The sequence below is a fragment of the Notolepis coatsorum genome (genome assembly GCF_963971535.1).
Source record: "Notolepis coatsorum genome assembly, chromosome: 5".
In the NCBI taxonomy this organism is placed as follows: domain Eukaryota; kingdom Metazoa; phylum Chordata; class Actinopteri; order Aulopiformes; family Paralepididae; genus Notolepis; species Notolepis coatsorum.
Window position 1 is genome coordinate 107,366,590 of NC_140169.1, and position 144,179 is coordinate 107,510,768.

Here is a 144,179-nt window from a genome sequence, read left to right on the forward strand (position 1 = left end):
GTTTGGAGGGCACGCCGCCCCCGTCGCGTCCTGATTCTGCTGCGCAGGCGCACCAACCGACCTGTAGGAGTCGCTGTCCACAACGTCCGATCCCCACCCATCAGCTTCCCACCCCATAATACTGCCAATTGTATTAGTATGAACGACCAGCCAAGCTGATAGCAATGCGGAGAGCTGGGCTCGAACCCAGCGTCTCCTGCATTGGTGGTGAGCGCCTTGCCCACTGCACCACCTAGCCACCTCAATCTAGCATTTATTTGAAAACTATTCATAAATAGGCCGAAAAATTACAACGTTCTAGAATATTCCAGTACAGGGCGTTTATCACGGAATCGTTTTATTTGCCTTGAAAACGAGGGCTTTTCAAAATGCTCTAAAACGGAAATTAACCGATAAAAAAACAATCCGCTTCGACAATGTTGACTGGAAAATGAGTCATTGATAAGCGACGGGCAGATTAGACACATAGCCATAATTTAAAACATAGATTAGGCGATATTAACGCTAACATTGAAGTGGATGATGGGCAGGAAAACACGGCCGGCTCTGAAAGTGTTAATGTAGTACTGAACTATGACATAGACACGATAAGCAGTAAGATATGGAGGACAAACATTAGCAAATATATATATACAAATGGCAGAATTAGGAATCATGGATATATGGAGAGAAATACACACAGGGGTGACCAACCAGTCAGAGACTAAGAGCCACAAAAATTACTTTGGTACCACAAAGAGCCACACCATATACCAGCGTTTCTCAACTTTTTTTTCAGTCACGGCACCCTTCATGTGTTTATATGTCCCACCCTCTGGCCTCTGAAGTTGCTAATGTCTTTTTTATTTGGGCCTCACAGGGTTAACCTCTTAAGCCCGAGATATACAGTAAAAGTGTATATTTTCAGCATTACGTTTGTTTTTACCAATTATTTTAACTGTTATTAGTGAAATATAAGATGATAGAAATCTCAGGGCATTGAGTTGGAAACCGGCGCATATTGACAGGAGGAAGTGGCACAGCCAAAAGTGAGTGTAGTCTTTTGAAGGAAGAGACTCAGGGCTTTCGAATTTCGAAAAACTACCCTACCCAGCTCACACCAGCCCCTGTCAATCATCTGACTTCTGGATTTACTTTTTTATTTCTCTTATTTTTTGGGATTATCTCCCACAAACCTGAGCGTTATTGCCAGAAAACAGAACGCAGTTAGTTTCTCTACCTTTCTGTGAACGTCTTGCAAAATAACGGTGTTGCAATACGATGAAAAATGGTGGAGAAATGTACATTATAAAAAAGATGGCAGAATTCAGTACTGTATCTACAAAACCTTCTGTTTAATCATCTTCCCTTTATTCATTTGCTTAGATTTTTCAGGTCTGATCAATTTTAGCATGGTGTTATTCAGAGTCAAAGATATATATTTTTTTTTAAATAGAATTGATATTCTCCTTTGGTTCATTACAATTTACTCAAGCCTAGTAACAGACACATTATTTCTGACACTGATCCATATATGTCCCTAGATTCAGATACCAAGAACATGCAAATGGACCATTTAAAAAAAGATTGGAAATGTTTATTCTACGTCCTTATGGAATGAGTGACATAAAAAAAAAAAAAAAAAAAAAATGTATTTTATTTTATTTTTGTATGGATGGAAGAGCCGCACATTGACGGGCAAAGAGCCGCATGCGGCTCGCGAGCCGCGGGTTGGCCACCCCATACACACATTATTTGTATCCACACACAACATATTCAAGTATAGACTATTTTCTCATGACAAGAGGGGACAGATACAGGGTAGAAGACTGCAGGATAGGGGTGACGGACATATCAGACCATAGCGCAATATATCTGACAGTGAATCTTAAAAGTAGGCGGAGAAATACAGTTTGGAGACTGAATGTAGGACTATTAAATAACAAAGGTTTGGTTAATGAAGTAAAAGGAGACATAATTAGATACAGAGAAGAAAATGATAATGGGGAGGTAGACCCAAACATTTTATGGGATGCACTAAAGGTAGTAATACGTGAAAAATGTATAGCAAAGACGGCATTACTCAAGAAGGCCAGAATAGAGACATACCAGAACTTGATAAAGAAACTGAAAGAATTAGAGAAAGAACACCAAAGCTCAAAGAACCAAAAGACACTTAGAGAGGTAAAGGAAGTTAGAGGAAAGATAAACAAAGAACTGCTGACAGAAATAGAGAAGAAAGCTAGATACATGAGGCAACCAGACATAAGCTTTCCGACACTGATGGATTTAATGACAGAATATGGATATTACTCAGGGTATAGACTCAACGTGACGAAGACAGAGACTTTAGCACTGAACTACACGCCAACGATAGAGATCAAAGAAAAATACAAAATTAAGAGATTTCAGCTCAAGGATCTAAATCATTAAGATTAACATATTACCAAGGTTATTATACCTATTTCAGTCTTTACCTATATTAATACCACAAAAACAATTCAGGGAATGGGATAGACAGATATCAAGATTCATTTGGGGGGGGGGGGACCAAGGATCAGATATGTGACTCTTTATTCATTTGCTTAGATTTTTCAGGTCTGATCAATTTTAGCATGGTGTTATTCAGAGTCAAAGATATATATTTTTTTTAAATAGAATTGATATTCTCCTTTGGTTCATTACAATTTACTCAAGCCTAGTAACAGACACATTATTTCTGACACTGATCCATATATGTCCCTAGATTCAGATACCAAGAACATGCAAATGGACCATTTAAAAAAAGATTGGAAATGTTTATTCTACGTCCTTATGGAATGAGTGACATAAAAAATAAAAAAAAAAAAAATTGTATTTTATTTTATTTTTGTATGGATGGAAGAGCCGCACATTGACGGGCAAAGAGCCGCATGCGGCTCGCGAGCCGCGGGTTGGCCACCCCATACACACATTATTTGTATCCACACACAACATATTCAAGTATAGACTATTTTCTCATGACAAGAGGGGACAGATACAGGGTAGAAGACTGCAGGATAGGGGTGACGGACATATCAGACCATAGCGCAATATATCTGACAGTGAATCTTAAAAGTAGGCGGAGAAATACAGTTTGGAGACTGAATGTAGGACTATTAAATAACAAAGGTTTGGTTAATGAAGTAAAAGGAGACATAATTAGATACAGAGAAGAAAATGATAATGGGGAGGTAGACCCAAACATTTTATGGGATGCACTAAAGGTAGTAATACGTGAAAAATGTATAGCAAAGACGGCATTACTCAAGAAGGCCAGAATAGAGACATACCAGAACTTGATAAAGAAACTGAAAGAATTAGAGAAAGAACACCAAAGCTCAAAGAACCAAAAGACACTTAGAGAGGTAAAGGAAGTTAGAGGAAAGATAAACAAAGAACTGCTGACAGAAATAGAGAAGAAAGCTAGATACATGAGGCAACCAGACATAAGCTTTCCGACACTGATGGATTTAATGACAGAATATGGATATTACTCAGGGTATAGACTCAACGTGACGAAGACAGAGACTTTAGCACTGAACTACACGCCAACGATAGAGATCAAAGAAAAATACAAAATTAAGAGATTTCAGCTCAAGGATCTAAATCATTAAGATTAACATATTACCAAGGTTATTATACCTATTTCAGTCTTTACCTATATTAATACCACAAAAACAATTCAGGGAATGGGATAGACAGATATCAAGATTCATTTGGGGGGGGGGGGGACCAAGGATCAGATATGTGACTCTACAACTACCAAAGGAGAAAGGAGGAATGGCAGTACCCAGTTTAGAAGGCTATTACTATGTAGCACAGCTTAGGACTGTAGCATGCTGGTGCAATGTGAATTATGAAGCCAAATGGAAAGATATAGAAACCAAAAGAGAGTGATTCGAAGTGCAGGCACTAATAGGAGATAGGGAGCTGTTCAGAAGACAGGAACAACTACTGGACCCAATTACCAAATTCACTATAAACATATGGAACACAATAATAAAGAAATACAAGCTAGAAAAATAATCCAAGATACTGAGATGGATAACACACGACAACAAATTCAAACCAGGGATAGACGACCATGGGTTCAAAAGATGGGAACGGGGGGGGGGGGGGGGATAACAGCAATATGTACAATGATAGAAGGAGGGGAGATGCAGACAATACAAAAAATGTAAGAAAGATTCGGACTAGAGAATAGAGACCACTTTAGATATTTACAGATTAGAGATGACTATAACAAAGAAATAAAACAAGACAGAGACAAAGAACAGAATGGGGTAATTAGGATAATGGTAAAATCATATGAAGGAAGGAAGGGGAGGGTTATATCAGCACTATATCAGGCAATAATGGACAGTAAGGGAATTACAACCTTGTATGTAAAAGAAAAGTGGGAGAAAGAGTTAAAAATAGAGATAACAGAGGAGGAATGGTATAACACATGTAAGATACAACAATCAACCACAGGATCAAGGATATGGAGGGAGTTTGGGTGGAAAAACATAATTAGATTCTTTATAACACCAGAAATACAGGGCAATTACACACCAGCACAGAAACCATGTTGGAGAAAATGTGGACAAGAAGTAGTTAGCGAACCACACACACCTATTCTGGGGAGGTCAGAAAATAAGAAACTATTGGGAAGAGATAGGAGAGAATGGGACGGACCTAGCACATTTGGCGCCCTAGGTGAGATTCACAATTTTTTTTTTTTTTTTTTTTTTTTTTTTTTTGCTCTGCACAGTTTTGGCACACCCCTCTATATATGTAACCATTATTTTTACATAAAAAAATTCTAACATAAGGGAAAATGAGCCAAAAATCTAAAACGGTCGGTCGGTCTGAGCCTCCCCCCCCCCCCCCCCAAAAATCAAAACATCGCTGCGCTACCAACCGGTTAACCCTTTTCACTGCGACAATACACCGAAGGTTAACCCTTTCACGACCGTCGGTTGTGTGATAGTAAAGGGTTAACCCTCCGTCGTGTGGCAGTGAAAGGGTTAACAGTTATACAGTAAAGTACTGCACCTATAATTTTTACAAGCAAGAACAAGAGCTAAGAATAAATGTAAAATGCAGGCGGCTACGTGGCGTAGTGGGCAAGGCGCTCGCCACGAATGACGGAGACGCTGGGCTTGCCTGTTCGAGCCCAGCGCTCCACATTGCTTTCAGTTTAGCTGGCCGTCCATACTAATACACATTGGCCGTATTAGGGGGTGGGAAACTGATGGGTGGGGATCGGGCGTTGTGGACAGCGACTCCTACAGGTCGGTTGGTGCGCCTGCGCAGTAGAATCAGGAAGTGTCGGGGGCAGCGTGAGCCTCCCACGCGTTACTCCTCGCCACTGAGAGATCGAGCTGCGCAGGTGAAAAGATGCGACTGCTGTTACCTCAAGTACCGGAGGGGACTTGTGCTATGTATGACTTAGTCCACATTGCAGCCGGCTTGTGGGAGGCAAGAAACAGCCTTCGTGACAGGGGAGGGTTGAATTGGACGATACGAAATTGGGATGGGAGAAAAATATAGAAAATGGGAGAAAAAGTGGATAAAAAAAAAAAGAATAAATGTAAAATGCACACTAAAGAATTAAAACAAATAAACAACTTAGCTAACACACAATAATAATAATAATAATAATAATAATAATAATAATAATAATAATAATAATAATAATAATAATAATAATAATAATAATAATAATAATAATAATAATAATAATAATAATAATAATAATAATAATAATAATAATAATAATAATAATAATAATAATAATAATAATAATAATAAATAATAATAAATAATAATAATAATAATAATAATAATAATAATAATAATAATAATAATAATAATAATAATAATAATAATAATAATAATAATAATAATAATAATAATAATAATAATAACAAACAATAAAATAACGTGCAAATTTGCTTTAAAAGAAAATTATGTATTGTAAAATATGTTACACATATATAATCAAAATATAATATGCTAAATAAACAAACAAATAAATAAAGATTACAAATTCACTTTGTCTAAAGAACTATTTACATTCCACTCCCTATCATCACACTTCAAGGTTAGCCTGTAGCTCCTACTGGTTTCCATTTACAGTGCAATCCTTCTGGCCTTCCTCGCTGCAAAGTCATCAATCACATCAAATTGTCCAACTCCTGAGCCAGCTCCTTCCCATCCAAATCAGATTGCCCTCCATGGTTTAAGGTGTGTACAAGTGCCTCTGCTTGCTTCATCAGCTCTTGGTGTGGCAGGTCTTGGAAGTTGTACAAAATTGCATACCTTTCACCTTGGCACGTTTCTCGTCTTCTTCTTTTCTTCTCTTTTTAAACTGGATGGCCGGATGGCTTTTGCCTCTTCATAGTTCTCTAACGTTAGTCTTTTTTCCCTCAACGCTCAATTCTATAAACACTTGACCGATACCCATCAATGCACAGCGCTCTAGCATGTTCTGACTGTGAACACCTAAAGCTGAGGCTCAGACCGACCGTTTTAGATTTTTGGCTAATTTTCCCTTATGTTAGAATTTTTTTTATGTAAAAATAATGGTTGCAGATATAGAGGGAAGCGCCAAAACTGCACAGAGAATTTTTTTTTTTTTTTGGGGGGGGGGGGGCGACCGCCTATATCGCCTGTAGGAAGGTACGCCCCTGGGAGAGATAATAAATGAAATAGTAGGATACGAAATACCCCAGACAGGCCAATATTGTATCTGGGGAACCTATCACAGGAAGGAATTCAGGGGGAAGACAAATACTTGATTAAGATACTATTAGTAGCAGCCAAGAAAGCTTTGACTAAACTGTGGTACAGAGTAGAAGCACCGACGAAGGAACAATGGACAGAGATAATAGAGGGGATACAGGAAATGGAGAGACTGCAAGAGGAGAAATTTGAGTCAAAATGGGAGGAATATAGGAAGAAAAAGAACGACATCACAGAAGAGTGAAAAGGAAACAAGAAAACAAATGGAAATGGAAATAAACAATGTAAATATAGAATGGACCGAAGGACCCATGTCACCCTTTTTTCTTTTCTTATTTTTGTCTATTTTTTTTTTTTTTTTTTTTTTTGATACTATGTCTTTTTTTTGTATATTTTTTTTTTTTTTTGTATACTATGTCTTTATAATTTTGTATGTTGAACCACTATGCTGATGTAGCTTGTCATTCTTGGATAAAATGTCTCCCTTCATCTTCATATGGTCTTCTGTGATTTCTTGATCATCTGCAGATACCTCATAATACTTATTACTATGAGTATAATACTACATTGCTATTGTCTTCATATATAGCCTCCTATTCTATTTAATTGTTGTCTTGTTCCTCCTGGACATTATTATAATGATCTCTTGGTATAGCACAGAGAGAAAGGGGGTATGCTACTGGAATGTAACCTTTGTAACCCCAACCCCTGATTATTTCTTGTGAGAAAACAATATTTTCTCATAATAAATGTTGATTTGATTTCATCTGAATGCGTCTTTCTCGTGGGAAAGCATACTTAATTTCCTCACGGAAAAACATTGTTTTCACGCAAGAAATATAGTCAGGGGTGGGGAGAGGCAATGCTACACATGCACGAGAAAATCTTTGTTTAAGAGTTCAAGCTTAATCATCCACATCTCACCAATCGTTGTAACCTGATGTTGTGCAGCTTTTATAAAAAGGGCAATGTTGGTCAGGACTCAGGAGACATCCAACTTAATGCAGACATGATTTTTAACTCGAGGACAGCACAAGGTTCAACCTACATCACAACTTTAATATGTGCAGGGCACTACACCGGCCACCCGATGGCACTATTGTTACATTTAAACAATATAATATCAATAATATTCTGTTTGTGCACTGTCTTCATTTTAACGCTTTCACTGCCACACAACAGAAGGTTAACCCTTTACTATCACACAACCGACGGATAGTAAAGGGTTAACCTTCTGTCGTTAACCTTCTGTGTATTGTCGGGTTAACCTTCTGTCGTTAACCTTCTGTGTATTGTCGCAGTGAAAGGGTTAACCGTTTGGTAGTGCGGCAGTGAAAGGGTTAAAAAAACATGTATTTTTCATTATCTGCATTAACCCGAGGCTGTCTCCTAACAAAGGTTATGGTCAAATGAGCGCACTCAAACTCAAAGTGTTTGGGGAGTGTTTTGGGCAGATCCTGATAGCCATAATAGGGTCCAGTGTCAGAACCAGAAAACCTTTGCCAACAGACTGGCCCTGTGTGCGCACAGACCTCCACTAAGGGTGCACAAATCCAGAATGCCTAGGAATGGACCTTCCTATATGAAAATGAATTATAATAAAACCTATATAGTTTTACGACAGATATAGGCCTACTGTAGTGATTCAGAATATTCCTTTGTTTGTTTGTTTTTTTCATACACCCTATAGATTTACCACAGAAATACATAATAGTAACTTATAATACCATATAGCATTTCTATAGTTGAATATTAGAGAAATTTAAGATTCAGGGGTCGGCAACCTGCGGCCTCGAGGCCGCATGCGGCTCTTTAGCTGCGGCTCCCTGAGATCGATGTCATACTGTGACACTGAAATGAAAAAATATTTCATCAACTAAGATATTTAGTCAACAAAAGGCTTACCTGTATGCCTGATATGTGGTGCGAAATTTGCGAACAATGAAAAATTTACTTTTTATTTTATAGATTTTACACAAATAAGGGAAGGACTCTAATAGAGCTGCATAGTTCAGGGTTTTATTTCAAAGTAGGTCTACAGATTCCAGTGTTTTTTCTCCTTTTCTGTGTTTTATTTCAAAGTAGGTCTACACATGGTATTCTTTTTTCAAAGTGGACTACTTTCTATTTTATAAATGTTCCACAAATAAGGGAAAGACTCAAATATACCTGAATAGTTCCGGGTTTTATTTCAAAGTCGGTCTACAGACACCAGTGTTTTGTCTCCTCTTCTGTGTTTTATTTAAAAATAGGTCTACACAGCCAGTATTTTTTCTCCTCTTCATAAGAGTTTGAGGTTTTCCTTTGTTATAACAGGTAAAAACAGCAATTAAAAAGTCAAACATTTTCTTTTTGTTGATTTATAATCCCATTAATGCAACAAACTGTGTGCTATAAGTATAAAGTATAACAAATCGCAAATTACTTTGGGTATGCAATTGTCAGGCGTTTTATGCTAAATGTGGGGTATGCTTGGGGATATATAAAACGTTATACACTGTGTTATCTTCATTTTAAGGGTAAATAGGTTGTGCGGCTCCCTGAGCATTTTATTTTGTGGGACGGGGGAAAAGTGGCTCTTTTGATAGTAAAGGTTGCTGACCCCTGAACTATACTAAACTATACTGTGGCTTTACCGTAAATGGTAAATGGTACATTTTTATATTGTGCTTTTATCCAAAGCGCTTTACAATTTGTTCCACACATTTTACCCAGTCACTCACACCAACGGCAGAGGCAACCATGCAAGGTGACGACCTGCTCATCTGGAGCAGTTAGGGGTTAAGTGTCTTGCTCAAGGCACTGTCACCCCATAGAAGTGACACCATAGAAGTGTGACAGTAATAGCCCACTAGTATTTGATGCATACAGAGAATAAAATAAAATAAACACAAATAGATTTGTTATCAATCCAGACTGGCTCAAGACCTGTGCCTATTAGGTAATCACTATTAGGTCATCACTATTAGGTACCAGGGACTACCTTGACATGTTCAAAGAGGAATCAATAAGAGCTATCGCACTCTAAAAGGATGGATAAGGGCTAATGGCTCTTCAAATATTTTATTCTCATAGAGGCAGATAAACAAGGGGGATAAACAGGAATTATTATAGTCTGTCATCCATTTTCGCAGAGGGCAGAAGAAGAGGGACTACAGGGACCTCAGGGGGAGGAGGGAATAAGAGGAAGTGATGAATGGTCAATAAACTGAAGGTAAAACGTTGCCAAGTAGCATACTCAGTGGTCCATAGAGGACCTGGCGAGAGTGTTGGATGTCCTCATACCGACACCATAAATCCCCCCTTTTGAGCTGACATGTTCTTGTGTTTAGCCTACTTGTCTTTTTATGTTTGAGAGTTTGCCCGCCTTAAAGGGGATTTGTTCCACCACCTAAATTAAGAATTCCAATATGTTATTTCCGTGGCCTTGGAAAGTTCAATCAATATCAATATTTGTGAACATGCGCTGCTCTCTCTCTCTCTCTTTCTCAAAGCCAGGAACCACAGAAGTCTCAAACTTGTGGAGCAGTCTGGAGCTGCTCCATAGACAATGAATGGGAGACGGATTTTGTGGACCCGCAGAATGTTTGTTTTCTTTTCTTTTTGTATACCCAAATTAATTGTATTCTGTTGTAGTGTTCTCAGTTCTGAAACAGAAAATGTACCTATGAACTGAACATTCCCCTGGTTGTTCTCAGTGTCAACTGTAACATCTTTCCCGATTAATTGTCTATATGGAGCAGCTTCAAGAGGCACGCCAACATTAACCCTTTCACTACCACACTACCAAAGGGTTAACCCTTTCACTGCGACAATACAGAATGGTAACCCTTTCACTGCCACACGACAAAGTGTTAACCCTTTCACTACCACACTACAGAAGGTTAACCCTTTCACTAACACACTACAGACAGTTGGGTTAACCTTCTGTAGTGTGGTAGTGAAAGGGTTATGGGAGATGCACTTACCGTCTTCTCCAGAGTCAGACAAGAAGATACATACCAATTTCCTCTCTGTGCGTTCAGTATACATGTATCTGGCTGCAAGTTAGCCTAGCTTAGCACAAATTAATGGAAACAGATACAGACCGCTAGCCTAGCTGTTGGCCAAAAACATCTCGCCCAGAGTTTTACACTAGGCCAGTGGTCAGTATCTGCTTCCATTAATTTGTGCTAAGCAAGGCTAGGTTGCAGCCAGATATAGCTTACAGGTTGAAAAAACCCTCAGCTCGGAACTAGGCAAAATCTGCATATGGCTCGCTGATAACAAACTACACATGGGCAAAACAGAGTCCATTCTCTTCGGTTCAAATAACAAACTCAACAAGACCGACGGCTTCTCAGTTACAGTGGGTGACAATATTGTCACAAGGAAAGATGAAATTACCTACCTGAGGTGAGACGGATCTTTAAAAAAGTGGATATCAGGAAGGCAGCAGGACCGGACGGCATCCCCGGCCGCGTCCTAAAAGTCTGTGCCGACCAACTGGCCCCGGTATTCACTGACATCTTCAACCTGTCCTTGGAACAGGCCGTCATCCCCACCTGTCTGAAGAAGTCCACCATCATCCCTGTACCCAAAAAATCTACGCCCGCTTGCCTCAACGACTACCGCCCTGTAGCCCTCACCTCCATAGCCATGAAGTGCTTTGAGAAGCTAGTGAAGGGCTACATCTGTTCCTCCCTCCCCATCAACCTGGACCCTCTGCAATTTGCATATCGCCCCAACAGGTCCACGGAGGACGCCATAGCCCATGTGCTGCACACAGCAGCATCACATCTGGACAAGAGGAAGGGGAACTATGTGAGAATGCTGTTCATCGACTACAGCTCAGCATTCAATACCATAGTCCCCTCCAAACTCATAGCCAAGCTCAGGGACCTGGGCTTGAACTATGACCTGTGCCAGTGGGTCCTGGACTTCCTGACGGGCAGACCCCAGGTGGTAAGAGCCGGCAACTGCACCTCCTCATCCATCACGCTCAACATAGGGGCCCCCCAGGGCTGTGTTCTGAGCCCCCTCCTCTACTCCCTGTACACACATGACTGCGTAGCACAGCGGAACAACAACACCATCATCAAATTTGCTGATGACACAGTAGTGGTGGGCCTGATCTCTGCCAACGACGAAAGGGCCTACCTGGAAGAGGTAGAGAACCTGTCACAGTGGTGTCAGGAGAACTGCCTCTCCCTGAACGTCAGCAAAACAAAAGAGATGATTGTGGACTTCAGGAGGTCGGGGGTCAAGGACTACAGCCCCCTCAGCATCGACGGGGCACCAGTTGAGAGAGTGAACAGTTTCAAGTACCTCGGAGCCCACATATCCGAGGACTTGACATGGACCACACACATTGACAGTGTTGTGAAGAAGGCACGACAACGCCTCTACTTCCTCAGGCGCCTAAGGAAGTTCCAAGTCAGTCAGAAGATCCTTAGGAACTTCTACTCATGTACAATAGAGAGCATCCTGACCGGCAACATCACCTCCTGGTTTGGGAATAGCACTGCACAAGACCGTAGCAGACTACAAAGAGTGACACGTTCAGCCGAACGCACAATTAGAGGGGGGCTTCCCACCCTCCAGAACATTTACAACAAGCGGTGCAAGGGGAAGGCTAAGAGAATTATTAAGGACTCGAGCCACCCGAACAACTGCCTCTTTGAACTGCTGCCGTCAGGCAAGCGATACCGGAGTCTTATGGCGAGCACAGAAAGACTCAGAAGGAGCTTCTATCCCCAGGCCATCAGGCTGCTAAACGAACAATAATCGCTAAACGAACAATAATCACTATGCAACAACCATCAAATGCACACAGCACACACACCCACACGCACACACACACTCACTCAAACAAACAACACACTGCAGCACCCACTCTCCACACTTTAGATCACACAAACACACTTACACTTTATATTTATTGATAAAGGATTTGCACTACAACTCGTACACCTACTGTGAATTGTACCTAAACTGCACCTCGTCCATTTATGCCTTGCACTATATAGTATTGTATATTAGTACACTGCACAGTATTGTATATTGTATGGTAACTACGTCTACGAACATTGTACATATGTCTAAACTGAACACTGTGACCTCTTTTTTTTCTTCTAATTTTTACTATGTTTTTATTTCATACTTATCTTGTCATGCACAGTCTCTGGAGCGCAACAGTAAGAAGCATTTTGTACAAAAGTATTCTGTACTTCTGTATGACAACTATTAAAGAAACTTGAAACTTGAAACTTGGGTTCCATCCTAGAGGCTAATCTCTCCTGTGACAAAATGGCATCCAATGTAATAAAAAAAGTCAACCAACGAACTCGATTCTTGTACCGGATCTCCTCTCTGGTAAACAAGAATACCCTGAAGACTCTGGCAGGAGCACTCATTCAAGGGTACTACGACTATGCTTGCACCTCATGGTACCAAAGCACCTCAAAGGCGCTAAAAACAAAATTACAAACATCTCAAAACTAACTGGTCAGACTACTGCTTGACCTGACTCCTGACTGACACCTGCCCACTTTGACAACCTAGGATGGCTTAGAGTAGACGACAGAGTACAGCAACTTGCAATGGGCCTGGTCTACAAGATACACTACACGACCAAGGTACCCATGTACATGTCAAAATACTTCCCAAAGGTCAGTGAATACCACGATCACAACACCAGAGGGAGCTCCACAAATCATGTCAAACCCAGATTCGGCTCAAACAAGGGACTAAACACGTTTCGCAATTATGCCACATCAATGTGGAACGCCCTACCCAAAGCTGTAAAGGAATGTGAATCACTACCCACTTTCAAAACCACTCTCAAAGAACACCTACGGGAGACTGCAATTCGAAACTGGCCCCTGTAAATGTCCTAACCCAACCCCCTCCAATGTACAGTAATTTACCTAGTATGGTTTTGTCAATATTCCAATGTAAAGTTTTGCTTGTTTGTACAGTGTTTCCCCCCCCCCCAACCCCCTCCAATGTACAGTAAATTACCTAGTATGGTTGTCAATATTCCAATGTACAGTTTTGCTTGTACAGTTGTACAGTGTTTGCCCCCCAACCCCTCCTACCCAACCCCCCCACCCAACCACACCCAACCTCCTCCAATGTACAGTTTTTTTACGTCAAATGTATATACTCCCTTTTCTGGACTCTTTTTGTATCACAAACAGTACTGTATTTGCAAATCTGGTATGTCATAAATGTATAGATGTAGCAGTACTGTCTATCTGTATGTCATGTATGTCATATATGTTATGATGAATTGAAAATGGGGGACCCTGATGTAAACAAGACGAAAGTCTTTCTCTGGTCTGCATCCCCTTAACAATTGTGTGTATTGAGCTGTACTGTATTGTACCCATTCTGCAATCTGTTAATAAAGTTTTCAATCAATCAATCAATCAATCAATCAGTGAATACACAGAGAGGAAATTGGTATCTATCTTCTTGTCTGAGAAGATGGTAAGCGCATTTCCCATAATGTTAGCGTGCCCCTTTCAGACTGTTTATACTTGATCAAATCACAAATTTGAGTTTTAGCACTGTCGTTTTTTTGTTGTTGTTTTTTTTACTAATCTTTTTTGACTGTCTTAGACATCTATGCATTTTGAAAATGGACGTACTGATATAGATCTCTATGACTGAAATTCATGACATAGATTTGAGTAGATTAAGATTTAAGTAGATATTTGATGCAAGTTATACCAAATATGATATTTCTGAGGAAATAAAACAAAATAATAGCCTATATTCTAAGAAGAAGACAAAATATTGGTGTCTATTGGCATGACTGAGATCATCGACTAATAGTTAATAGTTTCGCACCTTGTTGTATTACTATTTCCCCACTGCATCACTGGAGTACAATGCATTACTACTAATATTACCAGCTTATCATTGGTCTCTGTACATCACTGTATGGACCCGCCCCTTGGACAGGGTTCCCATGGAGACCGTGCGAGAGCGAGGCAGCTGGTAGAGTTCTCTCAGTGAGTGTTTCCGCTTCTCTAAATAAAGACCTGGCGAGCTGGGGACGAGGAACAACGCTAGCAACTGCCACCAACTAGATTTAGCTACATACATACAGCCTGGGTATTTCTATCTGTACCAGAGTTGATGTCCCGAAAGTGAGCAAGACGAGGAGGGCTCGTTGGTAACCTTTAAATTGGTGAGTCTTGTTCGCTTGCTAAGCCTCGGGCCACTGCGAAATACCAGGGACTATCTCTCTCTCTTTAACCGACTCCGAATGGATCAGTTCAATTAAATTACGGAACAAGGGCATGATTGATTTTGTCAAAATAACCCGTGTTTTGCATTTTCTTCGGTTATAGCGCTTTATTATTAAACTGTTATTGTGCCTTTATAATAGACTATTAGCGACCAGCAAGTCACCGAATGTTATTATTAAGAGCCACACACGTAGACAAGACAAGTTGTGTGACATCCAGAAGCTATGACACATATACTCGTTGATTTAATCACAACAAGACATGTCCCCAACTGTGCCAGCTAAGTCATTCTAGTAGAAATTAAACTTCCAACTTCAAAGCCACAGCGGGCCACGATATGTCGCTACAGTGTTGCCGTTGTGTGAAAGTGAAAGACATCTGTTACAGTGTTGCAACAACAACAGGACCCACGCAGAAGTGGTGCGTTTCCTCGCTACACGTATACAGTATCAAAAGTGTCGGATAAAGAAACGCTACAGTCCCGTCGTTTCAGTGGTTGGAACTGCCTGCCTGGGTGTGACGAGGCTATTCCTCCATGTCAACGAGGCTGCCATTATTATATGATATATATCTGTGTGTCTTTGTCTCCTCGCTGTGTGTTTGTGTGGAGGGTCCGCCAGCCAGCCAGGCACTCTTTGTTTAAATAGCTGCTCACGGTACAGTTGCACGTGTCGGCGCGTGTGACTCGGCGTCGGGCGTCCGTGGAGGGAGGGGGGGGCGGGCAGTGGGCACGTTTGCTATTTACATCAGCCGAAGTTCATAATATACATACACATACATACATACATACATACATACATACATACATACATACATACATACATACATAAACCCGTTCGGTACATTGTGTGCAGCAGCATTGGCGCACATGGTAATAAACCCTCTGGTGTCATTCTGTTGAACATATTTTCGTTTATTGGAGTAGTTTAATAAAAACAGAACCATGCAAGCACTCAAGTAACTCGGGGTGAAAAAGTATATTATTTAGTTTAGAGAGGATAAAATAGTTTCTTGTTCAAAGGAATGCACGGCATCGTTTCGGTGTCTCGGAGTGACTGTGTGAGCTCTCTTTTGGGTTTCCTCAACTTAAAATGTACACTTTTGTACTGTATCTGAAGGCGTAGATCTACATGTGAGAGACAATCATTTGGTTTGTAGTCTCCCCTCTCAGATCGCACTGCTGTATCACATATGCCACCCCCTCTCTCTCTCTCTCTCTCTCTCTCCCTCCCTCTCTCTGCAATACAGCAGCACAGAGGGATGCCCGGCCCTGCGGGGCTTAACACTACATAATGTTGGGTAACAAAGAGGTCTTTCTATGCTGCTGCTCGGAGCCCCTTCTCTGGGCTCTCTCTCCACAGGCCCAGCCTGGCTCCACCACCAGAGGCTGAAGGCATTAGCAGTGCCTCAGTGCTATCGAGTGGCAATCTCCTCACGGCTGTTTCTCTGGCACACTGAGTTCTCTCTGTTCCTGGGCACATGCCCGCTTTGCTGCTCACCCCCGGTTCCCTTTGAGGTCCAGGAGGCCTGGGCAGCTGAGAGACTGCAGTAGCCGCCTGGCTGGTTTGGCCAACTGGCTGCTCGAGTGGAGAGTTGCGTCTTCTTTTTTTTTCCAGTCAAGAGCTGAACAAACTAAATCCCCCATTCCACCCCCTTTACCCAGAGATCCCAACATTTTCCTTGTTGAATTAAATTGTCATTGTTTAGCCCCCCTCGTTTGTTGATTTGAACCCTTCCACTACTACCACACTACAGAACCATCTGTAGTGTGGTAGTGAAAGGGTTAACCTCATGTGTTGTCGCAGTGAAAGGGTTAACCATTGGTGGCTCGGTCTAGTCTAGTCGATTTGTGTTTTTTTTTTCTTCATGTTGAATGAGCCATTTCCTGGAAAACATGGTAATAAGCACTTCTCTGGTAAACAACACTACATTTTAAAGAGGTCCTTCTGCACGATTGCATGTGGGGAAAGGCATGATTTCCAATTAAATCAATTGATCAACAAAGTCTGATGACTTTAGAGTTCCAATGATGTCTTTAGTGGAGGACAACCCTACCGTTGCTGTCAGTGGGGAAGAAGACCTGGCTTTGTTATTCTGAGATTTGCACCCCCCCTCCTAAATAACAACTCTAGCCGATATTGTATTGCAGCAGTGCTCCTCTCTCTTTTCATAAAGCTTGGTTTTCCACTAGGGGTGTGTAACGGTACACAAAAACCACGGTTCGGTACGTACCTCGTTTTTTTTATTTTTATTTTGTATCTACTTTTTCTCCCCATTTTCTATTTTTCTCCCTTCCCCAATTTCGTATTGTCCAATTCTACCCTCCCCTGTCTCGAACGCTGTTAGGCCATGCCTCCCACAAGCCGGCTGCAATGTGGACGAAGCCTTGCATCACGTGTCCCCTCCGGTACTCGAGGAGGCAGCCGTCGCATCTTTTCACCTGCACAGCGCGATCTCTCAGCAGCGAGGGTCTGCGTGGGAGGGACACGCCGCCCCCGTCGTCCCCCTATTCTACTGCGCAGGCGCACCAACCGACCTGTAGGAGAGTCGCTGTCCACAACGTCCGATCCCCACCCACCAGCTTCCCACCCCCTAATACTGCCAATTGTATTAGTATGAACGACCAGCCAAGCTGGTAGCAACGCAGAGAGCTGGGCTCGAACCCAAGTACCTCGGTTTTGAAGTCACAGTTCGGTACGGGTTTTCGGTACAGTGGGGGAAAGTTTGGCTTTCCATGTTCCACTCAGGGGTGATGTAGTGTGCAGTAACTAATTGTACTTGTAAGGCTGTCAACTAATATTCTATATTGAAATTAATAATCGACTTGTAAAGAAAATAATAATAATAATATTAGATTGTGAAAAAAACAGCCCCCGGTGGGCGGTCGTTAGTGGTTAACATACCGTTGTATTCATACGGTACGGTACACACTGAAACGGTCCGTTACGGATACGTGTACCTTTACACCCCTATTTTCCACAGTTCTGTTGATCCCCTATATTCTCAGGGAGAGCTACAGTAAGCCGTGCTTGGTGTGTCTCGGCTTGTATCCTACTCGGAAAGATGTGATAAGTTACAAGTAGGCCATCTGTTTTCCTGGGATGGCTGCTCTGACCCTTCCGCGACAAGAGAATGCTGCTTCCTTATTAGGTTTGGGCTGAGCCTGGCCTGATATTGATCACAGTGCCAAATGAAACACTGAGTGTGCTCCAGGATATTGCCATCAAATGTTTTATCGTTTCATACAGCTTGCCCATTCAGTCTTTAGAATATTTCAAGCTGTCAGATACTGGAAGGAAGCGATAGGCCTAGACTTGTACTTTGCACTAACCACAGAGAGCTTTATGGCAGCATGAAACCAGGAAGTAGCGTTTTTATTTAGTCTAAACAGGATTTATGTTTGAGGTCCTAGAAAGGCACCTCTTTAGATAAGTGTTTATTCTCATGATGGGCTTGAAATTACGGCATTGTGATCTTCAGTTTAAGACCAATAACTGTGCCTCTGCTGGTAAAATCACACAGTCAACAGTACACACAGATTTCCCTCTGCAAAACTGATCAGTGAAATGCATCAATAGAATGTCAACAGGCTGAAGGGCAGATTGCATACCTTGACTCCCAGGCAAATGAAGGAAACATAGTTAGTCAGTAAAGAAACACAACATCCCTTTAGGCTCCAGGCCATCTTCTTCCAGTTAATCAGACAGTTATAATGTTTTGTAAGATTTCCTAATACAGGATTAATTACTTGCCCCCTCCCCACCCCAGACTCACTTGTGTGAGAAAGTAATTAAGCTAATTCTGCTTAAGTTTTCACTTTGGAAATGTCCTGGCCAGTCAATACTCTGCTCTCTCAGGGACATAGGTTCAGCCCTGCAACTGCAATGCAACAGATATTTCCAAGTGTTTAAAAAAAAAAAATACACCACCAAATACTCTGATATGGCCAGCGAGCTGATTATTAAAGCGTCTGTGGATCATGGCTGGTGGTTTTAGTTTTTGACAATCTGCCCTCTTTGGCACAGTGCACTGCCCACATAGCCGTGCCAAAAGTGACTTGCGTCACTCCCAGCCTGCACCATATGCAGGTACCGGGTTTCTGTCCTCTGCAGCAGAGAGACGGAAAGGTGTCAGCAGGGGGGAGCTGGTCTGCTGTCACTGCTGCTGTGTATGTGTGCTCGTCTCGTTCCGGTAGCGCTGCGTTTCCTTTTGGCAGAGTCAACTGCTACACAGCATATCTCCAATCAAATGTTCCTCCCTTCTCTTAAGAGCGGCAATGCCATTACAGTACCTATTACCTCAGCAGCTTGGGGTATAGCTTTAATGGACCCTCAGCCATCTCTGGGGTATATTCTGCCCCCGTGCCACGGCCTGCCTCCAAGCCAGCCCTGCTGCAACTGCTGACTAATTTATAGGAATCGCTCTCTTGCTACACAATTACACAATCAAGCCTGTGCACCTGGATCTCATTTGTGGAATGATGATGTACCTGTCCCCCCCCCCCAGCCCAGCCCAGACTGCTTTTGGGAAGTGAGTTTAGTTATGGTTGTGAAGGAGGGATGTGAAGGGATTGTGGGTAGGGAATGCACCGATACTGATAATATCGGTCTGATACTGACTGAAATAGCTGTATGGGGTATCGACTAGGGAATGGATGCGCCGATCCGACTTTTTCAGTCCCGATACCTGGGCTTTGGGTATCGGCCGATACCGAGTACCGATCCAATACCCATTGTTCAATTAATAAACTATGCCTCACTGTGTGGAAGAGACTGGGATCATTCTTTTGTACAAGGAAACATCAGGCTTGACTTAAAACATTACTTTCCTAACTTAGTGAAACAAAATGTAACAAGTTAACACATCGATATGTCAATTTGATTTTTTTTAAAGAAGAAGAAGAAAAAAAGGTCCCGATATCCGATCTAGCTATTCTAGTCATATCCGGGCCGGTATCCGATATCAATATCAGATCGGTGCATCCCTAGTATCGACTACAGATGGTCCAATCCATGACCGATCCATTACACACACGTCATGCTTCAGTAACGGCACAGTAGTGCATGATTGAGAAAAGGCCCAGCCCAGGTTCCTTGAATGGATTTGGCTTGATGAGATATTGTCCAAAGGTTTAGGATTTTTATTGCGTTAGTCTATATAGCAATAACTATGAGCCGAATTAGTTGAAGGTTTAGTGACAAGTCAGTCTCTCTCCTCCTCCTGCTCCTTTGTCTGTCAGCTGAGCTGCGTCTCTTGAATCTCTTGACTATCTACCTAACTATCCAACAAAGCTAACTGTTGGACATATAGCTGCAATTATGTTTTTTTAGATTGCAAGGTAATCAGTCAATCACGTTACCCAGACCAGGCATCTAATTTGGCCAACATTCTAAATACTTAATCTGCTAATAGCTACACAATCTTGTAACTAAACTTTAGATTGTATGCATAGATCACTAGATTTATCATCTTATAATACACCTTTCACGTGTGCATTTCCTGGTTGATAAGGAGATGACAGAGGCAAAAATGGGCAATAGTGAATGTTAAATACTTAAGCTACAAACATAGGACTGTTCTGACCACACAATATTGATGTACCTTGCTGGGGCAAAAGTATTGACGTGTTAGGTTTATTGAAAATGAATGAAAATATCTTACTTGGGTTGGTTTTATTGCTTTTAGATTGATCATAATGATGCATGTAATATGCAGCTGTTTTTAAAAGATTAGACATTATGCAAATCTTGTTGTACACATTTATTTTGATTGAATATCAACAGTATCAGATTGGACATCCAAAGCCCAGATATCGTATCAGTGTGTCAGGACTGACTTATCCGTGCTTCCCTTGAGGGTAGGAAGTGAGTTTAGTTATTGTTGTGAAGGAGGGAGGGAAGGGATTACTGGTAGAGATGTTCCGATACCATTTTTCCCTTTCCGATCCGATTCCGATACCTAAGCTTTGGGTATCGGCCGATACCGATATTTATCCGATACCAGTGCATAAAAAAAAAATAAAAAAAAAATTATATAAATTATACTTTTTTTTTTCTTTTTCAGATACTGTTATACTGTTTTTTAGTAATAACTAGAACGTATGGTATTTATTCAACAACAGGTGATTGTATAGATTTGTATTAGTATCATTAATCAATGAGTATGGGCTGCAGCACTGCAGATATACCCTACTCCAATGATCCACACGGACATTAAACGGTGTTGCACTCGCTACTCAGTGGCTCTGCAGATATACCCTATTCAGTCTGTAAGCTAGTGGCATGTTCATGTTGTGATTTTTGATGCAAAATAAATATTCAACATTCTCTTTTGAAACTCCGCCTCAGACTCTTATCCTTTGGCACTTGCTGTACTTTGCTTGCAGGTCTGCAGCCATTATTGCTGGATTATGTGAATAGCACCAACTTTAGACACGGTAACGTTATCAAGCTAAGCTAACTGACCTAGCTCGCCTTCCCGCATCGACATTAAGATAACGTTAGTAATAGTCAGCTAACGCTAGTCCGTAGCTACTTAACTTAAATACAATTCACCGTGGGTGCATTATTGTTGATAGACGGTCACGGACAGTGTTAGGTCCTGGAGAACGGACAGGCGATCATCTGATTTGATGTAACGTTAAAAGCGGATGTTGTTCCAACTAGCTATCTTTCCAGCTAATGCTATCATAACACCAGCCAAACACATCCCGCTCCCCGTCACACCGCACTGTCGGGGACAATGGAATTTAAGAAAGTGTATCTGCTGTTAAAATGACACAGCATCACACTTTAAAACATGTTCATTTTATAATCCTCACTCTCCGCAGGACTCGGCAGGAGATAAATTACATCATGGGATCGGAGGCTAGAATTTACGTGTACTCGCCGATACCGATACTAGCATTTTAGGCAGTATCGGCGGCATTTCCGATACTAGTATCGGTATCGGAACAACTCTAATTACTGGTAGGGGGATTGGATAAGGATGGAGGGAAGGTATTGCGAGTAGTAGGGATGGACATAGATTTTTGAATATTCTAATAGTCTACCCTATTAACCCTTACACCGCTGAACAGCATGTTGATGTAACTTTCAGAATTAATGCTTTGTTCCTGGAAAAATGCTAGCCTGGTCCACGTGACAGCAGCCAGCTAGCTCGCTTGTTGGGGGGGGGGGGGGGGGGGCACACCTTTCGATTAGGCTACTATTCGAATAGCCATTTTCAAAGTTTTGCCCATCCCTAGCGAGTAGCAGCGATTGGATAAGGAGGGATTGTGGGTAGGAGGTAGGGCTGGGCGATATGGCCAAAAACATTATTGCGATAAAATTATTTTCATATAACTCGATATCGATAATTATCGTCGATATAATTTCTGTCGAGTTTAATTAACTTCTTATGCCCGGCGCCGATGGACGGGCTATTAATAGACTTGTTTTGCTGCTGCGAATGTCTCAAGTTGATGTCGTCATCAGTCCGCGCACGTTAGCAGTTAGCCAGAGCAAGCGGTGTATCCCTTGACAATGTACTAACTATTACCCTAAAATACTCCGTTCCGCCCCAATACATTGCAACGACGTCCACCGCATACCCCACACTACTCTAACCGTGGCCTCAGAATTCACGCCACACACCCACTCGGCACGTAAACTATAAAATAGCGGCGTGCAAGCTAATTATCCTAGCCAGCCTTGTTTCCAATGTACTAACTAGCACCCTAAAATACTCTGTTCCGCCCCAATACATTGCAACAACGTCCACCGCATACCCCACACTACTCTAACCGTGGCCTCAGAATTCACGCCACACACCCACTCGGCACGTAAACTATAAAATAGCGGCGTGCAAGCTAATTATCCTAGCCAGCCTTGTTTCCAATGTACTAACTAGCACCCTAAAATACTCCGTTCCGCCCCAATACATTGCAAAGACGTCCACTGCATACCCCACACACTACTCTAACCGTGGCCTCAGAATTCACGCCACACACCCACTCCGCACGTAAACTATAAAATAGCGGCGTGCAAGCTAATTATCCTAGCCAGCCTTGTTGACTACTAGAGTCCTACCTCTCTACCCAGAGGTGCACCGCAGGTCTCCCTCACTGTCGGCCATCTCCTTCACTGATTGGTTGTTAGTGCGTGTGCTCATATCCAAGCTTGGAAAATCGATATATCGAAACTTTGCGACCACATTTCATGTTTATTTCGAGGAAATAATTTATCGCGATAGTTATCGTTATCGTTTTATCGCCCAGCCCTAGTAGGAGGGATCGGATAAGGAGGGAGGGAAGGGATTGTGGGTAGGAGGGATCGGATAAGGAAGGAGGGAAGGGATTGTGGGTAGGATGCAGTGGCGGCCGGCCGATAGTGGGCGCTAGAGCGCCGCCCTCCCTGGTTAAAAGAGAGAAGAAGAAGAAAATATATATATATATTTTTTTTGAGCCCTAGAAATAAAATAAACATGTTTTTAAAATGAATAATATTTACTCATTTTAAGTGTTTGTGTTTCCAATGCACAATATAACGTTAATATATCAAATATAAATAATAGTTTTTCATTCACAGGAAGTGACACTAGTAACTACTAGAGATGTTCCGATACCATTTTTTCCTTTTTTTTTTTTATTAGTCTTTTTCCCCCTCCATTTTCCTCAGATTTTCTCCCATCCACGTTAGTCGTTATGCCAATTCCCAATCCCCTTCCTGGTCGCTGCGCACTTACCCCCCACAGTCAGATCATCTGGGAGAGTGGAGTGCTTCCTCCGACACACGTCCAGCCAATCAACCGCTTTTCACCTGGCAGCGCGGATATTCTCCGCGAGGGGGCGTAGCGTGTGGAAGGATCACACTATCCCACTCAGGTCCCATCCGCGCTTAGCAGGCGCCCCGACCGAACTGTAGGAGTCGCTGTTTACAACGACCCGGACCCACCCCGCCAGCTTCTCCCACCCTCTAATACTGCCAATTGTATTAGTGTGAACGGCCAGCCAAGCTGGTGACAACCCCGGAGCTGTGAGCTGGATTCGAACAGGCGAATCCAGCTCACAGCTCCGGGGTTGGTGACGAACGCAATCTCCGCTACGCCACCTAACCGCCCCATTTTTTTCCTTTCCGATTCCGATACCTAAGCTTTGGGTATCGGCCGATACCGATATTTATCCGATACCAGTGCATACATAAAAAAATAAAAAAAATATTATATAAATTATACTTTTTATTTTTTATTTTTTTTTACAGATACTGTTATACTGTTTTTTAGTAATAACTAGAAAGTAATTGTATTTATTCAACAACAGGTGATTGTATAGATTGTATTAGTATCATTAATCAATGAGTATCGGGCTGCAGCACTGCAGATATACCCTACTCCAATGATCTACACGGACATTAAACGGTGTTGCACTCGCTACCCAGTGGCTCTGCAGATATACCCTACTCAGTCTGTAAGCTAGTGGCAGATGGAACATTCGAATGTTGTGATTTTCGATGCAAAATAAATATTCAACATTCTCGTTTGAAACTCCGCCTCAGACTCTTATCCTTTGGCACTTGGAACTTGCTGTACTTTGCTTGCAGGTCTGCAGCCATTATTGCTGGATTATGAATAGCACCAACTTTAGACACGGTAACGTTATCAAGCTAAACTAGCTGACCTAGCTCGTCTTCCCGCATTGACATTTGATAACGTTAGTCAGCTAACTAGGGGTGGGACGATATATCGATCCAGATCGATATATCGATCTATTATCAATGATCAAATAGGATCGATGCAACGTAAAAAGATCGATTCATTTTGCGATACTCTTATTTTGAAAATCCCCTCGTGAGCATATCCGCCCGGCTGCAACAACAGTAGCTCAGCGCAGCTCAGCGTGTGTAGACGTTAGACAGCATTGCTTCAGAGTCCCGTAACGTCGCGTTAAATACCGAAATTATCGTTGCGTTAGCGTGAGCTAACTAAGCTAAGCTGATAGAGCGATAGAGAGGGTCCACTAGGGACTGGGAAGGAGGGGGGGTTACTGCATTCTCGAGATAGCCCCACTAACAGGATCTGGCCGGTACTGCACCTTCTGACTCCCAATATGCCTTTTCCAGCCAAAATAGAGCGCTGTGATAGGATATTAATATCGCGAAAAAAAAATGAACCAAAAACAGTGAACAGGAGGTCTATTTGTATTAAAAACAATAGATTGCAGGCACCTGAATCGTATCGTATCGTGGCAGACTTTGTGATATCGGGAAATATCGTATCGTTGTCCAAAGAATCGATATCGTATCTTATCGTGATGAAACTGGTGATTCCCACCCCTACAGCTAACGCTAGTCAGTAGCTACTTAACTTAAATACGATTCACCGTGGGTGCATTATTGTTGATAGACGGTCACGGACAGTGTCGGGTCCTGGAGAAAGGACAGGCGATCATCTGATTTGATGTAACGGGCGGATGTTGTTCCAACTAGCTAGCTTTTCAGCTAATGCTATCATAACACCAGCAAAACACATCCCATCCGAGCTCCCCGTCACACCGCACTGTCGGGGACAATGGAATTTAAGAAAGTGTATCTGCTGTTAAAATGACACAGCATCACACTTTAAAACACGTTCATTTTATAATCCTCACTCTCCGCAGGACTCGGCAGGAGATAAATTACATCATGGGATCGGAGGCTACAATTCACGTGTATCGGCCGATACCGATACCAGCATTTTAGGCAGTATCGGCAGCATTTCCAATACTGGTATCGGTATCGGAACAACTCTAGTAACTACCTCTCAGGCCGGGGCGAGACATATCGTGCACAGCAGGGCGTGCACTGGTTTCATCGCTGTATCCTCGCAGCCAATCAAATAGGTCAACGCACGTAACGCACTGTGCGTTGAAATATGATGTAATATGATGGAAGCCGGGCGCGTTTTCAAGCGATCTATATCATCTAAGCAAGCAGCGTCTATACTTTCCGTAGCCGCATTTCTCGGAGACGCTCTAGCCGCATTTCTCGGAGACGCTCTCTGATTGGCCGACGCCTGTTTCTACACTGGTTAAGCTTAGGCACTCTTCGAAGTTGGTTAAGGTTAGAGTTTGTCTTAGAGCGTGACGGCAAGTTCTTTCGACGGTTAAGCTTAGGCGCTCTTTCGAAGTTGGTTAAGGTTAGAGTTTGTCTTAGAGCAGGGCGATAGAACGCCAGGTAGTTTGCAGGCTGTTTGGCGTGGAAATGGGCAAAGACACAGCTCATCACGGATTGGGCAAACGCGTCAGTGGCCAATCAGAGAGCGTCTCCGAGAAATGCGGCTTGGTTTCGTAAGCACGCGGGAGGGAAGGGATTGTGGGTAGCAGGGATTGGATGACTTTGATGCAGTAGCTTGTGTGTGTGGGCCGGGGGCGGCGTTGTGCAAGTCGCGACTGAACTTTTTTTGCCTTTTGACGCGACACAAATTGATGGATATTTATCGGCTACTGCCATCAGCACATTCGAGCTTATCGGCCGATAGGCCGATTGCAGTCAACAAGGCACTTATGGGCCGATACCGATACCCGACCGATACATTGGTGCACCCAGGGTTAGAAATAAAAAAAAAAATTCAAGGGCTTTTTTTGCCCCCCTTAATTGATTTTCGGGGGCTTTTTTTTTATTTCGGGGGCACTGAATTTTTATGATAAACGGTAGGGGTGGGACGGTTCACAAAATGGACGGTTTGGTTCGTATCACGATTTTGGGGTCACGGTTTTCAGTTCGATATACGTTAATTTTTATTAAAAAAATATTTAACACTCAAATCTAAACATGCTTCTCATTTATTAAAAATAAAATAAAAGGTTTACAGTGTTTACAGCCTTAAATAATGTTTGGCACACAAAGACCGAACTGACTGAAAAATATAAGCTACATTTGTCAAAGTATTAACTTAGTGCAAACAAACAATATGCTCAGCCAGCACTAGACTTTCCTTTCTTTAATTAATATAAACACACAAAAACAATGTCAACCATGTTTAAATTCCCTGATTGTCAGTTCTTAATGGAAAGATTCGTTTTCTGCTTGAAATTATTATGTTTCTGTCTACATTTATTTAGACTAACATTATTTAAATATTGAGTGCAACTGTGGTGGATTACGTAATTCGGTGAGTTGGAACTATCTATGAGTTGGCGCCGGGTCCCCACGGACATTTTAGCGTGTGGCACCTTCAGCTCCGGTCACGTTAGGAGGAGTTCATAACATCAACAAGCAGCGCGAAAGCGGCAATAGTCCCGGTTGGAGTTAGTAAAACACAGTTGTATGTTAGCCTTCTTGGATGTTGAATAAACGCCTATCATTGTCTTTAAACACCCCGCCTCTCAGACTCCCATTTCCTCCTCTGCTACAGTAGCTAGTAGCTACGGTGACATTTCATTGACTGTACAGTATTAGCTTGCGGGCTGCGTCGGGCTACCATAGTTAAAACGTGCATTGTGTTTACAAACTGCTAACGCTATGGCAAGATGTGTGTAGGCCTATGTAATGTTAATGGCTATGTTTTTAAAGTCGCAATGAAGATTGATTTATATTGTGCGTGCCATTTTTACACAAACTGACTAGCAGTGCTGCTGCTGCTGCTGCTGCTGCCTGCAGCCAGTGCAGAACACCGGCTCCGCCAAATGAATTTTTTTATTTGCGCGTCATCTGAACCGTACGATACACAGACGCTCCATTACCGGATAAATATATATATATAATTAGTAAACTGTCGGGGGCATTAAGTGCCCCCCTTAACTGATTTTCGAGGGCATTTTGTCCATTTTCAAGGGCATTATGCCCCAAGCCCCCGTTAATTTCGAACCCTGGGTGCACCCCTAGTAGCAGGGATTGGATGAGGAGGGAGGGAAGGGATAGTGGGTAGCAGGGATTGGATGAGGAGGGATGGGAAGGGATAGTGGGTAGCAGGGATTGGATGAGGAGGGATGGGAAGGGATTGTGGGTAGCAGGGAGGGAAAGGATTGTGGGTAGCAGGGATTGGATGAGGAGGGAGGGAAGGGATTGTGGGTAGCAGGGAGGGAAGGGATTGTTTGCTTAGCACAGTGTTTCTCAGGCCCTGCTGCTTTACAAGGGGTTTAACAGTAAGTCGTCTGCAGCTCCCATTCTCAATCCGCTCCCAGCTGTTTCTGGGAAGTCTGTTTGATTTCTCTCCTCCCCTCTCTCTCTCTGCCTCTCACAATAGAATATCATTGGTCCCGGGGTTGTGGGCTGGGATCCTGGCTTCATACTCTTGTTCCCACGTGCTTCTGCGCTACTCCATCCATCCCATCCTCTGAGCTGTGCAGGGTTGCTATGTCACTCCAGCTCTCATCTTAGTGTTATTGTTCCACTGTCTCTCTCCCCCCCCCCCCCCCCCCCCCCCCCACCTGATAGGCAGAGATTTAACTGATGCGCCACATCATCGTCCACTGAGCATAATGACTGGTTTATGTAGTCAGGACGGAGATGATGTTATGACGGTGCAGATCAGTGACGGGGATCAGAGGAAGCCTCCAGCTGCTACTGCCGATACAAAGAGAGAGACCACTATGACCAAAGTGCTGTACTACAAAGCCCACATGAGAGAGACAGAGAGAGGGGAAAGGACAGAGAGAAAGAGAGAGATAAGACACAGAGAGAGAGAAAGCTCAGGACAGGTAGTAGTGTGTACTTCTTTGCGTTGGGCAGGGGGGAGGGGTTCTCCCTGCTGAAGCCAAGCATGAGAAGAGGAAACTTGAGTATTATGTGAGCGTGCAGGACACGCATAACCACGTGCATGCCATTCGCCCAGAGTCGAGTCAGGCACTCACATTAGCTGGTAATCCATCCAAACCATGATGTGCAAAGCAGGCCTTAATAACCCCCCCCCCCCCCCCCCTCTATCTCCTTCACTTGCTTGCTCCCTTCATTTATCTCTCACTCCCTCTATCCCTGTCTCTCAGTGGCTCTCGAGTTATGTAATCCTCACTGAATGTTGATAGTAATCCGTCATCCTCTCTGCTCCCTCTCTCTCTCTCTCTCTCTCTCTCTCTCTCTCTCTCTCTCTCTCTCTCTGTGGCGTGGGTCAGGTTAAGCCGCAGAGGACTCTCGCCGCTGGTAGCCAGAGGAAAAGATGTGCAATGGAATGGTAGCGTTTCAAACGAGAGCCCTGTCGTCCTCCTCTTCCTCTCCTTCCTCCTCTTCAGCTCACAGGCTGGCTGCCTCTGCTCTCCTCCTCCTCCTCCTCGCCCTTCTCCCTCATGGTCACGCATCAGGTAAGCCACGCACACACACTACTACTACTACTACTACTACTACTGTATGTGTACGTACACACAATGTATTACACACAGGTAACCCACACTGTAGCGCTCCACAGAGTCGACTCTCTCGCCATCCATCTCCACCTGTCTGTTGTGAATTGATTGAGGTTATTTTCTGACATCTTTTGAGGGTCGGTCAGATTAAATATTTTTTTCCCCGCCACCCCCGGGGCTGCGTGTCAGGTTTCATTGTTGCGCCCCCCGGCTCCGGGCAAAAAAAACCTCCAATCAAATCCCGCGAGTGCACTCACGGTTATAACGACTGCCTTATCGAGTTAATGACAGACGATAGTTCTGCGGTCACGTTGCCCGTCACAGGGTTTTAATACGCTGTGATGTTTAGTGGCCTCGGAGGGCTGTTAGCGTAGCTAGCCAGCTGGGTATCTCTATTACCAGGCAGCTCTGTTGTTCAGCTTTATCTCTTAGGTCTCAGAGGTGTTGTAGGATATGAAGTAGCTTGTAGTAAGTCGCTTCTGTCCTTGTGTTCATACCAAGGAACATAGTGGAGTGTGCTTGAAAACCTTTGGTTGTGCCTGTTCTCTCTCTCTCTCTCTCTCTCTCTCTCTCTCTCTCTCTCTCTCTCTCTCTCCTCCTCCACTACTGGTTCATTCCCCTCCCCCACACATACTCGCCACACACACACACACACTCACTCCACACAGCCACTCACCACACACATGCTCTCCCTCCACACACACACACACACGCACGCACACACACACAAACTCCCCACACAGACACTCGCCTCACACACACACACAGCCAGCTTGTGAGTGCTGCCAGATGTCCTTGCCGAAGCGAGCCGACGCAGGGGGTGTGTTTGTCCATTGTTTGTGTATTGTTTGTGTGTGTGTGTGTGTGTGTGTGTTGCTGCCACCAGGGATGTTTCATAGAGCTTTATAATTGATTTTCCTTTTTTGAATGCATCATCTGAAAACAATGCCCCCTGTAAGCAATCTGCACACCCCTCTCTCCTCTGCAAAGGTGTAACAGTACACTAGTGTGTGTGTATCTCCTATGCAAGACTTATGTAATCCTTATGAATCATGGGGATTGGTTTCACACTCACAGTCTCTCTATCCCACACACACGCTGACATGGGCTTCACGACACGGGTGGGAAGCAAGATGGAAATGTGGAGTCGTCAGTATGTCCTTAGATGCCTGCTGAAGCCATGTGCTTGTCGCAGGTGTAAATCTGCGTGTGCTAATCTGCCTCTATGCTCACTTTACAGACTGTACCATGTCCCCACCACACACACACACACACACACACACACACAGGCAAATAGCAGGGTGATAGTGATATGTTGGATATTCATTTAGCACCCTATCACTGAAGATCTTTACCAGAACGTGATTGCTGCTGTACACCTTCAGTAGCCCTCATCTCTTTGTTTCATCTCTCTCTCTCTCTCTCTCTCTCTGTCTCTCACCAGTCCTCTCAAGCCTGCACCATACATAATTCAAACAGGTAATCCCACAGAATATAGGCATGGGGGGGGGGGGGGGGGGGGGTCGGAGATTGTCCTGGAAATTTCCATGAATATGAGATTTAGAAATTGCATCCCTGCCGACAGGGGTTCTTGTAGACGAGACACACCCCGGGCGAGAGAGGGCCTGTGGTGTGAATAGAAATGGATTCTTCTGAGCGCGGTAATGCTATGTGCATACTGAGACACATTACTGCCCTCACAGCGTGTGGAGCAGGGTGGGGAGCACAGGGTTGCATTCTGGGACTTTGGAGGTAGATATATCTCTTTTTTGCACACGGAGCCAACGGTGACGTCCTGTTAACCTCCAGTTTACTATAAGATACATGATCACTTCCCTGGACAGGCTGACTGATAGAACACACACACACACACACACACGAATGGTTCTCATACTCTTCTCAGATGAGGCCGTGTGTGTGTGTGTGGTGGGGACATGGTACCAGGGCTCTACAGTGCGACCATATTGCTCGCATATGCCCCTAAAAATATGTGTGTGCGAACCTGAAAAATCAATTACTCGCACGGCGTGCGACTCAGTGCAGATTACAGCCTCATTCGTTCTTTTTTTTCTCCGCTGCGAGAATCGTTACAAAACTACAAGTCCCACAGTTCACAGCCGCATAAACGTTCCAATCACAGTAGAGTTTCCTGTGGTCACGCGACTGGAAACTGATCAGCGTCACTGTCTGAGTCAGACAATACAGCCATGTCGAAGCCCATTCATTTTTATTTTGCGCGAAAGATACCGGAGAATGAGAAGTCAGGCGAGGCAGCTCATGTTACAGAGGTGATAGTTAACGTTAACGTTAACCAAGATACTGACACTAGCCAGCATGCTAGCGAAGTTGGCCAAGCTAGCGAGGCTACACCCACTGTAGCACCCAATGTAGCCACTGTAGCTAGCGAAGCTACACCCACTGGAGCCGGAGGGAAGACAAATTTAACGTGAATTGGCTAAACATTTTCCCATGGCTAGAGTTTGAAAACAATGTCATGTTTTGTAAATATTGCAAAGTAGGATCGATGCATTGCGATGCATTGTTACTAGAGCTGCCGCGATTACCGCATTACCGCGGTATCGCTGTTACATCACGGCCACCGCAGAGTAGGCTGGATACCGCGTCACCGTTTTTTTATAATAATAATAATAATTTACCCTCCTCTCGTTGGGCTTGCGGCTCTGCAGATATACCCTACTCGTCTATCGAGGTTCCAAGCGACCCTATTGGGTACCAGAAAAGTCACGTGAAACATTGCAGACCACTGATTGGTCAGAAGAGAGACGCGTCACACGTTTTTACGTCCTGAATGTCAGTTCATCACAACAGCTAATAACGTTAGCTTTAACTCTCCGCCGGAGTGGACTATCATCGCTCTTCAGGAGTACTAAACGAGACATAATGATTTGACTGTCTGCAACGAATGTTATAATAAAAGCCCTTCGTTCTATACACTTGTCTGATTGAAAACTTTATTAACAGACCGCAGAATGGGACAACTCGGCACGCTCTGAGCAAAGAAAGGAACTGAGATATGAATAGAGTATTGCTTGCTATGGTCCGGTAAATACGCTGATGTTATTGAACGCATAACTATATAATGTCAATGCCACAAAACGAATGCCTTTATTATAAAGTAGTAACTTTATAGTAATAATAATAAGAAAGGGTCGGGGGGGTGCCCGCGACACCGAGTGAACTGCGCATCCGTGTTTCACTTTCAATAACTAATGCATGCTTGCCGAATCCCAAACAATATTCATGCTGCAAAGTCATCCTCTAAAGATAGACATTTAGACTAGAGGCAGGCTATATGCTATAAAGAGTAGACTACTACTAAAAAAAAAAATGCATTCAAACTTTTTTTTAAATTTTTTGTGTGCGTGCGGTAAAAACCGCGGCGGTAGGAAATATTTTGCAAATTTGTGCGATAAGGAAATAATCAATACCGCGGCAGCTCTAATTGTTACACCCCTACAACTGGCCCACTGTGTATGTGTGTACAGCTATCTTGGCTAGTGTTATCAACCGCAGAGGTGGGCAATAGGTTCCAGCTGCAGCGCCGGATGGCCAGAGTGCAAGCGGTGTGGCAATAGGGTCTAGCTGCAGCGCCGGACGGCCAGAGTGCAAGCGGTGTGACGTCGTAATTGGCAGAATCGACTGTCAATCAATGGTCTACCTGACACGCAAACTCATAAACAATGTTTCTGTACTGGAGGTGTACAGTAGGCTTGGGCGGTATGACTTTTTTCATACCGTTATACCTTGATTGCCTAATACCGCGGTGCACGGTATATGACGGTATGACTTTCATTCATCAGCGGGGGGGGGGGGGGGGGGGCAACCCAACCCAACCCAACCCAACCCAACCCAACCCCAACCCAACCCAACCCAACCCAACCCAACCAGAACCGTGTTACCAAGTAAACAAATCATCGTCAGCTCTCAGAATGGTAGTCCCGCACCGGTAGAAGCCCGCACCGTTTTAGCGTTAGCATCTAGCCTATAGCCATGGCAGACTATTTGATTCCTTAAGGGCTAGAAATTGCCTGGGTTTTGGTGATATGCTCCCGAAATGCTCCTGTTGTTTGGCTACTTCTATGTGCAGTGAAAACTACTCGAATGCTTTATAACCTAGTCATTGATTTAGTTCAGGGTAATCTAAGATTAGCCGCAGAGCTAACGCTAGTTAACGTGAGCTAACGCTAGTTATTCAAGCTCAGTAGCTCACAGAGAGAGATAAACAGCTGACAGCGGATAGTACAGGACGGTACAAATACAATAAAAAGGCGGGTGGGGGCTGTTGTGTAAACCTTGTACTCTTTTAGTTCACATATAATAAGAGACGGATTATTTGCTTGCTCCACCAGTGCACCACTCGACAACAACACACACCAACTCTTGTCACAACGCTTTACGGTATTTTCACAGCACTGTCGCAACATTACCGTAAAACGCGAACACCGTTGTGACCCACTCGCTCCACTAGAGCGGTCTCGCCCTCTGCTGGCGCATGTGTGCACTACACTCAAAACTCTGTTTCACTGTTATAGAAACTGAAGCGCATCTGTGATTTTGACGGTGACGACGGTATTGATTTTCAATACCGTCGGTATCTCTAAATACCCCGGTATACCTTAATACCGTCATACCACCCAAGCCTAGTGTACAGTATTTCAATAGGCAACCCTGAAAGGATTATTTTTCTAGAAGAGCAACACTAGCTCCCCCCTCTACTGATGGCCCTGGTTGTAAAGCCAGTGTCTCCTTTTTGTTCAATGTCACTGCCTTTCTTATTAGGCCTAGTTGTTGGCTACAACTTTGCCACAGTAGGCATTAATCACTTAATTAATAGTTCAAATGTCTGTGTCCCATTCCCGTTTGCACACGCAGATGATACACACACGCACACAGTGGGCCAGTGACTTTGGTGGTATGTGCTATTGCACAGATGTGTGTCCCGTTCCCATTTGCACATGCACGCACAGTACAAATATACATTTATTTTTGAAAAAAATAAAAAACTCTTGTTACTTGAAATATTTTCACTGTGCTCCTAAATATTTTTGGGTGCTCCTAAATTTCTTTGTGTGCTCCTAAATGTTTTCATTTAGGAGCACCTCTGCCCCTAGTGAAAAAGGTTAGCGTAGAGCCCTACAGTGTGTAAAGTAAGCATAGAGGCAGATTAGCACATGCAGATTTACACCTTCGACAAGCCCGTGTGGGGGGGGGGGGTTCAGAAGAACTAAGCCTAGACCTTGTGGACTTGAAAAGAGTGAGAACGGGAACTCTGGGAAGCCGGTCCGGTTGATACAGTCACGCGCTGTGTGTTCTGTTCACAGGTCCTGTTTTGTAACTATACGGGAACGGCGTCTGTGACCATGATCTATGATCTACGTCTGTGCTGTCAAAGTGAACAACGTCTCTCTCTCTGAAGCCCGGTTCCACTGTCGCCGAGGCAAGACGAGCAGCAGGAAAGAACAACAAGAGACTGAAGTCTCTTTCTCACAAACACACACAGGCCTGGGTGTGTGTGGGTGACGTGTATGTGTGTTGTTCTGTGAGAACGGGAAACGGCTCCCCTCAGGCCCCGAGCAAACGTGAAGTCACTGTGTGTTTACTGAACACAGACCGGAGAGTGGGAGAAAAGGCGAAGGAGAAGAGTGTCAAACGGAGAGGGAGACGTCCCCTGGAACCCGGTTTGTTCGTTTGGGTTTGTTGACAATCGTTTGTCTTCCTTTAAAAAAAGAGAATTGCGCCCCCCCCCCCCCCCCCCCCTTGGCTCGTAGGCTGAGGCGTTTGTCTTGGCAACGCTTATTATTGATACATAATTATGACTTAACCGGAGGGCGTGAGCACATTCTTTCCCTGTAGTTCTTCCTAAGTTGCGAAAGAAGAAAGAAAAGAAAAAAGGGTCTCGGCAACTCCCTGCTCTCTGTAATGAGAGGCTTGTGCGCGGCTAAGGTAACGTCATTGCCGTGACCACAGAGGGGAATGTCAAGCAGCGCCGCCGCGCCCCGGTTCTGATATATCCACCGACACGGCTGCGGCCCGCGGAAGAGGCCCGGCGCGCGGAAAAGCCACACTGCGGCGGAAGCCCGTTTGCTCCTCGCTCTCTGCACCTCACACAGGAAGTGAGCTAGTTGAGGTCAGGTTCACAAACAATAACGCCTGAGGAGGGGGGGGGGGCAACGGGGTTCGGTTCTGTTAAACCGAGAGGCTGCGTTTCTGAACCCCGCTTCAAGATTCAAGATTGTTTATTGTCATGTGCAGAGTTAAACAGACAGTTTGCCGTACAATGAAAGTCTTACTTTGCTAGTCCGCCCTTCACACAAAATCACACAATAATTAACTAAAACACTTTACAATTTAACTACAAGCGAGTGCAAAAAAATATGGTAAAAATAGATAAGTATAATACAAGGCACAGTGAGTGAGTAACATTGCATGTTCCGATTCAGTGTTTACAATATAAATGGAGGTGAGGCGGGCAGGCAGGCAGGCAGGTGGGCAGGCAGGCAGGCAGGCAGGTGGGCAGGCAGGCAGGCAGGCAGGCAGGTGGGCAGGCAGGCAGGCAGGCAGGTGGGCAGGTGGGCAGGCAGGCAGGCAGGCAGGCAGGTGGGCAGGCAGGCAGGCAGGCAGGTGGGCAGGCAGGTGGGCAGGCAGGCAGGCAGGCAGGTGGGCAGGCAGGCAGGCAGGCAGGTGGGCAGGCAGGTGGGCAGGCAGGCAGGTGGGCAGGCAGGTGGGCAGGCAGGCAGGTGGGCAGGCAGGCAGGCAGGCAGGTGGGCGGGCAGGCAGGCAGGCAGGCAGGCAGGCAGGCAGGCGGGCGGGCGGGCGGGCAGGCGTAAAGCAATATGCTGGCTGCCGGCTCCTTTTGAAACATGAGAACAGAGGGGGCTTTTAGGAGGGTGTTGGAGCCACTGCCTAAACCACATGAGCTGCAGCTACTCATCACCCGGCTGCAATTAGGGCTAACTGGGGTGTAAGAAAGGGTGATGGGGTAGAGGGAGATGCATGGGAGAGAGGGAGAGAAGGATGGGGAGTGAGAGTGGGAGTGGCAGGGGGAAAGAGAGGGAGAGAGACAGGGATACAGAGTAGGTCACACATCAACGTAGCTTCTTTTGTCTGTCTAATAATGCCCTCTTCTCTCCTTTCCTCTCCCTTATATTTATCTGCCTCATTTCTCTCTCTCTCTCTCTCTTGCTACTCCCCTCTATATGTCTCTCTCCCCACCTTCTTTCCCTCTCCCTCTATCTCTCTCTCTCTTGCTCTGCCCCTCTGTCTCTCCCTCTCTCTCTCTTGCTACTCCCCTCTATATGTCTCTCTCCCCACCTTCTTTCCCTCTCCCTCTATATCTCTCTCTCTTGCTCCGCCCCTCTGTCTCTCCCTCTCTATCTCTCTCTCTCTCTCTCTCTCTCTCTCTCTTGCTACTCCCCTCTATATGTCTCTCTCCCCACCTTCTTTCCCTCTCCCTCTATCTCTCTCTCTCCCTCTATATCTCTCTTGCTCCGCCCCTCTGTCTCTCTCTCTCTCTCTCTCTCTCTCTCTCTCTCTCTCTCTCTCTCTCTCTCTCTTGAGCATAATCCAGGTGAAAACCAGAGGCCATTAGAAGCAGTCTGGCAGCAGAACACATCAGTCTCCACTCATAAAATTTTTTAACAGGCTTCCCACTCAATCAGACCTCAAATGGAATCTCTAAAAGACCTGATCCCGACACACCGAGCGTCTGAAAGGAACTACTGCAGTACAGGCAGATGTCATCCAGACCTTTTCATTCCCTACACCACACAGTTGACTTTCCTTTGTAGCAGATGTGATCCAGAGAGCCTCTCCGCCCGGCCCATAGTTTATGCTTTGTGTCCTCCAGACTTGTGCATGAAAGCTAATCTGTCTAGTGGATGTAATGGGCAGTAACCACAGGGGCTGTGTGTGGTAAAGGTTAATGAATGTCAGAGCGAGGTGCGCTATCGCTAGGAGTGCCAGCGGTCAAATCCGATGAAAGGGCATCCGTATAAACACATCTGAGGAGCCGCGGGAGGCGGCGAGACAGATGACGGAGCTGCGTTTAACTTCCCCAATGAGGCTCTCCGTGAACGAACGCAGTTCATTTTCTGGGTGTCAAAAGATTTGACCGTGGGGCAGGGATGGAGGTTTTGTCATCCTGTCAGCCCGTAAGGGGGGGGGGGGGGGGGTCTTACGGTCATGGAAAACCTGTAAAAGTCATGGAATTTGGTAGAAATGGCTACATCCAAAAGGTTTAGAATCGTGTCTGTTTGCTCATGTAGTCAAGTGCAGAAATCAAGACATGGGACATTCAAATCAATAAAATATGTAACAGTTGAAGAGACGCTGACACATATGGAGCAGTAGGACTCCTACAGACTGGGGTAGTGCAGGACTACAGACTGGGGTAGTGCAGGAGGACTACAGACTGGGGTAGTGCAGGACTACAGACTGGGGTAGTGCAGGAGGACTACAGACTGGGGTAGTGCAGGAGGACTACAGACTGGGGTAGTGCAGGAGGACTGCAGACTGGGGTAGTGCAGGACTACAGACTGGGGTAGTGCAGGAGGACTGCAGACTGGGGTAGTGCAGGAGGACTGCAGACTGGGGTAGTGCAGGAGGACTACAGACTGGGGTAGTGCAGGAGGACTACAGACTGGGGTAGTGCAGGAGGACTACAGACTGGGGTAGTGCAGGACTACAGACTGGGGTAGTGCAGGAGGACTACAGACTGGGGTAGTGCAGGAGGACTGCAGACTGGGGTAGTGCAGGAGGACTGCAGACTGGGGTAGTGCAGGAGGACTACAGACTGGGGTAGTGCAGGAGGACTACAGACTGGGGTAGTGCAGGAGGACTACAGACTGGGGTAGTGCAGGACTACAGACTGGGGTAGTGCAGGAGGACTACAGACTGGGGTAGTGCAGGAGGACTACAGACTGGGGTAGTGCAGGACTACAGACTGGGGTAGTGCAGGAGGACTACAGACTGGGGTAGTGCAGGAGGACTACAGACTGGGGTAGTGCAGGAGGACTACAGACTGGGGTAGTGCAGGAGGACTACAGACTGGGGTAGTGCAGGAGGACTACAGACTGGGGTAGTGCAGGAGGACTACAGACTGGGGTAGTGCAGGAGGACTGCAGACTGGGGTAGTGCAGGAGGACTACAGACTGGGGTAGTGCAGGAGGACTGCAGACTGGGGTAGTGCAGGGTTGACCTGTCACGACTCAACGTATTGAACCCAATATGCAGATAATGAGAATCGGCAGACAGATCTTGTTTAAAACCAGTTTGGGTATATTTAATTAGAAAAGGATAGTCGGGTATTCAGGCAGAGGTCGATACGCGGGGGGAGCACTCGTACAGTCCAGGGGCGTGCGTGGGACAGGAGAGTCAGACAGGCAGGAGTCGATACACGGGTACAGGTTAGTCAGCCAGACAGGGATCAAAATGGGTGCAGGTCCTCATATGTTCCGGGAAAAGGCAAGGAGAGTTGTCGGGCAGGCAGGGGTCAGAGCACGTCTATCGAGAGCCAGAGAACAGGGTGAAGAGCCAGGTAGAGGGAGGGGGAGTAGCCAGGTAGGAACTGTGACATGACCTGCAGACTGGGGTAGTGCAGGATTGAATGCTGCAGACTGGGGTAGTGCAGGACTGACCTCACTACTAGACAGTAGTGAAATGGGGGTGGGGTGATGGAATGAACTGCCAAATAGCCGCCTTGGCCCAAAACCAGTGATCATTAATTGTCTATGGAGCAGCCGCAGATTTTACATCCAGGTGATTATAAACTAAAAGGGATTGAACCGTCCAACTGAACCGTCGCGGGGCGCAGCAGTAGTGTAATGTGAATGCTTAGGGTACAGCAGTGTTCCCCTTCTAGCCCACCCCGCCTGTATGCAATATCTCCAGCAGCATTTCTTCCAGGCTTCTGTCCATAAAGCGCGGATGTTGCTGAGCCGCATAATGGTGGAACCGTAGAACCCTAAGCTAGGGGGGGAAAAGTCCTGTCTGCTCTCCAGCAAAATGTGTGGTTGTCTGAGGCAGCGTCTAAAAACCTTCATCTGAGAGACCAGCCAGCTGAAGAGAGGACGCGGACTGACTAATGAGCTGCTAAATATAAACTCTGTCTGGCTTCTGTCACTCTAGCCTTCTCTTTCTTTCTTTCTTTCTTTCTTTCTTTCTTTCTTTCTTTCTTTCTTTCTTTCTTTCTTTCTTTCTCTGTTTTCTCTTTTCTCTTCTGCTCTTTCTTTCGCTCGTTCTTTCATTAGCTCAGTCTGTCTCTTACACTCTTCTCACTTTCTTTCTTTTGCTCTATTCTGTTCATTCTCTTCAGTCTTACTTCAATTATTTTTTCCCTTTCTCTCTCCCTCATTCTCACTTTCTCTCATTCTCCCCCTCTTTCTCTCTTCCTCTTTCTCTCTCTTCCTTTCTCTCTCTTCCTCTTTCTCTCTCCCTCTTTCTCTCTATCCCCCCTTTCTCTCCCTCCCCTTTTCTCTCTCTTCCTCTTTCTCTCTCCTCCCCCCCCCCAGTTTCTCTGTTCTCCTCATTTTCAATGTTTTGTTCTCCGACCCCCACGCTGTGAAACCATCCATCCAGACCAGACAAGCTCTGGTGACTTCACACACACACACACACACACACACACACACACACACACACACTTGCAGTACATCACATATGCCGCACAAGCCCTAATCTTGTTGACTGAATCTAGCTCCTGTCAGGTGATTTTGAAACCAATATCTGTGTCTACTTCCTCAAATTAAGTTACCCATACACACGCACACACATACACACAAACACACACACTCACACACACAATTCCTCTAAACTCCCTGACCTGAGGAACTAGCTTGACAGTAAGCCAAGGACAGGGCAGGGCTGTACATGTGTTGTCCTGCCTCTACATGTGCTAGTCATTATGATGATCCAGAGATGATATGGTGACCACAGTATAACGCCCAACCCCCCCCCCCCCCCCCCCCCCCCCACACACACACACACATATACATATATACATATATATACTATATACATATACATGGACAACCCTGTCAGCACCTGGTCAACACGGACCACAGCAAACAGAGGCATCCAGCTGGCAGACATACTTTAGGCCCTCCATTAGGTAGAGTGTTTAGATGTTTATGAGATAGTTAATACCAGCTGTCCATATTATTACATCATCCGCTGTGTACAAAGCATGCGATTAACAGCAGCAGTAGCAGCACAGCAGCAGGGGTGGTACAGGCTAGCAGCACAGGGGTGGTACAGGCTAGCAGCACAGGGGTGGTACAGGCTAGCAGCACAGCAGCAGGGGTGGTACAGGCTAGCAGCACAGGGGTGGTACAGGCTAGCAGCACAGCAGCAGGGGTGGTACAGGCTAGCAGCACAGGGGTGGTTACAGGCTAGCGGCACAGCAGCAGGGGTGGTACAGGCTAGCAGCACAGGGGTGGTACAGGCTAGCAGCACAGCAGCAGGGGTGGTTACAGGCTAGCGGCACAGCAGCAGGGGTGGTACAGGCTAGCAGCACAGCAGCAGGGGTGGTTACAGGCTAGCGGCACAGCAGCAGGGGTGGTTACAGGCTAGCGGCACAGCAGCAGGGGTGGTTACAGGCTAGCGGCACAGCAGCAGGGGTGGTTACAGGCTAGCGGCACAGCAGCAGGGGTGGTTACAGGCTAGCAGCACAGCAGCAGGGGTGGTTAGAGGCTAGCGGCACAGCAGCAGGGGTGGTTACAGGCTAGCAGCACAGCAGCAGGGGTGGTTACAGGCTAGCAGCACAGCAGCAGGGGTGGTACAGGCTAGCAGCACAGCAGCAGGGGTGGTACAGGCTAGCAGCACAGCAGCAGGGGTGGTACAGGCTAGCAGCACAGCAGCAGGGGTGGTTACAGGCTAGCGGCACAGCAGCAGGGGTGGTTACAGGCTAGCGGCACAGCAGCAGGGGTGGTTACAGGCTAGCGGCACAGCAGCAGGGGTGGTTACAGGCTAGCGGCACAGCAGCAGGGGTGGTACAGGCTAGCAGCACAGCAGCAGGGGTGGTTACAGGCTAGCAGCACAGCAGCAGGGGTGGTTACAGGCTAGCGGCACAGCAGCAGGGGTGGTTACAGGCTAGCGGCACAGCAGCAGGGGTGGTTACAGGCTAGCAGCACAGCAGCAGGGGTGGTTACAGGCTAGCAGCACAGCAGCAGGGGTGGTTACAGGCTAGCAGCACAGCAGCAGGGGTGGTACAGGCTAGCAGCACAGCAGCAGGGGTGGTACAGGCTAGCAGCACAGCAGCAGGGGTGGTTACAGGCTAGCAGCACAGCAGCAGGGGTGGTTAGAGGCTAGCGGCACAGCAGCAGGGGTGGTTACAGGCTAGCAGCACAGCAGCAGGGGTGGTTACAGGCTAGCAGCACAGCAGCAGGGGTGGTACAGGCTAGCAGCACAGCAGCAGGGGTGGTACAGGCTAGTAGAACGAGGTCCATTTGGATGATTAGGCAAGGATGGATCAAACGGGGTGTGTGTTTTATATGTGTACGTGCTTCATTGGTCTCCTGCATTTCTGTTCCTTCTGTTCATGTGTGTGTGTGTGTGTGTGTGTGAATCATGGCTTTCCTGTTATGAACTGGTTTCACAAGACCGGGCTGAGTGAGTGTGAGTGTGTGAGAGAGAGAGAGAGAGAGAGAGAGTGTGAGCTCATATGCGTGTGAATATTGACGTGTTGGTCTATTGAGTCTGGTCCTGGCAGGCCTATAGTAGCCAGGCAGATGCTGACTTTACAGTTGGGATAGAAACGGGGTGTTTTTTTTCAGGAATTAAACAACACTATTCCCAATAATCATTCGTAATGGAGGTTGGATTCCTGCTAACAGACCTGCCTCAGCCCTGGTTATTCCCCACGCGACAGTGGCTCAGGAGGTAGAGCAGTCATCTGGTAATCCAGAGGTTCCCGTTTTAATTCCCGCTCCTCCCGGGCAGCATGTTGAAGTGTCCTTGTGCAAGACACTTAACTATGCTCCCCATGGGCAGGTTGACCTGCCTCAGCCCTGGTTACTCCTGCTAACAGACCTGCCTGACAGTCCTGGTTACTCCTGCTAACAGACCTGCCTCAGCCCTGGTTACTCCTGCTAACAGACCTGCCTCAGCCCTGGTTACTCCTGCTAACAGACCTGCCTCAGCCCTGGTTACTCCTGCTAACAGACCTGCCTGACAGTCCTGCTTACTCCTGCTAACAGACCTGCCTCAGCCCTGGTTACTCCTGCTAACAGACCTGCCTCAGCCCTGGTTACTCCTGCTAACAGACCTGCCTCAGCCCTGGTTACTCCTGCTAACAGACCTGCCTCAGCCCTGGTTACTCCTGCTAACAGACCTGCCTCAGCCCTGGTTACTCCTGCTAACAGACCTGCCTGACAGTCCTGCTTACTCCTGCTAACAGACCTGCCTCAGCCCTGGTTACTCCTGCTAACAGACCTGCCTCAGCCCTGGTTACTCCTGCTAACAGACCTGCCTCAGCCCTGGTTACTCCTGCTAACAGACCTGCCTCAGCCCTGGTTACTCCCCACTGCTGCCACACCATTTTCCCACTTTTAGTAGCGGCCTCTCGCCGCTATCGACTGTGGAGTCGCCGCTAGATCGATTTCAGATGTCGTAACAAAAAAAAGAGATCGAGAGAGATTATCGCTTTGTTTAGCCTGGGTGTGGTTTCGTACGGATGCCGGTTATGTAACACATTGTCAACAGAGACTTTCCTTCACAATGCGGCCTTGCGAGGTCAGCCAGCCAGCCAGCCAGCCGCGCCATCAGCCGCCCGCCTCGGCGATGTGAAGTGGCCTCTGTCGAGCGGCGTCCCTGGACTCTCAGTCGACACAAATGACTGAAGGAGCGCGGCCCGTGGCGCAACGTGATCCGTGTCGTATTTGTCAACACGGAGCCTCTCTTCATCAGCGTGTGACATCACACCCGGTATGTCAGCGGAGGGGGGTGGGTGGGGTGGGGCATCCAGTTCATGGGGTTCAGTGTTTACATGGTGACTCTGGGTTTCCATTTGTTCACACCCTTTGGTATCCGTTCCAAAGCAGTTGTCCCGTGGAGGCCTGTTCAGAGAACTCTAGACAGACCTCCTGCATGTTGCCCGGCCGGTGACTCCGCCGCTATCAACACCTCAGTGTCACCGGCTGTGTGGCCAAGCAGCCTCTGATCTGGGATCATCTTACCAGCTTTCACCTTCAGGGAGGCGGAGGAGGAGGAGGAGGAGGAGGAGGAGGAGGAGAACAAATGTCATCCTGAGCAGTTCTGAGAGCTCTGAGCTCCTCGATTGTCGGCGTGCTGGAAATCTGGAATATGATGAGCAGAGTCGCAGTGATAGAGTGTACGTTACTGTGTGCATATATGTCTCTGAGCAGCACATGCGCGTGTGTGTGGGTGTAGGGGGGGTCCCATCGAGCGTGGTCTCTTTGTTTTCCTCTGAAAGCTGAGAAGAAGGAATGTCTGCCTCCCAGCTGTCCACAGGAGAGAGGGAGAGAGAGAGAAGGGGGCTGCCCGCCTCTGTTCAACGTCCGCCCATCTGCTCTTAGAGGGCAGCATGTGTACGTGTGTGTGTGTGTCTGTGTTGGGTCGGGTCAGGGTCTAACAATGACCCCCCCCCCTCCATGCATATTTAACCCTACAGAATACATTAGTTTTCGGAGTCCCTTTCAGAGGCACGCTGCAGAAATCTGTCAGTGGGTTAACGGTACCTCTCTTCAGTGTGAGGAGACAATAGCCTGTAACACCAGCAGCACACGTGGCCTCTGGTTAAATGCATTGGAGTGGGGGGGCTGTTTTGTAGCCGTTTAGGGATTTCCCTTACTGTGTGTGCGTGTGGTTGAGTGCAGCTGGAGGAAGGGCTGAGGGAGGGTTGAGAAACGATGGTGAAACTCTCTCTGGAAGCGGTGTTGTGCGTCAGACAAAAGATTCTTGGAATCCCGCGCAGCTCTTTGACTGTTGTGCAAACCAGACTCCGGCTGACTGTAAGAATGATGCGCGGCTATTGTCGGCATTCAACAGCGGTTAGATGCGGATGGTCGGGCTTTTGTGGCATGTGTGATTTTTGTGGATTCTCCTCTTTTTGGGGGGGGGGGGGGGGGGGGCTGGTCATACAGATCTTTTCACACAAGGTGTGTGTGTTGTGATGGAAGGGTCTGCTCTGCGCCAATTACATTAGTACTCTTTACTCACCCCCCCCGCCCCAAATTACTACTACCACCACTGCACACATTACTACACACTACACACAGGAAGTGACGTGAGCCTCTGGCTTACGAAAGCACCTTGGGACACAAACACTGGCATGCCAGGCACACATCGTCTGACTGTGGCAGAGGTTACACCTTTCGTATCATCTTCGTATTGTTTTCTTATGCGTATCGCCGCGACGTCGTGCGCCTGAGTCACACTTTCGTTTTTTTTTCGTTTTTGTCAGCCAAGCACACTGATGTAGTACACTGCCAAAGCAGTAGGTGGCAGTAGGTGGCAAACATGAAGGCAATTTCAACCAATCAGAACGAATGTGCCAATACACTTCCTGGTGGAAGCTCCAGCAAAGAAATGTCAATAAGGCAGGCGCCTATGCCGCGCCACCATCTTGCTTGCTCACTCAATGCAGCAATTCTTTTTTCAGCAAAGCCTAATAAAAGTGCAATAAACAAAACGGATACATTCACTGTGTGTTCTGCCTGTCATTTGTTGATGAAACAAACCTAACATCAACACAAGTGACCACCAAGAGCAGATAGTTTAGTCTAAAAACGATCGGTAGCATTGTTAGCTGCATGCTAACGTCAATGGAGTATGCCATTATAATAATATAGCATTGTGGCTAGAAGCTAACGTTAGCTCACGCTACTTAGCCAGCACGAAACTGATGATATCGCGAGCTATCAGTAGTTAGATAACATTAGAGACAACGCTGTGTGTATTAAACAAAGGTGAATAGATGACTGGGCCATTTTGTTTAATGCTTGTTAAGTTGAAAGAGGAACTCTGAGCTAACAGGGTCTGAATCCTGATAGCTCACGTTAGCCAGCTCATGCAATCGGTAATGCTAGCAGAATGAATGGATGTAAACTTTATTTAACATATTGCATATGGGTACAATACAATACGGCTCAATACAAACAATTGTTAAGGGAATGCAGACTGTTGTAGCTTGGACTGGGGTCCTTATAACAATAACTTGACAACACATGGTAGCTGAAGCTATTTGGGACACGGAGCTCTATCCCAAACACACACACTGTACACAGGAAGGGCACGCAGATGGTATCTACTGCGCATGGGCGTTTTCGCAACAACTGCTCCGTGCTGACTACACGCTGTATTCCTGGCGTTTTTTTTGCGTATCTCCAAACGCAAACACAATTTTGCGTTTCAGCCGTATCCACAAAAAAACGCCAAAAAACGCGTTTCTGTGTAGATAGGACATGATACGTCGTCAAAAACGTATAAAAAAACGCCAGGAATACACTAGTCTAACCTCAGCCTGTATCTGTGTGTGCTCAGGCATGTGTTTTAGTACATACGTTACCACCTCCCCCACACATAATCCCCCCACCTCCTTCTGCTCCTCCTCCTTTTCAGTCAGTCAGCCCTCCACACCTCCTCCCGAGGGGCTCAGAGACAGAACACCCTGTATGCTGCAGAACAGCATGTTTCTTTCTGTCCATCTCTCTCTCTTATTGCGATAAGCGATATTATTGTGGTTTTGAGAGAATTTTTTTTTGAGAAATGTATTTCCCAAAAGTTTTCAATTAACCTTTTTATTTATTTTTTACTAATATAATGATAATAGCATAATAATGCAAGGAAACCGTTTCAAGGTGCAATAAACCTTTATTTAACATTGGAAGACATTTTAAATATCCTAAATTTCTACCTAACCTATCAGATCTGCGATATGAGGTAGCGTCACAAGCAGAGTAACCTCGTTCCCAGTTTTATCTCTGTGAGAGCAATGATAAAACGAGCAGAGCAATGTGTGTGGACAAGAGGCTGGTTGCTAGGTTTACTGTAGGAAGGGGCTTTTAGACCCATGTTTTATTTTTTTGCTTCGAAAAGAGGGACATCCTCTCAATATGCAGGACGCGGGTCAAATGGCTGTGCAGTACAACCAAAAGCGGGACACCTGGTCACCCTAACTGTGGCTCGCGTTTGTTTACTGTGGCTCGCAGATTATGTGATGGGCAAGCTACTTGGAAAATGTAGTAAGCTACACTACCAGTTACTCTCGATTTAAATATAGCTCAACTACAACAATAGCTATCCCCAGAGAAATGTAGCAAGCTACACTACAAGCAACATGGCAAAAATAGCTAGCTACATCGGCACTAATTTTTCTTTTTATCAACTTCATGATCAAGTTTCCACCAACAAATAGGCAGGCAAAAAATGCTCAGTTTGATTGTTTATTATAAAACAAACTGAAACTGGAAACAAGCCCTCTGTCTGGCTTTTTGTGTCATCCTTTTAACATGTACTTGTATTATTAATGTACCTTGCGGTACCATGTACAAAATGTTAATAAAGTGTGAGGAAAAAACTGGAAATGTAATAATCAAATAAACACCAAAATATATACTATCTCTATTGGAATGGAGACTTTTCAGCACAGGATAAACTAGGGATGGGCAAAAATAATCCAGATCGATTGATCACATGATGTACTCGAGTACTCGTGGAGGAAAACGCTGTACAAAATAAACATCTTTTCCGGTGTTTTAGACTTTGCTCTTTTATTTTGAAACCCACCGACCGGAGCGGGAGTATTGTTGTTATTATCCTAGCAGAACCTATGAGCGGACAACTTGTCTCATCCGGTTCTGTGTTTTTGAGCTAATGATAAAACAAATGTTGAGATTGTTGGTGAACAACTAACTTTAGGTTAGTTTTAACGTTAGCTACTAACGTTAGATGCAGCTACTACAGGCAATCAACGATGAGGAGGAAGCGTCAAAGCTGTATATAATAGAATAGCCCTGTGGTGCGTAGGCACGACAGCGCAACTCGAAACGACCTGTTATAATAAATAAATTCATGTTTAACTTGTCCCTGTGTCCAGTCCTTTGACTAGCCCCACCTGTTCATTGTAAACAATGATGCATGTAATTGTATTAACGTTATTGTGTGTTGTAGCTAGCTATGTTATACATTGTATTTAGTTGGTTAGCTATTTAGCTAATGTTGATAGCATTGAATAGCATCAACGCTAGATCTTTAATCTTTATTTAACAGTCTGACCAGAGGTACTGGTTCCACCTCATTAAAACAAACACGCAAATAGCAATTAATCGCGCCCGTCAAAATCATTGCATTCATTTTAATTATCAGGCGATAAATTGATTTATTGCTTATCGCGACAGGCCATTGCTGCTTTTACACCAGGGTTTCCGTTAGAAAAAATTGTTGCCGGTCTCCGTGACCTGCAAGATTTCAATCTACCGGACAAATGAGATTAATTCCGGTCATAGTTTATTGAGCTTTAAAACAATTGATAGGCAGGCTATATAAAGAATGTCATCCTCAAGGCATGTAGATTTATAATAGTATTACTTAAAACTAGGCTACTTTTGCGTATACAGTCATTAATATATTCCAAATAAAATAAGTCCCTCGATACTCCGTGCTGCTGCTGACTTGAAATAAAATAGACCGCGTATGTGGGCAGTCGGTCCGACACTAAACAGCAGTCTGTTATAATCACATTTTTATGAGCTAACGAATTCCGTTATATTGGACATTTGTATTAATTATATCAAGCGAAGAACTGAGAAAGCAGAGAGACGGCAACATTATCGTGGTTTGCGTGACGACTCTCTCCACCTCGCAACGACTTATTTGCAAAGAGTATGGCGCTGCAGAGCAGCTATTCAGCTGTTATTGGCTCTTTTCTGGGAACCGCACAGCAGCGCCCCCCGCCCAACATTGGCTGAAAATGGCTGAATTGGAGTACTGCTGGAATACTGCATTGTGCTGCTGTTGCTATGGCTCTGCAGCTTCACAAAAGTTCGCACACCCAGCACTAAGCTCTCGCTGACAACGTCGTTGTCATTATTAGAAGCAACGAGGAAACAAATGTAATGATCGTTTCGTTCATCGCATAGGCTATTTAATTTTAGCCTATTTTAATACAATTCAAATAATCAAATTGTGCTTAGACTCAGGGAATTATTTTCACCGGACATTAAGACCGGAGATATTAAATATGTCGGACTTCAACAGATTTTGCCGGTCAAATACCGGTAATTACCGGCTAACGGAAACGCTGTTTTACACATTAGTTGTTTTCTCTCTCTCTCTCTCTCTCTCTCTCTCTCTCTCTCTCTCTCTCTCTCTCTCTGTGTGTGTGTCTCTGTACTACACATCTTTGACTTACCCAGAGTGACATGCAGGATTTCTGGACACATGTATTTTTTTCGTGTTACTTTGAGCTCTGTCGTTAATAGTCTGTCTATCTTCTGACTCTCTCTCTCTGCGGTCACAAATCGTTCTCAGACCTGTGACTCAGGCCCAGCTGCTATCTGAGTGGACAGAAACACGAGACGAGATAAGTGGGACAGTGTGTGTGACTTATGTCTCTCTCTCTCTCTCTCTCTCTCTCTCTCTCTCTCTCTCTCTCTTCACACACGCAGCAGAACCCGACACCCCGCGCTAGAGTAGCATTCTGGAACATCAAGCCCGGGCGGCGGTCCAGTCCTATGTCGCGCTGTAGGCCGGGCCGTTGTTGTTACTTCACATCGTGCCAAGTCGCTTCCCTCACATGTTATGAGAGAGTGATGCAGTCCCTGCATTTTCTCTTTACACACACACACTGTAATTAACCTTTAAGAACATGGGTACAGCATCTATTTGAACCTCATCAAAACCACTGTTTTTAAAGGAGACCAGCTTTTCCAACATTACAATTCCTACAATCGTCATATTCCCTAAAAGTGTAATCCCGTTGGCATTGTTTGCATCTATAATCCATATTTCAGGGGAAATGTTTTTCACATTCAGGGGCATCATAGCCACATGATTCCTCCTTACCTTCCCACACTGAACATTCACACTACCGACCTGCCACTGTCTCTCCATCTGTCCTCTCTCTCTCTCTCTCTCTCTCTCTCTCTCTCTCTCTCTCTCTCTCTCTCCATCCAGTCGTTTTGTATCAATCTCTAGCCACCAGGAGTCCCCTCTATCCTTCCTACAGTAATATGCCACAGTCTGTACCGTGCCACGTCCGGAAAAACAACAGCCTGGCTGGGATACCCTGGATCAACCGGAGCGGTATGGGAACGCCAGAGAAGGGGGGGGGGGCTCGAGTTGCAAATTCAAGGACCTGCGACTTCAAGGACCTGCGACTTGCTTGACTCAACTTGACTTTGACTTGGTATTCATGACTTGAGGCAGATGACTCAAGAGTACTTGACAGTTTTTATTAAGCTGAATAGCCTATTTGCATTTGTCTAGATATTGAGTATGAAAGGTTACCACTGAAAGCATGTTAAGAGGATTCTTCCATTCCTGCGTTGATTTTCTCTCAAGCCTTATATTACCAGACCATTTCTGAACTGTGTGACGAATGCAATCCTGCGAGATCAGGCAAACAAGATGGTGTTTTTCCTTGATGAGGATTAAAATGTAATTGTTCGAAATGTATAATATAGTCGATACAATCCACAGCAGAACATGGTAATCATCAGATAGAATACTATGTTTTGCTACAACACCCTGAAGAAGGCCATGTAGGCCGAAACATGTCGGTTTTTTAAAAAGATTTTTCTAAATAATGTAAGCCAATAAATAAAGGCTTTTTAAATTTTTTTAGAGCTGCCTTGGATCTCAACCTTTCTTTTACTATGTTTTGCTATTTGAACAATTGCCTATACAGTAGTACCTACTACCTAGTAATTGAAACCTTCAGATGAAGAATCATAAGTTGTACAATTAACAACCTCAATCATCACTTGGAATGTGAATGTGATGGGCTACATCACCTGAAAGCACTCATCCTCGTCTGTACTTGTTTACATGTACACAACACTCCAACTTACTATCTTTAGAAACACTGTTCATCTGACAATATCAAACAGGGTTCTTTGTCCGTGGGATTCAATTATCCAGCCCATCTACAGTAGGCAGAAGAGCCAGAATCAGCCCTCTCCTCCTCTCCTCTCATTGTTCCCCTTTCATCTGTCCAGAGATGCTTTAATGCCCTCATTGTATTCATGTTATACCAGGTTATTCACAAAGCCTGACGCATGTCCTGCCTGAGCAGCATATTCAATTAAAGGGGACATATGATGGAAAAGGGGTTTTGCCGTAGTATGGATCTAGCAGTCAGTTTGGCCATGGTTTTGAAGTCTTCAAATTAACAAGGCTTAAAGGAACACGCCAACTTTTTGGGAAATTAGCTTATTTGCCATCTACCCTGGAGTTATACAAGCAGATACATACCCTTTTCTTCTCTGTGCATGCATTAGGCTTAGGGAACAGCCGCACCGTTAGCCTAGCTTAGGGTCATTCACTGGAAGTAGGTGTGCCAGTGTAGCCTAGTTCCCCACAGTCACGAAATACACTCTAAATACACAACATGTTTACAGGAAAGTATTGTATTTAGAGTGTATTTCGTGACTGTTGGGAACTAGGCTACACTGGCACACCTACTTCCAGTGAATGACGCTAAGCTAGGCTAACGGTGCGGCTGTTCCCTAAGCCTAATGCTGCACAGAGAAGAAAAGGGTATGTGTCTGCTTGTCTAACTCCATAGTCTATTTGCCAACACAATTGGAGAATTATCCGACGTTTTTCCCAATATATTTATCATTATTATCCTTAATTATTATCATGAGTAACATTTATTGTATACATTTATTGCATGAGTTAGTTATTATCTGGTGCCGCCTAGTGGACGCACTTTGGAGCACGTATTGCGACTCTGAGCAGGTAAGCTGTCTCTGCGCCGGCGCGTCGCGCTATTTAAGTGGCACTCTTAGCCTAGACTGTAAGGTGAAAAGCCCTGTGGGCGAACTCTTGACTGGCCAACGGTACGTTGCATTGTATGCGCCATTAATATCCGCATTTATCTTTAATTCATATATCTAGTTACTAATCAATGCCGTTTATTTCCTTTCCTTTGTATAGGTAAATAATCTGACTACATGCTGACTGACTAACGTCTGATTGTACGCTGCTGACTGAATGTACACTACTGACTAACGTCTGGCTACACTATCGACTTAAGTACCGGCGGTTGCTAAATTGCAACCTAACTATCAACAAACTATTATCAAAGTCGACTTGGTTGAACATTACCAAATTACCATATCGACCTCTACTAACATTATCCACTAATGCTTGGATGTAAGCTGCTACTAACTATCAGCTACAAGCTGAAGCTAACCACTTGTTTAATTGTCCTCCTGGTAATTATTACAACAAGGAGGAATTGGATGCTGGACATTAAAGTCCAAATAAACGAACATTCTTATAAAGTCCGAATTGTTTCAATGGTTTGAGTATAAGTCATTTCGCCCACACCCTTCCAAGGGGGACATCTAGTTGACTCATTGACTGAGACTGCTAGATAATTGGACAACAATGAACCCGGAAATTTTGGAACCACCAAACTTTTATGATAGATATGGATAGTACGGGTCACCAGCACTTAGAAACTGCCGGATGCTAAGTTGTACATGTTGGGCAACTTTTTTTATTTGCATAATCACCTAAATGGACAAATCTCGGAAACTACTTGATCAATTTCAACAATGTTGGAGTGGTTTTGGGGGTTATTCGGGATGCTGAATCAATTTATGATACTCAAGAGTTTCGGAATTGCAATATTTACTGGAATTTACCAAATTTCAATTTCAAGAGAAATTCTGCTGAATAATATTATGGGGAAACTTACTCCTTGCTTACAAGTCTTGGTTATCATAGATAACCTACTGTAACCTACTGTAAGCTTTAAGTCCCACATTAACAAGGTGACGAAAACATAATTCTTCCACCTTAGAAACAAAGCTAAAGTACAACCATTTATAAATCAAAAGGATGCTGAAAAACGGATCCATGCCTTTATTCCAAGCCGACTGAAGAAAATACTTCAGCTTATTCAACTCTCAGCTAGGTTATTACACTGGCTTCCGGTAACATTTAGAATTGATTTGAAGGTCCTCCTCCTTATGTACAAAGCCCTAAATGGAACCAGACCAAGCTATATTGGCAATTTTCTTGTCAACTACATGCCCCCAAGAACACTACGATCATCTACTTCTATCATCTTGTATTTTTATTTTCTGCATTGCATTTATTCTGTCTATTTTATGCTCATTTGATGTATTCTAGTGTATTTTCTGCTGTGAAGCACTTTGGGCTGCAATTCTTGTATGTAATTTGTACAAATAACGTTTATTATTATTATTATTGCCATCCTTAGAGTTATTTGCTACCTCTATCTAGCAGGGCTAAAATTATTTGAAATGGTTTTGTTAACCCTCCTGTTATCCTCAAATTGACTTTACACTCTTTATCCGTAGTGTAGTGGTCTATTAGGCGATCTACAAATTAAAGTTATTATTATTATCATTCTGTTTACAATTGAACATTCCATGAAAATTATCTATAAATTATGCATCTTCTGAAACATTTATAAACAGAAAATTCATAAAAAATTGCACCAAAATTTGGTAAATTCCAGTAAATATTGCAATTTTGAAACTTTTTTCTTCTCTTAACTATCATAACTGGATTCAGTATCCCAAATAACCCACAAAACAACTCCAACATTGTTGAAATTGATCAAGTAGTTTCTGAGATTTGGCCAGTTAGGCGATTATGCAAATGTGTGCTAATTATGCAAATAAAAAAAGTTGCCCAACATTTACAACTTAGCATCCGGCAGTTTCTGAGTGCTGGGGACCCGTACTATCCATATCCATCATAAAACTTTGCACATAGCCTCACGCACATCCCAAAACTGTAAACTGATTTGCACACATTCATTTAGTTTGACCGTTTCAATTGAGAGTACATGTTTGAATAACACTGAATATAGTGTTGTTAAATGCAGCAGATTAAATGGTGGAAAGGAAAAAACAACAACACTAGAGATTGCAAGGGATAGCATTGAGCTTTGAAAGGATTCAATGTTATCACTGGAGGGCATATCCAAACTCACAAACTCTCAGTAACTGTCAACTCAAATGAATGTGAGCACAACCATTAACAGAGTGCAAGATTATGTGCAAAATAAATCAAGCATTGTTCAGCATCCAGTTAAGCGCCCCTGGCTTTAAGGCATCCATACACTGCAATTTTGGTCATTGGTTTCATTTATCACGTTGTCAGTTTTTAATCATTTTGCATTCATCACTGCACAAGTTAGAGCTGTTCTGTTGTCATTCTGGGTGATACAAGACGGCATCCTATGTCAGCTGAAGGCCGTCTGACATGCATCACTTCAACATGGCTTCTACTGTACCCACTGGCCCAGCAGCACGTTCCCGTGCATTCTGTCACACATGCATCCTCTGCTTTCTTGTTATCTGGTTTGCTCATCCGGTAGCACTGCTGTTTCCCACCACGCAGCGTCTGTTTGGGGTTTGTCGTTACATCCCAGACGCCACATAAAAAGGCTTTCGTTCTCATCACATAAGTAATCAAGTCTCCTGCACGTATTCCAACCGCTTTCTTTTTATGTTTGACATAATGATTACATTCTTTACCACCGGCGCTGCCAGCACCGGAGGCTGTGGGGGTGGCACTCAATCGCCCATCCAAGGCCCTGTTACACTGAGCATCTTACTGTACTACATTTCAAATCAAGTATACTTTTTTACTATACCGTATTTAACGTACCTAGTGTGTAACACCTGCAGCTGTGTGAGACATATTGAGCCACAACAGAAAAGCAAAATCATGTTCTGTGACAAGAATAGAGCCATATGAAATCCGCGATCACGGAATCGCGGACGGAATCGCGGAATTGAGCAATAAAAATGGAATCAACTGTAAATATAAAAAAAATATATATATATATACGTTTTTTTGTTTTTGTTATGTTGTGGGACTTGTACAGCACTTTGTTCAACTTTGTCAGTGCTGTAAAGTTTAAACCTTTTTAAATCTTAGACAAACAAAACACTTTGCTTTCATGAAATATTGTAAGCCGTCATTTGAGGCTTTATAAAAGCAGCACAATGAACACAAATCTGTCAGTGCCGAGTCCGACCTCATCTTAAATAACAAACGGCATTGCTTGTTGTAATTAACAAAGGGAGGCAGAGTTGATTTAGCAAAAAAATATATATATATCATTTATATTTTTATATTTTTTAATAAACAAATTTTATTTTCATATTCGTATCCCATGCCCATCGAACGAAGCTTCGAAGTATTTAAGACAGCCCTATTAAATGGACTGTTATATCTTATTAAATTGTGGACATTTATTCATTCCCACTTATTAGACACTATTTCTGATGGTAAAATGAGCGTACAAAGCAAAATACAGAATTCTGAAATATTAAAACGGAAAAAACTGAATTTGGAAAAAAATAAAATGGAATTTGGAAAAAAATATAACGGATTTCATATGGCTCTAGACAAGAAACATAGTTTAGGTTGTAGCATAATGACAGTTAGTGTCATTTAAGATGTCAAGCACTTTCACAGCTTTGAAAACACCCGTTGGAACCCTGGATATACAACGGCAGCTCAACACAAAAGAAATGTGTAAGAATAAAACGTTAAAAAAATATAATAAAATAATAACAAATAGTTTACAGTAAAGGTATGTTTTAAGCTTCTTCTTAGCTGGCTTGTTTGATAGCTAAGTGCCGGGCATTCCACCGCTCAGTGCACGAAAGCAGCTTCCCTCACATTGTGTCTGGAGTTAGGGGTGGGGGAAAAATCGATACGTAGTAGTATCGCGATACTTTGCGTGACGATACTGTATTGAGACAGGGACGCCAAGTATCGATATTTTTAAATATTCGTAAAAAGTACAAGGAAGTTGCATTGTTAATTTCAATACCTGTAATAGTACAGTAGTCCACACACAGATTACAGTGTTTACATCTGTCTGCTTGAGAAAATACCATGTTCTGCAATAAAAATGATTGAAGTGAGATGAACAGACTGAACTTTATTTTATTAGATAAAACATGTTGACAAAGTTTTACTTTGCAGTTGAAAAAAGGTAATAAATCGCAATATATCGCAATACTCAGCATATCGCAATATATTTAGTATCGCAATACTATCGTATCGTGACTCAAGTATCGTGATAGTATCGTATCGTGAGGCCTCTGGTGATTCCCACCCCTATCTGGAGTACCTTAATTAATTGCATTTATATAGCGCTTTTCTAGACACTCAAAGCGCTTTACAATGTAGGGTGGAAATGGCCTCCTTCACCACCACATTAAGTATGACTAGAAGGTTAGTGGATGGATGGTGGATGAAAAGGTCACAAATGTAGCCTATACCATTATCGGATGAAGCTGAAGGGGTTTCTAGTATAGTGGGAAGTGTAAACTAGTGAACCTTTCAATGTGGTGTAGGTGGTTTGTTGATCATGTGGTTGATTTATGTTCCACAACATTAACTGGCACAGACAGATATAGTATATCAAATGAAGCTGAAGTCATTCTGACAGCAGCAGTTCCTTTGTGTGCTTGCTGGATTCATAATATCTCTCAATTACAAATCCCTGACACTTGATTGCAATTATTGCATTTGTCGACCATGGGCTTAACATCAGTAACTGTAGATATCCTTTCATCAGGCAGGGCTCAGAGCTTGCTGCTGGCTTTAGAATAGGAATGCTGACAACATGATTTATGGAGAAAAGCCAAACATTTTAAGGAATCAAATCGAACTATATGGGTAACCAAATGGGATCACCCCAAACCTGACATGTGCTGCGTAATAAATACAAAGTGGGAAACTGTTATAATATAATATATTATATTATATGGCTCACCAACCTTTTTGAAACTGAGAGCTACTTCATGGGTACTGACTCATACGAAGGGCTACCAGTAGAGATGTTCCGATACCATTTTTTCCTTCCCGATCCGATTCCGATACCTAAGCTTTGGGTATCGGCCGATACCGATACTGATCCGATACCAGTGCAGTGCATACATAATTTTTTTTATATATATATATATATATTTTTTTTTAAAGATTTATTTTTTGGCGTTTTATCGCTTTATTGCTACTGAGCAGTCCAGTAGAGAGAGACAGAGGAGGAATGGGAGACAGAGTGGGGGGAAGACATTCGGCAAATAACGACTGGTTCGGGAGTCGAACCCGGGTCGGCCGTGTCGCGGCTGAGCGCGCTATGTGGTTCACCACTGGGGCGCCCCCAAATATATATATATTATATAAATTATAAAACTTTTTTAATTACATTTTTTACAGCTACTGTTTTATATATACTGTTTTTTTTAGTAATAACTAGAAAGTTGGTATTTATTCAACAACGGGTGATTGTATAGATTAGTATTAGTATCATTAATTGACAACTATGCTCAATGAGTTCACCCACGGAAAGGTTGTTGGGACATTGTCACATTGGTTCCGCACGGACGTTATACGTTGTTGCACTTCCTATCCAGAAAGCTCCGGTTCAGTTAGCTAGTAGCAGAGGCTCTGTTGTGATTTTTAATGCACAATAAATATTCAACATTCTCTTTTGAGACTCCGCCTCAGACTCTTATCCTTTGGCACTAAAAGCTAAACATTGTCACCAGTATGGCTGTCCGCATTATGTCATTAATTGCGTGCATGTGTGGTCGATCAGTGATGACACTTAGGTTAGCCAGTTAACGTGAGCTAGGTTAGCCAGTTAACGTGAGCTAGATGGAAAGACAATGTAACGTTACTGGTGAAAAAGTGATTTACCTTGGAATACTCCTTTGCCAACTTGCTGTACTTTGCTTGCAGGTCTGCAGCCATTATTGCTGGATTATGAATAGCTCCAACTTTAGCCAAGGTAACGTTAAGCTAAAACTAGCTTTTCAGCTAATGCTAATAACACCAGCAAGCGAATACATCAGAGCTCCCCGTCAACACCGCTCTGTCGGAATGATGGCATTTAAAAAAGTATCTGCTGTTAAAATGACAAACAGCATTGACACTTTAATTCACGGTCGATTAAAAACACATTTGTTTTATAATGCTCACTCTCAGCAGGAGGATACCGCGTGTTGTTGATAAATTACGTCATATGGTATCTGAGGCTAGACTTTCGGCGTACTCGCCGTCGCCGATACCAGCATTTTAGGCTGTATCGGAGGCATTTCCGATACTGGTATCGGTATCGGAACAACTCTAGCTACCAGTTTGATACACTTCTGTAATAACTAATATGCTCAGTTTGACTTACGTTATATATTATTATCAATGATAAATTATACTCATCTTTGTGAAGACACTGATCACGTTAATGATTTCTCACTATAATTTATCAACAATGACTGAACAAGCTGGGAAACAGATAATATTAATATTCAGGACTTTATACACCCAGGCTTGCTGCGGGCTACTCATGTGGTCCTTGGGGGCTACCTGGTGCCCACGGGCACAGTGTTGGTGATCCCTGTAATATTACATGTCTGCATTCAAAAGGTCTGAGATAAAGATTTGAAAACTGCCATGATCATCCAGACATGCTATCACCCTACACACCATGATATCATCATGTTGTCATTTCAACATTATTTTAATGTCTCCCACTATCCTCTATGTTGAAAACTGTCAATGGAAGGCCTAATTAAAGGAAATATTACAAAACGTTAGAGATGAAATAGCATGTCAATATTATGTCTGTTGTAATACGTTATTTTAAAATGTCAGTAGTGTTTGTAACCTAATGTAACCAGGGTAGCCTATATTTTTAGGAAGGCGGTTAAAAAGAAAAACATACCTGCAGCTCACAAAGGTAGTAATAACTAATTATTAGTGGACCCACTATATTACAGTCATATCCCTATTAAGTTAGTGACAGAACAAGAGAGCGCTCAAGTATCAACAACTACCAGACATTTACAGTATCTATATACCAACTGGTACCATCATGTTTTGTCTGAGAAAACAATCTTATTTCATATTATCAACAAAACTATTTTGTTAAATATCTTTGCCCAAACTAATACAAACATGTCTTGAGAGTATAGGGAGGTGTAGTCTGACGTCACTTTAGTTTCCCGCACGGTTCACCCATATAGGGATTTATCATTGGGAAAATGTATTATGGGCTATTGTAATAATTCTGCCTCATGAACATTGGCAAGCTTTCCATTTTTGCACAAAATGAGTTCCCTTCTATATAACTAACATTATTGTTTAAGCATTTTTGGGTGAAATAGAATTATACATAATTATTTTATGATTCATTAAATTGTTTCATATTGAGCTATAGATTGTGGATGAATACACACAGAAAGGTACACCATGCCAATCTTCATGCTTTATTTGTTTTAAACGACACGATTTAGAAATGTGTCCATTGGAAATACATTGCAATTTCAAGCGAGGTGGACCGGCTGGAAACAACAATGACGTAACCACTACACCTCCCTATTGGTATCATTAAGCATTTTCTATTGGTATTGATCAAATCCTAACGATACCCATCCCTAGTTGTAGAGACAATCTAACTAACTAACAGGTGTAGTTTTCTTGTGGTATCTAACTAACGGGTGTTGTTTTATTGTGGTATCTAACTAACAGGTGTAGTAGGAGCTTCTATCCCCAGGCCATCAGGATGCTCAATGACAATGACACTATGTAACAATCCATCATCTACACTCACTGCACACACATCCACATGTACACACTCACTTTAAACAACAAACACTCACCTTACCACTCACTTTATTCACTTTAGACACTTTAACACACTTTATATTTATCTATTATTAAAGAGATTTGCACTACATTCATACCTCATTTGCACCCTACCCTAAGTTTTGTACCTCTGCATTGTACGTCACTGTTACTCATTCTACTCTGTATTGTATATTGTATATATGTATATTGACTTTACTTACTTTTTATTTACTTCTTAATTACCTTCTTTTTTTTTTACTTAATTTCTTTTTACTGTATGTAGCACACTCTCATGGGCTCATACAGAAACAAGCATTTCATCATAAAGTATTCTGTATTTTGTTGTGACTAATAATAAACAAACTTGAAACTTGAACTTGAAACTAGTTATCTTATGGTATCTAACTAACTAACAGGTGCAGGGCTGTACACTGCGACGAGGTTATCGCAAATTGCCCCTTAATTTGGCCCGTGCGAGTGGAAAATAATATTTGGGGGCAACCTTGCGAGTAGTCATTTCAACCCTTCATTCGCATTTCACTCCTAAATTAATCCATACAAATTGGATAAAAAAAATAGTAAAACATTAGCCTACAACCAGGGCTGTACAGTGCGACATAATGTCGCGGTGCTATGAAAAAATCTGTCGGCAATGAATGAACTTACTGCGATAGCCTGTGTGAAAAAAAATATTTGCGTGTGAAGTGAATCTGGGCCACGCAACTTGGTAGTTGTAGTCTATCGTGCGATTAAATACCATGTCCCCGTCTGCGTAGAGTCCATACAACCAACACCAAATCCCATAATTCCTAGCGAACAATCGAATCGAAACTGAATGTTGCATCGCCAAAGAAGAACTTCCTTTCAATAAGTTTAAGCCGCTAATTTTGCTCTGCAAGAAGAACGCAGCGGATATCAGTCCATCTTATGACAACCACGTCCGATGTAGAGAGATGATAAGAGACCATAGCCGATTAAATTAAGTCTGATCTGGCAGCGATGATTGACGGGGACACGGACACTTTTTTTTTTTTTAACTATATTTATTGGGTTTTAGTTTGCAAATTACAACATGTATATCAGCAGAGCAGTATTCAGCAAATGACACGGACACTTCTAACGTTCAGCCATGTATTGGGTGAGTAGCCCACTATTAGGACGTTTTTCAATACTTAAATACTGTCTACTTAAATTTCCCTCCGGGGATCAATAAAGTATCAACCTATCTATCTAATAATGAGACAATATGCAAATAAGATAATACTAATTATTGTCATGGTTCCCCGTTTGAAAGTGGCTTGCAACTTACTGCTGGTAAAATCACTGTTTATTTCTCGTTTTGCATAGTATTACATTCCTCTTCTATAAAGTCCCACCGTAAGAGCTATGGCCTCATACAGGTCCATTAAACCTTTTTGATTAGAGTATTTCCTTCAAGCTAAGTTGAACTGAACATTTCACTGTCAAAAGCGCAAACTTAAACAAGGTTGCGTTGCAACACGGTTTTCAAAATAAAGGTCACATATACACATACCGTAGTAGGCCTCTCAATTCTTATAAAAAAAAGTCCCGGATATACATAAACATTAATTGGCATAGATCTCTATAAACGGCCCAACACATTGATCACTTTAGGCACACCCTGAAACCAGTAACATCACAAATATGAAGCGGGTAATTACCCATAAAAATAATAAACCTTTCATGGGGTTATTTACAATAATAATAATTCATTTTATTTATAAAGCACTTTTCATTGTGAAACAAAGGTATGCAGAGTTTCTTGTCCTCCTGATTAATGCAATGGTGTGTGTGTTATGGTGATCTCATTCAAGGAGCACTACAAGCGCGCACACACACACACAGTTTGTTGTTTTTGTTCTATTAGTGATTTACACACTTTCTCAGTTGGTTCATTATAAAAGATACAAACCTGAAAACAAACACACTTAAATGTTAAATAAAAGGACCACAGTAATGTTGTTTTAATTTAACCTATTCTTTCATGGTGACTTGACTTGTGACTTGCTTGACGTTTAGCAATGAATCAACTTGTCTTGCTTGAGTCTAAACAATTGAGACCTGCTTAAGACTTGCAGGTTAAGACTTGAAACCTGCAACCTACTCCCTCCTCTGGGGAACGCAACCAAACAACACCAACACCCTGCCTGCCTGTGTCAACAACAACAAAGGAATTAGAGAAGGACCAACAAAGGAACAAAAACATATTTACCAGCCCAGAGAGGTCATCATCCTCTAGGTCTTTAGCCTAATCCCCCCCCCCACACACACACATCCCACCACTCCCTACGCGCGCACACACACACACACACATACACACAAATATATATTAGATTAGATTAGATTAAATTGTATCGTCATTGCACAGCACAAGTACAGCACAACAACATTTATTTGGGATCTAACCAGAATGTAAGGTAGCAGGAAAGTGCATAGCAGTATACAGTGAATATGTGTGTTATGTACACATACATGTGAGTATATACAGTGTGATGAAGCTACGGAGTAATTATGCTAAACTAATGTAGTACTATACAGTGGTAACTGGTATAGTATGGTAAGTATACTGGTATACTGGTAAGTATGAATATACTATAGTAGTAAACCAGATTAGCCAGTGGTATACCTAATGAGAGAGAGAGTATATACATCCCACCACACACACAACCCGTCTCCCTCAGTACCGTTGCTCGTCTCTCTCAGTACTCACTACTCAGTATAATAATGTATCTGCTGTAGGCCACTCCCAGCTTGTAATGAAGGATCATTAGAATTTTTATTAGCCACAGGCAAAGAAGAAGGATAAGACCATTGTAGGGATGCCCCGATCACGTTTTTTGCCACCGATACCGATCACCGATCTTCTATGAGCCATATCGGCCGATACACTGCCGATACCGACTGTTTTTGGTTATATAAAAAAATATATATGTGTATATATATATAATAATTTTTTTTATAAAATATATATATTATATAATTATACTTGTAGTTGTATTATCTGTGAGACATTGCCACCACGCAACAAGTCAAAATGCTTGCTATCTGCAAACAGCTCCACTGTCTGTGTGTATACTCTGCTTTGGTCAAATCACATTCAGCATAGGGCTGGGCGATATGACCAAAAACGTTATCGCGATAAAATTATAAAATTATTTTCATATAATTCGATATTGATAATTATCGTCGATATAATGTCTGTCAAGTTTAATTAATTTCTTATGCTGCTGCGAATGTCTCAAGTCGAGTTGATGTCGTCATCAGTCCGCGCCGTTAGCAGTAGCCGACAAGCGGAGTATCTCATGACAATAAATATGACACTAAAACTCTCTTCCGCCACAATATATTGAAACGACGTCCACTGTATACCCCACACTACTTAAACGTGGCCTCAGAATTCAAAACACACACATACTCGGCACGTAAATATATAAAACAGTGCCGTGCAAGCTAGTTCTCCTAGCCAGCCTGTTTATAAGCGGTGTATTCCATGAGACAATGTGCTAAATATGACACTAAAATACTCTCTTCCGCCACAATATATTGAAACGACGTCCACTGTATACCCCACACTACTTAAACGTGGCCTCAGAATTCAAAACACACACATACTCGGCACGTAAATATATAAAACAACGCCGTGCAAGCTAATTAGCCTAGCAAGCCTTGTTGTTGAGTGAGAGTACCTCTGGGTCTCCTTCCGGATCTCGTTCGCTCTCGGCCATCTCCTTCACTGATTGGTTGTTAGCTGTTGTACGTATGCACGTCATCACGTAACGTTGGTTGTTGTTAGTGAGTGTGCTGAGCCGAGGCTGAACGGAGCCAAGCTTGGAAATCGATATATCGAAACTTTGCGACCACGTTTCATGTTTATTTCGAGGAAATAATTTATCGCGATAGTTATCGTTATCGTTTTATCGCCCAGCCCTAATTCAGCATTCCCTCAGCGTCCCCAGTCAGAGCGATAGTTCAACTTGACTAACAGGGTCTGAAACGTATAAGATGTTCGCAGTGTTCAGTTATGAAGCATGATAGCTAATTAGCCAACAGCTGCAAAAACGAATAATGTCAATTATGTTATAAGACATTGATATCAGGAGCTATCTGTAGCTACTGCTAGCCGGCTAGATAACGTTAGACAACGCCTCATGTATTAAACTAAAGTGAACTATTTAGTTTACTGGGTAATTTCATTTAAACAGTGAGCTAATGTGAGCTAACGTTAGCTACAGGGTTTCCGTTCGAAAAGAATGTTGCCGGTCTCAGGGTCCGGTAGATCAAATGAGAGAAATTCCGTCAGAGTTTATTGAGCTTAAAAACAATTGATAGGCAGGCTATATAAAGAATGACATCCTCAAGGCATGTAGATTTATAATATTTTAACTTAAAACTAGGCTACTTTTGCGTATACAGTCATTATATTCCAAATAAAATAAGTCTTGAGACTCCGTGCTGCTGCTGACTTTAAATCAAATAGGTGTCTGTGGGCAGTCGGCCCGACATTAATAAACAGCAGTCTGTTATAATCACATTTTTATGAGCTAACGAATTCCGTTATATTGGACATTTGTATTAATTATATCAAGCGAAGAACTGAGAAATTTGGCAGAGAGAGACGGCAACATTATCGTGGGTTTGCGTGATGACTCTCCACCTCCCAACGACTTATTTGCGAGAGTATGCCGCTGCAGAGCCGCAGATTCAGCTGTTTTCAGGCCCCATCTGGTGACTGCTCAGCAGCGCCCCCCACCCAACAGCTGAATTGCCAATGGCTGAATTGGAGTATTGCACTGTGCCGGCACAGCTGGTGGGTTCTGTGGTTCTGCAGCTGCATGCACTCGCAAATCTAGCAGCAAGCTCCCGCTGACAGACCTGCTTGGTGAAGCAACGATGAAACAAAGGTAATGATTGTTTCGTTCATCGCATAGGAGGCTATTTAATTTTAGCCTATTTTAATACAATTCAAATAATCAAATTGTGCTTAGAGGGAATTATTTTCACCGGACATTAAGACTAAAGATTAAATATGTCGGCCTTCAACAGATTTTGCCGGTCAAATACCGGTAATTACCGGCTAACGGAAACCCTGGTTAGCTACCTAGCTAACGGAGGTCTCATGCACTCGACTATTGCCAGAGCATTTGTTGATATCAGGAGCTATCAGTAGCTAGCCAGCTAGATAACGTTAGACAATGCCTCATGTATTAAACTAAAAGTGAATAGTTGACTGGGTAATTTTGTTTAAACAGTAACGTTAGCTAGGTAGCTAACGTTAGCTCACGGATGTCTCATGCACGTGACTAGACTATTGCCGGAGCTTGTTGACATGACTGGTCTGTGAGGGGGAGGAGGAGGGGGAGGGGCAGTGCGCTGCAGCAGCAGCAGTTGTGTGCCTGAGAGAGAAGTCAGGGAGTGAGAACTCCGCTGAGAATTGGATCATGTTTTTCGATCGGTTTTCACGATCGGCGAAAATAAAGCATTATCGGAATTCACCGATCTCATATTTATACTGAATATCGGCCAATACCGATCGCTGGCCGATCGATCGGGGCATCCCTAGACCATTGCCCTGTCTCCAACTCCCCCTGCCCTCCTTTGACCTCCATCCCTATTTCCATTGCTGACGGATGATTTCTATGGCTGACAGATGCGGATAGATATTCACACATGCAGTACAGCAAGATATTCACACATGCAGTACAGCGAGATATTCACACATGCAGTACAGCGAGATATTCACACATGCAGTACAGCGAGATATTCACACATGCAGTACAGCGAGATATTCACACATGCAGTACAGCGAGATATTCACACATGCAGTACAGCGAGATATTCACACATGCAGTACAGCGAGATATTCACACATGCAGTACAGCGAGATATTCACACATGCAGTACAGGGAGATATTCACACATGCAGTACAGCGAGATATTCACACATGCAGTACAGCGAGATATTCACACTTGCAGTACAGCGAGATATTCACACATGCAGTACAGCGAGATATTCACACATGCAGTACAGGGAGATATTCACACATGCAGTACAGCGAGATATTCACACTTGCAGTACAGCGAGATATTCACACATGCAGTACAGCGAGATATTCACACATGCAGTACAGTGAGATATTCACACATCATGCAGTACAGCGAGATATTCACACATGCAGTACAGGATATAGGAGGAATGGCCCGCCCCCCCTGGTTTTGCCTCAAGCATCAACCCTCTGCTCTGTGGTGGGGAAGTTCCGTGATTTGTTTGGAAGACATATCTTATCTTAACATAATCTTACTTACAATTAGATTGGTTTTACTCATTTGAATCCTACTTGAAGTGTGCACTGTGCTGCTGTGTTATCTAGGAAAATACAAATATTAGATCGGGAGTCTGTTTCGGCAGATACTCTGTTAAATGATCGGGATCGGGACATCCTTAGAATCATATTGAAGAACACAACTGACTGAACTGTGGTCAGTCTGAGTAGGTGGATGGAATATGAATCTAGTCTACAATATGAATCTACAATATGAATCTACAATAGGAGTCTACAATATGAATCTGGATATCAGTGGACAGCAGACTGTTTTTCTTTCTTTTCTTATTTTGTTCCCTTTCCCGTACAAAAGATTGCTCACCACTTCCTCCAGCTTGCATAAGGCTGTTCAACTGCAACTCTGTACTTGTCATTTCGCGGAACAGCAGTGATTTGTGTAAATTGTTCTTTTGAGAAAACAGGTTGTGCTGATACTAGTGACTCATTGCCTGCCTCGCCAACACACATTTTTGTAACTGTACTTTCTGCCTCTTATGAATACAACCAGCACTGACAGTGGGGAGTCCTTTAATTCACACTGTAGATAGATGGATGGATAGATAGATAGATAGATAGATAGATAGATAGATAGATAGATAGATAGATAGATAGATAGATAGATAGATAGATAGATAGATGGATAGATAGTAGGGGTGTAAAGGTCCATACCGAACCGCTTCAGTGTGTAGTGTACCGTACCGAACGGCTGTGTACCGAACGAATACAACGGTATGTTAACCACTAATGACCGCCCACCGGGGGCTATTTTTTCACAATCTAATATAATTATTTTATAAAAAAAAAAAAAAATTTGCAAGTCAAGTTCAAGTTTCTTTATTAGTTGTCATACAGAAGTACAGAATACTTTTATACCAAATGCTTCTTTCTGATTCGCTCCAGAGACTGTGCTAGGCAAAAATAGATAATAAAATAAGTATAGCAAGTATAAAATAGAAGTCAAGTACGTAGACAAAAACATTTCAGTATATACATACAATATACAATGCCAGGGCTCTACGCTAACCTTTTTCCCAAGGAGCACATGTGCTCCTAAATGAAAAAATTTAGGAGCACACAAAGAAATTTAGGAGCACCCAAAAATATTTAGGAGCACAGTAAGAATATTTCAAGTAACAGAGTTTATTTAAAAATTTTTAAATAAATGTATAATTATTTGTACTGTGCATGTGTGTAAATTAGCTCTTGCTACAACCCTGCATGTTTACATTTTGTATTTTGTACTTGATGTTCATTAACATGTGATGTTCATTAACATGTGCTGTCCCTATCAAATAAACTCAAATCAAACTACTGCTACAAAGTAACAGTCACTTAACTTTAGCTTTTGCCCCTTTTATGCATACAATGCCTATGTTTTGGCTGTGTTGCTCTTCTAGAAAAATAATCCTTTCAGGGTTGCCTATTGAAATACTGTACACCTCCAGTACAGAAACATTGTTTATGAGTTTGCGTGTCAGGAAGACCATTGATTGACAGTCGAGTCTGCCAATTACGTCACACCGCTTGCACTCCGGCCGTCCGGTGGACCCTATTGCCCACCTCTGCTGTTGATGTTGTTATCATGTCCGTTACAGACTTACAGTCAACACGACATACGCTACTGCATCAACGTTATGATTAACAAAGCCAGGCATTCGTTTTGTTGCATTAACGTTATATTACTATTGCTAAATCTAGGTGTTCTAAAATATATTGCTATTGGTAAGACTATAATAAGTTAGTGTCTCGGAAAACGCTAGAGCCCTGATCGCAATGGCAGACTTTCAGGAAGTAAACGAGCCAAATGAGAGCTTCCGATTGGTCATTTGCTTTATTTCCCATGAAACCAGTCACGTCGCTCTACTGTGATTGGACCGTTGGCTTGAGTGCAATGTGGGACTTGTAGTTTTTTAACGATTCTCAGCGGAGAAATAAAAAGAACGACTGGGGCTGTAATCTGCACTCGCACACCGTGCGAGTAATTGATTTTTCAGGTTCGCACACACGTATTTTTAGGGGCATATGCGAGCAATATGGTCGCACTGTAGAGCCCTGAATGCCCTATGTAGAGTAGAAGTAACTTGAGTTACCATACAATATACTATACAGTGCAAAGCAGAAGTGGGATGAGGTACAATTTAGGTACAATATAATTTACAGTAAGGTGTAATGAGGTATGGGTTGTAGTGCAAATTCTTTACAGATAAATATAAAGTGTGCTTAGGTGTACTAAAGTGGTTAAAGTGGGTGCTGCAGTGAGTTGTATGTTTAAAGTGAGTGTGTGCGTGTGGATGTGTGTGCTGTGAGTGCATTTGATGGTTGTTACATAGTGTTATTGTTCGTTGAGCATCCTGATGGCCTGGGGATAGAAGCTTCTTCTGAGTCTCTCTGTGCTTGCCATGAGACTCCGGTATCGCTTGCCTGACCGCAGCAGTTCAAAGAGGCAGTTGTTTGGGTGGCTCGAGTCTTTGATAATTCTCTTAGCCTTGCCCATGCACTGCTTGTTGTAAATGCCCTGGAGAGTGGGAAGCCCCCCTCTAATTGTGCGTTCGGCTGAGCGGGCCACTCTGTCTCTGTAGTCGGTTATTCATTTCAATATAGAATATTCATTGACAGCCCTACAGGTACAATTAGTTACTGCACACTACATCACCCCTGAGTGGAACATGGAACGCCAAACTTTCCCCCACTGTACCGAAAACTAGGGATGCCCCGATCACGTTTTTTGCCACCGATACCAATCACCGATCGTCTTGAGCCATATCGGCTGATACTTACTTACTTACTTACTTAGGCCCATCGCTCCCAATGGAGCATAGGCCATCTACGACTTTTCTCCATCCAACACGGCTTTGGGCTGTCCTTTCTGCCTCCCCCCAGGTAGTTCCTCATCTCTTGAGCTCTGCCTCAGTGTCCCGCCTCCAGGTGTTCTTAGGCCGCCCTCTCTTCCGCTTCCCCTGGGGATTCCAAGTCAGGGCCTGTCGTGTAGTACTGGTAGCCGGTTTCTTCAAAGTGTGGCCTATCCATCCCCACTATTGGCCGATATCGATCCGATAATTTTTTTTTTTATATAAAATATATATATTATATAATTATACTTGTAGTTGTATTATCTGCGAGACATCGCCACCACGCAACAAGTCAAAATGCTCACTATCTCCACTGTCTGTGTGTATACTCTGCTTTGATCAAATCACATTCAGCATGCCCTCAGCAGGGTATATCTGCGGCTCTGCAGATATACCCTACTCCCTCAGCTAGCCCCGTTTGTGACTGCGATGCAAGCCGGGGCTCGAATACGCATCGAATCACTGTTATAAGACATTGATATCAGGAGCTATCTCTAGCTACTGCTAGCCGGATAGATAACGTTAAGACAACGCCTCAGTGAACTATTTAGTTTAATGGGACGTTTCGTTAGCTAACGTGAGCTATCATGCACGTCTTACTAGACTATTGCTGGAGCATTTGTTGATATCAGGAGCTATCAGTAGCTAGCCGGCTAGATACCGTTAACAATGCCCCATGTATTAAACTAAAAGTGAATAGTTGACTGGGTCATTCTGTTTAAACAGTAACGTTAGCTCACGGAGCTCGCATGCACTAGGTTAGAGCAGACTATTGCCCGAGCTTGTTTACACGGGGAAGGGAGGAGGGTGAGATCTCGTTTTTCGATCGGTTTTGACGATCGGCAAAAATAAAGCATTATCACCGATCACCGATCGCATATTTATACTGATTATCGGCCGATAACGATCGGTGGCCGATCGATCGGGGCATCCCTACCGAAAACCCGTACCGAACCCTGACTTCCAAACTGAGGTACGTACCGAACCGTGGTTTTTGTGTACCGTTACACCCCTAATAGATAGATAGATAGATTGATTGATCCCTTCAGGGAAATCTTTAATATCTGTCTTCCAGTGTGGTTGGAATGTGCTGTTACAGAGTGCAGCACATTCCAGTGCTGGTTACAGTGCTGGATCTTATCTGTTGTTGCAGTACAGAGGCTCTGCCTCTCATGGGAACATATTACGACCTGCCATGGCTCGCCCCTGTTCTCTGATCGCTCCGGGCCACAGGCCTCACTAGGCTGCCCCTGCTATGTGTCTCCCTCTGACTGCTGCTCTCTCTCTCATTCTCTCTCCTTGTTTGTCTCTCTCTGTGTGTCTCTCTCTCACTAGCACTCTCTATTTTTTTCTCTGGGTCTCTCGCTCTCTCACTAGCACTCTATTTTTCTCTCTGGGTCTCTCTCTCACTAGCACTCTCTTTTTCTCTCTCTTTCTCTGTCTCTCTGTCAACCAAGCCTCTACCTTCAGTGACTGAGTATTATTCTGACAGTTCTATTTCTATTTTGTTGTACATTGAGCTCCAGTATTAACACATTCAGCGCCAGAGGTCGCTGTGGGCCGTATGGCCGTGTGTGCCAGCGATTTAATGAATGGGGATACATGCCGGTGTTTGCAGCAGGGTTTCCGTTAGAAAAAATTGTTGCCGGTCTCCGTGACCTGCAAGATTTCAATCTACCGGACAAATGAGATTAATTCCGGTCATAGTTTATTGAGCTTTAAAACTATTGATATAGGCTATATAAAGAATGTCATCCTCAAGGCATGTAGATTTATAATATTATTACTTAAAACGAGGCTACTTTTGCGTATAGTCATTAATATATTCCAAATAAAATAAGTCCCTCGATACTCCGTGCTGCTGCTGACTTGAAATAAAATAGACCGCGTATGTGGGCAGTCGGTCCGACACTAAACAGCAGTCTGTTATAATCACATTTTTATGAGCTAACGAATTCCGTTATATTGGACATTTGTATTAATTATATCAAGCGAAGAACTGAGAAATTTTGCAGAGAGAGACGGCAACATTATCGTGGGTTTGCGTGATGTATATCTCCACCTCCCAACGACTTGGTGCTGGTCATAATGTCCGGTGAAAACAACTCCCTCCAAGCACAACTTGACCACCCGAACCGTACCAAAACAGGCCAAAATTAAATAGCCCATGCGACGAACGATTCATTACATTCGTTTCATCGTTGCTCCACCAAGCAGCCGGTCCAACAATGAAAGCTGTTATCAGCGCGAGCCGGCCGCAGTTAGTTTGCAAGAAGCATCCAGCTGCAGACCCGCAGAGCAGCTTTCCAGGTCTGGGGACCGCACTGTGCCAGCAAAGCTGGTGGGTTCTGTGGGTCTGCAGCTGCATGCCTTCCGCAAATCCAGCAGCAAGCTCTCGCTGAGCGAAGCAACGACAACAAACGCAATGATTGTTTCGTTCATCGCATAGGCCACCCAACTCCAGCCCATCCAAATACAATTCAAATAATCAAACTGTGCCCAGAGGGAACTATTTTCACCGGACACTATGACCGGAGAGATTAAATATGTCGGACTTCAACAGATTTTGCCGGTCAAATACCGGTAATTACCGGCTAACGGAAACGCTGGTTTGCAGGCCTAAAACTATATTAAATATCATCGCTATGGATATAAAACTATTGCCCCTTTGACATCGAGTATCTATCGTTCAATTTGTGAAAAAGAAAAAAATATTTCATCCATACATTCCCGTTTTATACCGTGGTGAACAGTGGTGCAGTGCTGGGCAACCGCGGTCAAACGGCGTTTGGGCTTCGAAGTGCGCGCATCCTATTATTATGCAAAGTCTAGGTGATAAGTGCCTAGACTTTGCATAATAATAGGATACCGTTTGGCCTCCGCCCATATTACGACTGCACCCCTGGTGGTGAATGAGTATAGTTTTAGAGTAATTCTGTGTAATCCCAGGAAACGCCGCTAAGCAGCGTTTAGTGCATTCACTAGAAACCGTGCCATTCCTCGCATGGATCAACAATCAATCTGAAATCAACGCTATATTATCGGTATTATGTTTCATCATGCATGCATGAAAGGGTGGGGGTGGTGGGGGGGGTTCTATGCTTCGATCGTCACCAACGGAATACGTTACACAGTACATTACAGACACACATTCCGATCGCAGGGAAGGAATTATTGGATCAACGCAAGATTGATACCATATAGCCCTTACCTTGACTAGGATGTACTGCAAAAAGAATATTCCAATTATCTGATCGCCATTCCAAGTATTGATGTCGATCGTGTTGCCAACATAATCCACCAAAGAACATGAATCGGCGGTGCTTGATTCTCCCCAATCCATGTGTTATAAACGTTACTCCTGCCCGACAAGGAAAACCCAGACCGGACTTTTTAGATCGATGTACTGAACTAGCTAGAGAGATTCCAAGGATGTGCAATACCGGCCGCAAGGTGTTAGGCGGCGGTATTGGACGTTTGCGATCTCAGACCCATTCCCAATGATAACATCAGGCTCCCTCGATGGATTATGAATGGAAATAGCGAATAAAAGAAATAACGACCAAAACCCGACTTTTCTCTGGTTTGGCGCTCAAGCGATGGCGAGTTAACCCGACTTATCTCGGGTCTGGCGTCCAATGTGTTAATGTTGAGTAGTATGTCATAGTCTTACTCTTTGCTGTAGTCTATATAGCCTGCTGTAGTCTATATAGCCTCTATGAATAGTATGTCATAGTCTTTGCTGTAGTCTATATAGCCTGTATGAATAGTATGTCATAGTCTTTGCTGCAGTCTATTCAGCGGTTCTCAACAGGGGTTCCGCTGCCAGGGGTGCCGCGAGATGCCTGGGAATGTTTCTTTAAAAATATAGAATGACAACTATTTAACTAAACAAATAGTCTATCTAGTGCTTCATGTGTATACAATAATTGCCTAATCTAATAACATGAACTAAAAAAGAAATCGATCACACGTTTCGTAAAGTTATTATAGAAACATCACCAACTTAACGTCCGCGGCAGGCATCATTACTTTTACCAACAGATTTGCCAACGCATTTCCAGAGCAGTCGCATTCGTGTGACGTCACATCACGGGTCCTATGTCCGTTATCAAGGAAATGCAAAGCGGCTACATTTGGTAATCACGCGGCAATCGTCGTCGTGATAATAATCACTAAATGCATTCAGTGCTGGATCTAATCAAATGGATTTATCGAGACACGTTATGGAAAGTTCAAGACCGGACCACACAGCTTCTGAAAAGTGCTAATTCCCGACGGCGATGGTCTACTCACAGAACAAGTGAGTGTATCAGCCGCTGTGTTATGATTATTATGATACAAAATGTGAATGAATGAATGAATGAAAACTGTATTTAACAGAAACAGTAAAAGGCACTCTGCAGATTACATTTATATCTTTATTTATATACCACAGGATGTGATGTCATAATCAATCGTCACCTCGCTAGAATAATATTTCCAACGTGAACCGCAAAGCTGAATTTTCACACAAAATGGACAAGTTCATATTTGTGTGAAGCTGGATTTTCATCCATGACAGCTCTGAAAACCAAATATAGGGCCAAGTTGAGCCTTGAGGATGACATGCATGTTGCCTTGTCATCGATCTCCCCACGTATTGACCGTATCATTAGCCAGCAGCAGCAGACCTCGCACTGAGCTAGAAATGTCCACAAGTGCTTATTTTCTGTATTTATTTATATTTTTTGAGAAATGGTAACTTGGTGATCCTTTGATTTTTGAGAAATGGTCACACTAATTATTTTTTTTTGAAAACAGTGCAGCTGCAACAGATAGCACTTTATTGATATTTTTCTGTATTTTAAAAAGAAATACATGATTTTCTGTTTGAGAAATGGTCACACTAGTTATTTGTATAGAAAAGTGCAGCTGCAACAGATAGCACTTTATTGATATTTTTCTGTATTTAAAAAAATAAATACATGATTTTCTGTTTGAGAAATGGTCACACTGTTATTTTTATGGAAAACAGTGCAGCTGCAACAGATAGCACTTTATTGATATTTTTCTGTATTTAAAAAAAATTAATATATGATTTTCTGTTTGAGAAATGGTCACATTATGTTATTTTTATGGAAAACAGTGCAGCTGCAACAGGTAGCACGTTAGTGATCCTTTTCTGTATTAAAAAAAAAATCATGATTTTCTGTTTGAGAAATGGTCACACTATTGCTATATTTATTTATACATTTAGACCTGAAACGCCTGCTAATAATGCATTATATAGCCTGCATATACACACAAATGTGTTTCCCGGTTTCAATGGGTTAAATAAACGTTATTTTGAAAGCAAGCACTTTTGTCATCATTGTAGCAAAAAAGACAGGGACGGAAAAGTCTTTATCGTATGTAGGGGTGCCCTGGAATATTTTATTGGACACAGGGGTGCCTTGGCAGCAGAAAGGTTGGGAACCCCTGGTCTATATAGCCTGTATGAATAGTATGTCATAGTCTTTGCTGTAGTCTATATAGCCTGTATGAATAGTATGGCAGTGTGTGTGTGTGTGTGTGTGTGTGTGTGCGCATGCGTATGTGTAGTGTACGCATGCGTGTGTGTGCATGCGCGTGTGTTTCTCTCTCTCTCTCCACGGCACTCCCCAGCACGGTATGACAGGGTGATGATGAATTTCATTAACACGGTGCCGTCACCCAGGCTCATTAACGGCACTCCCACCACAATAGATCCTTAATGTGTCTGTTTGAAGGGTTTTGTCTCTCCTAGTATGAGGACTCCCCTCAGGGCCTGTTGGTCTCCCGCTGCCTCACAGCATGGGGTCATCAATTCATCACTCGCGCCATACAATCCTCTCTAGTGTTGTATCACAGCCAGCCGCCGCAGAGCCCCCAACCTCCGGCCCGAGCCCCTCCCCAAAGCATCTTAACCCTTAGAAGTCTAACCTAAATAGCTCCTCCTCCTGAGAATTTCCCCCTTTTTTTTTGTTACATAATATAAAATTACAGATTCATACCTTCAAAATAAGCCATCAATTGTCAAATTTGAGATGATAGTTTTCAATCAATGTCCTATCAAACATTCTGGTACAGTCATTACCAATTTGCAGCAGGAGCCTCTGAAGGGAATTCAGTGAATTCAGCTAATGATAAGGGAACTACACTCCTTCCCAGAATTCAATGTGATGTCAATGTTAATTTCAATGACTAATTCACACCATGAAACAAAGGCCCAGCAGGGAACAATTACAGCTGAATGGGGGTATAGTGTGACTGATCAATACAGGCAACACACACTTTGATTTGATGCCATGCATATACACACACTAGATAGACAGAGGTTTAGATATTTAGATAGATATATAATAGTAATATAATAGAAAGAGAGAGAGAGATAGAAAGAAAGAAAGAAAGAAAGAAAGAAAGAAAGAAAGAAAGAAAGAAAGAAAGAAAGAAAGAAAGAAAGAAAGAAAGAAAGAAACAGAGAGAGAGACATTTATAATAATAATAATTATAATTATTATTATTATTATTATTATTAAATAGAATAATTTTCTATAGGCTTGCCGTGGTAGTCAGTGATACTGGTGTCATTCTGTGTTCAGGCTTCCATACTTATTGAAAAGAATGCTCATATCCAAAAGTATTAGATAGATATAGGTCATACATGTAGGTATGCATTTGGTTACACACACACACAGAAGTAATCTCAGACCGGGAGTAGTCTCAGAGAGGGAGATACAGAGGAGAGATGGAGAGAGAGATTTGAACTTAGTGTCCACTTGGGTGTCTGAAAACAGGCTGAAGTTAAACATCTCAAAAACCAAGAGCCTAATATTGGGATCCAAGCATACTATAAGAAAAGACGTGAAGCTAAGTATATCTTTAGACGGAACAGCTATTGAGCAAGTTAGAGAGGCAAAGCTGTTGGGTGTCACACTTGATGGAACACTCTCATGGTCAACTCACACCAACAATGTGGTTGCCAAAATGAGCAGAGGTATTTCAATTATCAGAAGGTGTAGGTATTTTCTAGCCGATCTGATATTGAAGCAAGTGATACAGTCATTAGTTCTTTCTCACCTTGACTACTGTCCAGCTGTCTGGTCTAATGCCTCAAGACAAGAGCTCAATAAGATCCAGCTCACTCAGAACAGAGCGGCCCGTCTGGCCCTGAACTGCTCAATGAGAAACAGTGTGGAGGGGATGCATACCAAGCTGTTGTGGTTGAAGGTGGAAGACAGATCTTGTTCATGAGGAATATATATATCTCAAGAGAACCTATCTGTTTGTATTCACAGCTAACATGTACACATGATCGACATAAGTATAATACTAGGCATGCCTGTAGGGAAACGTTCACACTGCTACTACCAAAAACCAATGCAGCAAAGAAAACTGTGTTATATAGAGCCATGTCATATTGGAATAAACTGCCAGTACATCTTACTCAGATAACCAGTAAGATAAGTTTTAAAAATAATTTGAAAAGAGCATTGAGAGAAAAAGAAATTAGTTTACATTAAAGAAAAACACAGATACTGTAGTTTACACTGTAAAGAAATGACTGTCTGAGAGTTTAATCCCTTTTATTGTATTTTCTGTGATCTGATACTCTGTTTGTGTACTGTAATGCTATTTGGAAATATTTTTATATTTTTATATGTAGGAATATTGGAATATATTTTTAAATGTATGCTACTATAATGTTATGTATGTATGTACTGTTTTTGTTGTGTGTGGACCCCAGGAAGACTAGTTGTTGCTGCGGTGATGACTAATGGGGATCCGTAATAAAGATAAAGATAAAGAGAGGGAGATATAGATAGAGAGAGGGAGAGAGAGAGGGAGAGATAGAGGGAGAGAGATAGAGGGAGAGAGATATATATAGGTTAGAAAGCAACCTGGGTTCTCAGACAGACAGACAGACAGACAGACAGACAGACAGACAGACAGACAGACAGACAGACAGACAGAGAGAGAGAGAGAGAGAGAGAGAGAGAGAGAGAGAGAGAGGCGACGTCATCTTTCCTTCACACCGTGCGGAAAGCGCGGGTGACCAAAACACCAAACTCGTCACACAGTAGCCAGTGGCTGATCATATACACACACGCACTCTGCCATACTTAGTTAATGTTTTAGCGCGACGTGGGTATACAGGACTGTCGAAGCAGAAGAAGCAGACATACATAGAAGCAGACTCGACACAAGTTTCGTCTTGACGCTGCGTCTCAGCGGCAGCGCACACACACACACACCACATTATTCTGCGAAGCAGCTCAGTGTCCCGTGGATATTATTGCAAGAGATATTTCATACATATTATGAAAAGCCGATGCCGATCTGTTGTTTAGAATTTGGATGGGGGGTAGCGAGTCTCTGATACCTCTACCTCTGCGCGGGGGTCTAAGTGTCTAACACCTATTCACAGCGCACACGCTTCTCTTGTGTGTGTGCGCGCGTGCGTGACGTGCGTTTGGTGACGCGCTGTAGTTCTCTGGCAAACGCAGATAATTACAAGCATAACATCTAGCAAGAATTAAACGTATTTACAAATAGTATTATGTTTAGCAAGTAAGGAGACATATATAGTAAATCTCAAAGCACTCGAAATTGTCATTTTTCTATTTTTACAGATTTCTGAAAAGCGTGACTTCCAGAGCATTTATGAGTCATTCTAAATCCCTTTGTTCTCCGCCCACGGGTCCAAACAAGCCCCGCGACCTAAAAGGGTTAAGCAGAGGAGCTTAGGTCAGGGAGGGGTCAGTTGTCCTATAGGAGGATCCGGCTGTGAACAACATGTGTGTGTGTGTTTGTGTGGTAACAACCTTTTTCTATTGTTCATGACATTGGCCCCAAGGTAAAGGAGCTTAGGTTATTATTAGGTTAAGTTTAGGGAATGACAGCGTGAAAACATGGCCTGTGTGTGTGTGTTTCCTATAGCTATCGTGTGTCCATAGGAGAGGTGATGATCAGAGGCTATGTGACCATGTTGATCTCCTCAGTCGAGGCTAAAGGGCAACACTAAACATCTGTCCCCAACAACAAAACAAAGAGACAAAGAGCTCATCACACCCTCACGCTGTCGCACTAGTCGAGTGTCAGTTCAGTGTGTGTGTGTGTGTGTGTGTGTGTTTATTGGGGGGGTGTAAAAGTGTTTTGAGTTCTTGCCTTTAATCTTAAGATGCCAGCTAATGAGAGCCACGTCCCCTCTTCTCTACTTTGTCTCTCACTCCCTCTGTTTTTCTCAGCCCCTTCTCTCTCTCTCTCTCTCTCTCTCTCTCTCTCTCTCTCTCTCTCTCTCAGCAGTTGTTTTCCAGTCTCTCTGTACGTCTGGAACAACAGTAAAAGGTCACAATAACAGAACCAAAACTGACAACAATATCTTATATGACGACAGAGCAAGATCAGATACTATAGAGAGTGTGTGTGTGTGTGTGTGTGTGTCTCTCTTATCTTCTGGATTGGCAGATCAGTTTAATGGGTGTTTTTAGATAGAAGATAGCAGTGTGTTGGCTGAGGTTACACCTTTCGTATCATCTTCGTATTGTTTTCTTATACGTATCGCCGCGTATCGCCGCGACGTCATGCGCCTCGAGTCACACTTTCGTTTTTTTTTCCGTTTTTGTCAGCCAAGCACACTGATGTAGTACACTGCCAAAGCAGTAGGTGGCAGTAGGTGGCAAACATGAAGGCAATTTCAACCAATCAGAACGAATGTGCCAATACACTTCCTGGTGGAAGCTCCAGCAAAAGAAAATGTCAATAAGGCAGGCGCCTATGCCGCGCCACCATCTTGCTTTACTCAATGCAGCAATAATTTTTCAGCAAAGCCTAATAAAAGTGCAATAAACAAAACGGATACATTCACTGTGTGTTCTGCCTGTCATTTGTTGATGAAACAAAACTAACATCAACACAAGTGACCACCAAGAGCGGATAGTTTAGGCTAAAAAACGATCGGTAGCATTGTAGCATTGTTAGCTGCATGCTAACGTCAATGGAGTATGCCATTATAACAATATAGCATTGTGGCTAGAAGCTAACGTTAGCTCACGCTACTTAGCCAGCATCAAAACTGATGATATCGCGAGCTATCAGTAGTTAGATAACATTAGAGACAACGCTGTGTGTATTAAACAAAGGTGAATAGATGACTGGGCCATTTTGTTTAATGCTTCTTAAGTTGAAAGAGGAACTCTGAGCTAACAGGGTCTGAATCCTGATAGCTCACGTTAGCCAGCTGCTCATGCAATCGGTAATGCTAGCAGAATGAATGGATGTAAACTTTATTTAACATATTGCATATGGGTACAATACAATACGGCTCAATACAAACAATTGTTAAGGGAATGCAGACTGTTGTAGCTTGGACTGGGGTCCTTATAACAATAACTTGACAACACATGGTAGCTGAAGCTATTTGGGACACGGAGCTCTGTCCCAAACACACACACTGTACACAGGAAGGGCACGCAGATGGTATCTACTGCGCATGGGCGTTTTCGCAACAACTGCTCCGTGCTGACTACACGCTGATGTCGAAGCGTTTTTTTTGCGTATCTCCAAACGCAAACACAATTTTGCGTTTCAGCCGTATCCACAAAAAAACGCCAAAAAACGCATTTCTGTGTAGATAGGACATCAAACGTCGTCAAAAACGTATAAAAAAACGCCAGGAATACACTAGTCTAACCATAGCCTCAGCTCCTGAACCTGCTGCCCTGCCGCCTCTATTTGCACAGGTGGTGCAACATTAGTTCAGACTTGCTGGATTTTGGTTGTACTGTCCCTACCAGATTGTAGCTACAGGGGTGTGTGTACGCTCACTGCGGGCACGGGGGATGGGCGCTGTGGGAGTTGACTGGCATTGGTAATGTGCTTCTTCATACTGCAATGAGAGACACAGCAGGCTATAAAACATTGCAATGTCACAGAGGGAGGCGTGGGGCGAGTGGATCAAAGCACAATTAAGTCTGCTGCTTGTTGTGCTCTATGCTGTCTTTAACCCTTTCACTACCACACTACAGACGGTTAACCGTCTGTAGTGTGGTAGTGAATGGGTTAACTGTCTGTAGTGTGGTAGTGAATGGGTTAACCTTCTGTAGTGTGGTAGTGAATGGGTTAACCTTCTGTAGTGTGGTAGTGAAAGGGTTAACCGTCTAGTGTGGTAGTGAAAGGGTTAACCCTATGTAGTGAAAGGGTTACCCCTTTGTCGTGTGGCAGTGAACGGGTTAACCTTCTGTATTGTCGCAGTGAAAGGGTTAACCTTCTGTAGTGTGGTAGTGAAAGGGTTACCCCTTTGTCGTGTGGCAGTGAAAGGGTTAACCGCCTGTAGTGTGGTAGTGAAAGGGTTATCCCTTTGCCGTGCGGCAGTGAAAGGGTTAACTAGGGAAGCACCGATCCGACTACCGATACCTGGGCTTGTTTGGGTATCGGCCGATACCGAGTACCAATCCGATACCCATTGTTCAATTAATAAACTGTATGCCTCACTGTGTGGAAAAGACTGGGATCATTCTTTTGTGCCAGGCAATAAAACATTACTTTCCTAACTTAGTGAAACAAAATGTAACAAATTACCACCTAGATATAAATTTACTGAATTGTTATTTATTATTATAAAAAAAAATGTATACCCGATCCAGCTATTTTAGTCATATTGGGGCCGATATCAATAACCTTCTGTATTGTCGCCGTAAAAGGGTTAACCCAAATGGTAGTGTGGTAGTGAAAGGGTTAACACGTGAAATGAGTCCTGATAAAGATCCCTTCCTCTCTCTCTTTCTTGCTCGTCAGATAGATATAGAGACACTGTTGGAAGAAAGACACTTGACAGGAGCTGCTTTTCACATTGAAATCCAGCGGAGGCCTTCTCTATTCTCCCTCTCGCTCTCCTCAACGCACAAACCTTCTCTCCCTCATCTGTATGAAACCTATAGTCTCTCGTTATCATGCCTCAGTAATCTCATTTAGACACTCTGCACACATGGAGAATCAAGCTGGAGAGGAGAGGGAAGCACTGACACCCCCCGTTGCAGAACATTCCTAAACCTCTCTCTCTCTCTATCTCTCTCTCTCCTCAGGTTGTCCTCGGCCGGCCGTCGTGCTGCATGGAGACCTGTTGAACCAGACGGAGGCTAACCGGGGCTCCTTCTCCCCCGGCACCCTGCTGAGCTACGGCTGTGAGCCCGGCTACGCCCCCGACGGTCCCACCGACATCACCTGCACCAGCTCCGGAGCATGGTCCCACCAGCCCCCGCACTGCAAGCACACCAATGGTCAGTACGCACACACACGCACGCACACACACACACACACACACACACACGCACACACTAACGATGCACGACATGCCTCCGACGTCACCCAAACCGCTTGAGTGCATAATGCGACTCAAACGACCTAAACGCTTGGTTCTATTTTGAAAATCACAAAATCACCCGCATTTGCACAAAACCCCACTTTTCAATTATAATCGGTCACATTTTGTGATGATATGAACATTTATTCTCGAATTAAACTAATGTTTAATTTGGCGTCATCTTGAAACGGCTGTTTTTCAACCAGCCTGACACCCTGCATAATATCCTACATACAAACGGTACGCTCACTACATTATCTACAAGCTCTGAGGACACGCACTTCTGAACAAGCAGCACAGAGAGGCTGTGTGCAAACAAGTGTCAAACAAGAGGGGGCCGAGTGGCAACTAAGGGCTGGTCCAAGGGTAAGTATAAGGTTGCACAATAGTTTAACATTGAACACAAAAACACATGCACGCACGCACACACACACACATTTTAGATGCTTTATTTATGTCCACATAAATACAAAAGTACATTAAGGACATAAACACTAACGGTGCAATTAGCTCATTGGGAGTCATTCAATGATGTTTGTGACTGTGCAGCATTCGTCGTACACGCACACAATATTGACACAGATGATGTTTCAAAAACTGATACAATAGCATTTTTTACGTAAAAGTATATCTACTCTATTGGTACAAAAAGCAACGTTGTCTCCAAATAGAGCGGCTACACACACACACACACACACACAATGGACCAGAGGACCAAGCAATCACATAATATACAATGATGTATCTGTTCTCATTTTTAATAAATGCATTACATTCTATAAAAACACATGGTGGCGCTGGCGCGTGTCGTCATAGTGGCACTGCGCCCCTATATACCGTTGTTTAGCGAAAGCCCTGAATGTGCAAATACGGCAACTCCAGGAGTCACGCCGGCAACGCGACGAGAGCGACGGGAGCAGACACTCGACCCACTTGACTCCCGGATCAACAGGCTCCCCTGCTGCAAGCGGCTCCCTGAGCTGGAGGAGGGATAAATCTGGTGCAGAGTGTCGAGTGGTTGACACTGATTTCATAGATATGCTCGCAGAACCCAATGGGACACATTTGGAAAGCTGTGGGCCCTGTGTGTCTGCCCTGCAGCGAATATATACCCCGCTGCTCGCACCAGACATTATCACTTCCTGTTCCAGTCTGCTCCGAGCGTCGGCACTGATGCAGATACTGCTACTTCTCTATGTAATCGGTGTTGTGGAATATTTCAAACGAGCCAAACGGTGAAGCTGTAGAAATTCAGAATGAGTCAATTGTATTAAAAATATAACATAGTTTATTCATCTGTTTCCATGGCCATAGAAAGAAAATGATCAGTTTATCATCAGAGACACACAAGCGTCTGACCAGAAAGTGACAAAGAGGTCTGGTCAGACTTACATTAAATACATAATCGACATGACGTACAATACATAAGATGCCCAGATCTGACAAGAAAGGTAAACAAAAAATGCCCTAGTGAGAGAAATGAAAACAAAGATGGGCTCTAGGGGCTTTGTTATGTCTTCACACAAAGAACTGGAGAATAGGCCAAATGTCATATCTCCTAAACCTTGGACGTTATAAGAACACTGTTTTTTTTTTTTTTTATCCACTTTTTCTCCCATTTTCTATATTTTCTCCCATCCCAATTTCGTATCATCCAATTCAACCCTCCCCTGTCACGGACGCTGTTTCTTGCCTCCCACAAGCCGGCTGCAATGTGGACTAAGTCATACATAGCACAAGTCCCCTCCGGTACTTGAGGTAACAGCAGTCGCATCTTTTCACCTGCGCAGCTCGATCTCTCAGTGGCGAGGAGTAACGCGTGGGAGGCTCACGCTGCCCCCGACACTTCCTGATTCTACTGCGCAGGCGCACCAACCGACCTGTAGGAGTCGCTGTCCACAACGCCCGATCCCCACCCATCAGTTTCCCACCCCCTAATACGGCCAATGTGTATTAGTACGGACGACCAGCTAAACTGAAAGCAAATGTGGAGCGCTGGGCTCGAACTGACGAGCCCAGCGTCTCCAGCATTTCGTGGCGAGCGCCTTGCCCACTACGCCACGTAGCCACCCGTTATAAGAACACTGTTAAGACTGTCGCCTAGTGTCTGAGCTGTAGCTAGTTAACCCTATATTAACTAGTCAAGGCTGTAAGACATAGAATATGTATTTTAACACAGAACTATATGACATGATAATATGTTGCTTGCTATCACAGAACCCTGGCCTTATTTCTTACTTACTTATTTCTTACTTACTTATGATCGGTGGAGTCCTTTCTCAGAACTATCCATGCTGTTCCCCACACTTCCTCATACTAGCTCCGGCTAGTTAGCTGCATACCAATGCAAAGTCAATGGGGTCAAGCTCCTGTCTGTACAAGCTGCCTGACGCTCACTGAAATATACTCAGGCAGCTTGTACAGACAGGAGCTCGACCCCATTGACTTTGCATTAGTTTGTGGCCAACTATCCAGAGCTAGTAGGAGGAACAGCATGGATTGTGCTGAGAAAGGTGTCTACCAATCAACATCCTCACTGGTAAGTAAGAAATAGGGCTAGGGTTTAGAAAATCATCCAAATACTATCCCTTTAAGCTCTTGAGTCTTAAGAAATCCTCCAATCAAATCTCTTTTGAACCTCTCTTCTTCAGTTACTCTCAACCTCAGTCTTTTAATATGAAGTTGATTTGATTGATTATATCTAATGCAGCTGACTTACTTGCAACATTGATGGAACGTTTTAAATTGAACTGCAATAAAAGCAATAAACATTATTTACCTAAGAAAGGATTCGATGAGGGATGTGAAATGGTTTTGGATTCGATAAAGCAGATCCCGATACAGGTCTTCAGATGGGATGCAATGCTCTCTCTCACCCCATCCAGCAGAATCGGGACAACTGGTCTCCTGTCCCTCTATAGTGTGTGTCCCCCCCCCCACAGAGCCAGAGAACGAACTGGTCTCCTGTCCCTCTATAGTGTGTGTCCCCCCCCACAGAGCCAGAGAACTAACTGGTCTCCTGTCTCTCTATAGTGTCCCCCCCCCCCCCCACAGAGCCAGAGGACTAACTGGTCTCCTGTCTCTCTATAGTGTGTCCCCCCCCCCACAGAGCCAGAGAACTAACTGGTCTCCTATCCCTCTATAGTGTGTGTGTCCCCCACAGAGCCAGAGAACTAACTGGTCTCCTGTCCCTCTATAGTGTGTGTGTGTCCCCCCACAGAGCCAGATAACTAACTGGTCTCCTGTCCCTCTATAGTGTGTCCGCCCCCCCACAGAGCCAGAGGACTAACTGGTCTCCTGTCCCTCTATAGTGTGTGTGTCCCCCCCCCCACAGAGCCAGATAACTAACTGGTCTCCTGTCCCTCTATAGTGTCCCCCCCCCCCCCCCACGGAGCCAGATAACTAACTGGTCTCCTGTCCCTCTATAGTGTCCCCCCCCCCCCCCCACGGAGCCAGATAACTAACTGGTCTCCTGTCCCTCTATAGTGTGTGTGTCCCACAGAGCCAGAGAACTAACTGGTCTCCTGTCCCTCTATAGTGTGTCTCCCCCCCACGGAGCCAGAGAACTAACTGGTCTCCTGTCCCTCTATAGTGTGTCCGCCCCCCCCCCCCCCCCCCCCCCCCCCCACGGAGCCAGAGAACTAACTGGTCTCCTGTCTCTCTATAGTGTCGTCCCCCCCCCCCCCCCCCACAGAGCCAGAGAACTAACTGGTCTCCTGTCTCTCTATAGTGTGTCTCCCCCCACAGAGCCAGAGAACTAACTGGTCTCCTGTCCCTCTATAGTGCCCCCCCCCCCCCACGGAGCCAGAGAACTAACTGGTCTCCTGTCTCTCTATAGTGTGTCTCCCCCCACAGAGCCAGAGGACTAACTGGTCTCCTGTCCCTCTATAGTGTGTCTCCCCCCACAGAGCCAGAGAACTAACTGGTCTCCTGTCCCTCTATAGTGTCCCCCCCCCCCCACAGAGCCAGAGAACTAACTGGTCTCCTGTCTCTCTATAGTGTGTCCCCCCCCCCCCCCCCCACAGAGCCAGAGGACTAACTGGTCTCCTGTCCCTCTATAGTGTGTCTCCCCCCCACGGAGCCAGAGAACTAACTGGTCTCCTGTCCCTCTATAGTGTGTCCGCCCCCCCCCCCCCACAGAGCCAGAGAACTAACTGGTCTCCTGTCTCTCTATAGTGTGTCTCCCCCCACAGAGCCAGAGAACTAACTGGTCTCCTGTCTCTCTATAGTGTGTCTCCCCCCACAGAGCCAGAGAACTAACTGGTCTCCTGTCCCTCTATAGTGTGTCTCCCCCCACAGAGCCAGAGAACTAACTGGTCTCCTGTCCCTCTATAGTGTCCCCCCCCCCCCCCCACAGAGCCAGAGAACTAACTGGTCTCCTGTCTCTCTATAGTGTGTCCCCCCCCCCCCCCACAGAGCCAGAGGACTAACTGGTCTCCTGTCTCTCTATAGTGTGTGTCCCCCCCCACAGAGCCAGAGAACTAACTGGTCTCCTGTCCCTCTATAGTGTGTGTCCCCCCCCACAGAGCCAGAGGACTAACTGGTCTCCTGTCCCTCTATAGTGTGTCTCCCCCCACGGAGCCAGAGAACTAACTGGTCTCCTGTCCCTCTATAGTGTCCCCCCCCCCCCACGGAGCCAGAGAACTAACTGGTCTCCTGTCTCTCTATAGTGTGTCTCCCCCCCACAGAGCCAGAGAACTAACTGGTCTCCTGTCCCTCTATAGCAGTGGTTCCCAACCTTTTTCCCCCCAGGGACCCCCAAACATCTCTGATGAAATTCGCGGACCCCCTCCTAATAAGATACCATAAAATACTTTTTTTTTTTCATTTTAATAACAAACTGCTTATACACAGGCATATGCATCACAATTAGACCCACTATGCTTCTTTGACTTGTGCCTTCAATCAACAAATCTCATCTTGCACCATATGCATTTCAAAATGTTTGGCCAATATTCAAATGCTGTATTCATCCTCTCAAATCAGGCCCTAATGGTGAACGGTTTGCATTTATGGAACAAATCAATGCAACAAATTAAACTAAATATGAGACAGGAAATTCCAATCAGTAGCAGAGAGAATCTGTCCTAGCTGGGTTTAATACCTTTTTTTTGTCATTTTAATAACAAACTGCTTATACACAGGCATATGCATCACAATTAGACCCACTATGCTTCTTTAACTTGTGCCTTCAATCAACAAATCTCATCTTGCACCATATGCATTTCAAAATGTTTGGCCAATATTCAAATCCTGTATTCATCCTCTCAAATCAGTCCCTAATGGTGAACGGTTTGCATTTATGGAACAAATCAATGCAACAAATTAAACTAAATATGAGACAGGAAATTCCAATCAGTAGCAGAGAGAATCTGTCCTAGCTGGGTTTAATACCTTTTTTTTGTCATTTTAATAACAAACTGCTTATACACAGGCATATGCATCATAATTAGACCCACTATGCTTTTTTGACTTGTGCCTTCAATCAACAAATCTAATCTTGCACCTTTCAAAATGTTGGCCAATATTCAAATCCTGTATTCATCCTCTCAAATCAGGCCCTAATGGTGAACGGTTTGCATTTATGTTGAATGAAGTAAGAATCCACTGCAGTAAAAATATCCTCACCTCGAGTGGTGGTAGTAAGGTTGACTGACATGAGAATGTCCTGCTTCAGATCCTCATTTTCAATATATTGCACATAAACGATGAGCACAGCCTCGTCTGCGACAGTTGTAGTTTCATCAAGTTGTATGGCAAATGGACCCTTTCTAAGCTTTTCTGACAGCTGCTGCTCGCAATCACTTGACATCTTATCAATTCGGTATTTCACTACATTGTTCGAGAGTGGTACTGATTTTAGTTTATCCGCCACCTGTGGGCCGCACAGTTTCTAAACCATTTTGATGCAGGCTGGTTTGATGAGCTGCTCGCCAATATTGTGCGGTTTCTTTGCTTTTGCAATTAAAAGCGAACACTAAAGGAGGCTTCGGTAGCCTTCTGTAAATCACTGCCACCCCTGCTCCACGCTACTCTAACATCAACAGGCTTGTTCGCCTTGAGAGACTGTTCTTTCCTCCGAAAAAAGTCTGGATCCTTCCCAACGGTTTCTGGGTGCTTAGACGCCTGATGTCTCTTCAGCTTGCTGGGCTTCAGGCTCGAGTTTGCCAACTTTTCTCCACAAATCACACACTCAGGTCGTTTGTCTGGTCCCTCAGTGAAGCCCATGGTGATGTAATTTTCGCGATTGCTGTAGGTCCTAACTTTTTTTGCAGATGAGCTGCCATCATCTCCTTTTCGTTTGTCACACATTTTCGCCTCTGGCGGCTGACTGCAGACGAGCCGAGAAAGTTAACTAGCGTGCTAGGCTAGCTACAGAAAGTGATACAGTCAACTGATTCGCGTTTTAGCGGCTACCCGGTAGCCTACTGTTAACATTCAAAAATCATGTCTAGATGTTTATTTATTTATCTTTATTTTTTTATTGTAGTGGAGAGACTATTCATGCTTCTGATGATAAAAAAAAAAGTAAAAAAAAGAAATTAAAAAAAAAAGAAAACTCAAATCATCTGTGGTCTGGCGGACCCCCTGCGCCCCCTGGCGGACCCCCAGGGGTCCGCGGACCCCAGGTTGGGAATCACTGCTCTATAGTGTGTCTCCCCCCACGGAGCCAGAGAACTAACTGGTCTCCTGTCCCTCTATAGTGTGTCTCCCCCCACAGAGCCAGAGAACTAACTGGTCTCCTGTCCCTCTATAGTGTGTCCGCCCCCCACGGAGCCAGAGAACGGAGGCTACCGCTGTCACCCCTCGCCCTGCCACCACCTCGCCCAGAAGACCGTCATCGAGTACTTCTGTGACGAGGGCTACGCTCTGAAGGGAGACTACAAGTTCCTCACCTGCCAGAACGGCGAATGGGACGCGTCCATGCAGATCAGCTGTCGTCTCAGTCAAGGTGTGTTGACTGACTGAATGATATGAATGATGTGTGTTATATGAGTGGGCCATCATTATATTACTATTACAATTGCAAGACACCATTATACAAATGAACTAAACAAAAGCCTATGGGTGTGCAGCCTAACGTGTCTACATCTGTCACGGTTGTGTGAACCGCCTAACGCCCTCACACACAAATAGAAGAAACTAGCATCTGCTAGTATCGCTCTGTTAGGCTTGACATCGTGTTACACACCGAGCACAGTGGACGAAGATGGCGACTGTGATACCTGGCCGTGTGTCTCTCCAACCTTGTGTGTGTGTGTGTGTGTGTGTGTGTGTGTGTGTGTGTGTGCGTGTTGTGTGGTGTGTGGTGTGTGTGTGTGTGTGTGTGTGAAAATGGGAGAGACATGTGTGATTTTTTTGTTGTTGATGTTGTTGTTTGAAAGCTTGGGAAGGGTTTTTGTGCGTGCGTGCATGTTCTCCCCTAACTCTCTCTCTCTCTTTCCCTCAGACAAGGAACCCAGCTCTCCGCTGGGCATGCCTGCTCTGTCCATCGTGGCGTCCACCGCCAGCTCTGTAGCCCTCATCCTGCTGCTAGTGGTGTTGTTTGTACTGCTGCAGCCCAAACTCAAGTCCTTCCATCACAACAGGTAACACACACACACACATTTGAATAATTAATTTATGTCCACATACATACATTACAAACTAGGCAATGGGCATAAACATTGTTTTCATTGCACTCAGGGGCAGCGGTGTCCTAAAGGTTAGAGAAGCGGGTTTGTGTCCCCTAGACTGGCAGGAAAAACCTGGGCCTACACACCTACACTTACACACACACACACACACACACACACACACTTATAATTTCTGACATCAAACAGTAAGCTACTACAGGCAAAAGAGCTGACCCAAATTCTATAGACAAATAATCAGGCTAAGCCCAGAAGGAAAGCTGCGGGACAGATACTCCTCACAGACTGGTTCTGCAAGTCGACATGTTGACGCAGCTCAAATACCTGTGAGATATATGAAAGTACGTGTGCATTATCTACAGTAGTGAACGCCATCCCCTGCCTCCCTTCCCCCTACCCTCAGCCTTGTGATTAAAAGTCTGTAATGGTTTTGATCTAATGTTCATTGGCAGTTGTGTTGATTGTACTGTGGGCCCGGGGGGTTCAGTGGAGCCTGTGATAACAGGACTGCACAACCACCTCCAGAGAGAGAGGCTGCCCAACTCACTAGGCAGATGAATCATCCAAACTCACTGTCTCTCTCTCTATCTCTCTCTCTCTCTACCACCACTGTCTTTCTCAATCTCACTCATTCACACACTCTCTCTCAACCTATTTGGGTCACATATCCTTCCATGTCTAACTCTCTCTCTCTCTCTCTCTCTCTCTCTCTCTCTCTCTCTCTCTCTCTCTCTCTCTCTCTCTCTCTCTCTTAGGAGGGAGCAGGGTGTATCAGGCCAGCCCAGCTCCATTGTAGTGGAGGGGGTCCAGGTGTGTCTGCCCTCCTATGAGGAGGCTGTGTACGGCAGCAGCAGAGCCGACGGTGCCTCCATGCCACCTCCTTCTCCCCCTCCTCCTTCTCCTCCTCCTCCTCCTCCTTCAGAGTCTCGGGTCCAGATCGTGCTCTCTGAGGGCCCCCAGGGAGCGGAGGGAGGCGAGGGCCCCAGCAGGTCCCACCATCACCACCACATAGACTCTGATCTCTGTCTCCCCTCCACCTCCTCCTCCTCCTCCTCCTCCTCCTCCTCCTCCTCCCGGCGTCATGCAGAGACGGCACTGGTTCATCAGGCCCCTTCCTCATCCTCCTCATCGTCGTGGGCTAGAGAGCACCCTGGGGGCGCAGGCCACTTGCCTCTTCGCAGAGATTCTGAGAGCAGCGATCAACACAGTCTGCTCTCCGTCGCCTCTGTGGACGACTTCTCTGACGGTGTGTATATGTAGCTCAGCATGTATTCTCCCACACGCATGCGTTATTGTAGGAATGCCCAAACGCTGTGTCAGTGTTACCCATACATTGATTTATTTGTGGCGGCCCGGCCACAATATCAGCATTGACCGCCACATAATGATTTTTTGAAACCTATTTAGAATGGCCAATCTCTTATTTCATTGCAGAGCTGCGCGCAGCGGAATCATTCACAGCCCCTACTGGCTTCGCTCTCTCGCTCTCTCTCTCTCTCGCTCTCGCTCTCTCGCTCTCTCGCGCTCTCGCTCTCTCTCTCGGACCAGTACCCCTTGCACGTGCAGTCAGACAGGCACTGAATCATATATGAGGGGAGGAGAGAAGGAAATATTGTGACATTTAAACATGAAATACATATATTTGATAATGGGTTGAGTACCATTTTATGGAGGGAAGTCTTATAAGGTAGAACGGGTATATCTTACATTTCTGAGTGTTTGTTTTGTTTTCCCTGTGTCCATTGGTTTTATGAGCTAAGAGACAACGGTAACGTTCACAGGCAGAGCAGCGGTGGCACTGACAGTGCTGTGTCGGGTTTAGTCAGAGTAGTGCTTACAGTACAGTAGTACTGGTGACGGTGGCAAATAGCGACGGTAGCGCTACACTAATGGTGCCAATATTTGGCTATTTTCTGTCAGGAAACTAACATTGAGAGTGAGTGCAACATGTATCAAGCCATGACTGTACAGTAAAAACTAGTCCTGCCTGCACTGGAGCCCTAACTTCTCTGATAACCGCACAAAAATCAATGGACACATAAACAAACAAAAAAAATGCATTGTCCTCCGGAAAGTAGTACCCAGCTTTTTATTGAATATGTATTCAAGTTGTAATTTTCAGTTGTTGAATTAGACAAACTATTTGTATTTCTTTTCTCTCGCTTGTTCTCCAGTATTTGACCAAGCTGTGGTACATCATGAAAGGCATGACGTTTATATTTGCAAAACACAAATGTACCTGTTTCCTTTTTAATAATACAAGTCAGCCATGTACCAGGTGATCCACAGTGCCCATCCCCTATCTATCCCCTCTGCTGCTCAGTAACACTATCGGTTCTTTCCTCTTATCTATCTGATCTCTTCGGTTTCCCCTACAGATATCCCCCTGTTGAAGGAAGCATGAAGCCTCCAGCAGTGTCATCAGCAGATGTCTCCCTCTCTTCTTTCCTGCTGACCAGGACTGACCATGGCTGTCACCGCCCCTCCTCGACCCCTTCAGCAGGCAGCAGCCGACACAGGGAAGACCTCCCCCCCAAGCAACCTCTTCTGCCACTGCTACCCGTGCACAGGAAAAGACAGCAACCAAAACCCCTTTCGCCCCCTAGTTCTTTACACCCTAAGCGATGATGGAGCACCGATGGACACTAGATCCGCCGTGCTCCCGACTACCAGAGCCGACGCAAGACGGGCCGACAAGCATGAAGGGGTTTCAGCTCAATGTGAATCCCATAGATCTTCTGTATATGAGCAAACGTATTGAGTCAAGGTTTTTGTACTGTATAGGCAATCTATCGCTGCGTGCGCTCTCCTCCGCCTAGGTGTACTTTTCAATCAACTCACATAGGCTTCTCGGGACGAGGCTATAGCCAATTGATGATTGGAGTTTGCTGTGGATAAGAGAATAACTTGTGATGTTCACTCCCGCGGTGTGTGGGGGTGGGGGGGGGCGAGTCTCAACCGCTGTAGTGGGGGACGGCTTGGTTTGTTTGAGGCCCTCTTGGTGAATGCTGCATGTCATTACTAGGTCTGTACCGGTCAGTACCACCGGCTCAGTACCGGTGGACAACTCTGCATGAAGCCCTTTCTCTGTCTCTCCTCTCTCTCTCTCCGTCTCTCTCTCTCTCTCTCTCTCTCTCTCTCTCTCTCTCTCTCTCTCTCTCTCTCTCTCTCTCGCTCTCTCTCTCTCTCTGTCAGCACTTGGTGTCTGGGTAATGGGACAGAGAACCACTTGAGCAGCAGGGTCCAGGCTTCTCACACAGCACTGTATCACTACTTTAAAAGAAAAGGAGAAAAAAAGACACTCTTGCCTTTTTTTTCTGTTGTCAGTCACATCCAATATCTGTAACGTTGCTCCCCATGTTGATTAATATAACAGGGATTTGAGTAGTATTTTGTTTCCGGGGCATATCATTACCTGTGTAAATGAGTTTTCGTGAGATGAAAAGGGGAGGGACATCTGTTGTTGTTGTTGTTTGAAAGCTTGGGGAGGGTGTGTGTGTGTGTGTGTGTTGGAGCATGACTGGATTTTGGGATTGTGTTATGTCCCCCCACCCATTCTATTTATTGTGTGGTGTGTGTGTGAGTGAGTGTTGATCGGTCTGCTTTGAGATATGGGTTTGCAAGAGAGAGTGTGTGTGTCTTTGTATGCAAAAATGTCTCCTCGCATACTAGGCACCAGGTAGAAAACTACCCCCCCCCCTCCCAAACCCCTCTTGTCTGGCATCATTGGAAAATCTCAACAATGAAAATTAGTCACAGGAACAAGCAGACATTACTGCAAGGGAAGAGAACAGTACACAACGTGTGTATTATTCATCTATTCACCCTAGAATATTTACCATTTCTGCTGTGCTAAAGACAGGAGAGTACCCTTAGTGGAACTGGGTAGCAACCGCCTTCACTGAGCTCTTTGAAGGTCCTAGTTCTGAGCGTTATTGACACTACTGCAACTGGTTGCAGTAATCGAAAGTTGTTACACCTTATTGCAAATTTGAGAGAGGAGTTGTTTTTGTTTTTTTTGTTTTTTTTTTGTCGTCAATCACCCTCCACTTTAGTCACCACTTGGTATCAGTCAGTGGTTGACTTTGTCAGCTTAGCGACGGGAGTGGCCCTGATGGGTTCAGAATAACTTTCAAGCCCATCTGTTTGGAGAAAACAGAGACGGTTCATAATTTTTCTTGTTCTGTTTATTTTATTTTCGTTATTTTAAAAAAAAATTTGCTGTCTGTCATCGTCATTGGCTACATGAACGCAAACGGAGAATGTTGCCTTAGACTTCTATATTTTATTGTCTGGATTTTGCTTATATCTCGAGCCTCCATCTTTGTTGCTTTACAATATTGCAATGTCTTCTGTGTTCCCAATGGCCTTACTTTACTTTTTTTTTTTTTTTCTATGCATAAAACTTGTCTTGCGTCGGTGTGTTTCAATACGTTTTCTTCTTGGACACGACTGAAAGAATGTGCATCATTCTCTGTCCTCCACAAGGCTTTTCTCGCTACTGTGATATCGGAAAAGCCTATAAGCACCTACAGTATTTCACTATTCCTTTTGCTTTTGTTTTGCTATAAAACATTTTAATGTTGCGTTTTAAGGGATAAAAAAAATCAGAAATTAACTTTGCGTCCAGAAGCACTGTTGTACGGTGTTGCTTCCCTGAAAAGAACACAAAAAAAGTCCATGTATTGATTCTGCGTTTCCATGCTTTGTTTTGGTTCTTCCTCTGTACATTGCAATGGGTGTGAAGATAGTATTTTAATATTTGTATAAAGTTTAATTTAATTCTACAGTGTGTATATAACTTTCTAATTAAAGCTTTCTTTTGAAGTGTGGAAGATGATGTGTCATTTGTTCAAGCCTGTGGTCTTTGCCCAAGACTGAAAAAGTGGTAAAAAAAAACATTTCAAAAGAAACAAACATTATTGATCACATCCAAAGAACAGGTTCACATTTCAGACAGATTCAATTTGAGAATGTCAAGATTATAGTATACGTTTTTATTTGTCATCAGATTAACACGCGCAATGGGCGACCCACAAGAACACATGCACTGAGTCGCTGACTAAATGTTTTCTGCACTTCCCATCCCGTCGTCCTTCCCCCCAAGGGCAGCCAGGAGCAGACAAGGGCTGCAGCGAGTGCAGCACCCAGGTACCAATCCAAGTGCTCCTGTCCGTCTTCGTCAGGGACACGACAGCGTTAGCGATCTGTTGTGCATGTTTTTCCATTGGGTTTATCTTATCGGGAGGCGCAACCCTAGCAAGCACGAGGAGAACATGCAGACTCCACACAGAAAGGCCCAGGGCCCAGTTGTTCAAAAGGTTTCATCTGGATAAAAGTGATCCGGATTTGGAAATCCTATGTTTTGCTATCCAGGGTCACGTAATCCAGTTTATTTTTGTGCCGTTTTTTCAAAGCAACATCGGATTGGATTACTCCGATCTGGATACAAACTTTTCAGGATTACCAAATCCGGATAACCAGTGCTCGAAATGGGATAGGCTATCACAATGTAGGCTACTAGCTATGTAGACGGGTAGAATAGTCAGCGTGGGGTCACTTAAAGTGTTTTTAATTTTTTTTTATTTGACAGAAAACACAATAAAACGGGGCAGCTAGGTGGTGCAGTGGGCAAGGCGCTCACCACCAATGCAGGAGACGCTGGGTTCGAGCCCAGCTCTCCGCATTGCTATCAGCTTGGCTGGTCGTTCATACTAATACAATTGGCAGTATTAGGGGGTGGGAAGCTGATGGGTGGGGATCGGACGTTGTGGACAGCGACAACGGTGCGCCTGCGCAGCAGAATCAGGAAGCGACGGGGGCGGCGTGTCCCTCCCACGCAGACCCCCGACGCTGAGAGATCGCGTTGTGCAGGTGAAAAGATGCGACGGCTGCTTCCTCGAGTACCGGAGGGGACACGTGATGTAAGGCTTCGTCCACATTGCAGCCGGCTTGTGGGAGGCATGGCCTAACAGCGTTCGAGACAGGGGAGGGTAGAATTGGACGATACGAAATTGGGATGGGAGAAAAATTGGAGAAAAAGTAGATAAAAAAAAAATTTATCTATTTTTGGAAACCGGCAGTCCGCTCATCTGAGACCTACAACAAATAAATAAAAATATACATTACTCACAAATACTGTACATTGTGGATATTTAGAACAAGTTTCAAATAAAGATGTATTGAATTGAATAAAAAGGCTAAATGTTCAATACTTACCAAAAATAAATAACTTCAGAGTTCTTCATCATCTGCTGTGGAGAGCCCAGCTTGTACAAGCTTGGCTTTTAGCCGGCGGATCTCTAGTCTAGCCTTGCTTTGCTGTAGTCAGGTAAGAGTCAGTTGTTCCTCTGCCAGACGAGTTTGTACTTCCGCCCTTTCAGTCTCTCTTTGCAGAAGTGCCTTATAATCACCATCTCCGTTTGCCAAAGGACACTTAAAGCCTCTTTTCTGAGCTCCTGTGGCAACTACTGGCTCTACCAGTGAGTGGCGGTTCTAGACCCTTTTTAGGGGTCTAGAACCGCTAAAAACATCTGTCTGATGTAAACAAGACAGAAGTATTTTTCTGGTCTGCATCCTCTTAGCAGTTGTTTTGTATTGAGCCATACTGTATTGTACCCATTCTGCAATCTGTTAATAAAGTTAGCAATCAATCAATCAATCAATGCAGATGAAGAACGGCTCAGGGAAGTGGAAGGGCCAGACGGCACTGACTGTGCATGAGGAGGCCAGGGAGGTGCTAGAGGCCAGGGAGGAAGCTGTTGAGGTGCTAGAGGCCAGGGAGGAAGCTGGAGAGGTGCTAGAGGCCAGGGAGGAAGCTGGAGAGGTGCTAGAGGCCAGGGAGGAAGCTGTTGAGGTGCTAGAGGCCAGGGAGGAAGCTGGAGAGGTGCTAGAGGCCAGGGAGGAAGCTGTTGAGGTGCTAGAGGCCAGGGAGGAAGCTGTTGAGGTGCTAGAGGCCAGGGAGGAAGCTGGAGAGGTGCTAGAGGCCAGGGAGGAAGCTGTTGAGGTGCTAGAGGCCAGGGAGGAAGCTGGAGAGGTGCTAGAGGCCAGGGAGGAAGCTGTTGAGGTGCTAGAGGCCAGGGAGGAAGCTGGAGAGGTGCTAGAGGCCAGGGAGGATGCTGGTGAGGTGTTAGAGGCCAGGGAGGAAGCTGGTGAGGTGCCAGAGGCTGTGGAGGAAGCTGGAGAGGTGCTAGAGGCCAGGGAGGAAGCTGGAGAGGTGCTAGAGGCCAGGGAGGAAGCTGGTGAGGTGTTAGAGGCCAGGGAGGAAGCTGGTGAGGTGCCAGAGGCTGTGGAGGAAGCTGGAGAGGTGCTAGAGGCCAGGGAGGAAGCTGGAGAGGTGCTAGAGGCCAGGGAGGAAGCTGGTGAGGTGTTAGAGGCCAGGGAGGAAGCTGGTGAGGTGCCAGAGGCTGTGGAGGAAGCTGGAGAGATGCTAGAGGCCAGGGAGGAAGCTGGAGAGGTGCTAGAGGCCAGGGAGGATGCTGTTGAGGTGCCAGAGGCCATGGAGGAAGCTGGAGAGATGCTATAGGCCGTGGAGGAAGCTGGAGAGGTGCTAGAGGCCGTGGAGGATGCTGTTGAGGTGCCAGAGGCCATGGAGGAAGCTGGAGAGATGCCAGAGGCCATGGAGGAAGCTGGAGAGATGCTAGAGGCCAGGGAGGAAGCTGGAGAGGTGCTAGAGGCCATGGAGGAAGCTGGAGATGTGCTAGAGGCTAGGGAGGAAGCTGGAGAGGTGCTAGAGGCCGTGGAGGAAGCTGGAGAGGTGCTAGAGGCCAGGGAGGATGCTGTTGAGGTGCCAGAGGCCAGGGAGGAAGCTGTGATGGTAGTGTGGTAGTAAAGGGTTAACCTTCTGTAGTGTGGCAGTGAAAGGGTTAACCTTCTGTGTATTGTCACGGTGAAAGGGTTAACCGTTTGGTAGTGCGGCAGTGAAAGGGTTAAGGTTGAAGACTGAATGCTAGAGACTGTAGCAGCCAATCAACTATAGATGTAGGCATTGAGGCACAAAGAAGTTATGCTTAATTCAAACACTGTGAGCATGACACATTTTTAATAACATGGGGTTACTTACATGGGGTTAACTGAATTGATATACTTAAATAATAATAGAGTAATGGTACAAACTGTTTTTAAATATATATTCATATACAAAAATTCAAACATTTAAACTGAGAATGACAGTCAATAACATGGGGTTCCTGGGGTTGCTCGAAATTTTGATAAGTAAAGACATGCATAAAGTAATGGTACAACATGTTTTAAAATATATAATATATACAATGTTGTTAATGATGTTCAAAAATAAACAAAATACTTATTTTGGCTTGTTACTCTGTCTCTGTTCCAGTATCACATATTTTCTGAATGTCACTAAGTCACTAAGAACAAAGAAAGTAATAAAATGTTGGTGCAAAAAAGGCGTAAGTGACGTTTTGGCTAAAATGTAATATATATATATTAAAAAAATTATATATATATTTGTTTATATGAATTCATTTTAGCCTAATCTCTAAAAGTGTAGATGGCTCAAATATGTTGTTAATGAAATAATTACAATCAATGAAAGGTTTGTTTTTGCTCTCCTGTAAAATTCTGAAAATGGCACTTACGCCCCTTTTGCTCCAAGCCCTCGATATATAGAACACAAATTTTGTGTTCTATATATATTCAACAATTCTCTTAAGATCTCATTGTGCATCTTGAGACAGGGTAGATAGACTGTCTATCCTACAACACATAGACTGAAACCTGCATTTCTCAACCAAGGTGCCTTGCCGACCGTTTTGCTGTGGAAAGGTGAGTGTCCACAACGGCTAGCTAGCTGTTCTACTTGAATACTGAATGTTAATATTGAATCAGACAATATTGAATACTGAATGTTAATATCAGACCATATTGAATACTTAAGGGGAGACACTGCAGGTGAATAGGGTAAAAAAATTAACTAATAGATATCACAATGCAACTTCCCCAGTTGATTACTTATATTAAGACAAGACTTTTTTGTATTACAAGTTTTCTGAAATTGTATGTTTAAATATGCAAATGAGGCATGATCTACTTAAATATGCACTAATTTGCATATAATTCCAGGACAGAAATCTGAACATTGGATAAAGCCATTTTCAAAATTATAGTTTCATTTTGTTGACATATTAGAGCCAAAGGTTATTACAGAGGGGATTTTGGATATCTCTTTTTATCACTCCATAAATCAGAAAATACTCCATTCAGTCCATTTTTATGGTAAAATTCCATATTTCGCCATGTTTTTAGGAATAAAGTGTGATATAAATCAGGGTATGAATGCGATATCAACAAACCCTTCTGTAAATACCTTCAGAACATAGATATGAATAGAACTGGAAGGTTTGGTGTATGTGAGTGCTACTGAAGTGGAGATTTCTGGCTCAGAGTATGAGGAAAAACTCTTAAAACTCATTTTTGGGAAAACGCCTTCAAAGTTCTGTATTGTAAAATGCCATACTTTTTTTTTTAAAACAGATATTTACAAACACAATACCTAATCAAACCATTAGTAATAGACAACCTAAACACATGCCTGATAACTGAATAATAATAATAATGATGTTATTGAACTGAACAGAACTACACACAGGCTACAAACAGTGTAGTACCCCCTAATAGGCAAAACATATTTGAATAGATATCACTATGAAACTTTCCCAATTTGTTATGTACATATAAACTAAGAAAAAATATATTGCAAGTTTTCTGAAATTTATGTTTATATATGCAAATGAGGCACTTCTCCATTAAATATGTGCACATTCATGGATGCAATAAGGCAAAATGATGTAAAATAAACAACTAAATGTGTGTTATTGACGTTTTATTGTCACTAGTTTCATAGAAGACATGTTTAGGAAGCAAAATATAACAAAATCTCAAAATCAACAAAAAAAGTATATTTGACTATTCACCTGCAGTGTCTCGCCTTAATGTTAATTCAGGTTGACAGTTGACGTCATTTGACAGTTGACAGGGGCTGGGAAGTTGATTTAAAGGGGACATGCATTATAAATGCCCTTTTTCTGTGTTTAGCATGGTTTTATAGTAATACAGGTTAGTATCAATGGGTCTGTGTCTCTAATTACCATATTGACTCATCAGTCTAGTCTCGAGTTCACGAGATCTTCCCTCACTCAACTAAACTGTTCTCATTTGACGGTTTCTGTGACGTCGACATAGCATTGATCTGCAGTAACGCCCCCTCTATGGTTGTAGTGCAGTGTAACCCGACACTTCCTCGACACGCCCCTGCCAGTGAGGATCCACCTTCTTCCTCAGTGATGGGGCTGAGATCCAAAATAAATGTGTCCTCTGGATGAATGAATGAATGAATGAATGAATTAATGAATGAATTAATGAATTAATGAAAACTTTATTTAACAGATTGCAGAATGGGTACAATACAGTACGGCTCAATACACACAATTGTTAAGGGGATGCAGACCGGAGAAAGACGTTTGTCTTGTTTACATCAGGGTCCCCCATTTTCAATTCATAGTGACATTTATGACATACACACAACATACATGACATCATGACATTTATGTCATAGGGACATACATGACATACAGGTATATAGTGCTGTTACATTTGTGACATATGATATGCAAATATACAGTACTGTTACCCATAGATCCTGACAGAGAGTATATACATATGATGGGGAGGAGACTGTACATTAGGAGGGGGTGGGTGGGTGGGAGAGAAATATACTTACGGTGGGGAGAAAATATATACATACAGTGGGGAGGAGACTGTACATTAGGAGGGGGTGGGTGGGTCGGAGAGAAATATACATACGGTGGGGAGAGAATATATACATACGGTGGGGAGGAGACTGTCTATTAGGAGGGGGTGGGGGTGGGGGGGTTTGGACATTTACGGTGGCCAGTTTAGAATTGCAGCCTCCTGTAGGTGCTCTTTTAGAGCGGTTTTGAATGTAGGTAGGGATTCACATTCCTTTACAGCTTTGGGTAGGGCGTTCCACATTGATGTGGCATAATTGCGAAAAGTGTTTAGTCCCTTGTTTGAGCTGAATCTGGGTTTAACATGATTTGTTGAGCTTCCTCTGGTGTTGTGGTCGTGGTATTCACTGACCTTTGGGAAGTATTTTGACATGGGTACCTTAGTCGTATAGTGTATCTTGTAGACCAGGCACATTGCAAGTTGCTGTACTCTGTCATCTACTCTAAGCCATCCTAGGTAGTCAAAGTGGGCAGGGGTGAGGTGGGTTCTAGGAGTAAGGTCAAGTAGTAGTCTGACCAGTTTGTTTTGTGATGTTTGTAGTCTTGTTTTTAGCGCCTTTGAGGTGCAAGCATAGTCGTAGTACCCTTGAATGAGTGCTCCTGCCAGAGTCTTCAGGGTATTCTTGTTTACCAGAGAGGAGATCCGGTACAATAATCTAGTTCGTTGGTTGACATTTTTTATTACCTTGGATGCCATTTTGTCACAGGAAAGATTTGCCTCTAGGTATGTAATTTCATCTTTCCTTGTGACAATATTGTCACCCACTGTAACTGAGAAGCCGTCGGTCTTGCTGAGTTTGTTATTTGATCCGAAGAGAATGGACTCTGTTTTACCCAGGTGTAATGATAGTTTGTTATCAGCGAGCCATGTGCAGATTCTGCCGAGTTCTGAGCTGAGGGTTTTTTCAACCTGTAATATGTTCTTGTCAGAGACCAGCAGGGCTGAGCCGTCCGCAAACAAGAACAAGTTGCAGTCACAAGCTGACGACATGTCATTTGCATAAATTAGGAACAGTAGCGGCCCTATATGCTTCCTTGTGGAACACCACAGCTCACTGTGAGGGGTGGGGGGGGGGATAGAGTACCGTTTACCTCCACCATCTGTTCTCTCCCCTCAAGGTAGGATTGCATCCAGCTCACTGAGGCCCCGTCCACACGAGCGCTGGATTTAATGTAACCATGATTGTATGTGCGCAGTTGCACTGTTCGGGCACACACAACCGGGGTTTTGCTACACTGCAACCGCGGTCTTTGAAAACCGAAGTCCAGGGTGAAGTTTTGCGCACATCCCGGTTGCAGTGGGTGCGTGTGGGCATAGCAACCGAGGTTATTCCCAGTGTTTACAGCAGAGCTGTCGCAATTATTTCCCATGTTCACGGCAGACTGTTGCAAACAATAGCAAGTTAGCAACCGAGCACGGGGTTAGAGTGATTAGAGCAGACCCAGCTACACCAGTGTTTACAGCAGAGCTGTCCCAAGTAGCGTTATATGAAAATGATTGTAACAAACTTTTGTTCGAAACGTATTGTTGAAGAGTGTTGTGATCGACTGATGTCTGTTGTCGCATTCCTGACCCGACCAGAGTAAAACCTGTAGCTGCGGCTAAACTAAACTCATGTGTTGTCAAGTTATTGTTATAAGGAACCCAGTCCAGACTGCATCCCCTTAACAATTGTTTGTATTGAGCCGTATTGTATTGTACCCATTCTGCAATGTGTTAAATAACGTTTGCATCCATGAAGTGCTTTGAGAAGCTAGTGAAGGGCTACATCTGTTCCTCCCTCCCCATCAACCTGGACCCCCTGCAATTTGCATACCGCCCTATGGAGGACGCCATAGCCCATGTGCTGCACACAGCAGCATCACACCTGGACAAGAGGCAGGGGAACTATGTGAGAATGCTGTTCATTGACTACAGCTCAGCATTCAATACCATAGTCCCCTCCAAACTCATAGCCAAGCTCAGGGACCTGGGCTTGAACTATGACCTCTGCCAGTGGGTCCTGGACTTCCTGATGGGCAGACCCCAGGTGGTAAGAGCAGGCAACTGCACCTCCTCCTCATCCATCACGCTCAACATAGGGGCCCCCCAGGGCTGTGTTCTGAGCCCCCTCCTCTACTCCCTGTACACACATGACTGCGTGGCACAGCGGAACAACAACACAATCATCAAATTTGCTGATGACACAGTAGTGGTGGGCCTGATCTCTGCCAACGACGAGTGGGCCTACCTGGAAGAGGTAGAGAATCTGTCACAGTGGTGTCAGGAGAACTGCCTCTTCCTGAACGTCAGCAAAACAAAAGAGATGATTGTGGACTTCAGGCGGTCTGGGGTCAAGGACTACAGCCCCCTCAGCATCGACGGGGCACCGGTTGAGAGAGTGAACAGTTTCAAGTACCTCGGAGCCCACATATCCGAGGACTTGACATGGACCACACACATTGACAGTGTTGTGAAGAAGGCACGACAACGCCTCTACTTCCTCAGGTGCCTAAGGAAGTTCCAAGTCAGTCAGAAGATCCTTAAGAACTTCTACTCGTGTACAATAGAGAGCATCCTGACTGGCAACATCACCTCCTGGTTTGGGAATAGCACTGCACAAGACCGTAGTAGCAGACTACAAAGAGTGACACGTTCAGCCGAACGCACAATTGGAGGGGGGCTTCCCACCCTCCAGAACATTTACAACAAGCGGTGCAGGGGTAAGGCTAAGAGAATCATCAAGGACTCCAGCCACCCGAACAACTGCCTCTTTGAACTGCTGCGGTCAGGCAAGCGATACCGGAGTCTTAAGGCGAGCACAGAAAGACTCAGAAGAAGCTTCTATCCCCAGGCCATCAGGCTGCTCAACGAACAATAAACACTATGCAACAACCATCAAATGCACACAGCACACACACCCACACGCACACACTCACTTAAACAAACAACACACTGCAGCACCCACTCTCCACACTTTAGATCACCGAAACACACTTTACACTTTATATTTATTGGTAAAGGATTTGCACTACAACTCGTACACCTTACTGTAAATTGTACCTAAATTGTACCTCATCCTATTTCTGCTCTGCACTATATAGTATTGTATATTAGTACATTGCATAGTATAATATATGTTAATATTGTATATATTCATTATGCGTCACCGGCGGCGAAAATTAACAACACGCTGTGAGAGAGAGAGAGAGAGAGAGAGAGAGAGAGAGAGAGAGAGAGAGAGAGAGAGAGAGAGAGAGAGAGAAAGAGAGAGAGACCGAATTAACTCACTGTTTACGTGGTCGAGGAGGGCTTGATAAAGTGTATAATTATGTCCACTGTTGTCCCACAGTCCCAGACTGTTGATGTATATCCACTCTGTCCAGACTGCATCCAGCTATTAGCCAAATAGCTTCTATTAGCCAAATAGCTTGTTGTTAGCACAACACAACAGTACTGTGATGAATGAATAAATGAGTCTGTCTTTGCCCATTTCCGCGTCGAACAGCCTGCAAACTACCTGGCGTTCTATCGCCCTGCTCTAAGACAAACTCTAACCTTAACCAACTTTGAAAGAGTGCCTAAGCTTAACCGTCGAAAGAACTTGCCGTCACACTCTAAGACAAACTCTAACGTTACCTTGTCCTTAACCTACTTCGAACGAAGAGTGGCTACGCTTTCCCAGTGTAGAAACCGGCGTCGGCCAATCAGAGAGCGTCTCCGAGAAATGCGGCTACGGAAATTATTGACGCCGCTTGCTTAGATGATAATAGATCGCTTCAAAACGCGCCCGGTTTCCATCATAATACATCATATTTCAACGCACAGTGAATTACGCACTGATTGGCTGCGACAGTACAGCGATGAAACCAGTGCACGCCCACTGTGAGCGCTATGCGTCTAGCCCAGGAGAAATGCGGCTATGGAAAGTATAGAGGCGGTATTATTCTCTAGCAGACATTCACTTCCTGTCTGAAAACAATTATTTATATTTGATATATTAACGTTATATTGTGCATTGGAAACACAAACATACTTAAAATGAGTAAATATTATTCATTTGAAACATGTTTATTTGATTTCTAGGGCTCTAAAATAAAAAATAAAAATAAAATGTTTTCTTCTTCTCCTCTCTCTTTACCAGGGCGGTCGGCGCCCCAGCGCCCCTAGTGGAGAAACCGTCACTGGCGTTAACGTTACCACATTATTACGTTAGCATGTAAGCTATATACTATACATAGAGAATGCCATTCACATTAGCATGTAGCTAACAACACCGGAGATCTTTTTGTGAGACTAAACTATCCGCTCTTGGTGGTAAATTGTGTTGGCGTTGCTGTTGGTTTTGTTTCATCAACAAATGAGAGGCAGAACACACAGTGAATGTATCCGTTTGTTTATTGCACTTTCTTTCTTTGCTGAAAAATATATGCTCCGTTGGCTAAATGGCTAACGCAAGGTATTTAAAGATGGCGGCTTTGTTTTGTTTTTAAGCAGGAAGTGTAGTGAGCGTTCAACCTTTTCTGATTGGTTGAAATGGCCTTCATGTCTGAACAACATCGCCGCCTACTGCTTTGGCATTGTACTACATGTATCGGTTTCTGGTTTTCCAGCCGCCGTGAATACGCGGTTATTCACTTGTGTGGACAGAGGTTTATTTTTTTCAAAACTTCGGTGTCATTAATACCCGTGATCGTGTGGACATAGCCTGATAAACTATCAAAGGAACTGGCTCACTTTCAGGAGGAACTGGCTCACTTTCCTCTCCAATCGCAGGCTCACCATCCCACAACACCTTGAATCCCATGCAGAGTTTGTGACTTCTCACCTCCAATAATGTCAAGTACCAGGTGTTTTTGGCTTCAGTGTGGTCCTTTGTTGCCCTGGCCCTTCCATCTAGCTTTCACTTGCTCTGTGGTCCTCTTCTGGCCAGACCCCATGGCATTCACATTATGGGTGATTTCTACCCAAATATAATTTTTCTTTTTGTTGGTAAGTTCTCCACCCTTAGCAGAACTAAAGCTCCCTACTATTGAGTCAAAATGGCACCTAACACCCTAGTAGCGCAGGTTTCGGCAACAGTGAAATTAGGGCCTTTTGAGTCCATGGTTCCATCGCTTTGGTGTAGTGAACATAGTTCATCATTTATAGGCCTTGGTTATGATTGCCTTAATTGAACACAAGTCAAAGTCAAATGACTGATGACCATGTCAGTGTGATTAATATACAGTGATAAGTGACAGTTTATAATTTATATATTATTTGTGTTCAATACTGAGCTGTTTGGGGGATTATTTTATGAGGCCAAAATCTTTTGAATTTGCTGTACTGAAAGGCTGAATACGTAGCATAATGTCTACTTTATATATTTGATCATTAGCGGATGAACAAATTAAGTGAAAATCTTATGAATAAATGTATACTGTATAATCCAAATATTGGATACACATTTTAAAGTTTCATTACATTTTGTGACTGAAATCCACCCTGAATCCACCATTCTACTGGGATCAGTTTAATCCTGATTTTGTTTGGATCAAAGTGATCCCAATCCTACTAAAAGTTTTTGAACAACGCATACTGAAGGTTTGATCCGGATCAAAACCAAGATTTGATTACGTAATCCAATCCGATTTCAGAATCCTTTTTTTCTTTTGAACAACCCATTTTCAAGATTTGATCAAATCTGTTATCCGAAATCCAATCGGATTACTTTTGAACAACTGGGCCCAGGAGATGCCCCACCTGGGTAGCTGGCAACCTGGTCCCCAAGCGGGAATCGAACCCACAACCTTCTAGCTGTGAGGCGACAGTGTTAACCACTACACCACCATGCCACCTTATACCAATCAAGTGTACATCACACTGACTCAACCTTCAACTTTCACCAACAGCAGTATCCCACTTCTGACACCAGTACAATAAATGGGATTTGAACACTAGGCCCTGTCCGTGCTCCTTAATAAGTTGATATGACAGACAGGGAGAGAGAGAGAAATATGTTTTCACAGATTTCTCTGAAGCTCACAAACATAGGCATTGTGAGAGCTATGTGTCAGTTGAAACTATTTCCAGTATCATAGACCGTCCTGGTCGCGTTTTCCTTAATGCCAAGCAAGCAGTGCAAAAATGCTTCCGCATTCGTCACCGCACGCCAGTGCGGTAAAGCGCCCTTCTTTTCAGACAAATGCTACCGTGCGTGCACCGGCGGCGGCGTGCTCGCTCAGGTGCGTGCGTGCGCCGGCGTGCTTAATGACTTCGGTGTCATTAATACCCGTGATCGTGTGGACATAGCCTGATAAACTATCAAAGGAACTGGCTCACTTTCAGGAGGAACTGGCTCACTTTCCTCTCCAATCGCAGGCTCACCATCCCACAACACCTTGAATCCCATGCAGAGTTTGTGACTTCTCACCTCCAATAATGTCAAGTACCAGGTGTTTTTGGCTTCAGTGTGGTCCTTTGTTGCCCTGGCCCTTCCATCTAGCTTTCACTTGCTCTGTGGTCCTCTTCTGGCCAGACCCCATGGCATTCACATTATGGGTGATTTCTACCCAAATATAATTTTTCTTTTTGTTGGTAAGTTCTCCACCCTTAGCAGAACTAAAGCTCCCTACTATTGAGTCAAAATGGCACCTAACACCCTAGTAGCGCAGGTTTCGGCAACAGTGAAATTAGGGCCTTTTGAGTCCATGGTTCCATCGCTTTGGTGTAGTGAACATAGTTCATCATTTATAGGCCTTGGTTATGATTGCCTTAATTGAACACAAGTCAAAGTCAAATGACTGATGACCATGTCAGTGTGATTAATATACAGTGATAAGTGACAGTTTATAATTTATATATTATTTGTGTTCAATACTGAGCTGTTTGGGGGATTATTTTATGAGGCCAAAATCTTTTGAATTTGCTGTACTGAAAGGCTGAATACGTAGCATAATGTCTACTTTATATATTTGATCATTAGCGGATGAACAAATTAAGTGAAAATCTTATGAATAAATGTATACTGTATAATCCAAATATTGGATACACATTTTAAAGTTTCATTACATTTTGTGACTGAAATCCACCCTGAATCCACCATTCTACTGGGATCAGTTTAATCCTGATTTTGTTTGGATCAAAGTGATCCCAATCCTACTAAAAGTTTTTGAACAACGCATACTGAAGGTTTGATCCGGATCAAAACCAAGATTTGATTACGTAATCCAATCCGATTTCAGAATCCTTTTTTTCTTTTGAACAACCCATTTTCAAGATTTGATCAAATCTGTTATCCGAAATCCAATCGGATTACTTTTGAACAACTGGGCCCAGGAGATGCCCCACCTGGGTAGCTGGCAACCTGGTCCCCAAGCGGGAATCGAACCCACAACCTTCTAGCTGTGAGGCGACAGTGTTAACCACTACACCACCATGCCACCTTATACCAATCAAGTGTACATCACACTGACTCAACCTTCAACTTTCACCAACAGCAGTATCCCACTTCTGACACCAGTACAATAAATGGGATTTGAACACTAGGCCCTGTCCGTGCTCCTTAATAAGTTGATATGACAGACAGGGAGAGAGAGAGAAATATGTTTTCACAGATTTCTCTGAAGCTCACAAACATAGGCATTGTGAGAGCTATGTGTCAGTTGAAACTATTTCCAGTATCATAGACCGTCCTGGTCGCGTTTTCCTTAATGCCAAGCAAGCAGTGCAAAAATGCTTCCGCATTCGTCACCGCACGCCAGTGCGGTAAAGCGCCCTTCTTTTCAGACAAATGCTACCGTGCGTGCACCGGCGGCGGCGTGCTCGCTCAGGTGCGTGCGTGCGCCGGCGTGCTCGCGCGAGGTGCCCGCGCATGCGCATGAGATCCCGCCTTGGTTCGACACGAGCGGAGCTCAATATATATAAGTCACCGCCCCTTATTCAGTATCTAGAAATAGCTCAATTGGCAAGGCCACATGGCTGTGGATCCTATGGCTCGTTTGCTGGCGAGTTCGAATCCCATCGAAAATATTTTTTAACGTGATTTTTTTTTAACGTGTATTCTTTCGCCGGTTAAGGTTAGGCATGGTTAAGGTTAAGGTTAAGGTTAGGCATTGTTTCGGAGTTGGTTAAGGTTAGAACGGTTAAGTTTAGGCGCTGTTAAGGAGCTGGTTAAGGTTAGAGTTTGTCAAAGAGAATGGCAATATAATTTCTATGGTTAAGGTTAGGCATGGTTAAGGTTAAGGTTAAGGTTAGGCATTGTTTCGGAGTTGGTTAAGGTTAGAACGGTTAAGTTTAGGCGCTGTTAAGGAGCTGGTTAAGGTTAGAGTTTGTCAAAGAGAATGGCAATAGACAGCCTATTTCCGCGCGACCTGGGCGCTGGGCGGCGGAAAATGAAAGGCGCATTACTGCACGCCACTACGGTAAATTTTTGCACTGCTTGCTTGGCATAAAGCTACACGCGTCCTGGTCCAAGACTGAATAATAATGATTGAACTGATTCAGTCAAGTAGGGACCCATACTTTTTATTAAGATAAGATATTCCTTTATTGATCCTCTTGGGGACATTCAGGCATCATAGCAGCATGGGGGAGGTACAGGTATAGTAGAAGACATACAGGTACAGGTCACAGAATTATAGTACAGTGGAGAAGTAAAAATTGAATAAAAAGTTAAATATAATTAACTGGACATGGGCAACAAGGTGCGAGATGAGGGTATATGCCCTCTGTTATATTTGCCTTACAATAAATATAGTTACAAAATATAATCTACATATAATCTAAAAAAGACTAAATGCTAAATATACGCAATATATAATCTAATAGTCTAAATCTAATCTAATATATAATCTAAAAATGCTAAATATATGCTCCGATGAAGTATACAGTATTCACATAAGGTGCAGTATTAAAGTAGAAAGTAAATTGAACAGCCCTAAACCTTCTATTAACCCTTTCACTGCCGCACTACCAAAACGGTTAACCCTTTCACTGCAACAATACACCGAAGGTTAACCCTTTCACTGCCACACGACAGCAGGTTAACGGCTTTCACTGCCACACTACAGAAGGTTAACCGATTGATTGATTGATTGAAAACTTTATTAACAGATTGCAGAATGGGTACAATACAGTACAGCTCAATACACACAATTGTTAAGGGGATGCAGACCAGAGAAAGACTTTCGTCTTGTTTCCACCAGGGTCCCCCATTTTCAATTCATCAGGACATATATGACATACATGACATACAGATAGTCAGTACTGCTACATCTATACATTTATGACATACCAGATTTGCAAATACAGTACTGTTTATGATACAGAAGGAGTCAAGAAAAGGGAGTATATACATTTGACGTAGAAACTGTACATTGGAGGAGGTTGGGTGGGGGGGGTTGGGTACACTGGGATATTGACAACCATACTGGGTAATTTACATTGGAGGTGGTTGGGGGGGGGGGGGAGGGCACACTGTATAGACAAGCAAAACTGTACATTGAGGGGGGGGGAGACTCTGTACAAACAAACAAAATTGTACATTGGACTATTGACAAAACCATACTAGGTAAATGACTGTACATTGGAGGGGGTTGGGTTAGGATATTTACAGGGGCCAGTGTTGAATTGCAGTCTCCCGTAGGTGTCTCTTGAGAGAGGTTTTGAAAGTGGGTAGTGATCCACATTCCTTTACAGCTTTGGGTAGGGCGTTCCACATTGATGTGGCATAATTGCGAAACGTGTTTAGTCCCTTATTTGAGCCGAATCTGGGTTTAACATGATTTGTGGAGCTCCCTCTGGTGTTGTGATCGTGGTATTCACTGACCTTTGGGAAGTATTTTGCCATGTACATGGGTACCTTGGTCGTGTAGTGTATCTTGTAGACCAGGCCCATTGCAAGTTGCTGTACTCTGTCATCTACTCTAAGCCATCCTAGGTTGTCAAAGTGGGCAGGGGTGAGGTGGGTTCTAGGAGTAAGGTCAAGCAGTAGTCTGACCAGTTTGTTTTGAGATGTTTGTAATTTTGTTTTTAGCGCCTTTGAGGTGCTTTGGTACCATGAGGTGCAAGCATAGTCGTAGTACCCCTGAATGAGTGCTCCTGCCAGAGTCTTCAGGGTATTCTTGTTTACCAGAGAGGAGATCCGGTACAAGAATCGAGTTCGTTGGTTGACTTTTTTTATTACATTGGATGCCATTTTGTCACAGGAGAGATTAGCCTCTAGGATGGAACCCAGGTAGGTAATTTCATCTTTCCTTGTGACAATATTGTCACCCACTGTAACTGAGAAGCCGTCGGTCTTGCTGAGTTTGTTATTTGAACCGAAGAGAATGGACTCTGTTTTGCCCATGTGTAATGATAGTTTGTTATCAGCGAGCCATATGCAGATTCTGCCTAGTTCCGAGCTGAGGGTTTTTTCAACCTGTAACTTGTTCTTGTCAGAGACCAGCCGGGCTGAGTCGTCCGCAAACAGGAACAAGTTGCAGTCACAAGCTGACGACATGTCATTTGCATAAATTAGGAACAGTAGCGGTCCTAGTATGCTTCCTTGTGGAACACCACAGCTCACTGTGAGAGGGGGGGATAGGGTACCGTTTACCTCCACCATCTGTTCCCTCCCCTCAAGGTAGGATTGCATCCAGCTCACTGATAGACTATCAAAACCAATTGCTTTTAGCTTGTCAATCAGAATGGAGTGATTGACCGTGTCAAAGGCCTTTTGTAGGTCCAGCATGACCATGCCGCAGTATTTGCCTGCGTCCACCTCTTGTTTGATGTGGTCATTCAAATAGAGAAGGCATGTGTCAGTGGAGTGGGATGTTCTGAAGCCAGATTGGAATTCGTAGATTAGATTTTTTTCCGCTAGGTACTTTTCGACCTGTTCGTAGACTATTTTTTCCATGACTTTCGAGATGGAGGTGAGAATAGAAACAGGGCGGTAGTTGCCTGGGTCTAATTTGCTGCCCTTTTTGTGCAGAGGGGTCACCCTAGCAATTTTGAAGTCCTTGGGGACGTGTCCCTGTTTTATGGAGAGGTTTATTATGTGTGTGATGACTGGGGTGATGGCGGCTGCTGAGTCTCTGAGGAATTTGGAGGGGATGTTGTCATGGCCAGTGGCCTTGTTAGGTTGGAGGGCGCTCAGTTTATTGAGTACCTCATCTGTTGTTACCATTTCCAGCTTGAAGTCGTCCTTGCGGACCCCTAGGTTTTTGTAGTAAGCTACTATGTGTACTATCACACTACCGACGGACGGTTACCCGTCGGTAGTGTGATAGTAAAGGGTTGACCTTCTGTAGCGTGGCAGTGAAAGGGTTAAACTTGGTCTACTTAAAATAACCAATACCAGATAGGCTATACTTAGGATGTGTGTTTTATAGCCTTTTCTGATCCAGACAGAAAAAAAGAGGCCCTCTAAGATTTGAGCACATATTTATTTGATCTTTTAACTAGTTTAAACAAATTCTTAGCATAGTTTATCAGGAGTGGGGGAAGCCACAATGTTATCGCTCTAATTCAAAAGCAAATTAACTTTATTGGCATGACCGATGGGAAACCTATATTGCCAAAGCAGTACAGAAGATATAAATGGTAAATGGTGCATTTATATAGCGCTTTACAATTTGTTCCTCACATTTGACCCATTCACTCACACATTCATGCACTGACGGCGGAGGCAACCATGCAAGGTGGCAACCTGCTCATCTGGAGAAATTAGGGGTAAGTGTATCTTGCTCAAGGACACTTCGACACACTGCCCAGGAGGAGCGGGAATAGATCCGGGAACCTTCGGATTACCAGACGACTGCATACCTCCCGAGCCACTGTCGTCAACATCAAATACAATATAATACAAATCCATTAAATAACAATTACATTATTATTATTATTGTCTGGTGTTCTGTTTATTATTATTATTATTATTATTATTATTATTATTATTATTATTATTATTATTATTATTATTATTATTATTATTATTATTATTATTATTATTATTATTATTATTATTATTATTATTATTATTATTATTATTATTATTATTATTATTATTATTATTATTGTAGTATGTGTTGTCATGTTTTGTTTTATCCATGTAAAAACTAAAATAAAGAAATTGATAAAAAAGATATTACATTAAATTCAACTTAATCCCTTAAGGAGAATCCCTTTTGGTCCCAAATAATAGATTGATTCACACCTAACTGAGAGGCCATGTGTTACAACCCCCACCCCTCTCTGATGAATTGTCTCGAATAATCGTATTAGTCTGGACAAGGCCTTTGTGTGTCTCCTAGGTGGCCAGAGGAGAGCACTCCTCAGCCAAAGCTCATTTAACCCACATGTATATTTATTACTATTATGTTTGACTATTAAACCTATTTTGATCAGAAGATCTGTCTACGATATAATCCGGTTTCCACCAAACAGGACAGAGAAAAGTGTCTATAATGTATGGAAGGAATGAGTCCAGTAGATAGAATAGAATGGGGAGCTGGTAATATATTTACAGATATAATCACTCAGACAAATTCACTACAGGGCGTGTTTTTCTTAGTATATGACAGTCAACATATTTTGCAACTAATACTGCACAGTGACTTTTCTCCCAACATAAATAGAACAGTTTCTGGGGATCAGGGAGATGGATAAACTCAGGATAGGTATTATTTATTTTTTCAAAGAAACCCTCTCTCAAATCCTTATATTTCTCACAGTACAGTAAGAAGTGATTGTGTCTCAACATCTCCCTGATGACAAAGTGAACACAGCCCCTCCGTCTGGGTACTAGCCAGTTATGCCTGTTAATGGCCTGTTTCTATGGCCAGGCTGTGTCTACTCACACAGAGAAAGGCTGAGTCCTTCAACAAAATGATCATGTCAAAACGCACGTTTTATGTTTTTTTTTATAGATCAAACTAAAATAAATGAATACATAATAATGATAATAATAAATAAAAGGGTTGACTCCAACTGCAAATTGGCCGTATAATACAGTACAAATTAAAATATACATAAATAAAACAAGATTTAACATGAAGTCACCCCTCTCTCTCTCTTCCATCACTTTGCCACGAAAGAGTCTGCATGACACCCAGTGGTAAGAGGACAAATGAAAGCTTCTGAGGAGATCCAAAGGGAGAGGACAGGACACTGGCGTCACATCCTGTAAGACATGGGGCTATATACACATGCGCAGTTGGAATAAATTGGAGCGTTACATATCATTGCGCATGTGTCGTACCTCTATTATCCCATCGTTTATTGACATCAGCCTCCAATCCATTAGCCTTGAACCGAGATAGCAGCAGGCTCCATTTTGTGTGTGTGCTCGTCCGCTGTGTGTTTTAGTCAAAACGAACAAGGTAACTCCTCCAGAAAGGGAAGACAGAAAGGTACGTTAACAGCGAAGCATGTGTAGAATTGAAGGTTAAGTGTCTCCGCTGCAAATAATATCGGTCGTTGAAATGCGTTGCTGCTCTGACCACGTTTAACCTTATATAGCTAACGTAGCGTTAGCTTGGCTAGCTAACTAGGCTCGCTTGCTAAATAATTCGGCACAAGGCCTCGCGAATGCTATGGAATCAAATAATAGCCAGCTTGCTTTTAGCTAGCCAACAAACGCCACCGTGACCGTTTCACACAAGCACACTTGAGTATTTATTTATTATTTTCATTGGGGATGTTTATTTGATTTGATGTATGCTTTCAGATCTATCGCAAGACGAGATGAGTGGGTGTCGCATTTTCATTGGTCGGCTGAACCCCTCGGCCAGGGAGAAGGACGTGGAGAGATTCTTCAAAGGCTATGGCCGCATCCGAGACATCGACCTGAAGAGGGGCTTTGGGTTTGTGGTAAGTAAAAAAAAATAATAATAAGAATTAATAGTAAGAATTTATATGATGGAAAATTAGAATTTTGTCCATGAATTTTAAACTATATTTGTCCATGAATGGTAAACTAGGTCTGAATGAAAAACTTTATTTAACAGATTGCAGAATGGGTACAATACAGTACGGCTCAATACACACAATTGTTAAGGGGATGCAGACCAGAGAAAGACGTTTGTCTTGTTTACATCAGGGTCCCCCATTTTCAATTCATAGTGATTCATAGTCTATTTTTCATCCACAGGAGTTTGACGATCCAAGGGATGCAGAAGATGCAGTGTACGAACTAGATGGCAAAGAACTCTGCAATGAGAGGTGGGCTTCACTCACGTCTAAGTTCAGAACATCATGAAAACAAGATCAAGATCAAAACTACTATTGTGCCAGATGCCGCATTTTTTTATTTAACCTTGTGTTGTAAATGCAGCACACCCTTCCTTCAGTGGTGTGCTCGGATCATACACTGGATCAGTAGGTCTACCTGGCCCTAGCCCTATTTTCTGAAAATCCGCAGGAAATAAGTTAAAAATCCTAAGTAAATGGAAGATTGCTCCACATCTACAAGGTCCATTAGCATGTTCTTGCTAATTCTTATTTAGGGACACCTAATGGATCTCAGGGAATTTATTCCCAGTGTCAGAAATATTGTGTCTGTTACTAGGCTTGAGTAAATTGTGATGAAACAAAGGAGAATATAAATTATGATTTTTCTTTGCATCTTTGACAGTGAATAACACTATGCAAAAAATTACCAGACATAGAAAAACTGCCACTGAGCTCATTCAGGACCTTATTGAGATCACATGTAAAATCTAAGCAAAATGATTAAACGGAAGGTTTTGTAGATACAGTACTGAATTCTGCCATCCGGACACATGCAAACAGAATTTGTAAAAACCTTATCGCCAGCCATATAAGTCATTAGGATACTGCGCTGCTCTGAATTTAGGGCTTAGTGTGAAATTTCTTCCGACGTTAACACCAAAGCAGCTTGGACATTGCTGCGTGTTGTGTGTAATACGCTGTAGCGTCCCCAGTCGTGTTTGCTTTGCCCCAAACGTTCTCCCGAACACGGAATTTCAGTCCAGATTAGGGCAAATTCTGCAATACTCCACGTTTACAGTTGATTAAATTTCTATTGGTCAATTCCGCGATTCCGTGAACGCGAATTTCATATGGCTCTAGTATATTGCTGTGCATTGTTATGTCCTTGAAGCAAGACTAATAAAATCGGTAATGTCTCTGTGCGACTTGGCACTATATGATTATTGCTGTTGCCATGCACTTTTAACTCATTCACGGCCAATCACGTAATATTACGTGTTTGCTCGCCAACCGTTGGGCGCCAAACATGTAATATTACGTTTTTAGATCCTTTGATCTTTTCCCTCTGATCCCCGTTCTAAATCATCATCCGGGTCATTCTAGCCGTCCCTGGGTCATTTGTATAAATTGGAATTGCAATGCCGATCGAATATCTGAACTGGAATTGCATTGGTGTGGATACACGGTTACCTTTTTTTCTTTCTTTGGTAGGGGCTCCTGCTTGAACGGAGATTCACATTGATCGCCTCGAAATTCCCTTGCCTAAGTGTATTTTACCATCGAAACGTGTATAGACATATACACTGGTAATCGTGATGGCGATGTGATCACTTGGAATTAGCGGAAACGACTATTTTAAGCTGGCCATCTAGCGGTAGAGATGAGCGGTAAGTAAGCGTGGCCGTGAAAGAGTTGAGATGCGTTCTAAAAAAATTATTTCCCTAAACAATTACTTGAGCACTAAAGTAATTCATGCGAGTACTCGTGCTCATCCCTAATATCCGAGGTCTGCCGATATGTCGTGTATGCAGTACAACTGTACCGTGCATCAGTTTCCTGTTCCTCTAACCTCCAGGGTGACCATTGAGCACGCCCGTGTCCGTCTGCGTGGTGGGCGCGGCGGTGGTGGTGGCGGCGGCGGCAGAGGTGGTGGTGGTGGTGGAGGAGGTGGTGGTGGTGGTGGAGGCGGCGGCGGTGGAGGAGGCCGTTTCCCTGACCGATATGGCCGTGGTTCCCAGGATGGGCGGAGGTAATTGCAGAGTATTAAATATAAAGTGTTGATTTTATTTTGTACACATTATCGCACAAATCCCCAAACTGTAAACAGTAACTGTAAAAAGCGAATGAGTTAGAATTTCTCCTCGGGATAAGGGATGATAAACTAAGTTATATCACCCAGCTGTCTGTGTTCTCTTATCTTCTAATTTCATGTCTCATTTCATTATCTTGTGCTCCAGTCGCAATCCTCCCCCCATGCGCACGGAGAACCGTCTGATTGTGGAGAACCTCTCCTCTCGCGTCAGCTGGCAGGTGAGCATCATTCCTGTAACATACAACCAGCCTCTCAAAACACCAGTTCTAGAGTTACATTCTTCTTCAGCTGTCTGCTCAGTCCAATAGACTTGCCATTTAACGCACAACTATAATAATTCTATATTTGTTGGACTTTTAATTGTAACAATGGGTTAAGAGCTAATAAGTATAAAAAATAAACTTGTGTTCAGGCCCAATTTGTTATTTCAAAACTGTAACTTTCAGTGCTCTATTGGCTCTGCATTTTAAAGTAATGCGGTTAATGACTTGAGAGAGAGCAATAACATCAACAAAATTAATTTTGTTCCTGTTTTTTAATTTTAACCAATTCTTCACCCCTTTATTTGCCAGCCCTGACTGTTGTGTCGTATGGAAGAGCTCGCTTTTGGTGGAGTTAACCCCTTCTGGGTCCTTCTCTTTGGTTTGAGCCTGTGGTGCCAGCCAGAGTGTGTACCTCTCCTAGTTGACGTCTGCTGGTCATGTGAGCACTCGCTCTTCTCTAGAAGCGCTGGTGGTCCCTTCGTTCGTTTGCACGCGCTGCCCCCCTCCCAGTGCTGTGGTGGGGGGGGGGTGCCAGGTGTGTGCAGGTCGTGGCCGAGAGAGAGGGAACAAACGCAAACAGAGTGGCAGAGAGAGAGGAGAGGAAAAGAGTCGGTGGTGGCGTATTGATCGATGATGGTTCGTTAATTTGAGAGGCTTCGATCGATCGATATCTCGCCCCCTTCCCCCCTGTGGTGTCCCGCACATCGCGAGAGAGAGAGAGAGTGAGTTCCTCCAAGGTGGCCGAGGATATAATCTGCTGTTATCCAGATGTTATGGTGGGCTGGGAGAGTTCGCTGCCCACCCCAAAGGGTACGCTCTCAGGTAGTAGTTTACACTCTTCCACCCTGTTCACTCTCTTTACTGAAAAAGGGGGTCGCCAAGACTTGGGCGGTCCAGGCACAGAGCCCTGTGCCCTCCTAGCCAGAGATAACGGGGCTCTATAGTGTCATATGCTGCCCGCACGGCTCCTCTGTACCACATGCAGAACCTATTCTACTCTGTAGTTGTAATAAGAAAAGGTGGGTCCATTAATCTACAAATTTACCCCAAAGTCCCAAAATATTTAGCTTATTTCTGCATTTAACTGATTGACACGGCTCGTCTTTGACTTGGTGTTGTATATATATATTGTGTATCCAAATTGGTACACACTCATGAGCAAAGACACACACACACACACGTGATTCAGGGTTACATTGTGTAGGTAAATTGGCACACTAATTTTAATTGAAGTCATAAAAACTTCCATTCAACCTCCTTGTGTTGAAGGGACTTTTTAATTAAACAGGCTCTTGGGAGATTCTCGGACCCCTCTTCTTCCTTATCTGCAGTAGTCTCTTTAGTGCTCCCAGTAAATCTTAACTATCTTTTTTGTAAATACAGTATATTATGTTTCATGTTATTAATGGCTCAATATTGTTTGTGCGTGTGCTCTGAGCGCTGCCCTAACTTACGTTTTGCTCACAATGCGCAGGACCTGAAAGATTTCATGAGACAAGCTGGAGAGGTGACATTTGCGGATGCCCATCGACCCAAGCTCAACGAAGGGTAAGACCTAGAGATGCAGACACTGTGCCGTAGCTCTTCTTTGTATTATGTTATTTGTAGGGATGCTCGATATTGGCTTTTTTACCTATACCGATATTGTCCAACTCTTAATTTCTGATACCGATATCAACCGATACCGATATATGCAGGGTTTCTCCCCCCAAAAAACTGAATAATTTCAGGTAATTAACATTACATATGTCTTGGAATTAACATAACATTATGCATACTTTTGACAATAAATAAAATCAGAATTTGTTCTTACTTGCTTGCCTGGGTAAATAAAGGTTATAGAAATGTAAAGAAAATAAAATAAAATAAATTGGAAACCGATACAGATATTTCCCGATATCACATTTTAATGCCGATATCGGCCGATAATATTGGTAGGCCGATAATATCGGACATCCCTAGTTATTTGAGATGTTTTTTTAGGGCATGTCTGCTTTACGTTAATGCCCTGGCAGGAAATCGGGGGCAGAGGGGAGACGAGCGAGAGGTTTCAGGCCCCGATTCCAACCTAGGATGTTTTTGATGATATGGTATACGTCTAAAGGCCTCTACATGCTACAGCAACTTCAAAGCAACTGCACCACAACATCGACAAAGCAACGGTGTTGTAGACACTCTGCCTTTATGCTTCTGCAACATCGACGCGCAAAGTTAGTTTAACTAAAGTTAGTTTAGGTTCGTGTTAACGTTAGATAATGTACAAAATAAACGTATTTCCGGTGCTTTTAGACGTCGCTCTTTTATTTTGAAATCCCCCGACCGGAAGTGTTATAGTGTCTGTTGCTAGCAGCTTAACTTCTGTCGCCCGTTTCTGTGCTTTTCGAGCTAACGTTACCGTAACATCATTAGTTTCCAATGGAGAGGCGAGAAAGACCTCGGCTCATGCAGCTCAAACTACCTGTTGGAATAAATTAATTGATTGATGTTTAACTTGTCCCTGTGTGTGTCCAGTCATTTCGACTAGCAAACGTGTATTTAACGTTACCTCAGGATACCATTGTATTTAGTTGGTTAGCTATGTAGCTAATGTGGATAGCATTTTGTATAGCATCAATGCTAGCTGGCTGGCTACAGCTTTATTTACTAAATTATGGAGGCTTTTTAATCGTCAAGGTAAGAGAGGATTTGTCATGATCAACTGAAGGCGTATGCTATGGAACATTTTGAGTGGGTCGCGGATGTGTGTGTAAAAAAAAAAAAAAAAATTAGCTTTTTTTTCTTTTTTTTAATTTTTCTTTTGCACTACCTATCTTTGTGAAAGTGGCTTCTCAGCTCTGGTCCAGCTGAAGACAAAGCGGAGGAACAGATTGGACATTGAGCATGACCTCAGAGTTGCTTTGTCCATCACCCCAGACTTTGAGACTCTTGTCAGGAGCAAACAACTTCCCCAGTTATCCCATTAGTTCCCTGGGATGTTAAGCTAAGAAGGATATATTATTTATTATTATTATTATTATTATTATTATTATTTTATTTCACTGTTTTTAGCCTTTAGTTGCACTTTTGTTGCAACCCCAGTTATCCCATTAGTTCCCCCAAACTTACTGTAGGTCTGTTATGTTAACACTTTGGTTGCCTAAGGTTAAATTAATGATATACCATAGATTGCCAGCGCTATTTGTCTATGGAGAAAGTCCCCTTCTTTGCAGGGCTATAACTTTTTAAATTCTATTGCTACATTGCCATTATTAGGGCCCATTCAAAGTCCTATATGTATTGTTCATTGTGTAGCAACGTTAAACTTTTTCATTCACATATTCATAGTAAAGTATGGTCTAATGTATAAGTATGTTTTCATCTCTTTCTGCAGCTTTCTCCAGAACGTGATATATAGCCCCAAATGCATTATATTGATGATGAAATACAGTTTGATGGCAATCGGGGCGATATAAAAAATTCCAACTAGACGTACTTCTAGAAGTTACTACACGTCATCTGATGTTGACCGGATGGGCGAGGGGGCGTTTATAATTCCGTGGGCAGCGTTATACCAATCATCTAATGTGGGTCAAATGTTCATCATAGCAGTTAGTGTCGAACACGGTAATATTACACGCTAAAACTCACCCCAGTCTCCGCGGGCCGTTGGGCGATCAGCGTGGGGTAGACAGTTTTCCATTATGGGATGTTGAAATAGTCGGTCCATTTCCAGGTTGTATTATAATATATACGTCCAAATCATGTTGTTTTTTCGAGTTATTTGCAGCGATCGATGTTCACTGTGTGAAGACGGAGTCTCTCTAACATTAGCGAGTGCCCGGACCCCATATGGAGTGAGTCCTACCGGGTTAAAGGTTGACATCCGGTTTCGATCTGCCGATCGGCCACCAGATGGCGGTCTTGAACCGCTAGAGGATTGAGAGGAGATCACACTTGTGTCTCAGGCCAGCGGAGGGACATTATGGATCAGATCGCAGATTTTTGAAATATTGATATAAAGACGACGTAAAGCGTCCCCCGGCAACTTTAGCATCGCCAGCAAAGACGTCTAAAGACGCCCCCTTTAGCAGCTAAGAAGTCTGCTAAGAAGCATAATTATTATTTATTATTATTATTTGATTTCATTGGGTTTTTAGCCCTGGTCGCACTTTTGTTGCAACCCCAGTTATCCCATTAGTTCCCCCAAATTTAGGTCTGTTATGTTAAGCTAAGAAATCTGCTAATAAGCATATATTATTTATTATTTATTTCATTGTGTTTTTAGCAATAGTTGCACTTTTGTTGCACTTTTTTGTTTACTTCATGTTTTGAAAGATTGCGTATTACTGCAAATTTGATTTTTTTTTTACATAAATCAGTGGTTCAAAATTTTGGGTCGCGACTTAATGACTAAGGAAAATGTTGGGTCCCGAGGCTAGACCAGTTGAGAACCACTGCTCTAAAACAACCGCGTTGAAATCGCGCCCATGTTGTGTTGCAGTTGCTTTGAAGTTGCTGTAGCATGTAGAGGCCTTTAGACTCTTAGTGAGCCACCAGGACACGGCCCCATATTGTTGCATCTGTCAACACTATTTGGCTTTTAAATATCTCTGTTCTACTCGTGTGGATATATAGTTTTGACTGATTATAAGACCTAGTTGAATAACATGAGTGTGCTACCCTAATCGATACATTTTTTTTACAAACAATATGGAACGTAATACGACAAGCGGAATATTAATTGAAGATATTAGCGATAACTTGCCTGTTTTTACAGTTTGAGTAATTATAGGAAGAGGAGGGAGTCGAAGGAAACAGAGAATAAGAAGTGAACTGACTAAACAATATCTGCTTTCAGAAATTAGTTATTGCAATGCAACTGGAAGAGTATATGTGATGAATCGGATGTTAACGAAGCTTATGGGATATTTCTAGACAAATTTAAAGTCTTGTAATGACAAGTTTGCAGAAAATCTGGATGTCAAAAGGTATACAAAATGCATGCAAAAAAATTATACTTTATATAGGACATTTATTAAAGACAAAACATTGCGGGCAGGTGGTGTAGCGGATATTGTGCTCGTCACCAATGCAAGAGGCTGTGGTCTCGACTCCCGGAGGCCTATTGCTTAATAACAGCGGAGCAGTGCTGCCGTTGCTTCCGCGTTTTCCCTGATTGGCTGCGACACGCCCTGCGGCAGGCGCGGCAACCGCAGAGCAGAGTGGCAGAGCTTGCGGCATTATGTAACCGCCCTAATCCGCCATGATTTTCATTCGAAGCTCAGCTCACCTGGCAGCACAGCGGTCCTGCGGTCCGTTGTTGACGAGTTCGAATCCCATCAAATTTTTTTTTTTAACGTGTATTCTTTCGCCGGTTAAGGTTAGGCATGGTTAAGGTTAGGCATTGTTTCGGAGTTGGTTAAGGTTAGAACGGTTAAGTTTAGGCGCTGTTAAGGAGCTGGTTAAGGTTAGCGTTTGTCTTAGAGAATGGCAATAGACAGCCTATTTCCGCACTGCCGCTCTCCCGCTTTGCAGCGGTCACATGGTCAAATTGTCACATTCTTGCATTCTTGCACTCCTCCGCTGTTAGAAAGCAACACGCCTCCCGGAGAGTCGGCATTGCCTTGGCTCGGGCTGATCGCTATACTAACTCGTTTGGCTGAGTTAGGGGGAGGGGAGCCGTGGGTGGGTCCTGGGCGTTGTGGACGGCGACCCCTACAGTTCGGTCGGGGCGCCTGCTCAGCGAAGGTAGGATCTGGTGAGAGGTAGTGCGGCCTCCCACACGTTACACTCTCCCAGTGAGAATCTGCACGGCCAGGCTGGCTGCCGGCTGGCTGCACATGCGTCGGAGGAAAGCATGTGACAGTCTCCGGCCTCTCGGACCAACAGTAGGGGAAAGTGTGCAACAACCAGGAAGGGGGTTGGGAATTGGCATAACAACTAACAGTGGGATGGGAGAAAAAATCGGAAAAAAGGAGGGGGGAAAAGATTTAAAAAAAAAAATAAAAAAGACAAGACAAAAGAAGCTGAGTTAAAAAATATATAATAATAATACAAAAACAAACTAGTATTATGAGGAAATGCAAGAAGGATTATTATGCCAAATTATTAGATCAAAATAATGTTAAAGGAATATGGGACATATTAAATACTATTAGAAATAAACAAACTAACCTAACTTACCCTGATTTTTTTTTTTACAGAACAGGACAGAAAAAAAATACTTAATATTAAAAATATAAAAAAAGAAAATAGGTAGTGGATGGGTTTAACAACTTTTTTGTTGATGTGGGACCAAAATTAGCCAATGAAATGGTCAATACTGGGAAGAGTTTTGCGGTGGAAGATTGTGGAGAAAGAAACTCTGCTTAGTGCTTCAATATCTTTGGGATCTGTAGAGAAAGAGGACATTATTGATATGGTAAACAAACGCATGAATAAAACCTCCACAGATGGGGATGACATTGATGTCTCTGGTAAAAAATATTATTCAAGGAATTGTGGAGCCACTATATCATATTCAAGTTGTCATTCAAAAAATGAAAATGGCAAAGGTTATACCATTATTTAAAGCTGGAGATGAGTATTTATTTACCAATTATAGACCGGTATCCCTGCTGTCACAGTTCTCAAAGATACTCCGTATTGAAACTATATGTTGCAAGATTAGACATTTTCATTGAAAAACATAATCTCCTAATGGACAGCCAGTGTGGTTTTAGAACAGCTAGATCTACCTCCATGGCATTAATGGAGCTTGTAGAGGAAATAACGGGACGGTATAAAGAGAACAAAATATGTATTAGGAATATTCATTGACCTAAAAAAAAAATTTGCTTTTGATACAATAGATCATGAGATTTTACTGAAAAGGATGGACAGGTTTGTTGTCAGAGGGGTTGCTCTCGAGTGGCTGAAAAGCTATATTGGGCCTAAAAAAAATACGGTTGCCGACCGACCCTGCTGATTTAGGTGCGACCCAATTTATTTATTTTTCAATAAAGTTTCATAAAAATCTTAAACATGCTGGCAGAGTACATGCATCCATGTTGTTGTGAACATTTTTATTAAATAAAGAAATTCCCTAGTATCCATAGTCGCCGTGGGAAAGAAAAAAAAATTCCCTACCTTAACTGACAACCAACAGGAAACAAACAATATTTTCTTTTATGCCTTAGTACCAGGCAGCCATTTGTTCTGATGGGTCAGCATAAGTCACAATGCTTAAACATTACCTGTCGTGTTCCATAGGGGTCAGTATTGGGACTCAAATTGTTCATTTTATACATGCATGATATATGTGAAGTATCTGGGGGGTGACCTACAGCAGCTTTTAGAAGTGGCAAAGAAAGAAATGGACAAATTAAAAGGTTGGTCGACACATATCACTCAATTTGGGGGGAAAACAACTTCATGATATTTGGAAATTGTAAAATAAACACTGATCCTCAACTGGAAATTGATAATGTAAGAATTGAGAGACTATGTACAAACGGGTTTCTAGGGGGTTTAATAGACTACAAACTCTGCTGGAAACCCCATATATACAATATTTGTGTTCAAAGTTAGTGAGAAGTATTGGTATACTGGGCAAGACTAGATATATCCTGAATCAAATTCAAAACTGCACAAATTATGTTTCCGGCAATACATTTTTTTACCAAGCAACGTAAAAAAAATGCTCATGGCTAGAGTTTATAATTTTAGCTTATAGCTTATTATAATGTAAAATAGTATAAGGAAGGGACCTTGATACGTTTTAATTTTTAATTTTATTTGAATTTTTTTTTTACTTCCCCCTGTCTCTTCTCGAACACTTATTGATCTGTATGGAAATAGTCTTTGACTATTTACCTTTTTTTAGTTTTTTTAAACTTGTTTTATGTTTCTAATGTTCGAGACAAATACAAAATCAATGGGAGAATGTAAGGCGAGACGCTCATATGATGAAATGTGATTGTGAAAAGCTCTCATTGTTGTCTCTCTCTGCAGGGTGGTTGAGTTTGCCTCTTACAGTGATCTGAAAAATGCCCTTGAGAAACTGTCTGGAAAGGAAATCAATGGCAGGAAAATCAAGCTCATCGAGGCGGCCAAGAAACGGTGAGCTGTCTGCCTCTTGATCCACTGAGTTCCAAGTGATTTGTATTCTAGAAAATAAAGTCCTCCCCACTTGGAAGATTCTGCAAAGAAACAAGCCCTCGGATACTTAAAAAAAAAAAAAAAAAAAAAAAATTAAAGGAAAGAAACGCAAGGCTCTTCTTAAAGGTCACATGTACTAATTTTGGACAAGTTAATATAGGTCTCTGAGGAGTTTCTTTGGCTGTAAATACCACTCAACTTGTGCATTCTAGCATGTCTATTACTCCGTGACAGGCTTGTTCTGAACTTTGTCTAGCTTTAACTGTAAATGAGCCATGTTTTTACCATGCCGCGCTCTTAACTGCAGTAGGGATGGACGAGAGTAATTCTTTCCCAGATAAAGTACTCATGAATTACTAGAGTAGTGCTTGAGTAATTGTTAGGGGAAATCTATTTTTAAGAATGCATCTTAACCTCTTTAGCCCGAGCGGTCTGTCGGCGGACAAAAAATGACATTACGCCATAAATCCATCTCTGTATGAATTAATGACATTTTTTTATGTAGCCAATAGTAAAGACCCTAACCCTGTCATAACAGCAGTCATAGTGTATATTTTCAGCAATATGTTTGTTTACGCGCGGCGCGACGGTCTAAACAACATTGCATGCGTGCACGAGGAAGGATAATAATTATGATCTAGCGTTGATTTCAGGAAGATCAGATAATCAGGCGAAAAATGACAACGCAGTTTTCGCGTCTTTTCCCTGGAATGACTCAGAAGCACCCAAACTATATTCATACACGGTATAAAACAGAAATGTACGGATGAAAAAATGTTTTTTGCACGTTGACCAGAAGCAAGTCACTGAGACTCAACGCATATTATTATTATTATTAGACCCATAGCTATACTATAAAATATAGGTTTAGCTCTACAAACTACAACTACGTTTACATGGGGTTAATGGACGGCAAGGAAGGGGTCACTTCCCGGAAGGGACGTGGCACTCAATGTGTTAAAGTGTTATTAGTGAAATATGAGTTTTGGAAATGTATTCAGAAACTAGCGAAAATCGACAGAAGGAAATGCGCCCCGCCATTTTGTTTGTAGTCATATGAGGAGAGGAGACCCAGGGCTTTTGAATGGCGTTGGAATTTTGAAAAACTACACTACCCAGCTCCTGTCAATCAAATAACTTGTGGATTAACTTTTATTTATCGGGATTATCTACCACAAAACTGAACGTTATTGGCATAAATTAGAATGCTGTTAGCTTCACTATTCTGTGAACGTCTAGCAAAAAACGGCATTGCAATCTGATGAATGGCGGAGGAATCTACATAATAAAAAAGTAACTGTACTTACAGTAGATTTCATTCACTGTTGTTGCTGCACGCCTGGTGATACTAAATCCAGATTGAACTCTGCCATTGGCAAGACGAGATTTGGCCCGATCCATACATGTGCGACTTGGCTATAATGTCATTTATAGGCCTGATATTCTATAATAATAATATTTCAAATTGCATGTGTCCGGGTGGCAGAATTCAATACTGTGTATATTTGTATTCTTTTTATTTTGACACCGTGATGTGTTTACGCCAAGGGCAAATTACAAAAAAAGAAATGTAATGCTTTAAAACTTGGTAATTTTAGTGTTTTGTTTGTATTGATATAAGCTAACCCTTTGGATATTTCTCTTTTCTGTCTCAGATCAAGGAGTCGCTCCCGTTCTGAAAGCTCCTCTAGGTCACGCTCCCGTTCTCGTGGCCGCTCCCCGTCCCGCTCCCCCAGGCATTCCCGCTCCCGCAGCCCAAAGGCCTACAATCGCTCCCGGTCCCGCTCTCGCTCCCCCAGTGGCTCCCCTACCTCCCGGTCCTCTCCTCCGGCCCAGAGAGCCAAGGATCCCGCCAAACGCACTTCCAAGACCGGCAAGTCTGACACACCGCCCTCCCCTCCACCCGCTCAGCGAACAGCTGCCTCCCGTTCTCGCTCTCGCTCCCCCCGCTCCCGCTCTCCATCCACAGACAGCCGCCATTGAGAGCCCGCCATGCCATGAACGGAGACACACACATACACACATACACACACACACTGATTATGGTATTCTCATGACATCACATTTTCTGCCAATATTGCAAATTGTCACATCTTGATCATTGGCAGTGGTTCTTGTTTGACTGCTAACACCTGTGGTTGCTTAGACGCCAGTTGTTTGACAACCAAAATGGCAGAATGATGATTATGATGATTTGGAATATTATGAATTCACTCAGGCATGTGAAGACACCCATCCAGTAACATAGAAGCGTGCGCACACCTTTCACAGTTTAACACATGAAACATTCACTGCTCTACTTAAGAAAAAGCGCCAGACGAGGAGCCACATTCCTCCATAGCACCGGACTGCGTATAGATGATCAAAATAATGTCCCGATTCTCCCTTTTTGAAACCTTTTCTTGATTTTTCCTGCTAGTCTTTTGTCCCATATGTTCAGGGTGAGTTGAGGGTGGAAACATTTTAGAACATTCTGAGTCAGTGGTGTCTAACTCAATTGAAAAATACAGACAAGTTTGCAGGCCAGACGCAGACTAGTGCCTAAAGGAGGTTACAAGCTTGATTTAGTCATTTGGTTTATTCAATTTGGTGCCTCAGTGAATACAACGGAAGCTATTGGTTTCATTAAAAGGTGGGTAAGGAGGCGTCATTTATTGATATTGGCTTACTATAAATTAAATTGTTTACAGATTTAAATAACATGTTAGGTTTCAATTCATTATTCACACAGGAGCTTGTAAGATAAACTGGTACAAATAAAAACATAAGTGACAACTGAAGGCTAAATACTGGCTCCTCCACCCATGCTGGGTTAGGCTAATGCATGATGCAGTTAACTCTGTGCGTTTGCTTGATAAGTTGAGATTTGAATTGCTGCGCAGTGAGATGGAGGTGTGTATCGCAGGCCAGGGGAGGCAGCAGGCCAAAATGAATTCATAAGCGAATTCAGCCTAGGGGCTCAGCTGAAAATGCCAGGTAGGTCGTATTTGGCCTGCGGGCCTTGAGTTTGACACTTTTTAAATGTTTGACACGTTTTGTGCTCCAAGGTCATATGTGAATTTCCATCAGACTGGGTTGGCAGCTTCAGTAGGGTGAACTATCGAGTCTGACTGTGCACGGTTATCGTACTTTTTTTTTTTTTGGTTAAAGAAAACAAACACAAACATACAGGAGCTCTTTTTGGTGGTCGAAGCGATTCTAAGTTTAATATTTTAAGTTAACAGTTTTGAGGTTGTGTTAATGATGTGATTGTTAAGCCTTGGTATCTTTGGGGCAATGAGGGGATGAAATTACCCTCTTCAATTCTGAGACTTTGAAATGTTGTACATGCTGTTTTTTTGTTTTTTGTTTTTTATGCTTTGTAGTGAATTGTTTTTATTTGCGGGGGTAGGGTGTAAAGCAGTGTACACATGTTCTTTTTACAGTGTATAATTGTGAATTCTAAGAACTGTGCGCAGTGGTACTGTTGTATCAAAATGAGTATGAATATAACCTCAGACTTTGAGAGTTTGGAAAATAAAATGTTTTGTATTCCTTTTTTGTATGATTTTATTGTTTGTGGTGGATATGAGGGTACTTTTGTATATGGTATAGAAAATAAATAAAGTCCTATTGATAAACCATTTCAGTACAACATGTAGCATAGTTGCAGCAGTAAAGGTTTCCTATTTTACAATATTAAAGGGGCACTTCGCCAAACAGATTTACTTTGCTCTATCAGTTTTGCACACAATAATTTAGTTTGACAGTTAAGAGTAAATTGGTTTGAATATGGCTACCAGTTGTCATCAGGGACATTGAATCCTTGTGTTAATAACATCACCATGAAATGAAGTGGATTAGAAAATAGCAATACTTTGTCGTAGGGACTGCTGCCTTATTCAATCTTTATTTAATCAAATGATCACTTCAGTGAGCTGTAATCAACTCACGATGACACACAGATCATTAAACATGTTTTTGGATCTGTGAGATGGCAAAATCAGCATTATTTTTGGTGTCCCTTTTTAACTAGGAATACACAACCGAATCAACCACAACACCGTCCAGAAACATGAAATACTTTTTCTTTTCTTAGTGTAGACTTAATTTAATCTTGACAACATTTTATATCTTGTTTAATTGACAGTCCTGATCCTTGCCACAAGTCAGTGGGAGAATGATGAAACGACTCGCAGAACACCATCTCTTGAATAGCATTGCTTTTCAACCTTTTTCATATTACGACACACTTTGGGACAATTATTACAGTTCCAAAAACATGAAAGTAAAAAAATGCATTTTGGTGAAGTTGATCGTTTTCTTTTTTAGGTCCGTTACTGCGAGCTACCACTGGTCTGTCAGATCAGTAACTGAGTGGTGGAGACCACTACAGGGTTCTCCGAGTTCCATCCATTAAACGGCCACAGCAGTGGGCTTCTTCACCTCCTGTAGAGCAACCATCTCTGGTTGGCACATGTCCTTCCCTGGGGAAGGAGGGGGGACAACACAGTCAGGGTAGAACCCATGTCACAACCCTACTCTCCACCTGCGTTGTCATCGTCCCGGGTCAGTCATTACGCCGTACATACCGGCGGCTGAACTTTCATCTCATCTCGTTGGCCGAGGTTGCTCACCTTTCTTCTGGACCTTGAACCTCTGGTGACACCTGAACAGTAGGATGAGCACTGTGGCCTCCATCAGCTGGAAGATGATGTACACGGTGGGGAACAGGTAGAGGGGACCGATCACCTCGGGAGGAAACGCCACCTTCAGAACCGTCAAACAGAGCTGGATGTTCTGGCAGCCGGTCTCCATCGCAACTGTCCTTCGGCCCCTTCAAGGAAACATGACATCACACCGTTATTACATTACAGCGGTAATTATTGCGCGATGCCCCTGACCGGTGAATTATCGAGAAATAATTGACCGCTGTTAGGGGCAACCGAGCGCTATTGACCAATCACAATCAAGCATTTTGATCGCAGTCACGAAAGCTAAGCTTTACCATAATGCACATCTGCACTACATCAGGTGCAATAAAGTCCACACACCTGCCGGCGATGGCAGAGGAGCAACAGAACAACTGCGTCTGCATTATGTCGCAAATCAGCCTGTATCGCACACACGCTCAGCTACCCTGCTATTTGAAGGACATTTAGTTGTTTGGGAACTACATGCTAACAGACCCGTCTGCCTTTAGTTTCCCATACTAGAAATGCCCCGGTATAGAAGTTCAACACTTGGGACAGTTTACCATCAGCATTTGGAACACATCGGTCTGTATCCACTTTGGTCACCAAAAGATTTCAAGATTAGGCCTCTTAACACTTTGATTGCCCATAACGAGATTTCTCGGGTTGAATGCCCATCACGAGAATATTCGTTTTATTTTTTTTTATTAGCGATCTGAATTCATATTTCGGCACCCGAGTCTACCGTTGGTAAGCCTGCCCCACCAGGCGCTCAGATGTGGAAAAAAGCGCCCCCTATCGTCTCCCAGATGGCAACGCACCCTTTTGGATTGGACTCAATGAAAATGGACGAGAAAAAAATATCCGGAATCCACATTTGACCTCTCACGCATGCAACCGGAGCCGATCAGACCCATCCTGGACCCTCAGCACAGCGTGTAATATGTGTTTTAGAGTATACGCGTGGGATCAATAAAAGGATAGATTTTTGGAATGGCGATCAGGAATTGGAATAATCCATTTGGATACCATCTGATCTCAGGTAAGGAATCTATTTTACCAGTCTTAGGATAATCAGACCTTTTTTCACTGAGATATAAGCTTTCCCCCTATATGTGCGAGTGATCAGGAAATAAGAGAATCGATTTACAGCTTGCGGCACCAGCGTGCATACGTACACATATACTATCGATAATCTACAGTTTATTTGAAAACGATTCATAAATAGGAAAAATTTCAACGTTCTAGAATATTACAGTACATCACCGTTTATCAGGGAATCTTTTTTTTTCTTCTTGAAAACGAGGGCTTTTCAAAATGCTATAAAACGGAAATGAACCGATAAAAAAACAATCCGCTTCGACAATGTTGACTGGAAAATGAGTCATTGATGGGCGACGGGCAGATTAGACACATAGCCATAATTTAAAACATTATTAACGGTAACATTGAAGCGGATGGTGGGCATTCAAGCAATAAATGTGCGCCCCCTGCTGGGCACTGAAAGTGTTAAGGGCGGCTGGGTGGCGCAGCGGACATTGCGCTCGTCACCAACGCAAGAGACACCGGGTTCGAATCCTTGGGCTTGGGCCGGCCATCATACTAACTCAATTGGCAGAGTTAGCGGGTGGAAGTCGATGGGTGGTAATCTGGACGTTGTGGACAGCGACTCCTACAGATCGGTTGGGGACGCCTGCACAGCAGAGACAGGAAATGGCGGGGGGTAGTGTGAGCCTCCCACACGTTACACCTCGCTAAATGAGAGTCCGCGCTGGCAGGTGAAAAGATGTGACAGGCTGCCTCCTCATGTACCGGAGGGGACGCGTAAAGATTTTACCCAACGCACTTTCAGTTCCGCGTTCAGGTTCCGCGATCTGATTGGCCACTGACGTTTCTCTCAGCGCCAATCGCGTTACGCCTAGATCACTGGTTAAGCTTGGCGACTCTTTCGAAGTTGGTTAAGGTTAGAGTTTGTCGGTGGTCTATCGCCCTGCTCTAAAGACAAACTCTAACCTTAACCAACTTCGAAAGAGAGCGACTTCGAAAGAGTCGCCAAGCTTAACCAGTATACTAGCAGGCTGTTAGAGGCAGAACTAGGCGTAACGCGATTGGCGCTGAGAGAAACGTCAGTGGCCAATCAGATTGCGGAACCCGAACGCGGAACTGAAAGTGGAGGGGACACGTGATGCAAGGCTTCTATCCTTCCTACAACCGGCCAGTGGGGGGCATATGCGAGCAACGTTCAAGACGGGAGGGGGAAAATTGGCACAGCGAAATTGGGATGGGAGAAACATTTAAAAAGTGGATAAAAAAAAAATTAGGCCTCTTAAGTCAACCTCACTTCTGTAGTCTTTTGTCGATCATTCCACTGGCGACCCACAGGCCTTGCATGGAATGTCTGTGTAGTTCTCTTTTTTTCCGGCATGGCTGCCCGTAACATAGCAACCATTGTTTTGCACATGGCAATGGCAGAAACAATGGTTGCTATGTGTTGATATATGAGAAATATATCAACAAAAACATCTTATCTTATCTTGTAAAGTCACAGAACAGTAATATGCTTTTCTAGTGTTTTACCTACTCTTTCTTACCACTGCACAGAAATGAGCATTTTCTTTTGAAAGTGTTTACCAATGGTTACAGGCAGCCATACTGGAAGAATGAGAACACTAGTCCCTCAGATCTAACTCAGCCTGCCTTCTCTCCACCGCCAAGTCCAACCTTTGCGGTTTTAGGGACAGAACCTTCTCCAGACAGGAGAACTGGAACGCTCTACCCCAAGACAGAGTCTCTCCCTTTTCCAATCCCGCCTCAACACCCACCTTTTCACCACTGCCTTCCCCTGTCCGTCCTTGTGTGTTTTTGTTGTCTGTATGTTTGTTTCAATGCCACCCCCTTTACTGTAAGTGACTGAGTTCTAAAACAAAAACTATGTAAATCTAATAATTTATTATTATTATTTAAAGTATGCTTGTTAAATAAAGTACTTGTGCTATCGGCACTTATTATTCTGTAACAATGTACATTAACTGGAAGTGTTATAACACAACTGAATGCTGTGCTGAGTTAAGCATACAGTGACCTGACCTCACCTTTTAATGTATTTTAATGATCATCGGGATAATAGGTGGTAGATACGTCTGTCGGAGACGAGTAGGCCTACTCAAGCCTGTGTATACCATCGACTATTACTGACTTTTAGATGTGTCTGGACTCTGAGTCCTGACTCCTGACACTGTCATTTCACAAACCGTAATACATCAATAGATGAGCAATGCATGTCTCATGATGAGCATCCATGAAATGTGAATCGCTACCCACCGCCGTCATATAAATCGTGACTTACGATCCATTAAGTCGACAGAGTCGAGAGAGAACGTATCCAAAGGTAAAGCCTATGAGAGGCATGAGCGCAGCGGTGGCCATGAGGGGAGGGGTCAGCACTGTCATCACGGAGCCCCCGATGGCGACGGAGGTCGCGATGCCAATTCCCACCATGAGAATTAGCATTATAATCAGACCAACCTGTGAAGAGTAGCAGAGAGGAATCATTGTTGTCATCATCACGACTCCATCTGTACACACTACAATGCAGTTAGTCCAATTTATTCCATTTGATATTGCTTGGTGGCTGTTTGTGGCCTGTGCGACGAATGCCTTTTTAATTTTCTCCACTAGATGTCACCAATGTCAGCTGTTCGCATAACTACTATTATATGAACTACTAATAAATATGGCCCGTAGATCTCACGAGCTCGCACTCTACACGCCACTTCATTGGGTCCTCATCAATACACCCGCCATGTATGAAGTCGGTCGGTTGTTGAGAACAGACTCCTATTTTAGTTTGATAAAAACACAAAAGTGATTAAAAAATTACTTCTGCTCTGTATGACTACTATTCACAAGTGAAAATCTTGTAGTTCCATTTTCACCCTTCATAGCAAACACGAGTAGATGATATGAGTAGATGTGATATTCACATAATTATATGAGTAGATGTGACATCCACAGAAACATATGAGTACATGTTGACACCCACAGAAACATGAGTCGATGTCATATCCACAGAAACAACATGAGTACATGTGACATCCACAGAAACATAAGTATTATGTCATATATCCACAGAAACATGAGTACATGTGACATCCACAGAAACATGAGTAGATGTGATATCCACAGAAAGTAAAGGGTTATTGATATGTCTAGGCTATATAATAACCACTTACTCTGTGTTATTTATTTAGTTGAATACTTACTTGTGTTTTGATGTTTTTTGTATCGTATCATAATGTTTTCCCATCTGCCCCCCTGGCAGCACATTGAGGCCCCTTGTTGGTCCACCAATGTTGAGAACCAGCATTTTAGTGTACACACATGTCCGCACCCTGACCTTGGTGATGTTCTTGGAGTACTGTGGCCTGTAGTAGTTGATGAGGATGCCAACCCCACAGGGTATGAGAGTCATGACCAGGCTGATGGTGATGCCGGCGTAGGGCACAGCGTTCTCCAGGTTGGAGAAGCCCTGGCAGTACAGGTAGAGCAGCAGGGGCATCATGCCCAGGGCCAGCACCGTGGAGCAGGTGGTCATCACAATGCTGAGGCAAAGAAGATAGAAACAAATAGACACTCAACAATCACAATGCCACATGTCTGGGGGCACTTCACCAAAAACAATGCTGATTTATTTTGCACATAATCTCACACACATCCAAAAACTCTTAAGCAGTTTTGCATTCATTTAATTTGACCGTTATTGTGAGTAAATTTGTTTGAATATATGGTTACCAGTGATGTCATCCTGGGACATTGAATCATTGTGTTGTGTTAATTACAGCTCAGTAAAATGATAAGGTAGCAGTTCGTATAAGACAAGGTATTGCTATTTTTTCAACTACATCATTTCATGGAGCTGTAATGAACACAACACAAGGATTCAATGTCCCTGATGACATCACTGGTGGCCATATTTATAACTAATTTACTCTCAATAACTGTCAAAGTTTATTGTTCTTTACGTTTAAGCTACCTTTAAGTTCAGTAGCTACTTGATTAGGTATATTATTTTTGTACACATATTTGTGTACATTGATCTTATACCTCTTATTATAAATTTGATTTGTTATCGGTTTTGTATTCTTATTGACCTTCTCTTGAGTTATATATATATCAGTTGTTGTATAACATTGTCAGTGAGGGGGAGAGGGGGTAATTTGTCTGTAATTGTAGACTGAATATTGTGTAACACTGACTAAGCCCAACAGTGTTTATGGCACCTCTTCTCTCTGTGCCGTTACATTACAGAGTAGGTCACGTCAGGTAACTGTAACCCTGACACATTCAAATGAAGTGTTCAGTGACAAGCAGCACGTGTTCCTGCCTGGTTATATCTATAACACTGTTAAGTAATATCATTAGTTTGTATTCAAACAGGGAGCCGGAAGGCTTAATATTCCCACATATTCCTCAAAATGTTTGTTTCTTACTGATGTACGTTTGACAATTTTTCTAGAAAAGAAAATTTTTGTATTACTGTTTTTGTATTACTATTTTGTAGTTTACACATGAGCAGTGTCCACATGACCCACATTCATTTGAATGCACAACAGTAATACGGCTAGTGTCAGAAGAGAGTCACACTGACTCATAGCTATTCTCAGGGGTTGAGTGTATGTAAAGTGTCTTGGACTTTGCCAATGCCAATGGCTGTACAAGGAAACAAGACCTATGTCTTCTAACAACATATATTTTGTTAACATATAGTCCTATCTTTTGACTCCATAGAGGTCCTTTGACAACACAGGCCATGTGTTTGTGCTTTTTGTGCTTTAGTGTGTTTAAACCATTAGCTCCCCCACAATAATGACCCTATAAGGCCATTCTTTCCTGCCATTCTTAGAGAACGCTGGGTCACATAAGGAGCCCCTTGGATCAGATATGGATGGAATGCCCTGAGACACAGGACGCCATACATCCTCAAGAGAGGCTCCGACTGAAATCTGAATCTTGAAGGGTGAATGATTTTGTGGTTTAAATGTATGGGTTGGGGTTTATTTTGGCCTTATTATAATAATTGTGCGGGTTTTCGCTGATAAGGGTGAAACCCAGTAGGTCACTGAACTCTAAATAAGAATGAAAATCAAATAAGGGCCAATACTAATAAACAAAACATGCGTGTTACTAGGGAAATGCCTTTTGACATCCAGTGTTATAACTTTGTTGATTATACTCATATCCATATTCATCTACTGCCTACATCTGTCATAATTTATACTGTATATATTCATACCTACTTTCATTATATTACTTACATCCAACCTATAGTTCATTCATAGTCTTATTCACTCATTCTACTTATAACACTGTCTACACTGGCTTTATCTTCTATAGATGTATTATAGTTGTATATCATATATAGGCTAGTGTTTAAACTCACTGTTCACACTGTTTATACCCTTAGCTTTTTTCACACCTTTCTTATCTTCCATATAAGTAACTGTGCTACATCTTCATTTTAACAATTTAGCTACCATAATCTCCATCGACCGGCATCATCAAATCCATTTGCAGCATATGACTTTCAAAGGGAATATAGTGTGAGAACAGATAAGTGTGTGTGTGTGTGTGCGTGTGCGTGTGTCTGTGTCTGTGCGTGTGCCTGTGTGTGTGTGTGTGTGTGTGTGTGTGTGTGTGTGTGTGTGTGTGTGTGTGTGTGTGTGTGTGTGTGTGTACCTGAGGTTCATGTCTCCCTGCAGGGCCAAGGCCAGGATGTTGGAGATGCTCCCCCCAGGAGAGCAGCCACAGATCAGCACAGTCACAGCCTCCAGTGGTCCCAGCTGGAAAAGCTGCGGCACAGTGACAGCATTTACATATTGATAGAAACTCTCTCTACTGAATGGCCTGGTTCCATCTCATTCTTTATGCACATGAATGATGTTGAAGCAAACATCTTACATTCATGACATTTCGGGTATCATTTCAACATTCTCCAGACCATACTGCAATCACGTATTGTGCCTTCATGATCAGTGCTTGCGACAAGCATTCAGGCCAAGAATAAAGCCAGTGGACACTAACCTTAGCTAGGGAGAAGGCTGTGAGGGGCATGACGCCATACTGGGCCACCAACGCTATAGCCACGCCCTTGGGTCTCACTATGTGAGCCTGGAGAGAGAGGACAAATCATTTATGACATCTTTCTACTCCTATAATGCATCACCTTTACCAGTCCTACAACATATTGAAGACTAAATATCATGAGAACATGGACCTGGGCCCAGCCAATCGGAGCCCTTCATTTTATAAACAAATGAGAAGCCAACGTGGGGTCAAAGATGAGGGCGGCTAGGTGGTGCAGTGGGCAAGGCGCTCACCACCAATGCAGGAGACGCTGGGTTCGAGCCCAGCTCTCCGCATTGCTATCAGCTTGGCTGGTCGTTCATACTAATACAATTGGCAGTATTAGGGGGTGGGAAGCTGATGGGTGGGGATCGGACGTTGTGGACAGCGACTCCTACAGGTCGGTTGGTGCGCCTGCGCAGCAGAATCAGGAAGCGACGGGGGCGGCGTGCCCTCCAAACGCAGACCCCCGACGCTGAGAGATCACGCTGTGCAGGTGAAAAGATGCGACTGCTGCTTACATTTACATTTACATTTTACATTTAGTCATTTAGCTGACGCTTTTATCCAAAGCGACTTACAAGTTCTGTAGGACAAGTCATCAGGAAGGGCACAACTCTATCAGCTGAGTAACAATGTTCATAAAGTGTTGAGTGCTACAGTGTAGGTTCGTTTATTAGGACAAATGCATGACAGTAAGGTTAGTTAGGGTTAGATCTTTTTTTGATTTTTTTTTAAATTCAGATAATGGTTGAAGAAGTGCGTCTTTAGTCGACAGCGAAAGATTGGACGGGTTTCGGCTGTCCTAACTGGGGTGGGGTAGTTCATTCCACCATTGTGGGGCAAGGACTGAGAATAGGCGACTTCTCTTTGATGACCCTCCCGGAGCTTGGATAGGAGTAGGTCTGAGGCGGCCAGAAGATGCAGAGCGTAGGGGTCTTGCGGGTGTGTAGTTAGAGACCATGCTTCCTCGAGTACCGGAGGGGACACGTGATGTAAGGCTTAGTCCTCCACATTGCAGCCGGCTTGTGGGAGGCATGTCCTAACAACGTTTGAGACAGGGGAGGGTAGAATTGGACGATACGAAATTGGGATGGGAGAAAAATAGAAAATGGGAGAAAAGGTAGATAAAAAAAAAAAAATGGATCACCTCACATGGTCAGACCCATCACCTTACATCATCAATTCCAGCGACGGAGGTATCTACCAGCTACTGTGAGACTACCCACATAGTAGACTAAATGTCATGATGTCCACCAGGCGGTGTCGTTGATATACCTATGCATTAAAAACATTTATACCATGGTCTGGATGGATACCCTTTTCTGATTGGCCGGCAGGTGTGTGGTAAAACCATTTAATGCAGTAGTTTGGCTCAAGATTAATCACCATTCTAAATTCATCAACCTGTAACACATAGCTGGCTTGCTAGTCAGACATCCCATGGTCCCCAACTCAATAAAAAAGGTTCAAACAATCAAATATTCGTGGTAGCTGTATCACTGTCAGTAGACTCGTAGCCTCAAGTACATTCATTGTTGTGAGTTGAATTGCAAGGACGGGATGTACATGGTGAGAAAAATCCTTGCACAAATATGTAACCTAGTAGAAAATAAATGGGTGGCTGCCACCTGGTGGAGATTTGCGCTCTACCGAGCACACATTTCTAGTTGAATACTGCTTCAGTTATCTTTGACTACCGGTATTTGACCAATAAAAACAAAAACACAATCAGGTTTTTCCACTTGATAGGTCTGAGATTTTGAGTGGCAGACCAAGCACTGCACTATTTTACTCTGTCTATTGCTTTTATTACAGGTTAGAAACTGCCGGGTATTAAACTGTGTGGGTATCAAGCTAGAAAGACTGTCAGGCTTTAAAACTGTTTAAGACCCAGGCCTAGAACCGCGCCCTGAGAGGGAGGTTTGCCCTGAGTGGGAGGTTCGAAGGGTCAAAGTGGGTATCAAACAAGAGGGAAGACTGTCAGGTTTTAAACTGTGGATAGGTACCAAACAGAAGGTAAAGACGACTTTGAACTGTTACTTAAACAGTAATCCAGAACTATTTTATTGCACTGTAAAAAACTGTGATTTTATAGTATGTCTGCACTTTATGTGTCTTTTCTATTCTACTAAAACTCAATCAAACCATAAACAAGGTGGCCTGTTGGGATGTTAGATCCTAATGTGAAAAACTGTGATTTTATATGTCTGCTCATTTTACCCTTGATATTATTTTACTTATTTTTATTTTTATCTCTACGCCCCACTATCCGCTGGGTGCATACTAAGACCTTTATCATGTTTTGTAACAGATTACAGAAATTCAAGAAGCCTATTGGAACGTGAGGTTCTGATATGATTTGATTAATATATCTGCATTATTTTATTATTATTATTATTATTATTATTATTATTATTATTATTATTATTATTATTATTATTATTATTATTATTATTATTATTATTATTATTATTATTATTATTATTATTATTATTATTATTATTATTATTATTTCACAGATGCTAACAGCCGGCAATGTCTCTAACACCTATTTGTGTTTCAGAGCCAATGCTGTTGGGAAGGCAAGGCCCACCCTCATCTTCTCTGGGCCCACTTACACTCAGAAGTCTTGCAACGCCACTGGAATACTTACAAGGTGGAGTGGGAAGATGCTACAAACTAGAGAGCAGGTTAAATCACCTTGATCTTGGACACCTCCATGGTACAGCCCAGTGACACCATGGTGATGAAGAGGCCGATGACAGTCACTAAGCTGATGGCTTTGTCTATGACCGGGGGCATGAAGGCTGTGCTGTTAGCAGCTGTGGTGTTGAATACGATGCTGCCATGTTGCCACAGGTCTGTTTCAGAGAGGAGCCCGTCTGGGATGTATGCAGGGTCTGTCATGGTAGGGCAGTTTCTCTAGTTATGTAGAGTTGGAACTTTCTAGACAAACAGACAAGCAGACAATCATCCGCTGTGATAAATACTCAGAAATCATCTCCTCTCCTCTATAACTCAAGAATAAAATATTTACAGTGGCATTATGGATTATGCAGTTGGACAGAGGTGAATTTCCATTTGGTTGACAGCTTGCAGCCATCATCTATAAGTATAAACTAAACATGGATGTGTGCTCTTTCATTTGTAGCATAACCTTTACATTTAACCGATATTTTAGAATTGTATTATCCTAATATGGCCCAAATTTCTTTTAATAAATCATTTGTGACTGGGCATGGGGGCGCGGGACTTGTTGAGGTAAGGTCCAATTTTTTTTTTTTACATATTGTGAAAGTACAGATTCATACCTTAAAAATAAGCCATCACTTGAACATTTTGGTGGGATATTTTTCAAGCTACATATATGAATCATGGAGATATCAGTAAACGCATGAGATGAATGGTCTTCGAACTTGTGGAGAGGTTCACACCTGTGATTTAAGCAACTACAACCCTACCCAGAATGCATTGTATTCCATGGCCCCCCTCTCTCTGGGGACATTAACACCTTGCATCAGGCTCTTTTGTTATGGCAATGACTCTGTCTTGTGGCAAGTTGTTGTGGCAGTTGAAGTATTTGCCTTGTAAGTCTAAAAGCTAAATGACTAAATGTAAATGTATTATAAGGAAAGGTTAACCTTCTGTAGTGTGGTAGTGAAAGGGTTAACCGTCTGTAGTGTGGTAGTGAAATGTTTGTTGGAAGCCTCACATAAGCCATGTAATGTTGGGGGTCAAGGTATTGGCTGAAGGAAAGGCTACATCAATAAGCATTTAGATGTTTAGATTTAAAGGTTAACCTTCTGTAGTGTGGCAGTGAAAGGGTTAACCTTCTGTAGCTGTGAGAGAATTGTTGAATAGATACACAAATGTTCTAGAATGTTTGATTATGACATCATACTGTGACATCACAAATGTTTTCGGGCATTCATAACATTATTTTCTATGATGAATTGAAAATGGGGGACCCTGATGTAAACAAGACGAAAGTCTTTCTCTGGTCTGCATCCCCTTAACAATTGTGTGTATTGAGCCGTACTGTATTGTACCCATTCTGCAATCTGTTAATAAAGTTAAAACAAATAAACAACAACAAACATTCAATCTGTGCATAATTTAACATGCCAGATAACATGAGTCAATCAAAAGCATGCCAACATTGCAGATCTCATCCAGGTTTGTGTTTTGTATTACCTTAGTAATAGGTGGACGCTCCTCTCTGCTCTGCTCCAAGAGACACACACCACAATAAAAACCCTCATGTTGCCACAGTCTTATGGCTATATCATGGTATTTCCAATCCATTTTTGGTCACTAGTACCAACATAGTTTTGAAAATACCATGCAATCTTTTGCTAGAGTTGGGTACCTTCCTAGTCACGGAATACACGGAAAAGGCTGTTGTACTGCTTCCTTCCCCACTTTGTGACCTCATAGTTTGATGTCTTAGAACTGATATTCTTTGCCTGATTGACATTGATGAATGTGTTTGACACCAGGCAAGATCACGGCATTTTATTTATACCAACTGTTTTGAACATGTGAAGTGTCCACGGCCGGGAACACTGTTTCACCTCGAAACACACACACACACACACACACACACACCTACACACACCTACACACTACTACACACACACACCTACACACACACCTACACACTACTACACACACACACCTACACACACACCTACACACACCTACACACTACTACACACACACCTACACACACACCTACACACACCTACACACTACTACACACACACACACCTACACACACACACACCTACACACACACCTACACACACACACACACACACACACACACACACACACACACACACACACACACACACACACACACACACACACACACACACACACACACACACACACACACAGTCACACACACACACACACACACACACACACACACACACACACGCACACACACACACACACACACGCACACGCACACAAATGAATGGGTCCCACAAACCAACAAATAAACATAATTTAACATGCCAGATAACATGAGTCAATCCAAAGCATGCCAACATTGCAGATCTCATCCAGGTTTGTGTTTTGTATTACCTTAGTAATAGGTGGACGCTCCTCTCTGCTCTGCTCCAAGAGACACACACCACAATAAAAACCCTCATGTTGCCACTCCATGTTGAAAGCTGGCTAATTATTATCTTAGATACAGTAGGTATGTGATAGGTTAAATAGGTTTGTACTCTGGCCTCCACACCTGTCACTCATATCTTAATCTCTCATAAAATATCTAGCGGTAAAGACGACTTACTTGGTTTCCTCGAGTATATAATCAATGTATTCTTAACCTGCACAGGAAGCTGTGTGATGAAGAAAGGAGTCAACATGCCAGATTGTGTTTTTCTGGACTTTGGGTGAACAAGCAAAAAAGGACTTGAGAGACTAAATGTCGAGGAGAGCGGCGTAGGTCAAAATGGTAACAGCTTTATTCTGGACAAATTGGTTGGTTCCATGAAAGGAGCGTTTGTTGGAATTACAGTTGAGCACACACACTTAACAGAGTGGCAACTGAATGAATGAATGAATGAAAACTTTATTTAACAGATTGCAGAATGGGTACAATACAGTATGGCTCAATACACACAATTGTTAAGGGGATGCAGACCTGAAAAAGACATTTGTCTTGTTTCCATCAGGGTCCCCCATTTTCAATTCATATAGACATTTATGACAGACGATGTACCTGACAGACTACAAAGGCGCCTCCCTCAAACTGAACAGTGACATCTCCTTAGCAAATGACCTCAATACCTTCTATGCGAGGTTTGATGCTGGTAATAACAACACCAGCTCACAAGCCTCGGCAATGGGGGGGGGGGGGGGGGGGTCGGCTGCTGATGGAGGCGCAGTGTTCAGGGTAACAGAGCATGAGGTGAGGCGGACCTTTAAAAAAGTGAATATCAGGAAGGCAGCAGGTCCGGACGGCATCCCCGGCCGCGTCCTAAAAGTCTGTGCCGACCAACTGGCCCCAGTATTCACTGACATATTCAACCTGTCCTTAGAACAGGCTGTCATCCCCACCTGCCTGAAGAAGTCCACTATTATCCCTGTACCCAAAAAATCCAAGCCTGCTTGCCTCAACGACTACCGCCCTGTAGCTCTCACCTCCATAGCCATGAAGTGCTTTGAGAAGCTAGTAAAGGGCTACATCTGCTCCTCCCTCCCCATCAACATGGACCCCCTGCAATTTGCATACCGCCCCAACAGGTCCACGGAGGACGCCATATCCCATGTGCTGCACACAGCAGCATCACACCTGGACAAGAGGCAGGGGAACTATGTGAGAATGCTATTCATCGACTACAGCTCGGCATTCAATACCATAGTCCCCTCCATACTCATAGCCAAGCTCAGGGACCTGGGCTTGGGCTATGACCTCTGCCAGTGGGTCTTGGACTTCCTGACTGGCAGACCCCAGGTGGTGAGAGCAGGCAACTGCACCTCCTCATCCATCACCCTCAACATAGGGGCCCCCCAGGGCTGTGTTCTGAGTCCCCTCCTCTACTCCCTGTACACACACGACTGTGTGGCTCAGCGGAGTAGCAATACAATCGTCAAATTTGCTGACGACACAGTGGTGGTGGGCCTGATCTCTGCCAACGACGAGAGGGCCTACCTGGAAGAGGTCAAGGTCCTGGCGGGATGGTGCCAGGAAAACAGCCTCTCCCTGAACGTCAGCAAAACAAAGGAGATGATTGTGGACTTCAGGAGGTCGGGGGTCAAGGACTACAGCCCCCTCAGCATCGACGGGGCACCGGTTGAGAGAGTCAACAGCTTTAAGTACCTCGGAGCCTACATATCCGAGGACTTGACATGGACCACACACATTGACAGTGTTGTGAAGAAGGCACGACAACGCCTCTACTTCCTCAGGCGCCTAAGGAAGTTCCAAGTCAGCCAGAAGATCCTTAAGAACTTCTACTCATGTACAATAGAGAGCATCTTGACCGGCAACATCACCTCCTGGTTTGGGAATAGCACTGCACAAGACCGAAGCAGACTACAAAGAGTGACACGTTCAGCCGAACGCACAATTGGAGGGGGGCTCCCCACCCTCCAGAACATTTACTACAAGCGTTGCAAGGGCAAGGCTAAGAGAATCATTAAAGACTCCAGTCACCCGAACAACTGCCTCTTTGAACTGCTGCGGTCAGGCAAGCGATACCGGAGTCTCAAGGCGAGCACAGAAAGACTCAGAAGAAGCTTCTATCCCCAGGCCATCAGGCTGCTAAACGAACAATGAATGAACACTACACAACAACAACCACCAAACGCACATAGCACACACATCCACACGCACACACTCACTTTAAACAAACACACTGTAGCACCCACTCCACACACTTTATAGCACACACCCACTTTAAACAAACACACTGTAGCACCCACTCCCCACACTTTATATTTATGGATGAAGGATTGCACTACAACTCGTACACCTTACTGTAAATTGTACCTAAAATTGTACCTCATCCCATTTCTGCTTTGCACTAGATAGTACTGTACATTAGTACACTGCATAGTATTGTGTATTGTATATTATATGGTAACTCAGAACATTGTACATATGTCTATACCGAACACTGTGACCTCATTTTCTTCTTCTAAATTCATGCTATATTATGTTATTATGTTATTTGATACTATCTTGTCTAGCACAGTCTCTGGAGCGTAACAGTAAGAAGCATTTTGTATGAAAGTATTCTGTACTTCTGTATGACAACTATTAAAGAACTTGAACTTGAACTTGACATACACAACATACATGACATTTATGGCATAGGGACATATAGGTATTTAGTACTGATACATTTGTGACATAAACGGTATTCAAATATACAGTACTGTTACCCCTAGATCCTGACAGAGTATATACATATGATGGGGAGGGGACTGTACATTAGGAGGGGGTGGGTGGGTGGGAGAGAAATATCCATACGGCGGGGAGGGAATATATACATGCGGTGGGGAGGAGACTATCTATTAGGAGGTGGTGGGGGTTTTGGGCATTTACGGTGGCCAGTTTCAAATTGCAGCCTCCCGTAGGTGCTCTTTAAGAGCGGTTTTGAATGTGGGTAGGGATTCACATTCCTTTACAGCTTTGGGTAGGATGTTCCACATTGATGTGGCATAATTGCGAAACGTGTTTAGTCCCTTGTTTGAGCCGAATCTGGGTTTAACATGATTTGTTGAGCTTCCTCTGGTGTAGTGGTTGTGGTATTCACTGACCTTTGGGAAGTATTTTGACATGTACATGGGTACCTTAGTCGTATAGTGTATCTTGTAGACCAGGCCCATTGCATAATAAGTAATCCAAAGATGTAACTGCAATTGCTGAAGAGAATAACTTTTTTCAGTTACCCATATTCAAAAATAAATAGAAAAATCAATGTTGATTTTCCCGGCTCCTCAACCGTAGTAGATTTGTAGACAACAAGATTTGTAGACAACGTTTCGCAACTATGCCACAACAAAGTGGAATGCCCTACCCACATCCGTAAAATAATGTGAATCCCTAAAACAAGATTACAAACATCACAAAACAAACTGGTCAGACTACTGCTTGACCTTACTCCTAAAAACCCACCTCACCCCTGTCCATTTTGACAACCTAGGATGGCTTAGAATAGACGACAGAGTACAGCAACTTGCAATGGGCCTGGTCTACAAGATACACTACAATTTTTTTTGAATCCCTACCCACCTTCAAAACCGCTCTCAAAGAGCACCTACGGGAGGCTGCAATTCGAAACTGGCCCCCGTAAATGTCCGAACCCCCCCCCCCCTCCTAATGTACAGTTTCCTCCCCCTCGTATCTTTTTTTGTATTTTATTTTTTTTATTATTTTTTAAACAAACACATAAACAAACATGACAACACACGATAAGATATACAAGCAT

General features: G+C 43.5%; 3 protein-coding genes across 3 annotated transcripts; 2 read left to right on the forward strand and 1 right to left on the reverse strand.

The window, feature by feature from the left end:
* Positions 1-14,753: 14,753 nt before the first annotated feature.
* Positions 14,754-93,114, forward strand: susd6 (sushi domain containing 6). Its single transcript, XM_084314596.1, has 7 exons — positions 14,754-14,908; positions 29,035-29,220; positions 80,374-80,568; positions 87,409-87,603; positions 88,102-88,240; positions 89,041-89,531; positions 90,664-93,114. The coding sequence occupies exons 2-7, from the start codon at positions 29,079-29,081 to the stop codon at positions 90,687-90,689; spliced, it is 1,188 nt and encodes a 395-aa protein (XP_084170722.1). The 5' UTR covers positions 14,754-14,908; positions 29,035-29,078; the 3' UTR covers positions 90,690-93,114.
* A 19,141-nt stretch (positions 93,115-112,255) lies between these two features.
* On the forward strand, positions 112,256-126,961 carry srsf5b (serine and arginine rich splicing factor 5b). Its single transcript, XM_084315021.1, has 8 exons — positions 112,256-112,410; positions 112,728-112,870; positions 113,151-113,221; positions 114,807-114,980; positions 115,189-115,261; positions 116,781-116,854; positions 123,278-123,385; positions 125,080-126,961. The coding sequence occupies exons 2-8, from the start codon at positions 112,745-112,747 to the stop codon at positions 125,405-125,407; spliced, it is 954 nt and encodes a 317-aa protein (XP_084171147.1). The 5' UTR covers positions 112,256-112,410; positions 112,728-112,744; the 3' UTR covers positions 125,408-126,961.
* An 858-nt stretch (positions 126,962-127,819) lies between these two features.
* Positions 127,820-138,012, reverse strand: slc10a1 (solute carrier family 10 member 1; the record flags this gene model as incomplete). The annotated part of the gene is made up of 7 exons (XM_084314214.1): positions 137,923-138,012; positions 135,178-135,264; positions 134,833-134,945; positions 132,494-132,698; positions 131,444-131,622; positions 128,041-128,240; positions 127,820-127,890 (listed from the first exon to the last, which is right to left on the reverse strand). The coding sequence occupies exons 1-7, from the start codon at positions 137,962-137,964 to the stop codon at positions 127,820-127,822; spliced, it is 897 nt and encodes a 298-aa protein (XP_084170340.1). The 5' UTR covers positions 137,965-138,012.
* Positions 138,013-144,179: the final 6,167 nt, after the last annotated feature.

Coding starts and splice junctions, on each gene's coding strand:
- susd6 (XM_084314596.1), top strand. CDS start 29,079: ATGTGCAATGGAATGGTAGCGTTTCAAACGAGAGCCCTGTCGTCCTCC. Junction 80,569..87,408: donor GCACTGCAAGCACACCAATG/GTCAGTACGCAC, acceptor GTCCCTCTATAG/TGTGTCCGCCCCCCACGGAG. Junction 89,532..90,663: donor TGTGGACGACTTCTCTGACG/GTGTGTATATGT, acceptor TTTCCCCTACAG/ATATCCCCCTGTTGAAGGAA.
- srsf5b (XM_084315021.1), top strand. CDS start 112,745: ATGAGTGGGTGTCGCATTTTCATTGGTCGGCTGAACCCCTCGGCCAGG. Junction 116,855..123,277: donor CGACCCAAGCTCAACGAAGG/GTAAGACCTAGA, acceptor CTCTCTCTGCAG/GGTGGTTGAGTTTGCCTCTT. Junction 123,386..125,079: donor ATCGAGGCGGCCAAGAAACG/GTGAGCTGTCTG, acceptor TTTCTGTCTCAG/ATCAAGGAGTCGCTCCCGTT.